We start from the raw sequence: 110,518 nt of genomic DNA on the forward strand, positions 1-110,518 counted from the left end.
CTTTTTTGCAATCTAATTCTCAAATTGTTGTGTCTTTGGGTTTTATGCCCGAATTTGGTGCCTTGCTTCATCTCTCAGTTCTATTGCTAATAATCTTTTAGCTCTTCAAACGTTGTCCAACATATTCTTAGGGAAGCAAATAGGCTTTGTTAAGAAATTGGATTCGCCGCCATCCATTAATCACAGGGATAGAGCCACACTTGGGCCAGAAGGCCATTAGCTCCCTAAAATTTTAAAAAATATTGGAGGTATATTGGTGATTTGATACTTATAAGTATAAAATATTTTTAAAAAAATAATAATTTAGAAAAAATTAAAAACAGCTATCTATTAATTGCATGCATATTGTGTCACTCCTTAGTTGTTTACCAAAAAATTTTAGGTTTTTTATTTGTAATATTAATATCATATTTAAATCATGTTCTACTTTGCAAATTATATTAAGATTTATATTTCCTGTTTAATCATGATTGCATATTATGAGTTAGAGATCACACATGGAAAACAATTATCAATAGAACCTCAAGAAACGATCTCTTTTGAGCATGAATAATAAACAGATTCTTGAGTATTGAATTCATTTCCCTCTGTATACAAAAAGAATTTTTTCACAAAAAAGAATGAACTAACGGGATTAGAAATATGGACAAAAAAAAAATTATAAATATCAAAAGATTTTGCTAGCGAATTCATCTACTTCGACTCCATCTATACGAGAAGATGAAGATTTTTGGGCAAGATCTCTAAGCTCTGATAAGCTTCTTCCAAGCTGTAAAGCCATCTTCATTTCAAACGTTTGTCCATCTTCTCTTCTGTCAAAATCTGTTTCTTCTAATGAAGACTCGATTGATTCCTCCATAAGTGAGAAGAATCCAGCGCAGTTTCTATACATTTCAACCACCATACCAACCTGGCCAGCATGCTCAAACGTATTAACTGTGGTAGCTAATGCACCTGCAGCCACTGCAACTATTGCCGCCCAAGAACCGTTACCCACAAATGCAGACCCAGCAGCTGCAATGCCTGTGAGCAATGGACCTGAGATGGCTAAAATCTTGTTTATCTTCAATACCAAATTTCCTAGCCTCATACAATCTTCCGTATCTTTTCCTTTTATCACTTCAATAACCTCCCTCATCTCCATTTCCAGCTCCTCACTCCACCTATTCTTTCCAGGTCTTTTGCTTTTTCTTTGGAAGTCATGAGGTTTGGGCCACCAAAGTGCAGGCTCAAATTTTGCAGGAAACTTCTCAATCATTTTCCCCAGCAAAGGAAGGGGGTAAGCTTTGTCAAGAGCCAATACCTTGTCCATTGCATTCCTCACGTCCAACTCAGTAGGATCATGAAGAGCAAGGATAGTTTGTATTTGTCTCTGAAGCTGCCTAAACAATTTTGTAGCATTACGTTGCTCTTCTGCAAGCTGTGAGGGCTGTATTTTGTTCATTATAAATAACATCCCTGTAGCTGCAGTAAACAAGAGTGTTGACGATAGCTTCAAAGCCAAAAGAGGAGCTCCTGCCCCACCAGTTGCTGCAATACCAGCCATGGTTGTAGCTGTGAGAGTGATCATGTTAATGGAATTCAAAAGAAGTTTGTTCCAATTGTCACGTTGCTCACCCATATTCTGATGCATCTCCACTCTATCAGCTACAGCCTCTAAGATCGCATAAAGCTTGGCTGTTGCTTTAGATGTTGAGGAATTGACAGAAGGTTCCTTATCTATTCTGGGAAGGGTCACAGTACTTTTCTCTATAGGGATTGTGTTTGTGTACCCATTTCTTAAAATCAGATCCTCAACCAAGTTTGTTGATGGTGTTTTTGGAACTGGGAAACGGATTCTTGGAAGCTTAGGGACAGAAATTGCAGCATTTATTCTTTTTGATGAAGATACAATCGAGGAGGAGGAGGAGAGGAGACTTGAAGCTTGCAAAGAAGCCATACATACGATGAATATGGAGCGTAAATTCTTTAGTTATCTCCCTGGTTTCTTTCTTTGATGTTCTGGTTAGATGATGAACTGATGATGGATGAAAATGGAGAGAACCCAAGAACCTATTTATATCATGGGATAGTATATCGAACATAACTGAAGAGAAACGGTCATGGTTGGAAATATGGACTGCCCGATTGAGTTGACTGGACTCATTCCTTCATAATTTTCCAGTTCAAAATTATATATTCTCCCAAGAAAGCTAAGGCTTGGGAGCCATGGATGACAGAGTAAAACTTATTAATTATACGCTGCTACACTCTAGCTATTAATATTAAAATAACTTCTACATCTGATTAATTATAACAATGCCATTGACTTCAGAGAAACTATATACATATATCAAATACCTTCAAAGTTACATGTCCTCTCCCACTTCATATATAGTTCTTTCCCTTCCAATATAGATGGAGGAGGTCTCCTCACGGCAGCCCTATGGATTAAACTGCATCAAATTAGAAATTTTGAATTTCTAGTCTAGACCCATATAAATTATTGATAATTATTTCTAAGTTTTTTAAGGTTTCGTATTTCATACTTTAATTTGCGTCAAAATAAATAATCAAAAAGATATTATTATAATTTTTATACCTTTTTCGGTTCTTGACTATGGAAACATTATTTCTTTATTATTTTTATATGGTATAATATTAAAATAATTTTTTTACTAAATGTTAGAATTTACAATAAAAATTTTATAATGACATTAATTTTGTTATTTATAAAACTAACATATAAGACAGGAATATGAATAATTATTGCTATATAGTATATAAAAAAGATATGGCAGCAATCTTTGTTATTATTAAAAATTTTATGCAACATTATTTTTTTTTACAATAATCACAATTTTTTTAATAAAATACCTACGAAGGTAATTTTATAGTAATAATATGCAATAATTTAGATATTACTGTAATAAATTTATGACAGTAAATTTTATATATTCGACAGTAAAAATTATTAATTAATGCTAAATCTAATAATTTTCTAGTGTTATATATATATATATATATATATATATATATATATATATATATATATATATATTAAAAGAGGAATTTTAGAATATTAAAATTATTAATGGTTATTTTTATATATATAATAAAAAAATCCTTCAATAAATGTGGCCGTGAAAATATTTGAACCAAGCTATAAGATTTAATTTTTTATCAATATTTAAATATGAAAGAAAATTATCATAAAAATTTAATTATAATTGCGAATGTGCATCTGTGTTATTCCCTTATTATCATTTTATAAACTTTTGAAAATTTATATGATGATTTTTTTTATAACTCAATCTCAGAATAATTCTAAAGATGATTCTAGCGGCTAAAGTTTATTAATATATAATAATTTTATTTTTAAATTAGGAGGTTATTAATTAAATGTCTTAATTACCTTTTCTTTCTTTCAGGGAAAAAGTATTTTTCATTAATTTAACTAAAAAATAATTTTCATTAATAAAAATTTCCTAAGACTCTAACATTAAAAAAATTCAAAAAAAAAATGTTGTAAAATAAGTAAATTTATTTTAATTCAACTAAATTTAATTTTGAGATTTTATAATATCGTTAAGCTAAAAATTAATGGTGAAAAATAAGTTTCATGTTTTTAGTGATCTTATATATATTGCCACTCGTAATTGTTCTTGAAAGAGAAATATATACTTAAAGAATTTTAGATTTTTTAATATTATTGTAATATTAATATTATGTTTAATCATGTTCTATTTTGCAAATTATATTAAGATTTATATTTCCTGTTTAATCATAATTACATATTGAGTTAGAGATCACTCATGGAAAAATATTATCAATAGAACATTAAATAACAAAATGGTGAACGATTTGTATAAAATTAATTGAGAGCAAGAACTATGCTTAGAATAAACAAGAAACGCTCTTCTGTGGGCATGAAGAATAAAGAGATTCCAGAGTATTAATAGAATACATTTCCCTCTCAGAAGATATATACAAAAAGAAGTTTTCATAAAAAAGAATGAACTAATTAGATTATAAACATGGACAAAAAAAATTATGAACATCAAAAGAGTTTGCTAGCGAATTCATCTACTTCGATTCCGTATATACGAGAAGATGAAGAATTTTGGGCAAGTTCTCTAAGCTCTGATAAGCTTCTTCCAAGCTGCAAAGCCACCTTCATTTCAAACATTTCTCCATCTTCTCCTCTCTCCAATTCTGTTTCCTCTAGTGCAGACTCAATTGATTCCTCCATAAGTGAGAAGAATCCAGCGCAGTTTCTATACATTTCAACCACCATACCAACCTGGCCAGCATGCTCAAACGTATTAACTGTGGTAGCTAATGCACCTGCAGCCACTGCAACTATTGCCGCCCAAGAACCGTTACCCACAAATGCAGACCCAGCAGCTGCAATGCCTGTGAGCAATGGACCTGAGATGGCTAAAATCTTGTTTATCTTCAGTGCCAAGTTTCCTAGCCTCATATAATCTTCTGTATCTTTTCCTTTTATCACTTCAATAACCTCCCTCATCTCCGCTTCCAGCTCCTCACTCCATTCATTCTTTCCAGGTCTTTTGCTTTTTCTATGGAAGTCATGAGATTTGGGCCACCAAACAGCAGGCTCAAATTTTGCAGGAAACTTTTCCATCATTTTCCCCAGCAAAGGAAGTGGGTAAGCTTTGTCAAGAGCCAATACATTGTCCATTGCATCCTTCACGTCCAACTCAGCAGGATCATAAAGAGCAAGTGTCGTTTGTATTTGGCTCTGAAGCTGCCTAAACAATTTTGTAGCATTACGTTGCTCTTCTGCAAGCTGTGAGGGCTGTATTTTGTTCATTATAAATAACATGCCTGTGGCTGCAGTGAAAAAGAGTGTTGACGACAGCCTCAATGCCAAAAGAGGAGCTCCTGCCCCACCAGTTGCTGCAACACCAGCCATGGTTGTAGCTGTGAGAGTGATCATGTTAATGGAGTTCAAAAGAAGTTTATTCCAATTGTCACGTTGCTCGCCAACGTTTTTATGCATCTCAGCCCTATCAGCAACAGTCTCTAAGATGGCATAAAGCTGGGAAATTTCCTTAGCAGAAGCAGCAGTGGAATTGATGAAAGGTTCATCTATTGTTGTGGTAGCGGCATTCTTTTCTAATGGGACGGTGTTTGAGAAGGAACCTCTTAAAATCATTTCCTTAATCGAATTTCTAGGTAGTGGGAAACGGATCTTAGGAAGTTTAGGGACAGAAATAGCAGCATTGATTCTTTTTGAAGAAGTACTACTTGATGAGGAAGAGAATAGAAGACCTGAAGTTTGTAGGGAAGCCATGAATGGTTTTCTTTTAGTTTTCTTGTTTGCTTTAATTTTATTCTGTACGTAGCTGATAATGGAGGTGGAGAGACACAAAGGGAACCTATTTATAACTCATAGCATGGGATAGTTTCGTACTACCAAATATATAAGCGAAGAGAAGAGAAGGGGGTTGAAAATTTGAAAATATGGGCTGCTTGATCAAGCTGACTAATGACTATGCCCATTTGACTGGACTCGTTCCTTCCTCATTTTCATGTTAAATCAGTTTCAGGGTATAATTTTTCAAAAGCTTGGGTTCGATTGGATTGTATTATATATTTTTTTTAAGTAGAGAAATTTTATTATAGAAAGAAGTCAGGAAAAATTTAGTATATAATACTAATTTAAACCCTGCCTAATACATCTCCCTAATAAATTGTATGATATGTTAATTAATAGAATTTTCTTTAATCTAATTAATCACAAATTAAATATTATTTCATCAAATATTTTATATTTTCAATCATAAACTATAAAATAAATAAAATTCATACATAATGAATTAGGTCATCATGCATAATCATCTCCCATTTCATTGCTGTTTCCTATCGATCCCCACAGGGGTTAAGTTGAGATGGTCTTAACCCTTACGGCTGCCTTGCGTTGGATAAAACTATAGAATTTTGCAATTTTTTGAATTCCTAGTACGTACGTAGTCTATGGCTTCTTTATCAAGAAATCAAAGCTTCTTTGTTTTTATTAGATAATTATTTTTAGAGATAGAATACACGCTCACATATAAGTTAATGGCGGGAATGGACTATTATTAAAACCATGACAATTTTAATAGTCATAATTTCCATATAATCCACACTCACGCACACTCAACCTACTGGTAGATGGGTTTGTCTCGATTTTTTTATCACAGACTTATGCACATCGACTCTTTTCTTAGCTTTTTGCCTTTATTTTGTTAGAGATAATACACACATACACACAGGGTAGTGACAAAAATGAATCATTATTAACATTATGACAATTTTAACAGAATATTTATTCTTATATAACTCATACTCACGCACATTTCATAACCGATGTGAGATCCCTAAGAACTTTTTATTAAATAATTGAAAAGGTAAAATGTCAAATAGAAAAAATATACTTATTTAATTTTAATTTTTACCCACTTTCATTGCATTCTTGGCCATGAAACATTAATGTTAGTCTTGAAGCTATAACATGGGGTGTAAATTGAAGTAAATACCTTTTTCCTCTTTTCTTGTTTTTCTTCGCTTTGAATAGTTCAACAGACGAGTTAAAATTTATGCCCATTTGATATTGCTATTGCTAAATAATCAAATCCAAGATCTTAATTACTTCTATTTTTCTTTTTCTTGTTTAGTAGTAATTATTTTGCACAAGCAAAAATTCTTATCTACATTAAATCGATTTAAAATATAAAAATGTAAGATACATATATTTAATAAATAGTTCTTATCGTATGTCTTAAATTTGAATCAGATTAACAGGTCACACTAATTTTGGAGAATTCAATCCATGTATATATGATCAATGGCATGTTTGTAAATGCAATAGCTAACTCGTATGGTTTTTTTAATGGTATTAATTTTAATGTACTTAAGCTGATTTGAAAACAAAAATGAATAAAGGTTAAATAATATAAAAAAAAACAAAATTTTAAAAACTTTTTTCAATTATAAACTTATTTTTAGAAAAAAAATTATAAGATAATTTACTAATTTTACAAAATAAATTGTCAACACAATAAATTTCTAATATCTTTAAATTAAATTTATTATTGTTAATTCTAAATAAAATTAAGAAAAATAAATAATACAAAAACATGGGAGGAAATTTATTTTATTTTAATTTAACCTTTTTTCGCATTAAACATTTACTAAAGAAAAAAAAAATTAATGGTCCTCGAATCAATAATTTGATGGTTGAGCGCTTACTTTAAATAAAGCATATGAAGACCATAAGATGAATTTAATTTTTAAAATAAAAAAAGAAAAATTTTAAAAGTATTTAGGTTAATTTTAAGTGATAAATTATCAAATACATTAAGAATAATATTCTTATTTATATAAATTTAAATTTTATTTTTTATAATTTATTAAAAAATTATATATATATATAAATATAAAAAGTATTAAAATTTATTTCTGATGCGACCCATTAGTCATCACAATAAGCCATATCCAAAACGAAGTGAAGAAAGAAATGTGCATTGTTCTATTATTAAAAAAAATAATAAATATAGTTTAATTAAATTTTATTTTTTGTTAATTAATTCTAAAAAATTTTGATTTTCTCTTATTAATTTAATTATCTATAATTTGGTAAATAAAACAATTAAATTTTTATTAATTAATAGATTAATTATAATTTATTTATAATTATTATTTTTATAATTTTATAATAATACTAACTTGTAATTATTTTTTTACTCACAATAAATCATATTATCATCTTTTATAAATAAAATTTATAAATATATTTTTATTAATAATTAATTAATTAATAATATATAATATATATTATATTTTTTGCTTAATTCAATTATAATAGATAATTAACTAAATGTTTTTAATTTTGATTAATTTTAATGTGATTTAATTTGATTAATTTTTTAAATTAATTAAAATTTTAATTAATTAAAATTTTAATTTAATTTGATTATTCAGATGCTGACCCTTATGTGAGTATCCTAGGATTTTGACCCATTGACTTTTCCGCCGCCACGGAGACGGGGGATGCACACATCGACTTGCAATTTCTACGTCTTTGCAACGCAAGACGGACATTTTAGAGCCAGAGATAGATAACAAAGATAAATTTATTAGCTTGCCAAGAGAAATCGAGTAGAAAGTGGTCCAAGCAGTAATAAATCACTCTTTCCCTCAGAACCTACATGGAATTAGTGGCAAAGAAGGGACTACAACAATATTTTGTATAGCTTCAGCATCATCCTTTGAGAACTAAGGTCCCTCCATTTATTCTCTCACTTTGTGTTTTCTTGATTATTTCAGCTCTATTTTTGATGGGTGGTCTTGATTGAGGTTAGGAAGCAATCAAATTTTCTATCTTTTTAATTTTCCGAAGTGGAAGATTGAACTCAACTACCCAGATAGGGGTTAACATGGAGTTTAGACTGTTCTTGTTCCTGAATATTGTGCTCTTTGATTGATCGATTTTGAAACGATTTCCCTTGTAATGCAGGACAATTACAGCCGGGGTGCTGTCAGTCATCAGTGTCCATTGACATTGTAGAACAGAAATCTCTGGCATACAGAGACCTCAATTCAGACGGCTTCTTCTCAAATCAATTAAAGAATCAATAAATTACAAAGGTTGAGATTCGGTGGCATATTTGCATATTCTGTTCAACGAGATTCCTTTATGGTAGTACGGTATACTTAGTTGAAAACTGATATTCTGTTCAACGAGATTCCTTTATGTTAGTACGGTGTAGTTAGTTGAAAACTGATGTGATGTCATAAAAATAGTGAATTTTTGTTGAACATTCATTATTACTTGGTGAAGGTATTACTAGAAAGGAAGAGAAGTTGTATTGAATCCATCAACAATGCTAAGAAGTTCTGATATGTTTGTGGCTGTTCACCACAAATTTGCCTTCCTCTACTCTGTATAATAGAGTATAAACATTGTTTTTTTATCATAGGGAAACTTCGGCTATCATTTTAAAATTTTATGGAATTTACTTTAAGTTTACCTGGGTTAGTAAGAATTCAATGAAGTCTAGCAAAAGGGGTCATTGTAGTGGCTGAAGTATAGTTTATTTGGTAAATGATCTAAGGTCTACTCTAAGCTCCATTAGTTGAAATGTTATATTATCCTAATTGGTGTACAGTAACGAGCTCTCGAAGTATGCAATTGTCATAAGGTCTATCTGTAAGGTATGAAATTTATAGAATTTGAAATAAGAGTTGACCATCATGTGTGAGTTGGAGATGTAAGAAATATTGTTTGGGTCACCCTTATGGGTCAACCCGAATATGTTAGACTTAAAACCAGAACTAAGAACAATCACATGAAAAGTCATGTACATTGCCAAAAGGTGATAAAATCTAAGAGTCATGTATATTAGTTAAAAGATGTAACTACATGAAGAGATGCTACTCTTCTTAATAGTTATATACATGTTATGCAATTATTAGCCAAAAGGTGACAGGACTTATAAATAACTAAGTTTTGTCTTTATTAATGAGGCAAGAAAAACACACATTGTGCAAGTGATTTCTATATTGACATTACTCGACTTTTTAGAAGACTCTCTTTTTGATTCATTTGTAGAGTAATTGGTTTCTGCAAATATAGTGCATATCTAGACTGTGAATAATCTATATAGTTTATATTATTCATATAATTATATAGTAGACTAGTGAAACAATTATGATGGAGATTTTATGGTTGTATGAATATGGATTGAAATTTATATATTTGAATCCATATGTTGGGTCTTCAATATTTTTTCTTCGGTTGGGAAACACATCTATCCTCTTGGGGGAGTGGTTGACATGTCCAACCTCTATCCCAAGCATCATCAAGGGATTATTGTTTAGTGTGTAAGTAATAAGAGCTGGAAAAATCTTTTTTCACTACTGGAAACTCATATTTTATTAAGTACCAAAACCACCAATTTATACAGCATAATGTTGAAACTAAAATGCACAAAAATCTGCTACATATCAGCCTAATCTCAACTAATATTTGACTGGTTTATTTTCCTAAAGAATAGCAAAACATAAACTGAATTTGTTGACAGATTCAAAGACATGATACTTAACACTCCTCCTTGGCTTTGGAGCTGCATACACCAAGCTTTTGTCTTAAGAATTCATATCTAGCTTTAGGCAGAGCTTTAGTTAAAACATCAGCACATTGATTTTCTGTCCTGCAATGGAGCAACTGCACTTCTCCTTCTTTCTGTACATCTCTTAGAAAATAAAATTTTATTTTGAAATGTTTTGTTTTGCCATGAAACACCGGATTATTAGCTATCGAAATTGCAGCTTGGTTATCCACAAATATCTGTGTGCTTTCTTCTTGCTTCATATGCAAATCTGTAAGAAGTTTTCTATTTCAAAGTGCTTGATTCATAGCAGCAGAATAAATGCCACATATTCTCGCTTCACTGTGGGTTGTGCTATGACTTCTTGTTTCTTCGAACACCAAGAAAAATTCCGTAACCAAAGCTAAAACAATAACTGAGGTGCTTCGCATATCGTCAATGCATCCAAATTTCAATCACTATCTGAATAACCATGAAAACTGAAATTTTCTACTTGGTTGAACTTTATTCCGTAATCAATCGTGCCTTTAACATATGTGAGAATCCTCTTCACGCTTGAAAATGAATTTTACTAGCACAAAGTGCATATACCGATAGCAAACTTCGTGCATACATGATATCCGCCTAGTTGCAGTCAAGTACATTAAGCAGCCTATTAAGCTCCTATACATCCTTTCATCAACTTTTTCAGCTCCATCTTCTTGACAAAACTTCTCCTTTTGATTCATTGGAGTTGCAGTTGACTTGCACTCCTCCATATTAAATTTTTTGAGGACTTCTTTTGCATATTTCTGCTGGCACACAAAAATTTTATTTTGCTTTTGTTGTACCTGCATACCAAGAAAGAATGTCATATTGCCAAGATCTGTCATCTCAAAGACATCTTTCATTTCTTCTTTAAACTTGTCAATCAGCTCCTTTCTACTTCCTGTTACAAGCAAGTCATCAACATAAAGAGACACCACAAGTATTTCATCATAAACATTCTTGATATACAAAGTAGATTCACTTAGACATTTTTCAAAGCCTAAGTTCTCCAAGTGTGCATCAATTCTGCTGTACCATGACCTTGGCGCCTGCTTTAGGCCATAGAGAGCCTTCTTCAACTGATATACCTTCTCTTCTTGTCCTTGAACAACGAAACCTTGTGGTTGCTCCACAAATATTTCTTCCTCCAAATGCCCATTTAAGAAAGCTAATTTGACATCGAGTTGGTGTACAACCCAACCCTTTTGTGCGGCAACAGTTAGCAACATTCTTATGGTATCCATCCTAGCAACTGGAGCGAAAGTTTCAGAAAAATCTACCCTAAACATTTGAGCATACCCTTTGACTACAAGCCTTGCCTTATACTTATTTACAGAACCATCAGAATTGAGCTTGGTCCTATAAACCCATTTAACTCCTATAGCTTTCTTATCTTTCGGTCTATCCACCAGTTCCCACGTTTGGTTTTTTCGATCATGTTAAGCTCCTCCTTCATTGCAGCTACCCATTTTTGATCTGTTGCTACATCTTCATATCCTGCAGGCTCCATCACAGCAACATTACATTGTTGATAAATGTCAGAGAGTGTTCGGGTCCCTCTAACAGGTTCATCATCGACATCATTGTTCTCCACATAAGGCCCAGTCTGCTGGTCTATCTCCCAGTTCCGGCTGTCTGACTCATGAAATTGGACATCTCTGCTGATAATAACTTTGTTGTTTTCTGGTAAGTAGATTCTGTAGGCTTTTGAGCTTGAGCTGTAGCCTACAAAAATTCCAGGTTCTGCCTTCTTGTCTAATTTGTCTCTCTTAACCTGATGAATGTAAGAGAAACACAAGCAACCAAAAGTTTTTAGATTAACAAATTCTAGTTTGTAGCCATACCAAGCTTCAAATGGAGTTCGTTTGTGTAAAGCTTTTGTTGGAAGTCTGTTTAGTAGATAAACTGATGTATTTGCTGCCTCGGCCCAAAATTTTTATGGTAACTCTTTGTCATGAAGTAAGCACATTGCCATCTCCATAATTGTCCTATTTTTTCTCTCTGCAATACCGTTTTGTTGTGGCGTGTAAGGTGCTGTCAACTGATGATCAATGCCTGCATCTTGACAAAATTTGTTAAATTTTTTGGAGCTATATTCAGCTCCATTGTCTGATCTGATCACCTATATCTTGTAGCCACTTTGAGTTTCCACAAAGGCTTTGAACTTCCAAAAAATGTCAGCAACTTCAGATTTAAGCTTCATAAAATAGATCCAACAGAATCTTGAGTGATCATCAATGAAAACAATATAATACTTATTACCATTCAAAGATGATGTCCTCATGGTCCCTGCTACATCTGTGTGTATTAATTGTAGTTTTTGAACTGCCCTCCAAGCTTTATTTTGTGGAAAAGGAAGCCTTGTTTGCTTCCCATATTTGCAAGCTGCACATGTAGAAAGCTCCTTTCCCAACTGAGGCAAGCCCTTCACAAGGTTGTTTTTTTCCATATAAAGTACAGCTGCATGATGGAAGTGCCCAATCTCCTGTGCCAAAGCATAGTATTATTGTCTTCTTCATGTATAACTGGTTGTGCTTCTTGCATTAGATCTAAGGCAAAACTTTTGTCTTTCATTTGAATGTTGAACACAACTCTGCCTTCGGCATCTTTAATAATGCAACTTTTATCTTCAAACAGCACCTTATATCCTTTTTCCAACAACTGAGCAACACTCAAAAGATTTTGATTAATTTCAGGAACATATAAAACATCTGAAATTAATTTCAAACCTGTGTGACTTTCAACAGCTACTGTTCCTTTGCCTTTTACAGCAATATATGCTCCATTCCCAATTCTGACTCTGGAGATAGCAGTATTATGAAGCTCTCTAAAGAGTTCACGATCATATGTCATGTGGTTGGTACAACCACTATCCACAAGCCAACTTTCGGTTGAGCTACTAGTGGTAAGGCATGATATTACAAACATCTTCTCTTCTTCATGTTGATTCTGAACAGCCTTGGCTTCTTCATGTTGCTGTTGAGCCTTGCATACTTTTTCCATATGTCCTAACTGACCACACTTATTGCATTTAACATCAGGCCTCCACCAACATCTTCTTTGTGGATGATTATCCTTTTTGCAATAAGGACAAGATGGAAAAACTTGAGTGTTACTTTTGTTGTTATTGTTGTTGTTAGCAGAACCTCCAGGCTTGCTGTTTCTTTTCTTGTTCTTGCTACCATTGTAGTTTTGTGATTTGGCTTGCAAAGCACCCTCTACAGTTCCTTCTTGCCTCATGAACCTCCTCTGTTCCTGCGCCTGTAATGCATTCAACAATTCTGCCAAGGTGATGCTTGACAGATCTTTTGAGTTTTCCAAAGATGATATTGTAGTTTCAAACTTTTCAGGAATCGTGACTAAGATTTTTTGCACAATTCTAGAATCAGAAAAGTCAGTACCCAGTAGTCTTACCCTGTTAACTATGCTGAGTAGTCTGTCTGAATATTCTTTGATTGTTTCTGATTCTTTCATCTTTTGCAACTCAAATTCTCTAATCAAATTCAACACTTGCATGCCTCTAATCCTCTCGTCACCTTCATATTCTTGCTTCAAGAAATCCCATATTTCTTTGGCTGTTTTGAGAGTCATTATTCTATTGAAAATTGTCGAAGAGACTGCTGCAAACAAGCTTGCTCTTGCCTTTGATTTTCTTTGCCTCTTTTCTTTATGACTTTTGATTTGTGCAACGGTTGGATTGTTCGGCAAAGGAGGAATTTCATACTCCTGTTCTACAGCTTCCCACACATCAATAGCATCAAGATAGGCTTCCATTCTAATAGCCCATACTTGATAATTTGTACCATCAAACACTGGGGGAGCAAGTGCAGTGAATGAAGTTTCTGAATTCATCTTCAATGGGTTATAGTTTTGTGTTTGTGCAGGAGGAATGTTTATGGGTTGTGTTTTTGGTCCCTCAAGATGTAGCTCTGATACCAATTTGTAAGTAATAAGAGCTGGAAAAATCTTTTTTCACTACTGGAAACTCATATTTTATTAAGTACCAAAACCACCAATTTATACAGCATAATGTTGAAACTAAAATGCAGAAAAATCTGCTACATATCAGCCTAATCTCAACTAATATTTGACTGGTTTATTTTCCTAAAGAATAGCAAAACATAAACTTAATTTGTTGACAGATTCAAAGACATGATACTTAACATAGTGCAAGTACAACTGCAGTCGTTGCAGTTGTAGAAGTCTTGGGTTTACAACCACAAGAATGTAGCTCTGAAAAAAGCAAAGCATAAAAAGCATTGGTATGGCTAGACCTGCCAAGATTTCATGTCCTCAACATGGTTTTAGGTGCTTATTTGTCTATGGTCTATGCCCTTTTGTGAACTACGTGGAATAAAAAAAAATGATACTCTAGCTGCCTATGGAATTTGCTTCACTGTTGGATCTTCATATGTAGCCATGCTTACATGGCAAATCTAATATGCTGATTTACAGGTGTGCATTTTATGTTGAACCTTTCCTAACATGGCTAAATCAGCTTTTTGGGTTTGCATATCTTGAACCATTTGGTCATTTCCTACATATAATACTGGATAAAATGTTCGAAGGGAAGAAGGATACCAAAACAGTTGCCAAGATTGTATGCTACTACAAGCGTCACTTCTCTGAACTGTAAAATTCCCCGTTCTTAGTTCTCTTATTCCATGTTGGCAATGACAATGATTAGTAATCTGTTTAAATTTTCCAATCTAATGATGAATTTTGTTGTCAAATACATTCAACCTAAAATGCTTTGTATGAATGCCAATCAATAGGTTACATCATTCCTCTGCCTAGATGAAGTTTGCTTGTTACAAAATAATGAAATAAAATTCAGGCAGTGCTGGAGCGGTTGGCACTTTCTCCTTGGAGCAACATGCTTTTCATGATTTACTACTGTGTGATCGTTGAAAGTAAGTTCATACAAGCTCTGCTCAATGAAGCCTTGATTGATCTGACGGGGGGTTTGATTCTAAGAATGAAAACACTTAAAATAAAGGTGCAAGTACGTTGTTAGGCAAAAGGTTAGGTGCTTTAGCAAAAGCAAAAGGTTCAAAATATAAATTTGTTCCTTGAACGATTCTTTAAATCTGATCCTTTAGATTCTACATGAAATTTTATCATTTTACAAAGTCTAAGATTTGCCATATTATCAGACAAAGTCAGCATACAGAGACAGGCTAGGCGTGAATTTAGCCATCACCTAAGAATTAGTACTTTTTGTTACAGACAAGAAAGTTACTGCTGCAACAGTCATGTGACATGTAGAAAGACCCTGGATGCATATAAAAACTTTAAAAAAATAAAAAAGAATACCCAACAATGCAGTTCACGTCATGGACGCTCTGTGCCTGATACGATTGTGGTAATTTTATTACATGAAATATTAAACTATTCACTGTAATAAAACCTCAATCATTCAAACCGCAGTTCTGTCCGGTTGTGTGGTGGCTATGTCAACAGTATGTGCCACTGCAGTTCTGTGATCATTTTCCAGTGTCGTTGCATGTGGCTGGTATATACTCTTGTCTCCCTTTAATTCTGCTTCCTCCCGTATGTACTGCACTTAGATTTCTATTTTAACTTTCTCTTCATAAACTATAAAAAAAATGGAATGTATTTCTGCAGGGGAGTATTTCTAAATCAGCGAGCAATGTCTATGGTATTGACGAAAGGTTAGACATGTTGAAGGATGTCAACAGTATGTCTAAAGTAATGAGTCCCCTATGCCATTATGTCTAAAGTAATGAGTCCCCTATGCCATTCACACAATATATGGCTCAAAAGGTTTCTTGGCTCAACAGGTTTTGTAACAATTTGAGTATGAATTCGGTTAATTGCATGTGAAAGGAAAAATGGTGTTGAGGCAGGTGATATGTGAATGAATTCAGAAATGTGAGATGTTGAACATTGAAATTGGACTTCATATTTCAAACCAGCATTAACATTTTGACCTCCTAAACACTAGCTAACTTCCAAAGTGCTTCTGCCTTGTGCGCGTAAAAATCATTGCTGCTTCTTTCAAATGGGGAATTGTTAACCTTGCTAATTAATTACGATTAACTATAGAAAAAAAATTTTCTTTTATTCAGCGTTTGCCAAACAAAGTGTTCAGACTCTAAAAATAAAATAAACATAAAAGACAGAAATTTTTTTTAATAGGTGCAAACCTTTTAAAATTCATTTAATGCATTTCAACAGTATGGAAAATTATAATTTTAATGATAATTTTCTATACTAGTAACATATAAAAATAAATGAAAATAATATATTAGGTGAACTTTAATAGGTGCAAAAAGTACAGTAATACATTAGATAATGGATGTAAAAAGTGCATTAAATGAAATATATATTTGCATTCCATATATCACCTAAGTTAATTACATCACCTAAGTTAGGTGAAATATATATTTACATCACCTAAGTTATTACATCATCATGATGAGCTCATATGTGACATCATAAATAATTTTAATTTTCCTACATAAATTGACCAAGTCAAAAATCATTATAAAGACAAAATAACACATAAAAATTAAAAGAAATTTACTTGTCTTCCTCCATCAAATCGGCAGCCCATATTTCTCTCTCTCACCACCATTATCTTTCCTCCATTAAAGCTTATGTTAAGCTTTAAAATCTCCATTTAATCCTACTTTGTCCCCAATTTGTCCCATTAAAACTTGTTAGACTAACTTGAGAAAGCATTTGAAGAAGAAAAGAGAAGGAAAAAGGAGTGAAATTGAAGAATTGGAATTCAAGTGGAGGTAAACAAATTACTTTGAAAATTTTGGTTTTTTAGTTGTGTTTGTAGCTCAATTAACCTAGAAATTTACTTAAAATTTAAAGAAGTAGATACTTTGATTTCATTAGTTTGCAAAATTGGGTAATTAGGGTTCTTGAATAATTTGAAAATTGGGGAAAAATTTGAGAATTAGTCAATTGATGTAATTAACCTTACTTGAGTTGAGAAATGGTCAATTGTGACTATTTGTGATGTGTGTGAATTGCTAGAACCAAGTTACAATTCGGATAGGTTAGTGTTCAGATTCTGGCAGCTTGACCTAGGTCCCATTCAGGGACCAAAACTGAAAATTTACCAATCCAATTGGTGTGAGGCCAATTGGGAATGAAAATAGACACATAATGGATTGAATTTCTTTTGCAAAGTGCATGAAATGAATTGTGATTTATTTATATTGCAAAATGATGATTGGAATGTATATTATGCTATTGACTTAAATTATTGAAAATTTAATTGTATGTGTTTTAATTGTCAGTCAATGTTTGGAAATTTATTGAGATAATTTTGAAACCACAGTGTCATGACCATATATTTGAATGCCTCACTAGCATGACTAGTGGGAGGAATTAGTTTTAAATTTTGATTTCCTCTCTAGCTGAAGTATTGAGGTGTGTGCCAGTAGAGGAAGAAATTAAATGGGTATCCATAGATTGAGCTAGCTAGCCTTGAGATTCCTCATAAGTCTCTGGCTATTGAGATGAACATTGTTCTGATGGCATGATATAACTGTATGTTTTTATAAAATCTGTTTTGAGATTTCCTAAATGAGATTGTTTGGATTAAAAATTTATAAATTATGTTTTGTATCTGTTTTTCATTTTCAGTACCAAATTTGAATAAATGTGATTTGATTTATGTATTAAATATTATTTTAGTATGTTATGCACCACTGAGTCATAGTACTCAGCGATGGTTGTTCATTGCTATCACTGGTAGAGAGACTGGTAAAGCAGCTGAGTGAGCTGCTAAGGAGTACTGAGCTACTTTTGGATATTTTATCGGGTATAATTTTATACCCTTGTTGTATATATTCCTTTTAATGTAAATAACTGTATGTACCTTTGTAAATAGGTCTTGGGTAGATTGTACAGATTTTGTAATAATATTATTTTGGACTTCCTGATATAACTTTCGGACTGATGAATGTAAATTAAATTTTTTTTAATGCAATGAGTATGACATTAATTATTACTAATTTTGGAAATAATTGAATTGAAATTTTGAGTTGTGAACTATTTATTTGAAATGTGGAGTTTGGGGAAAATTTGTGTTGATTGAGTTGAAATGGTGGTTGATTTTGGTTGAAGTGTTATATTGGAAGTGTTTTCAACAGGTAAAATTTTTCGGTTTTCTCAAATACAGTCGGAACTCTGCCGAAATTTTCCTAAAATTTGCGGAAAAATGGAAATGGACAGAAATTTTACATGACTTTTAAACCTTAATTAAATGTTTTAAATTCCTACAAAAAATGCTCACCACTTCCAAAAAGTAAGAAAATGATTTTAAAATCATTAAATGTTTTAATGTTTTAATTAAATGTTTTAATGGGTTATCGGTAGGCAAAGTACGATAATTCATTACGTATACTACGGGATCATGTTATGCCTTACAAAGGGGTAAGGTGTAACACCCTAGGCAAATCCCACATCGGCAAAACAAGAGAGAGATGCTGGGTTTATAAATTGACGGTTCGTAACCCCTAGTGACGCGTTTTAAAACCGTGAGGGCTTCGGCCCAGAGCGGACAATATCACTAGTGGGCCGGGCCATTACATTTGTGGTATCAGAGTCGCTCCGCGTGCAACCTTGGGCGATGGTGGGGCAAACCTCAGCGAGGACGCTGAGTCCCATAAGGGGGGTGGATTGTAACACCCTAGGCAAATCCCACATCGGCAAAACATGGTAGATGGTCTTGGGTTCAAAAAGTAATGATATATAAAATAGGAGAACTAATCACCAGAGGCGCCTTTTGGTGGAATGGCTTGGAGAGTTGGAAGAACTTCAAGGTTAAGCGTGCTAGCTTGAGAGAAATCCTAGGATGCGTGACCTCTTGGGAAGTTCTCCATTCCAGCTATGGGACAAAACCATGAGGCTTATGGCCAGAGCGGACAATATCACTAGTGGGCCGGGCCGTTACATTTGTGGTATCAGAGCTACTCCGCGTGCAACCTTGGGCGATGGTGGGGCAAACCTCAGCGAGGACGCTGAGTCCCATAAGGGGGGTGGATTGTAACCTCCTAGGCAAATCCCACATCGGGGAGAGATGCTGGGTTTATAAGTTAGCGGTTCGTAACCCCTAGTGACGCGTTTTAAAACCGTGAGGCTTATGGCCAAAGCGGACAATTTCTCTAGTGGTTGGAGCCCGATCATTACGTGGCACCGTTTTAGTCCCTTTTAAAATTTCTTAGCATTAAGTTTGTTATTAAATGAAATTTTAAATCAATATTTTAACAATTATTTTACATGTGATTTTCTAGAATTTTATTTTATTATTGAATTTTATTTCGATTTTGATTAAATAATTGATTTTGTCAACTATCTCTGCATTAGACCCATTAGGATTTCGAGAACAAGCCTTTAATGTATTTATATTGATTGATATTTGACTATAAAATTTACCGATGTGTTACACTGAATTGATTTGAGATTGATTTGATTTTATTGACTCTCTGAAACTATTGAAATACACTATTGAAATTGCACTATCAGTTATTATTTGCTATCTAAAATTTTTTATTGATTTTGATTGATTTGTACAAATTGATTTTCTATTTTGAATTGGTACATGTCCGATGTCATTTTACATTATCCGCCCCGTGTGAACTATCACGGTATTAGGTTGCATTGTCGAGTCATGCATCATTGCAGTTTATGGTTTGCATTAGTATCATATGCATTAATATCTGTGAAGGAGAAGGAAGGTATCTAATATCTGGTAGCGCGCTTACCATCTGGCCTTTGGTGATGTGGGGTATCATCACCCTGGTGCACTGTACCATAAAATTTTTATTGAATGAATTTCTTTTATATATATGTTTTATGAAGTTATTTTATTAATGATTTTGACAGCATGAGCATGATTTTATTGAATAGAAAATTTATTGTGAAATTAATCAAGCGTTTGCCTGTTCCTATTCCGTTGTGTGCTATAATTATCATTCACTGAGCATTTAGCTCAAACCACGTTTTCTCTGTCTGTTATCTGTTTTAGATCAGTAGAATTCTGCAGCTGATCCAAATATTCAGTCCATTTTCTGGAGAGGGACAATTTTTTATTTGTTCTCATGGTATGCCCGAATTCATATTTTCTCAGGCTAATAATTAGTTTAGTTTATTGAACAGTTTAAATTTTTATTTGAAATCTGTAGAAACTTCTCAGTTTACTTATGGGATATTTATTATGTTTATTCAGTATTTTGTTTATTTGGATTTTGTCTATTTTTTTGGGATTAGTAAGTGACAATATATTCATTCAAGATACTCTGATAAGGCTAGCATGATTTAAGAATACTTAAATTATGCGCCGGTCACGGTTTAGAATTTTGGGTCGTGACAAAGTCCCGGCTCACTAGTGATATTGTCCGCTCTGAGCCGAAGCCTTCACGATTTTAAAATGCGTTACTAGGGGTTACGAACCACCAACTTATAAACCCAGCATCTCTCCCGTGTTTTGCCGATATGGGATTTTCCTAGGGTGTTACAATCCATCCCCCTTATGGGACTCAGCGTCCTCACTGAGGTTTGCCCCACCATTGCTCAAGTTTGCACGCGGAGCGGCTCTGATACCACAAATGTAACGGCTCGGCCCACTAGTGATATTGTCCGCTCTGAGCCGAAGCTCTCATGGTTTTAAAACGCGTTACTAGGGGTTACAAACCACCAACTTATAAACCCAGCATCTCTCCCGTGTTTTGCCGATGTGGGATTTGCCTAGGGTGTTACAATGACTCAAATGTAATAACCCGGCCCACTAGTGATATTGTCCGCTCTGAGCCGAAGCCCTCACGGTTTTAAAACGCGTCACTAGGGGTTACGAACCACCAACTTATAAACCCAGCATTTCTCCTGTGTTTTGCCGATGTGGGATTTGCCTAGGGTGTTACAATCCACCCCCCTTATGGGACTAAGCGTCCTCGCTGAGGGTTGCCCCACCATAGCTCAAGGTTGCAAGCGGAGCGGCTCTGATACCACAAATGTAATGGCCCGGCCCACTAGTGATATTGTCCGCTCTGAGCCGAAGCCCTCACGGTTTTAAAAAGCGTCACTATGAGTTACGAACCACCAACTTATAAACCCAGCATCTCTCCCATGTTTTGCTGATGTGGGATTTGCCTAGGGTATTACAATTTAAAGGTCCCTTAGGCAAATTCCACATCGACAAAGCACGGAGATGGTCTTGGGTTCAAAAAGTAATGATATATAAAATGGGGGAACTAATCACCAGAGGCGCCTTTTGGTGGAATGGCCTGGAGAGTTGGAAGAACTTAAAGGTTAAGCGTGCTAGCTTGAGAGAAATCCTAGGATGGGTGACCTCTTGGGAAGTTCTCCATTCCACCTATGGGACAAAACCATGAGGCTTATGGCCAGAGCGGACAATATCACTAGTGGGTTGGGCCGTTACATTTGTGGTATCAGAGCCGCTCCGCGTGCAACCTTGGGCGATGGTGGGGCAAACCTCAGCGAGGACGCTGAGTCCCATAAGGGGGGTGGATTGTAACACCCTAGGCAAATCCCACATCGGCAAAACACGGGAGAGATGCTGGGTTTATAAGTTAGCGGTTCGCAACCCCTAGTGATTCGTTTTAAAACCGTGACGCTTATGGCCAAAGCGGACAATTCCTCTAGTGGTTGGAGCCCGATCGTTACATAAGGTATGACAATGAGGAGCACCTTGGAAGGAATTCGATCCATCTTTAGCTATATAAATTGAATTCTGTGGTATAGCAGTATAATCTGGTGTCCTTTTTAGAGGGTGAGTTTTATTTTTTGGTTGTTGATTGACTGAACTTACCAGGAGAATTTTTGTAATATTGTGGATGTACTTACCTAAGAGGACTTGACCAAAAATTAATAAGCCAAGAAGGACTCAAACAATAATTTCAAATTAGGAGCCTGCAGCTTGAATTACTACTCTAGGCTGTATTTGAGCTTTAGTTGTATCTCAATTTTAAATATATCTTTTTTTTTTTGCATAATAAATAAAAAATAAAATGGTTAATAATGGAATATCCCACATGTGAAATCCAATCCATAAAGCCTTCCTCACCAAGACTCTTAATTATTTTTTATTAAGAATACATTATATAACAGTAAATAATATATAGGATAGAATTTAATTAACTGTATAGTTACTGGCAAGTTAATATCAGGCTACTGCCCAACCATTTAATTTGATTCATTCGGAGTTATTGAAGAATGGGATACCTTCTGCGCTTCATTCTCTGTTTTTTGCAGCTTCCCTTTGGTTGATTCGTTTCCCCTTTAGCTGGTTGTTAGCTATTAGGGGTATTTCTTTTGGACATTTCATGTGTTTCTCTCTTTTGACCAAATCCTCTCTCATTTAACTAATGATTTTCTTCGCGGAATAGTAACAGAAGGACTATATTTATCCTATTTTAAATTAATAGGAATATTTTAATTATTTTTAAGAATTTTAAAAATCAACTAATACATTTTAAAGAGCTTATAATAATATACCCAAAATATTAAAATAACTTCTACTTATATATATATATATATATATATCTATATCCTTCAAAGTTGCATGTCCTTTCCCACTTCGTAGTTCTTTCCCTTCCAATATAAATGGAGGTGGTCTCACGGCAGCCCTATGGATTAAACTGTAGCAAATTAGAAATTTTAAATTTTTAGTATAGACCCATATAAATTCTTGATAATTATTTCTATAAGGTTATAAGGTTTTTTTATTCTTGATTATCGAAACATTAATTCTTTATATATTTAATATATTTTAAAATAATGAATTCTATTAATAATTAATTTAGTAATATTAAAAAAATTAATGGTTAATTTTTTTATAGAAAAGAAACTCCTTCAATAAATGTGGCCGTGGAAAAATTTGAACCAACCTATAAGATTTAATTTTTTTAAAATTTATATTTAAATATGAAAGAAAATTACCATATAAAAAGTTAATATAATTGTCGCCAGTGATGATTTGCAAATATGCATTTGGGTGATTCCCTTATTCTCATTTTATAAACTTGTGAAAATTTCTATATAGTGATTTTTATTTTTAAAATGTCTTAATTACTTTTTCTTTCAAGTAAAAAGCTCTTTTATAATTTACCCAAAAAATAATTTTCATTAATCAAAATTTCCTAGGACTCTAACATTAAAAAAAATACAAAAACATGTTGTACTCCAAGTAAATTTTTATTTTATTCGACTCTTATTGAAATTTAAATTTGATATTTTATAATTTTAGAGGTCATTTTAATATATAAAGCTAAAAATCAATGGTGAGAAACAAGTAAATAGATTTTCATGTTTTTAGGCCCTTCAGGTATGTTAGATTTTAATGTTGCAGAATTACTTGCTATTCAAAAGGCTCTTATCTTTTGATTATTCTGCCGCACTTATGTCCGAATGCTGTTAGTATTTTTTTGTAATCTAATTCTCAAATTGTTGTATATTTGGGTTTTATTCCAGAACTTGGCGCCTTGCTTCATCTCTCAGTTCTATTGCTAATAATCTCTTAGCTCTTCAGACGTTGTCCAACATATTCTTAGGGAAGCAAATAGGCTTTGTTAAGGAATTGGATTCGCCACTATCTATTAATTACAGGGATAGAGCCACACTTGGGCCAGAAGGCCATTGGCTCCCTAAAATTTTAAAAAAATATTGGAGGTATATTGGTGATTTGATACTTATAAGTATAAAATATTTTTTAAAAAATAATAATTTAGAAAAAATTAAAAACAGCTATCTATTAATTGCATGCATATTGTGTCACTCCTTAGTTGTTTACCAAAAAATTTTAGATTTTTTATTTGTAATATTAATATCATATTTAAATCATGTTCTACTTTGCAAATTGTATTAAGATTTATATTTCCTGTTTAATCATGATTACATATTATGAGTTAGAGATCACACATGGAAAACAATTATCAATAGAACCTCAAGAAACGATCTCTTTTGAGCATGAATAATAAACAGATTATTGAGTATTGAATTCGTTTCCCTCTGTATACAAAAAGAATTTTTTCACAAAAAAGAATGAACTAACGGGATTAGAAATATGGACAAAAAAAAAAATTATAAATATCAAAAGATTTTGCTAGCGAATTCATCTACTTCGACTCCATCTATACGAGAAGATGAAGATTTTTGGGCAAGATCTCTAAGCTCTGATAAGCTTCTTCCAAGCTGTAAAGCCATCTTCATTTCAAACATTTGTCCATCTTCTCTTCTGTCAAAATCTGTTTCTTCTAATGAAGACTCGATTGATTCCTCCATAAGTGAGAAGAATCCAGCGCAGTTTCTATACATTTCAACCACCATACCAACCTGGCCAGCATGCTCAAACGTATTAACTGTGGTAGCTAATGCACCTGCAGCCACTGCAACTATTGCCGCCCAAGAACCGTTACCCACAAATGCAGACCCAGCAGCTGCAATGCCTGTGAGCAATGGACCTGAGATGGCTAAAATCTTGTTTATCTTCAATATCAAATTTCCTAGCCTCATATAATCTTCCGTATCTTTTCCTTTTATCACTTCAATAACCTCCCTCATCTCCATTTCCAGCTCCTCACTCCACCTATTCTTTCCAGGTCTTTTGCTTTTTCTTTGGAAGTCATGAGATTTGGGCCACCAAAGTGCAGGCTCAAATTTTGCAGCAAACTTCTCAATCATTTTCCCCAGCAAAGGAAGTGGGTAAGCTTTGTCAAGAGCCAATACCTTGTCCATTGCATTCCTCACGTCCAACTCAGTAGGCTCATGAAGAGCAAGGATAGTTTGTATTTGTCTCTGAAGCTGCCTAAACAATTTTGTAGCATTACGTTGCTCTTCTGCAAGCTGTGAGGGCTGTATTTTGTTCATTATAAATAAAATCCCTGTCGCTGCAGTAAACAAGAGTGTTGACGATAGCTTCAAAGCCAAAAGAGGAGCTCCTGCCCCACCAGTTGCTGCAACACCAACCATGGTTGTAGCTGTGAGAGTGATCATGTTAATGGAATTCAAAAGAAGTTTGTTCCAATTGTCACGTTGCTCACCCATATTCTGATGCATCTCCACTCTATCAATAGAACATTAAATAACAAAATGGTGAACTATGCTAAGAATAAACAAGAAACGCTCGTCTGTGGGCATGAAGAATAAACAGATTCCAGAGTATTAATAGAATACATTTCCCTCTCAGAAGATATATACAAAAAGAAGTTTTCATAAAAAAGAATGAACTAATTAGATTATAAACATGGACCAAAAAAATTATGAACATCAAAAGAGTTTGCTAGCGAATTCATCTACTTCAATTCCGTATATACGAGAAGATGAAGAATTTTGGGCAAGTTCTCTAAGCTCTGATAAGCTTCTTCCAAGCTGTAAAGCCATCTTCATTTCAAACATTTCTCCATCTTCTCTTCTGTCAAAATCTGCTTCTTCTAATGAAGACTCGACTGATTCCTCCATAAGTGAGAAGAATCCAGCGCAGTTTCTATACATTTAAACCACCATACCAACCTGGCCAGCATGCTCAAACGTATTAACTGTGGTAGCTAATGCACCTGCAGCCACTGCAACTATTGCCGCCCAAGAACCGTTACCCACAAATGCAGACCCAGCAGCTGCAATGCCTGTGAGCAATGGACCTGAGACGGCTAAAATCTTGTTTATCTTCAGTGCCAAGTTTCCTAGCCTCATATAATCTTCTGTATCTTTTCCTTTTATCACTTCAATAACCTCCCTCATCTCCGCTTCAAGCTCCTCACTCCATACATTCTTCCCAGGTCTTTTGCTTTTTCTTTGGAAGTCATGAGATTTGGGCCACCAAACAGCAGGCTCAAATTTTGCAGGAAACTTTTCAATCATTTTCCCCAGCAAAGGAAGTGGGTAAGCTTTGTCAAGAGCCAATACATTGTCCATTGCATCCTTCACGTCCAACTCAGCAGGATCATAAAGAGCAAGTGTCGTTTGTATTTGGCTCTGAAGCTGCCTAAACAATTTTGTAGCATTACGTTGCTCTTCTGCAAGCTGTGAGGGCTGTATTTTGTTCATTATAAATAACATGCCTGTGGCTGCAGTGAACAAGAGTGTTGACGACAGCCTCAATGCCAAAAGAGGAGCTCCTGCCCCACCAGTTGCTGCAACACCAGCCATGGTTGTAGCTGTGAGAGTGATCATGTTAATGGAGTTCAAAAGAAGTTTATTCCAATTGTCACGTTGCTCGCCAATGTTTTTCTGCATCTCAGCCCTATCAGCAACAGTCTCTAAGATGGCATAAAGCTGGGAAATTTCCTTAGCAGAAGCAGCAGTGGAATTGATGAAAGGTTCATCTATTGTTGTGGTAGCGGCATTCTTTTCTAATGGGACGGTGTTTGAGAAGGAACCTCTTAAAATCATTTCCTTAATCGAATTTCTTGGTAGTGGGAAACGGATTTTAGGAAGTTTAGGGGCAGAAATAGCAGCATTGATTCTTTTTGAAGAAGTAGTACTTGATGAGGAAGAGAATAGAAGACCTGAAGTTTGTAGGGAAGCCATGAATGGTTTTCTTTTAGTTTTCTTGTGTGCTTTAATTTTATTCTGTACGTAGCTGATAATGGAGGTGGAGAGACACAAAGGGAACCTATTTATAACTCATAGCATGGGATAGTTTCGTACTACCAAATATATAAGCGAAGAGAAGAGAAGGGGGTTGAAAATTTGAAAATATGGGCTGCTTGATCAAGCTGACTAATGACTATGCCCATTTGACTGGACTCGTTCCTTCCTCATTTTCATGTTAAATCAGTTTCAGGGTATAATTTTTCAAAAGCTTGGGTTCGATTGGATTGTATGATATTTTTTTTTAAGTAGAGAAATTTTATTATAGAAAGAAGTCAGGAAAAATTTAGTATATAATACTAATTTAAACCCTGCCTAATACATCTCCCTAATAAATTGTATGATATGTTAATTAATAGAATTTTCTTTAATCTAATTAATCACAAATTAAATATTATTTCATCAAATATTTTATATTTTCAATCATAAACTATAAAATAAATAAAATTCATACATAATGAATTAGGTCATCATGCATAATCATCTCCCATTTCATTGCTGTTTCCTATCGATCCCCACAGGGGTTAAGTTGAGATGGTCTTAACCCTTACGGCTGCCTTGCGTTGGATAAAACTATAGAATTTTGCAATTTTTTGAATTCCTAGTACGTACGTAGTCTATGGCTTCTTTATCAAGAAATCAAAGCTTCTTTATTTTTATTAGATAATTATTTTTAAAGATAGAATACACGCCCACATATAAATTAACGGGGGAATTGACTATTATTAAAACCATGATAATTTTAATAGAGTCATAATTCCCATATAATCCACACTCACGCACACTCAACCTATTGGTAGATGGGTTTGTCTCGATTTTTTTATCTCAGACTTACGCACATCGACTCTCTTCTCAGCTTTTTGCCTTTATTTTGTCAGAGATAATACACACATCCACACAGGGTAGTGACGAAAATGAATCATTATTAAAATTATGACAATTTTAACAGAATATTTATTCTTATATAACTTATATTCACGTATATTTCATAACCGATATGAGATCCCTAAGAACATTTTATTAAATAATTGAAAAGGTAAAATGTCAAATAGAAAAATATATTTATTTAATTTTAATTTTTACCCACTTTCATTGCATTCTTGGTCATGAAACATTAATGTTAGTCTTGAAGCTATAACATGGGGTGTAAATTGAAGTAAATACCTTTTTCCTCTTTTCTTGTTTTTCTTCGCTTTGAATAGTTCAAAAGATGAGTTAAAATTTATGCCCATTTGATATTGCTATTGCTAAATTATCAAATCCAAGACCTTAATTACTTCTATTTTTCTTTTTCTTGTTTAGTAGCAGTAATTATTTTGCACGAGCAAAAATTCTTATCTATATTAAATCGATTTAAAATATAAAAATGTAAGATACATATATTTAATAAATAGTTCTTATCATATGTCTTAAATTTGAATCAGATTAACAAGTTACACTAATTTTGAAAAATTCAATCCATGTATATATGATCAATGGCATGTTTGTAAATGCAATAGCTACCTCGTATGGTTTTTTTAATGGTATTAATTTTAATGTACTTAAGCTGATTTGAAAACAAAAATTAATAAAGGTTAAATAATATAAAAAAACAAAATTTTAAAAACTTTTTTCAATTATAAACTTATTTTTAGAAAAAAAATTATAAGATAATTTACTAATTTTACAAAATAAATTGTCAACACAATAAATTTCTAATATCATTAAATTAAATTTATTATTGTTAATTCTAAATAAAATTAAGAAAAATAAATAATACAAAAACATGGGAGGAAATTTATTTTATTTTAATTTAACCTTTTTTCGCATTAAACATTTACTAAAGAAAAAAAAAATTAATGGTCCTCGAATCAATAATTTGCTGGTTGAGCGCTTACTTTAAATAAAGCATATGAAGACCATAAGATGAATTTAATTTTTAAAATAAAAAAGAAAAATTTTAAAAGTATTTAGGTTAATTTTAAGTGATAAATTATCAAATACATTAAGAATAATATTCTTATTTATATAAATTTAAATTTTATTTTTTATAATTTATTAAAAATTATATATATAAAAATATAAAAAGTATTAAAATTTATTTCTGATGCGACCCATTAATTAGTCATCACAATAAGCCATATCCAAAACGAAGTGAAGAAAGAAATGTACATTGCTCTATTATTAAAAAAAAAAAATTAAATATAACTAATTATTTCAATAAGGGTAAGTTTAATTCAATTTTATTTTTTGTTAATTAGTTCTAAAAAATTTTGATTTTCTCTTATTAATTTAATTATCTATAATTTGGTAAATAAAACAATTAAATTTTTATTAATTAATAGATTAATTATAATTTATTAATAATATATTATTTATAATTATTATTTTTATAATTTTATAATAATACTAACTTGTAATTATTTTTTTACTCACAATAAATCATATTATCATCTTTTATAAATAAAATTTATAAATATATTTTTATTAATAAATAATTAATTAATAATATATAATATATATTATATTTTTTGCTTAATTCAATTATAATCGATAATTAACTAAATGTTTTTAATTTTGATTAATTTTAATGTAATTTAATTTGATTAATTTTTTAAATTAATTAAAATTTTAATTAATTAAAAATTTAATTTAATTTGATTATTCAGACCCTTATGTGAATATCCTAGGATCTTGACCCATTGACTTTTCCGCCGCCACGGTGACGGGGGATGTACACATCGACTTGCAATTTCTACGTCTTTGCAACGCAAGATGGACATTTTAGAGCCAGAGATAGACAACAAAGATAAATTTATTAGCTTGCCAAGAGAAATCGAGTAGAAAGCGGTCCAAGCAGTAATAAATCACTCTTTCCCTCAGAACCTACATGGAATTAGTGGCAAAGAAGGGACTACAACAATATTTTTTACAGCTTCAGCATCATCCTTTGAGAACTAAGGTCCCTCCATTTATTCTCTCACTTTGTGTTTTCTTGATTATTTCAGCTCTATTTTTGATGGGTGGTCTTGATTGAGGCTAGGAAGCAATCAAATTTTCTATCTTTTTAATTTCCCGAAGTGGAAGATTGAACTCTACTACCCGGATAGGGGTTAACATGGAGTTTAGACTGTTCTTATTCATGAATATTGTGGTCTTTGATTGATCGATTTTGAAACGATTTCACTTGTAATGCAGGACTATTACAGCCGGGGTGCTGTTAGTCATCAGTGTCCATTGACATTGTAGAACAGAAATCTCTGGCATACAGAAACTTCAATTCAGACGGCTTCTTCTCAAATCAATTAAAGAATCAATATATTACAAAGGTTGAGATTCGGTGGCATATTTGCATATTCTGTTCAACGAGATTCCTTTATGGTAGTACGGTGTACTTAGTTAAAAACTGATATTCTGTTCAACGAGATTCCTTTATGTTAGTACGGTGTACTTAGTTGAAAACTGATGTGATGTCATAAAAATAGTGAATTTTTGTTGAACATTAAATGTTACTTGGTGAAGGTATTGCTAGAAAGGAAGAGAAGTTGTATTGAATCCATCAACAATGCTAAGAAGTTCTGATATGTTTCTGGCTGTTCACCACAAATTTGCCTTCCTCTACTCTGTATAATGGAGTATAAACATTGTTTTTTTATCATAGGTAAACTACGGCTATCATTTTAAAATTTTATGGAATTTACTGTAAGTTTACCTGGATTAGTAAGAATTCAATGAAGTCTAGCAAAAGAGGTCATTGTAGTGGTTGAAGTATAGTTTATTTGGTAAATGATCTAGGGTCTACTCTAAGCTCCATTAGTTGAAATGCTATATTATCCTAATTGGTATACAGTAACGAGCTCTCGAAGTATGCATTTTATCTTGAACCTTTCCTAACATGGCTAAATCAGCTTTTTGGGTTTGCATATCTTGAGCCATTTGGGCATTTCCTACATATAATGCTGGATAAAATGTTCGAAGGGAAGAAGGATACCAAAACAGTTGCCAAGATGGTATGCTAGTACAAGCGTCACTTCTCTGACAAGAGGTTAGGTGCTTTAGCAAAAGCAAAAGGTTCAAAATATAAATTTGTTCCTTGCACGATTCTTTAAATCTGATCCTTTAGATTCTACATAAAATTTTATCATTTTACAAAGTCTAAGATTTGCCATATTATCAGACAAAGTCAGCATACAGAGACAGGCTAGGCGTGAATTTAGCCATCACCTAAGAATTAGTACTTTTTGTTACAGACAAGAATGTTACTGCTGCAACAGTCATGTGAAATGCAGAAAGACCCTGGATGCATGTAAAAACTTAAAAAAAATAAAAAAGAATACCCAACAATGCAGTTCACGTCATGGACGCTCTGTGCCTGATACGATTGTGGTAATTTTATTACATGAAATATTAAACTATTCACTGTAATAAAACCTCAATCATTCAAACTGCAGTTCTGTCTGGTTGTGTGGTGGCTATGTCAACAGTATGTGCCACTGCAGTTCTGTGATCATTTTCCAGTGTCGTTGCATGTGGCTGGTGTATACTCTTGTCTCCCTTTAATTCTGCTTCCTCCCGTATGTACTGAACTTAGATTTCTATTTTAACTTTCTCTTCATAAAATATATAAAAAAAATGGAATGTATTTCTGCAGGGGAGTATTTCTAAATCAGCGAGCAATGTCTATGGTATTGACGAAAGGTTAGACATGTTGAAGGATGTCACCACTATGTCTAAAGTAATGAGTCCCCTATGCCATTCACACAATATATGGCTCAAAAGGTTTCTTGGCTCAACAGGTTTTGTAACAATTTGAGTATGAATTCGGTTAATTGCATGTGAAAGGAAAAATGGTGTTGAGGCAGGTGATATGTGAATGAATTCAGAAATGTGAGATGTTGAACATTGAAATTGGACTTCATATTTCAAACCAGCATTAACATTTTGACCTCCTAAACACTAGCTAACTTCCAAAGTGCTTCTGCCTTATGCGCGTAAAAATCATTGCTGCTTCTTTCAAATGAGAAATTGTTAACCTTGCTAATTAATTCAAGTGACATGATGATCCTTAATTACGATTAATTATAGAAAAAAAAATTTTCTTTTATTCAGCGTTTGCCAAACAAAGTGTTCAGACTCTGTCAAGATTTTATTACAATTTTAAAATCCTTGAAAATTAGCTAATACGTGGAATAGAGCTTTTATTATGAGAATAAAACAATGAAAGGATACCGCGTAAATTAATAAATTCTTAAAGAAATGGACATAAATTCTTCAGCCATTAAATTTGGACTAAAAATAAAATAAACATAAAAGACAGAAATTTTTTTTAATAGGTGCATGCAAACCTTTTAAAATTCATTTAATGCATTTCAACAGTATGGAAAATTATAATTTTAATGATAATTTTCTATACTAGTAACATATAAAAATAAATGAAAATAATATATTAGGTGAACTTTAATAGGTGCAAAAAGTACAGTAATGCATTAGATAATGGATGCAAAAAGTGCATTAAATGAATTATATATTTGCATTCTATTTTCAAAAAGGTTTCTTTTATTTTAAGTTCATTTTAATATAAAAAAATTATCTTTATTACTCCCTTTATATTCTTTTAACTACGATTAAAAAAAATAATTAAATCACTTAAATTATAATAAAATACTATTTAATTTGATTACATTACTCTCTTGCCTAATTAAGAGTGAAGTAATAAGATGAGTTTTAGAAGATTGTAAAAATAATTATTATGTTTAGTAGAGATGAAAGTAAAATTTAAAAAAAATATAATCAATACTCTTTATTTTTCTTAAAATTACAAATAATTTTGGACAAAATAACTTATAAAAAATTATAGATAAAAGTGAACGGAGTAAGTATAAATTTTATGTATATTGATTTATTAAGCTAATAATCTAGCGATTAAATTGTTTTTAAAGGAGAGCTATGCATAGGAATCCTCAGCACTCCACAAGGGCACCAAATGCAGCCAAATTGAGGGACACTTATTTAGTCTAATTTTAAAACCAATTGAACTTGAGAAGAGGAATTAGTCTAATTTCCCAAGTAAAAATTCTAAGTTTCAACTATCAGACCTTTTCAATCTCTTATTTTTCAGCAACCTCCTCCACCTTATATACATACCATATCAATTTGATACCTCAAACCCAAAAAGCACTCCCTTCAAGTCTTCAAAGGTTCTCCAAAACCTAACCCATTTTCTCAGTAACCAATTGCATCACCATCCACAAACAATTTCTTCATTGTGATTATATTATAAAATCATAGCAAGAAGGCATGGCAGCCCTTCAAGCTTCAAGTATGCCGCTCTCAGCTTCTTCATCATCATCTTCTCCATCATGTTTGTGCAAAGGAACTATTAGAGCCACTGTAAATGAACCCAAATTTTGGATTACCCCTCTATCTTTCCCCAAGCCCTCCAATAGAGGCTTGATGGAAGAATTAAGCTTTAGGGGTGATTTTATAATTACCACAACCGCCACTACCCAGATGGAAAAGGAGTCAATTTCTAGGATAAATGTTAATAATTCTGTGAATAATTCTGATCCATTGGTGATTGCCAAGCTTTATTCAATCATGGAGGCTGTGGCAGATAGAGTGGAGATGCACAAAAACATTAGAGAGCAGCGTGATAACTGGAATCACCTTCTTTTAAATTCCATTAATCTTATCACTCTCACAGCTGCTACCAAGTGTGGACTTGTTTAACACCCTTATCCTCTCCTGTAGATTTCCGTCCCTTGTTTCCCCAGAACCATGGAGTCTAGCCAATCGAAGCTCTACGATCCATATACCCAATATTCACCCTAAATTTCCTGCAAAATTGATGAGTTGAGTGGGGTGAGTATAAACTACCCAGTGAGTTGTCATTTACAATATACATCATGCAACAAAAAGAAATATAAAAGAAATAAGCTGAATGGATAGATGAAAAAAAATAAGAAATTAAAACAAGCTGAATAAATTGAATAATTAAATCAACATGCTATGCAATTCTAGAATATCCAAATAACTCAAATTATAATCTTCCTAGTCTCCAAGTATTCCTTACAGATATAAAAATTTTTGATAATTGGTACTTGACATCCAAAGATATGCCAGAGAATCGAAATAGATATAAAAATTATAGCAACGCTGTGTCAAATCTCGCAGTGGCGGCTCCACCTTCTCTATAGGCAGCCCTTTCATACTGCGCTAAACTGAACTTCTGGCACCCCTCTAATTGAAGCAAATATGCTAAATATAATTTTATATTTCATAGTAATACAAGAGCATATCATGATTGTCAATACCATAGACCATCAAATTTATAAACTCCAATAACCATATTCTGCCAAATAAATCATTGCTATCCAAAGTAGCCAAGCAATTCCATCATAAACGCTCACAATCTCATAATTCTTCTTATAATTCTAAAATATCAGAGCACATCTGCTGAACTTTGCTACTATCATCTATCTCTCTGTACAAGCTATTAATCTCATCATCATTTACTATTTATCTCAATTTCATAACTTCCAACTCTCTTTCTAGACTTGCTAGTATGCATGAAATATTGGAATGGCAATGAGCAACAATAGAATGGAATTAGATTGAACAATAAAGATGAATCAAATAATCAACAATAATATTGAAAGCAAATCACAATTTTCAATTTTCAAAGGATCAAGAATCAATTGAGAAGCAAATTTATGCCATATATTGTAAATACTACTCATCTGACCTCATGATACCAACTAGCAAATATCACCCTCCATCCACTTAAACCATAATCAAAAGCTCCTCCTAAAACCATAACAATAATCAATCAAAATCAACCATAAACTTCCACTTTTCTAATTAAAAATCTAATAAAATTTAATAGCATTTCCCCTTAAATTTAGACTAACCTTCCTACCACAAATCTTAATTCCATAAGCCAATAATTATATCAACATACTCAATCATCCAACTTATAGTTCCATAGAAATATTATATAAAAAATATTACTCAATTCTATAAGTTTTCAATAGCTAACATATTCTTAATTCAGTCCAATTCTATATTCATATATTTAACTCTCTATTCTCAAGTTTCAACTAATTATATGAAATTTAAATACTATAAATTCGTATAATCTTATATGCCCATATGTTAAAAATCCAACTAAAACCTATATATATATTTTTTAAAAATATTTCACAATCACTAAAAAATTCAAGAAATACTATAGAATATCTCAAAATAATTTTACTTTCATCATATATTTTTCTTAGAATGTTTTCTCTAACTTTTCTTATCCAAAAAATAACGCATTTAAGCACCACTGACTGAGAAATAAGAAAAATAATCTTACCCAGAACTTATCCGTGTCTTAAAAAATTCAAAAATTTCCATCAAGTGTTGACCCTGCAGTTTGGTGGCCACAGCAAAGGCGAAATCAAGCAAAAGAAATGGCTGGAATAGAGAATTAGAAGATGAAAAGAGACAGATTGATGGGATTTTAAAGAACAAAGATAAAGCAGAGTACTTAAAATTGGGTGAAAAAGCCTTGAAAGTACACAAGATCTTGGCCATTTCTGGTCCTTTGTTGACGGGCCTTGGATCTCTAGGAGCTGCTTTCATGGGTACTAATCCATGGGCTGTGATAGTGGGAGTTGCCTCTGGTGCTCTAGCAAGCATCGTGAATACAATGGAGCATGGTGGACAAGTAGGGATGGTGTTTGAGATGTATCAAAGCAACGCCGGTTTTTTTAAGCTTAGGGAAGAAACTATTGAATCTAATATAACAGAAGGAATGGTGGAGGGACGAGAAAATGGACAAGAGCTAGAAATGAAGGTGGCTTTATCGCTAGGAAGGAGCCTATCAGAGCTCAAGCATCTCGCAACATATTATTCAAGAAATGGAGAGGATATTGAAGAGTTTGCAAACAAACTTTTCTAGTACCCCATTAGATTATCCATAATATTGATGATGTGAAATTTTTGTTATTGTATATAATCTAACATAAATTTTGTCTGTAATTACTCACTGCAATTCTGTTCTAAGCACTAATATGTATTGTTCATATTAATAATATCAATAATTTAGCTAATTTATTGTGGATAAAAGGGCTCTTAATCTTCTAAAATGAAAGAAAACCTCTCCCTGCAACGGATGCAAGTACATTATTTCAGAGCAATTGAACAGGCTAATTAACATAATGGCGAAGGCAGTGTGTTTAGAACAACTAAGATTTTTTTTCATGGTTCTGCAAATGGGGGTGCAGCTAAAGGTGGGCATGTGTTTAGTAATGGTTTTCCACAGTCCAGGATTACCAGAAAAGCTGTCTGCATCAAACCTACCTTGGACATCAGGAATTTGACCCATGAAATTGTTGTTAGAGACATCAGTAGATTCTCATGTTTTTAGTTCAAAAGGTTCTTGATCTGTTGGTTATTTCGCCGCACTTACATCCAAATTGCTGTGTCTTTGGGTTTTATGCACGAACTTGGTGCCTTGCTTCATCTCTCAGTTCTATTGCTAATAATCTTTTAGCTCTTCAAACGTTGTCCAACATATTCTTAGGAAAGCAAATAGGCTTTGTTAAGGAATTGGATTCGCCGCCATCCATTAATCACAGGGATAGAGCCACACTTGGGCCAGAAGGCCATTAGCTCCCTAAAATTTTAAAAAATTATTGGAGGTATATTGGTGATTTGACACTTATAAGTATAAAATATTTTTTAAAAAAAATAATTTAGAAAAAATTAAAAACAGCTATCGATTAATTGCATGCATATTGTGTCACTCCTTAGTTGTTTACCAAAAAATTATGAGCAGGAATTAATTAAGCTAAGAACAAACAAGAAACGATCTCTTTTGAGCATGAATAATAAACAGATTCTTGAGTATTGAATACATTTCCCTCTGTATACAAAAAGAATTTTTTCACAAAAAATAATGAACTAACGGGATTAGAAATATGGACAAAAAAAATTATAAATATCAAAATATTTTGCTAGCGAATTCATCTACTTCGACTCCATCTATACGAGAAGATGAAGATTTTTGGGCAAGATCTCTAAGCTCTGATAAGCTTCTTCCAAGCTGTAAAGCCATCTTCATTTCAAACATTTGTCCATCTTCTCTTCTGTCAAAATCTGTTTCTTCTAATGAAGACTCGATTGATTCCTCCATAAGTGAGAAGAATCCAGCGCAGTTTCTATACATTTCAACCACCATACCAACCTGGCCAGCATGCTCAAACGTATTAACTGTGGTAGCTAATGCACCTGCAGCCACTGCAACTATTGCCGCCCAAGAACCGTTACCCACAAATGCAGACCCAGCAGCTGCAATGCCTGTGAGCAATGGACCTGAGATGGCTAAAATCTTGTTTATCTTCAATACCAAATTTCCTAGCCTCATATAATCTTCCGTATCTTTTCCTTTTATCACTTCAACAACCTCCCTCATCTCCATTTCCAGCTCCTCACTCCACCTATTCTTTCCAGGTCTTTTGCTTTTTCTTTGGAAGTCATGAGGTTTGGGCCACCAAAGTGCAGGCTCAAATTTTGCAGGAAACTTCTCAATCATTTTCCCCAGCAAAGGAAGGGGGTAAGCTTTGTCAAGAGCCAATACCTTGTCCATTGCATTCCTCACGTCCAACTCAGTAGGATCATGAAGAGCAAGGATAGTTTGTATTTGTCTCTGAAGCTGCCTAAACAATTTTGTAGCATTACGTTGCTCTTCTGCAAGCTGTGAGGGCTGTATTTTGTTCATTATAAATAACATCCCTGTAGCTGCAGTAAACAAGAGTGTTGACGATAGCTTCAAAGCCAAAAGAGGAGCTCCTGCCCCACCAGTTGCTGCAATACCAGCCGTGGTTGTAGCCGTGAGAGTGATCATGTTAATGGAATTCAAAAGAAGTTTGTTCCAATTGTCACGTTGCTCACCCATATTCTGATGCATCTCCACTCTATCAGCTACAGCCTCTAAGATAGCATAAAGCTTGGCTGTTGCTTTAGATGTTGAGGAATTGACAGAAGGTTCCTTATCTATTCTGGGAAGGGTCACAGTACTTTTCTCTATAGGGATTGTGTTTGTGTACCCATTTCTTAAAATCAGATCCTCAACCAAGTTTGTTGATGGTGTTTTTGGAACTGGGAAAAGGATTCTTGGAAGCTTAGGGACAGAAATTGCAGCATTTATTCTTTTTGATGAAGATGATGCCCTTGAGGAGGAGGAGGAGAGGAGATTTGAAGCTTGCAAAGAAGCCATGCATACGATGGATATGGAGCGTAAATTCTTTAGTTATCTCCCTGGTTTCTTTCTTTGATGTTCTGGTTAGGTGATGAACTGATGATGGATGAAAATGGAGAGACCCCAAGGACCTATTTATAATATGGGGTAGTATATCGAACATAACTGAAGAGAAACGGTCATGGTTGGAAATATGGACTGCCCGATTGAGTTGACTGGACTCATTCCTTCATAATTTTCCAGTTCAAAATTATATATTCTCCCAAGAAAGCTAAGGCTTGGGAGCCATGGATGACAGAGTAAAACTTATTAATTATACGCTGCTACACTCTAGCTATTAATATTAAAATAACTTCTACATCTGATTAATTATAACAATGCCTTTGACTTCAGAGAAACTATATACATATATCAAATTCCTTCAAAAGTTACATGTCCTCTCCCACTTCATATATAGTTCTTTCCCTTCCAATATAGATGGAGGAGGTCTCCTCACGGCAGCCCTATGGATTAAAATGCATCAAATTAGAAATTTTTAATTTCTAGTCTAGACCCATATAAATTATTGATAATTATTTCTAAGTTTTTTAAGGTTTCGTATTTCATACTTTAATTTACGTCAAAATAAATAATCAAAAAGATATTATTATAATTTTTATACCCTTTTCGGTTCTTGACTATGGAAACATTATTTCTTTATTATTTTTATATGGTATACTATTAAAATAATTTTTTTACTAAATGTTAGAATTTACAATAAAAATTTTATAATGGCATTAATTTTGTTATTTATAAAACTAACATATAAAACAGAAATATGAATAATTATTGCTACATAGTATATAAAAAAGATATGGCAGCAATCTTTGTTATTATTAAAAATTTTATGCAACATTATTTTTTTTACAATAATCACAATTTTTTTAATAAAATACCTACGAAAGTAATTTTATAGTAATAATATGCAACAATTTAGATATTACTGTAATAAATTTATGACAATAAATTTTATATATTTAACAGTAAAAATTATTAATTACTGCTAAATCTAATAATTTTTTAGTGTAATATATATATATATATATATATATATATTAAAAGAGGAATTTTAGAATATTAAAATTATTAATGGTTATTTTTATATATATATAATAAAAAAAATCCTTCAATAAATGTGGCCGTGAAAATATTTGAACCAAGCTATAAGATTTAATTTTTTCATACTATTTAAATATGAAAGAAAATTACCATAAAAATTTAATTATAATTGCGAACGTGCATCTGTGTTATTCCCTTATTGTCATTTTGTAAACTTTTGAAAATTTATATAATGATTTTTTTTATAACTCGATCTCAGAATAATTCTAAAGATGATTCTAGCAGCTAAAGTTTATTAATATATAATGATTTTATTTTTAAATTAGGAGGTTATTAATTAAATGTCTTAATTACTTTTTCTTTCAGGGAAAAAGTATTTCATTAATTTAACTAAAAAATAATTTTCATTAATAAAAATTTCCTAAGACTCTAACATTAAAAAAATTCAAAAAAAAATGTTGTAAAATAAGTAAATTTATTTTAATTCAACTAAATTTAATTTTGAGATTTTATAATATCGTTAAGCAATCTTATACATATTGCAACTCGTAATTGTTTTTGAAAGAGAAATATATACTAAAGAATTTTAGATTTTTTAATATTATTGTAATATTAATATTATGTTTAATCATGTTCTATTTTGCAAATTATATTAAGATTTATATTTCCTGTTGAATCATAATTACATATTGAGTTAGAGATCACTCATGGAAAAATATTATCAATAGAACATTAAATAACAAAATGGTGAACGATTTGTATAAAATTAATTGAGAGCAAGAACTAAGCTAAGAATAAACAAGAAACGCTCTTCTGTGGGCATGAAGAATAAACAGATTCCAGAGTATTAATAGAATACATTTCCCTCTCAGAAGATATATACAAAAAGAAGTTTTCATAAAAAAGAATGAACTAATTAGATTATAAACATGGACAAAAAAAAATTATGAACATCAAAAGAGTTTGCTAGCGAATTCATCTACTTCGATTCCGTATATACGAGAAGATGAAGAATTTTGGGCAAGTTCTCTAAGCTCTGATAAGCTTCTTCCAAGCTGTAAAGCCACCTTCATTTCAAACATTTCTCCATCTTCTCTTCTCTCCAATTCTGTTTCCTCTAGTGCAGACTCAATTGATTCCTCCATAAGTGAGAAGAATCCAGCGCAGTTTCTGTACATTTCAACCACCATACCAACCTGGCAGGCATGCTCAAATGTATTAACTGTGGCAGCTAATGCACCTGCAGCCACTGCAACTATTGCTGCCCAAGAACCGTTACCCACAAATGCAGACCCAGCAGCTGCAATGCCTGTGAGCAATGGACCTGAGATGGCTAAAATCTTGTTTATCTTCAGTGCCAAGTTTCCTAGCCTCATATAATCTTCTGTATCTTTTCCTTTTATCACTTCAATAACCTCCCTCATCTCCGCTTCCAGCTCCTCACTCCATTCATTCTTTCCAGGTCTTTTGCTTTTTCTTTGGAAGTCATGAGATCTGGGCCACCAAACAGCAGGCTCAAATTTTGCAGGAAACTTTTCAATCACTTTCCCCAGCAAAGGAAGTGGGTAAGCTTTGTCAAGAGCCAATAAATTGTCCATTGCATCCTTCACGTCCAACTCAGCAGGATCATAAAGATCAAGTGTCGTTTGTATTTGGCTCTGAAGCTGCCTAAACAATTTTGTAGCATTACGTTGCTCTTCTGCAAGCTGTGAGGGCTGTATTTTGTTCATTATAAATAACATGCCTGTGGCTGCAGTGAACAAGAGTGTTGACGACAGCCTCAATGCCAAAAGAGGAGCTCCTGCCCCACCAGTTGCTGCAACACCAGCCATGGTTGTAGCTGTGAGAGTGATCATGTTAATGGAGTTCAAAAGAAGTTTATTCCAATTGTCACGTTGCTCGCCAACGTTTTTATGCATCTCAGCCCTATCAGCAACAGTCTCTAAGATGGCATAAAGCTGGGAAATTTCCTTAGCAGAAGCAGCAGTGGAATTGATGAAAGGTTCATCTATTGTTGTGGTGGCGGCATTCTTTTCTAATGGGACGGTGTTTGAGAAGGAACCTCTTAAAATCATTTCCTTAATCGAATTTCTAGGTAGTGGGAAACGGATTTTAGGAAGTTTAGGGACAGAAATAGCAGCATTGATCCTTTTTGAAGAAGTAGTACTTGATGAGGAAGAGAATAGAAGACCTGAAGTTTGTAGGGAAGCCATGAATGGTTTTCTTGTAGTTTTCTTGTGTGCTTTAATTTTATTCTTTACGTAGCTGATAATGGAGGTGGAGAGACACAAAGGGAACCTATTTATAACTCATAGCATGGGATAGTTTCGTACTACCAAATATATAAGCGAAGAGAAGAGAAGGGGGTTGAAAATTTGAAAATATGGGCTGCTTGATCAAGCTGACTAATGACTATGCCCATTTGACTGGACTCGTTCCTTCCTCATTTTCATGTTAAATCAGTTTCAGGGTATAATTTTTCAAAAGCTTGGGTTAGATTGGATTGTATGATATAATGAATTAGGTCATCATGCATAATCATCTCCCATTTCATTGCTGTTTCCTATCGCTCCCCACACGGCATAAGTTGAGATGGTCTTAACCCTTACGGCTGCCTTGCGTTGGATAAAACTATAGAATTTTGCAATTTTTTGAATTCCTAGTACGTACGTAGTCTATGGCTTCTTTATCAAGATATCAAAGCTTCTTTATTTTTATTAGATAATTATTTTTAGAGATAGAATACACGCCCACATATAAGTTAATGGCAGGAATGGATTATTATTAAAACCATGACAATTTTAATAGAGTCATAATTCTCATATACACTTACGCACACTCAACTTACTGGTAGATAGGTTTGTCTCGATTTTTTTATCACAGACTTACGTACATCGACTCTCTTCTCAGCTTTTTGCCTTTATTTTGTTAGAGATAATATACACATACACAGAGGGTAGTGACGAAAATGAATCATTATTAAAATTATGACAATTTTAACAGAATATTTATTCTTATATAACCCATACTCACGTACATTTCATAACCGATATGAGATTCCTAAGAACTTTTTATTAAATAATTGAAATGGTAAAATGTCAAATAGAAAAAATATATTTATTTAATTTTAATTTTTACCCACTTTCATTGCATTCTTGGCGATGAAACATTAATGTTAGTCTTGAAGCTATAACATGGGGTGTAAATTGAAGTAAATACCTTTTTCCTCTTTTCTTGTTTTTCTTCGCTTTGAATAGTTCAAAAGATGAGTTAAAATTTACGCCCATTTGATATTGCTATTGCTAAATAATCAAATCCAAGATCTTAATTACTTCTATTTTTCTTTTTCTTGTTTAGTAGTAATAATTATTTTGCACGAGCAAAAATTCTTATCTATATTAAATCGATTCAAAATATAAAAATATAAGATACATATATTTAATAAATAGTTCTTATCATATGTCTTAAATTTGAATCAGATTAACAGGTCACACTAATTTTGGAAAATTCAATCCATGTATATATGATCAATGGCAAGTTTGTAAATGCAATAGCTATCTCGTATGGTTTTTTTAATGGTATTAATTTTAATGTACTTAAGCTGATTTGAAAACAAAAATGAATAAAGGTTAAATAATATAAAAAAAAATTTTAAAAACTTTTTTCAATTATAAACTTATTTTTAGAAAAAAAAAATTATAAGATAATTTACTAATGTTACAAAATAAATTGTCAACACAATAAATTTCTAATATCATTAAATTTCTAATATCATTAAATTAAATTTATTATTGTTAATTCTAAATAAAATTAAGAAAAATAAATTATACAAAAACATGGGAGGAAATTTATTTTATTTTAATTTAACCTTTTTTCGCATTAAACATTTACTAGAGAAAAAAAAATTAATGGTCCTCGAATCAATAATTTGATGGTTGAGGGCTTACTTTAAATAAAGCATATGAAGACCATAAGATGAATTCAATTTTTAAAATAAAAAAGAAAAATTTTAAAAGTATTTAGGTTAATTTTAAGTGATAAATTATCAAATACATTAAGAATAATATTCTTATTTATATAAATTTAAATTTTATTTTTTATAATTTATTAAAAATTTATATATATATAAATATAAAAAGTATTAAAATTTATTTCTGATGCGACCCATTAATTTGTCATCACAATAAGCCATATCCAAAACGAAGTGAAGAAAGAAATGTACATTGTTCTATTATTAAAAAAAATAAATAAATATAACTAATAAAATTCAATTATTTCAATAAGGGTAAGTTTAATTCAATTTTATTTTTTGTTAATTAATTCTAAAAAATTTTGATTTTCTCTTATTAATTTAATTATGTATAATTTGGTAAATAAAACAATTAAATTTTTATTAATTAATAGTTTAATTATAATTTATTAATAATATATTATTTATAATTATTATTTTTATAATTTTATAATAATACTACCTTGTAATTATTCTTTTACTCAAAATAAATCATATTATTATCTTTTATAAATAAAATTTATAAATATATTTTTATTAATAATTAATTAATAATATCTAATATATATTATATTTTTTGCTTAATTCAATTATAATCGATAATTAACTAAATTTTTTTAATTTTGATTAATTTTAATGTAATTTAATTTGATTAATTTTTTAAAGTAATTAAAATTTTAATTAATTAAAAATTTAATTTAATTTGATTATTCAGATGCTGACCCTTATGTGAGTATCCTAGGATTATTCAGATGCACACATCGACCTGCAATTTCTACGTCTTTACAACGCAAGATGGACATTTTAGAGCCAGAGATAGACAACAAAGATAAATTTATTAGCTTGCCAAGAGAAATCGAGTAGAAAGCGGTCCAAGCAGTAATAAATCACTCTTTCCTTGAGAACCTACATGGAATTAGTGGCGAAGAAGGGACTACAACAATATTTTTTACAGCTTCAGCATCATCCTTTGAGAACTAAGGTCCCTCCATTTATTCTCTCACTTTGTGTTTTCTTGATTATTTCAGCTCTATTTTTGAGGGGTGGTCTTGATTGAGGCTAGGAAGCAATCAAATTTTCTATCTTTTTAATTTCCCGAAGTGGAAGATTGAACTCTACTACCCGGATAGGGGTTAACATGGAGTTTAGATTGTTCTTGTTCATGAATATTGTGCTCTTTGATTGATCGATTTTGAAATGATTTCACTTGTAATGCAGGACAATTACAGCTGGGGTGCTGTTAGTCATCAGTGTCCATTGACATTGTAGAACAGAAATCTCTGGCATACATAAACTTCAATTCAGACGGCTTCTTCTCAAATCAATTAAAGAATCAATAAATTACAAAGGTTGAGATTCGGTGGCATATTTGCATATTCTGTTCAACGAGATTCCTTTAACATGGAGTTTAGATTGTTCTTGTTCATGAATATTGTGCTCTTTGATTGATCGATTTTGAAATGATTTCACTTGTAATGCAGGACAATTACAGCTGGGGTGCTGTTAGTCATCAGTGTCCATTGACACTGTAGAACAGAAATCTCTGGCATACATAAACTTCAATTCAGACGGCTTCTTCTCAAATCAATTAAAGAATCAATAAATTACAAAGGTTGAGATTCAGTGGCATATTTGCATATTCTGTTCAACGAGATTCCTTTATGGTAGTACGGTGTACTTAGTTGAAAACTGATATTCTGTTCAACGAGATTCTTTTATGTTAGTACGGTGTACTTAGTTGAAAACTGATGTGATGTCATAAAAATAGTGAATTTTTTTTGAACATTAAATATTACTTGGTGAAGGTATTGCTAGAAAGGAAGAGAAGTTGTATTGAATCCATCAACAATGCTAAGAAGTTCTGATATGTTTCTGGCTGTTCACCATAAATTTGCCTTCCTCTACTCTGTATAATGGAGTATAAACATTGTTTTTTTATCATAGGGAAACTACGGCTATCATTTTAAAATTTTATGGAATTTACTATAAGTTTACCTGGATTAGTAAGAATTCAATGAAGTCTAGCAAAAGGGGTCATTGTAGTGGTTGAAGTATAGTTTATTTGGTAAATGATCTAGGGTCTACTCTAAGCTCCATTAGTTGAAATGCTATATTATCCTAATTGGTATACAGGAACGAGCTCTCGAAGTATGCACTTGTCATAAGATCTATTTGTAAGGTATGAAATTTATAGAATTTGAAATAAAAGTTGACCATCATGTGTGAGTTGGAGATGTTAGAAATATTGTTTGGGTCACTCTTATGGGTCAACTCGAATTTGTTAGACTTAAAATAAGAACTAAGAACAATCACATGAAAAGTCATGTGCATTACCAAAAGGTGACAAAATCCAAGAATCATGTATATTAGTTAAAAAATGTAACTACATGAAGAGATGCTACTCTTCTTAATAGTTATATACATGTGATGCAATTATTAGCCAAAAGGTGACAGGACTTATAAATAACCAAGTTTTGTCTTTATTAATGAGGCAAGAAAAACACACATTGTGCAAGTGATTTGTATATTGGCATTACTCGACTTTTTAAAAGACTCTCTTTTTTATTCATTTGTAGAGTAATTGGTTTCTGCAAATAAGGTGCATATCTAGACTGTGAATAATCTATATAGTTTATGTTATTCATATAATTATATGGTAGACTAGTGAAACAAATATGATGGAGATTTTATGATTGTATGAATATGGATTGAAATTTATATATTTGAATCCATGTGTTGGGTCTTCAATATTTTTTCTTCGGTTGGGAAACACATCTCTCCTCTTGGGGGAGTGGTTGACATGTCCAACCTCTATCCCAAGCATCATCAAGGGATTATTGTTTAGTGCAAGTACAACTGCAGTCGTTGCAGTTGTAGAAGTCTTGGGTTTACAACCACAAGAATGTAGCTCTGAAAAAAGCAGAGCATAAAAAGCATTGGTATGGCCAGACCTGCCAAGATTTCATGTCCTCAACATGGTTTTAGGTGCTTATTTGTCTATGGTCTATGCCCTTTTGTGAACTACGTGGAATAAAAAAAAAATGATACTCTAGCTGCCTGTGGAATTTGCTTCACTGTTGGATCTTCATATGTAGCCATGCTTACATGGCAAATCTAATATGCTGATTTACAGGTGTGCATTTTATGTTGAACCTTTCCTAACATGGCTAAATCAGCTTTTTGGGTTTGCATATCTTGAACCATTTGGGCATTTCCTACATATAATACTGGATAAAATGTTCGAAGGGAAGAAGGATACCAAAACAGTTGCCAAGATTGTATGCTACTACAAGCGTCACTTCTCTGAACTGTAAAATTCCCCATTCTTAGTTCTCTTATTCCATGTTGGCAATGACAATGATTAGTAATCTGTTTAAATTTTCCAATCTAATGATGAATTTTGTTGTCAAATACATTCAACCTAAAATGCTTTGCATGAATGCCAATCAATAGATTACATCATTCCTCTGCCTAGATGAAGTTTGCTTGTTACAAAATAATGAAATAAAATTCAGGCAGTGCTGGAGCGGTTGGCACTTTCTCCTTGGAGCAACATGCTTTTCATGATTTACTACTGTGTGATCGTTGAAAGTAAGTTCATACAAGCTCTGCTCAATGAAGCCTTGATTGATCTGACAGGGTGTTTGATTCTAAGAATGAAAACACTTAAAATAATGGTGCAAGTACGTTGTTAGGCAAGAGGTTAGGTGCTTTAGCAAAAGCAAAAGGTTCAAAATATAAATTTGTTCCTTGCACGATTCTTTAAATCTGATCCTTTAGATTCTACATGAAATTTTATCATTTTACAAAGTCTAAGATTTGCCATATTATCAGACAAAGTCAGCATACAGAGACAGGCTAGGCGTGAATTTAGCCATCACCTAAGAATTAGTACTTTTTGTTACAGACAAGAAAGTTACTGCTGCAACAGTCATGTGACATGTAGAAAGACCCTGGATGCATATAAAAACTTTAAAAAAATAAAAAAGAATACCCAACAATGCAGTTCACGTCATGGACGCTCTGTGCCTGATACGATTGTGGTAATTTTATTACATGAAATATTAAACTATTCACTGTAATAAAACCTCAATCATTCAAACCGCAGTTCTGTCCGGTTGTGTGGTGGCTATGTCAACAGTATGTGCCACTGCAGTTCTGTGATCATTTTCCAGTGTCGTTGCATGTGGCTGGTATATACTCTTGTCTCCCTTTAATTCTGCTTCCTCCCGTATGTACTGCACTTAGATTTCTATTTTAACTTTCTCTTCATAAACTATAAAAAAAACTGATGTGATGTCATAAAAATAGTGAATTTTTGTTGAACATTAAATGTTACTTGGTGAAGGTATTGCTAGAAAGGAAGAGAAGTTGTATTGAATCCATCAACAATGCTAAGAAGTTCTGATATGTTTCTGGCTGTTCACCACAAATTTGCCTTCCTCTACTCTGTATAATGGAGTATAAACATTGTTTTTTTATCATAGGTAAACTACGGCTATCATTTTAAAATTTTATGGAATTTACTGTAAGTTTACCTGGATTAGTAAGAATTCAATGAAGTCTAGCAAAAGAGGTCATTGTAGTGGTTGAAGTATAGTTTATTTGGTAAATGATCTAGGGTCTACTCTAAGCTCCATTAGTTGAAATGCTATATTATCCTAATTGGTATACAGTAACGAGCTCTCGAAGTATGCATTTTATCTTGAACCTTTCCTAACATGGCTAAATCAGCTTTTTGGGTTTGCATATCTTGAGCCATTTGGGCATTTCCTACATATAATGCTGGATAAAATGTTCGAAGGGAAGAAGGATACCAAAACAGTTGCCAAGATGGTATGCTAGTACAAGCGTCACTTCTCTGACAAGAGGTTAGGTGCTTTAGCAAAAGCAAAAGGTTCAAAATATAAATTTGTTCCTTGCACGATTCTTTAAATCTGATCCTTTAGATTCTACATAAAATTTTATCATTTTACAAAGTCTAAGATTTGCCATATTATCAGACAAAGTCAGCATACAGAGACAGGCTAGGCGTGAATTTAGCCATCACCTAAGAATTAGTACTTTTTGTTACAGACAAGAATGTTACTGCTGCAACAGTCATGTGAAATGCAGAAAGACCCTGGATGCATGTAAAAACTTAAAAAAAATAAAAAAGAATACCCAACAATGCAGTTCACGTCATGGACGCTCTGTGCCTGATACGATTGTGGTAATTTTATTACATGAAATATTAAACTATTCACTGTAATAAAACCTCAATCATTCAAACTGCAGTTCTGTCTGGTTGTGTGGTGGCTATGTCAACAGTATGTGCCACTGCAGTTCTGTGATCATTTTCCAGTGTCGTTGCATGTGGCTGGTGTATACTCTTGTCTCCCTTTAATTCTGCTTCCTCCCGTATGTACTGCACTTAGATTTCTATTTTAACTTTCTCTTCATAAAATATATAAAAAAAATGGAATGTATTTCTGCAGGGGAGTATTTCTAAATCAGCGAGCAATGTCTATGGTATTGACGAAAGGTTAGACATGTTGAAGGATGTCACCAGTATGTCTAAAGTAATGAGTCCCCTATGCCATTCACACAATATATGGCTCAAAAGGTTTCTTGGCTCAACAGGTTTTGTAACAATTTGAGTATGAATTCGGTTAATTGCATGTGAAAGGAAAAATGGTGTTGAGGCAGGTGATATGTGAATGAATTCAGAAATGTGAGATGTTGAACATTGAAATTGGACTTCATATTTCAAACCAGCATTAACATTTTGACCTCCTAAACACTAGCTAACTTCCAAAGTGCTTCTGCCTTGTGCGCGTAAAAATCATTGCTGCTTCTTTCAAATGGGAAATTGTTAACCTTGCTAATTAATTCAAGTGACATGATGATCCTTAATTACAATTAACTATAGAAAAAAAATTTTCTTTTATTCAGCGTTTGCCAAACAAAGTGTTCAGATTTTATTACAATTTTAAAATCCTTGAAAATTAGCTAATACGTGGAATAGAGCTTTTATTATGAGAATAAAACAATGAAAGGATACCGCGTAAATTAATAAATTCTTAAAGAAATGGACATAAATTCTTCAGCCATTAAATTTGGACTAAAAATAAAATAAACATAAAAGACAGATTTTTTTTAATAGGTGCAAACCTTTTAAAATTCATTTAATGCATTTCAACAGTATGGAAAATTATAATTTTAATGATAATTTTCTATACTAGTAACATATAAAAATAAATGAAAATAATATATTAGGTGAACTTTAGTAGGTGTAAAAAGTACAGTAATACATTAGATAATGGATGTAAAAAGTGCATTAAATGAAATATATATTTGCATTCTATTTTCAAAAAGGTTTCTTTTATTTTAAATTCATTTTAATATAAAAAAAAATTATCTTTATTACTCTCTTTATACTAAGGGTGGTCACGGTCCGGTTTTGAACCGAAATCGAACAGGAATCGATTCGGTTAAAACCGAATCGAAACCGGTCAAAACCGAAACCGACTGCGAACCGGACCGAAACCGTCCTTCTACGGTTTGATTCAGGTTCATATTTTTTAAAAACCGTAAATCGGCGGTTCCAAACGGATTGAACCAACGGTTTTGAACCAAACCAAATCGGCGATTAAAATATGAAAGAATTCAATAAATACCCCACTCCACTCCTAATTCATTTATATATATATATATCATTAATTTTCTATACAATTATTCTCTACACTCTCTTTAATTCTTAATACTCTTTCAATTTCTCTCAAATTTTCTAAATAATTATTTTCTAAACTCCTTTTAATTCTCAGTACTCTCACAATTCCCCTACTTTATTAATTTATATGCTCACTGAAATTTTTAATACTATCTCAATTACTCTGTTATTATTTTATATCTTTAATAAAATTTTTAATACCCTCTATTTTAATTTTTTTTTCTTTTATACTTTTTTAATTATCAATTATCATATAATTTTTTTAAAAAGGGCAAGTAATACTCAACTCAACACAATTCAACTCAACTAAGCTTTTATCTCAAAAATTTATTGTGGTCGGCTATATAGATTCTCTTTCTCCACTCTAAACGATTTTGAGTTAAATCATCGGAAATGTGTAATGCATCTAAGTTATGTTGTACTATTCTCCTCCAAGTCAATTTAGGTCTACCTCTTCTTTTCTTTCTATCCTCTAACCCAATGTGCTCTACTTGTCTAACTGGAGCTTTACTATGTTTATGCTTCATATGACCAAACCACCTTAATCTCCCTTCTCTCAACTTATAACTGAAAATTTTGATTCCTCTAAATTTTAAAGGGATATATAGGTAAAATTAAGTTCATGCTCCTTTTTCTATTTTTTTTAAATTAATTTCATCTCTAGTTTTTTAATAAGTTAAAGTCTTTGCTTATTAAATTTTTCTTAAAAATAAGTTATTTTTATTCTTTTTTTTCTTATTTTATTTTGATTGAAAGATTTCTAAGAAAAATTAAAATATTTTTACAAATATAACTGTGGAAACCCATATACATTTATTATTTATTATTATTTTATTTTAATTAGCTTACAATAATTTAATATATTTATAAAATATATATATTTTATTGGATGGTTTGCTTATTTATTTTTAGATATATATATGATTTTTGAAATTAAATATATATCTGTAATCTGAACAACCCAGTTCAATAATAACTCTTATCCCATTCTACACCTAATAGAACTCTTAAAATATATATATATATATATATATATATATATATATATATATATATATATATATATATATATATATAATTTACTATTTATAATTTGATGTGTGCAGAAAATCCCTAAATTTTTACTTCTCTATTCATCACCTTCGATTCTGTTTTCAAGGTAAAAATTCTCATTCTTTATTCAATAATGAGTGAATTTGATTTTTTTTTTTCCTCAATTTGTTACAACTACTCTAGAAATTTATTTTTTTTCCTTTGATCATTGGTATTGAATTGGGTTGATCATGATTACTGTGAGATAATAACCTTCAATTTAGATTATATATATATAAACCTTCGTCCCCCTGTTCATCGAATTCTGTCCACCGAATTCGTCCCCCTGTTCATCCACATCGGCAAACCGAATTCGTCCCACCCAATATATATATATATATATATATATATATATATATATATATATATATATATATATATATATATATATATATATATATATATATATATATTTAAATTATTTTATTTTATTATTATTTAATATTTTTCTTTTATATTTTGGATATGTAGGAGATTCAAATATTCATTATGTCAGCTGAATTGTCTCTCTTTTATTGAATCTAGCTATTATTTTGGAGGTTCCAGGTGAGTGGTAATTATAGTACATGGCACCGTTTTAGTCCCTTTTAAAATTTCTTAGCATTAAGTTTGTTATTAAATGAAATTTTAAATCAATATTTTAACAATTATTTTATATGTGATTTTCTAGAGTTTTATTTTATTATTGAATTTTATTTCGATTTTGATTAAATAATTGATTTTGTCAACTATCTCTGCATTAGACCCATTAGAATTCCGGGAACAGGCCTTTAATGTATTTATATTGATTGATATTTGACTATAAAATTTACCGATGGGTTATACTGAATTGATTTGAGATTGATTTGATTTTATTGACTCTCTGAAACTATTGAAATACACTATTGGAATTGCACTATCAGTTATTATTTGCTATCTGAAATTTTTTATTGATTTTGATTGATTTGTACAAATTGATTTTCTATTTTGAATTGGTACCTGTGCCCAGTATCTGTTTCTGTTATCTGGCCCCGCCGTGTGGACTATCACGGTATTAGGTTGCATTGTTGAGTCATGCATCATTGCAGTTTATGGTTTGCATTAGTATCATATGCATTGATATCTGTGAAGGAGGAGGAAGGTATCTAATATCTGGTAGCGCGCTTACCATCTGGCCTTTGGTGATGTGGGGTATCATCACCCTGGTGCACTGTACCATAAAATTTTTATTGAATGAATTTCTTTTATATATATGTTTTATGAAGTTATTTTATTAATGATTTTGACAGCATGAGCATGATTTTATTGAATAGAAAATTTATTGTGAAATTAATCAAGCGTCTGCCTGTTCCTATTCCGTTGTGTGCTATAATTATCATTCACTGAGCATCTAGCTCAAACCACGTTTTCTCTGCATGCATTATCATTTGGATCGGTAGAATTCTGGTGATCCAAATATTCACCAATTTTCGGAGAGGGACAACTTTGATTTGTTCTCATGGTATGCGAATTCATGTTTTCTCGGGCTAATAATTAGTTTAGTTTATTGAACAGTTTAACTTTTTATAAAAATAAGTAGAGACTACGCAGTATACCAAAGGTATATTTATGATGTTTATTCAGCATTTTGTTTATTTGGATTTTGTCTATTTTTGGGATTAGTAAGTGACAATATATTCATTCAAGATACTCTGATAAGGCTTGCATGATTTAAGAATACTTAAATTATGCGCCGGTCACGATTCAGAATTTTAGGTCGTGACAAAGTTGGTATCAGAGCTCGGTTGAGGTCTAGTAAACTTGCGGAGCATAGGATCCTTAACGTCTTTTCAGTTTATCATTGCTTTAGATGTCGGCGTCCTTCGTACCTTCTCACCTGTCTTAATTTGGCTCACATTTTCATATTTAATACTTGTTTATTAAAATGAATAGGTGCCTGAGTCTATTAAACGTAAGAAGAGAGCTAGGGCCAAGGGTCTTAATGGTGCAAACCTTGATCCAACAAGGGAGGTACCACCTCAAACTATTAATCAAACATCTGAACAGACGCTTATGGCTAAGACTGGGGCACAACCATTCCTTTGTTTCCCCATACTTTTCCATGATATTTAGTACACCACCTAATTTGTTAGAGTATCCTTTATCTGTATCAACACCTATGACGAACGCAATAGACACTAATATGGTGTATAGGGGATGTATAGTTCACATTGGAGATAGGGAATTAGCTACAGATATTGTTTCTTTAGATATATTTGAGTTTGATGTGATTTTAAGCATGGATTGGTTAGCCACTTATCACGTTTCATTGGATTGTCATAATAAAGTTGTACACTTTAAAATTCCTGGGGAGGCAGAATTTCAATTTCAGGGAGATCGCAGTATAGCCTCTAGTAATCTTATCTCTGTAGTGAGTGCTAGACGATTATTGCGAAAGAGGTGTAAAGGGTATCTAGCTTATGTTAGAGATGTTCAGGTAAAAGGTGCAGGTTTGGAGAATGTTGCAGTGGTTAAGGAGTTTCCTGATGTGTTTCCAGAAGATTTATCAGGTTTACCCCCGGAACGAGAGGTAGAGTTTGGTATAGACTTAGTTCCCGAAACTGAGCCCATATCTATGCCACCTTATCGTATGGCACCCGCAGAACTTAAGGAGTTGAAGGAGCAACTACAGGACCTACTAGATAAGGGGTTTATTCGCCCTAGTGTTTCTCCATGGGGTGCTCCTATGTTATTTGTACGAAAGAAGGATGGGTCTTTGAGAATGTGCATTGATTATAGGCAATTGAATAAGGTAACTATGCGTAATAAGTATCCTCTTCCACGCATAGATTACCTATTTGACCAACTTCAAGGTGTGAAGTATTTTTCCAAGATTGATCTTCGATATGGGTATCATCAATTGAGGGTCAAGAAAGAAGACATACTCAAGACAGCCTTTAGGACTAGGTATGGACACTACGAATTTCTTGTAATGTCTTTTGGTCTTACCAATGCTCCAGCCGCTTTTATGGATCTCATGAACAGAGTTTTCAAGCCTTTCTTAGATCAATTTGTTATAGTGTTCATCGATGACATTCTAGTGTACTCAAAGAGTAAGGAGGAGCATGAACAGCATTTGAGAATTGTCCTTCAGACCTTACGAGAACATAAGCTATATGCCAAGTTCTCAAAATGTGAGTTCTGGTTAGATAGTGTGGCTTCCCTAGGCCATACAGTATCGAAGGATGGGGTGTGCGTTGATAAGAAGAAAGTTGAGGCAGTGCTTCATTGGCCTAGACCCATAACTGTGTCAGAGATTCGTAGTTTCTTGGGTTTAGTAGGGTATTATAGACGGTTTGTTCAAGACTTCTCTCGTATTGCAGCACCTTTAACTAAGTTGACACAGAAGAATGTGAAATTTCAGTGGTCTGAGGCTTGTGAAAAAAAGTTTTTAGGAGCTTAAGACTCGTTTAACTACTGACACGATGTTAGCCCTTCCATCTGGATCAGGGGGTTATGTAGTATATTGTGATGCTTCTAGGATTGGTTTAGGATGTGTTTTGATGCAGCATGGACGGGTTATTGCATATGCTTCTCGTCAGTTGAAAAGACACGAGCAGAATTATCTAACTCATGATTTGGAAATGGCTGCAGTAATTTTTGCTTTAAAAATCTGGAGGCACTATCTGTATGGTGAGACTTGTGAAATCTTCACTGACCACAAAAGTCTCAAATACATCTTTGACCAACGTGATCTTAATCTTAGGCAAAGAAGATGGGTAGAATTGTTGAAGGATTATGATTGCACCATACAGTATCACCCTGGAAAAACTAATGTGGTGGCTGATGCTCTAAGCAGGAAGTCTTCTGGTAGTTTAGCCCATATATCTACCAAGATGAGGCCTTTGATTGGTGAATTACATGAGTTGCTAGATCAGGGAGTAAAGTTTGAAATCATAGCTGGATCATTCTTAGCACATTTTCGAGTTAGGCCTATCTTGATTGATCGAATTAAGGCTGCTCAAAAGAGGGATTCTCAGCTGTGTGAGATTATAGATAGTATTCACCAAGACCAAGCTCAAGGATTCATGTTGAATGATGATGGAGTTCTTCGTTATGGCACTAGACTTTGTGTCCCCAATGTTGATGAGTTGAGAAGAGAAATCATGGAGGAGGCACACCATTCTGCTTACACAGTACACCCAGGTTCAACTTAGATGTACCGTGATTTAAGGGAGCATTATTGGTGGGGTGGCATGAAGAGGGATGTTGTAGACTTTGTTGCTAAATGTTTGACTTGTCAGCAGGTTAAGGCAGAACATCAGAGACCATCTGGGTTACTTCAGCCATTGCCTATTCCCGAGTGGAAGTGGGAGCATATTGCCATGGACTTTGTTGTGGGTTTACCTAGTACACGAGGTGGTTACAATGCAATCTGGGTGATAGTGGACAGATTGACAAAATCTGCTCATTTCCTTCCTGTGAAGACTACATATGACTTTGCTAAACTTGCACAGTTGTATATAAACAAGATTGTTAGTCTTCATGGAGTTCCAGTTTTCATTGTCTCTGATCGTGGTACTCAGTTTACTTCTCGATTTTGGAAGAAATTCCAAGAAGCTTTAGGAACACGAGTAGACTTTAGTACTTCTTTTCACCCTCAAACGGATGGACAGTCAGAAAGGACCATACAGACATTAGAGGACATGCTTCATGCATGCGTTATGGATTTTGGTGGCTGTTGGGATCATCATTTGCCTTTAGTGGAGTTTGCTTATAATAACAGTTATCAGGCAAGTACAGAGATGGATCCATATGAGGCATTATATGGTCGAAAGTGTAGGTCACCGGTTTGTTGGGATGAAGTTGGAGAAAGAAGGCTTACTAGACCAGAGTTGATACAATTAACTTCAGAGAAGGTTCGACTAATTCGTGATTGACTTTTGACTGCTCAAAGTCGACAGAGAAGTTTTGCTGACCCTAAGCGTAAAGATGTAGAATTTATGATTGGTGATCATGTATTTCTGAGAGTTTCCCCTGTGAAAGGAATCATGAGGTTTGGGAAGAAAGGGAAGCTTAGCCCTCGTTTTGTTGGTCCATTTGAAATTTTGGAGAGAATTGGAGCAGTTGCTTACCGTTTAGCCCTTCCACCTAGTTTTGCACATGTACATCCAGTTTTTCATATTTCTATGCTTAGGAAGTATGTACCAGATCCATCTCATGTTTTACAACCTCAAACCATGCAATTTAGGGATGATATGTCATATGAGGAGCAACCAATAAAGATTTTAGATCGACAAATTAGGAAACTTCGATCTAAGGAAGTGGCTTTGATCAAAGTCTTGTGGCATAATCACTCAAGTAGTGAGGCCACATGGGAGGCAGAATCTGAAATGCGAACCAAATATCCTCACTTATTTGATTCTTCAGGTTAGAATTTTGTCTATTCAAATTCGGGAACCGAATTTTTTTAAGGGGGGAAGTATGTGGAAACCCATATACATTTATTATTTATTATTATTTTATTTTAATTAGCTTACAATAATTTAATATATTTATAAAAAATATATATTTTATTGGATGGTTTGCTTATTTATTTTTAGATATATATATGATTTTTGAAATTAAATATATATCTGCAATCTGAACAACCCAGTTCAATAATAACTCTTATCCCATTCTACACCTAATAGAACTCTTGAAATATATATATATATATACCATAATCATCTCTTCTGCTAAACTTTACTCTCAAAACCTGTTTGTCACCTCCTTTTTTCTATCAAATACTCTCAACAGGTATTTTCATTATCTTTTAAATTATTATTATATATATATATATATATATATATATATATATATATATATATATATATATATATATATATATATATGTATAAATATAAAATTTACTATTTATAATCTGATGTGCGCAGAAAATCCCTAAATTTTTACTTCTCTATTCATCACCTTCGATTCTGTTTCCAAGGTAAAAATTCTCATTCTTTATTCAATAATGGGTGAATTTGATTTTTTTTTTTCCTCGATTTGTTACAACTACTCTAGAAATTTATTTTTTTTCCTTTGATCATTGGTATTGAATTGGGTTGATCATGATTACTGTGAGATAATAACCTTCAATTTAGATTATATATATATAAACCTTTGTCCCCCTGTTCATCGAATTCTGTCCACCGAATTCGTCCCCCTGTTCATCCACATCGGCAAACCGAATTCGTCCCACCCAATATATATATATATATATATATTAAAATTATTTTATTTTATTATTATTTAATATTTTTCTTTTATATTTTGGATATGTAGGAGATTCAAATATTCATTCTGTCAGCTGAAATTGTCTCTCTTTTATTGAATCTAGCTATTATTTTGGAGGTTCCAGGTGAGTGGTAATTATAGTACATGGCACCGTTTTAGTCCCTTTTAAAATTTCTTAGCATTAAGTTTGTTATTAAATGAAATTTTAAATCAATATTTTAACAATTATTTTATATGTGATTTTCTAGAGTTTTATTTTATTATTGAATTTTATTTCAATTTTGATTAAATAATTGATTTTGTCAACTATCTCTACATTAGACCCATTAGAATTCCGGGAACAGGCCTTTAATGTATTTATATTGATTGATATTTGACTATAAAATTTACCAATGGGTTATACTGAATTGATTTGAGATTGATTTGATTTTATTGACTCTCTGAAACTATTGAAATACACTATTGAAATTGCACTATCAATTATTATTTGCTATCTGAAATTTTTTATTGATTTTGATTGATTTGTACAAATTGATTTTCTATTTTGAATTGGTACCTGTGCCCAGTATCTGTTTCTGTTATCTGGCCCCGCCGTGTGGACTATCACGGTATTAGGTTGCATTGTTGAGTCATGCATCATTGCAGTTTATGGTTTGCATTAGTATCATATGCATTGATATCTATGAAGGAGGAGGAAGGTATCTAATATCTGGTAGCGCGCTTACCATCTGGCCTTTGGTGATGTGGGGTATCATCACCACAGTGCCTTTGTACCATAAAATTTTTATTGAATGAATTTCTTTTATATATATATTTTATGAAGTTATTTTATTAATGATTTTGACAGCATGAGCATGATTTTATTGAATAGAAAATTTATTGTGAAATTAATCAAGCGTCTGCCTGTTCCTATTCCGTTGTGTGCTATAATTATCATTCACTGAGCATCTAGCTCAAACCACGTTTTCTCATGCATTATCTGTTTGGATCGGTAGAATTCTCGGTGATCCAAATATTCAGTCTATTTTCTGGAGAGGGACAACTTTGATTTGTTCTCATGGTACGCCCGAATTCATGTTTTCTCGGGCTAATAATTAGTTTAGTTTATTGAACAGTTTAAGTTTTTATTAAAATCTGTAGAGACTCCGCAGTTTACCTATGAGATATTTATAATGTTTATTCAGCATTTTGTTTATTTGGATTTTGTCTATTTTTGGGATTAGTAAGTGACAATATATTCATTCAAGATACTCTGATAAGGCTTGCATGATTTAAGAATACTTAAATTATGTGCCAGTCACGATTCAGAATTTTGGGTCGTGACAATAACTTAATAAATCAATAAAATTTTTCTCTAATTTTTTCCTTTAAGTCACTTTTAAACCGCCCCTAAACCGCTTTCAAACTGTCTTGAACCGTCATTTTTCAAACCGTTCTTTAAACCGTTTTAAACCGGAACTCGAACCGAAACCGACAGTTCAGGAATCGTCTTCTAAACCGTCCCATGATGGTTTGGTTCAGGTTCATGATTTCATTAAACTTAAACCGGCGGTTCTTGAACCATGGCCCACCTTACTTTATACTCTTTTAACTATGATTAAAAAAATAATTAAATCACTTAAATTATAATAAAATACTTTTTAATTTAATTACATTACTTTCTTACCTAATTAAGAGTGAAGTGATAAGATGAGTTTTAGAAGATTGTAAAAATAATTATTATGTTTAGTAGAGATAAAGGTAAAATTAAAAAAATATATAATCAATACTCTTTATTTTCTTAAAACTAGAAATAATTTTGGACAAAATAACTTATAAAAAATGATAGATAAAAGTGAACGTAGTAAGTATAAATTTTATGTATATTGATTTATTAATCTAATAATCTAGCGATTAAATTGTTTTGTTATATATTTTAAAAAGATTGAAAAAAAAAATTTTTTTTTTTTGAAGGGGAGGTATGCATAACGCATTCACAATGACTAAATACACGGAAGATTATATGAGGGTACAGACAGAGGGCTAAGCCAAATTATTATTATTATTACCATAACGGCCTGCTAAACACTCGTTAAAGCTCTTCAAAGTCAAAATCAGGATCCTAAAAAGTAAAAACTCAGTTTCAATGGCCATGAGCCATTCAATAGTACAAAATAAAAATTGCAATCCCCCATAAAAGGGAAGACCGGAAATAGTCTAATTTAATTGCTACTCGTGAGGTTATTCAAACTAGCGAGTTTCAACCATTTCTGTTTACCTGAATACTTTCAACACACTCCACCACCTGTATGTATAAATATATAACAATGCCGTAGGTAATGCCTCGAACCCAATTCATCACTCGGCTTTCCTCTTTAGGCCTGATTAATCATTCATACGATACCCAGTTTCATCAACATCGATCTCAACAATACTTTCATAACTAAAGAGGTAAAGAAACAAACATGGCAACCATTCAAGCTCCAAACAAGTTATTTTCCTTGACTTCTTCATCAAATTCTCGCAGAGGAATCATTAAAGCCACCATAAATGCACCAAAAATTTGGATTACTCCTCTCCCTCTGCCTAAGCTCTCTAGTAGAGGCTTGGTGGAGGAACTAGACAGGAGAAGTTGTTATGAAATGGCAACAACTACTTCCACCCCAATGGAAAAGGATTCCACTTCTTGGATCAATAATAATACTTCTGTAAGGCAAAGCATCGATGCTTCTGATCCTATGGTCATTGCCAGGCTCTATGCAATAATGGAGGTCGTGGCAGATAGGGTGGAGATGCATAAGAATATTGGAGAGCAGCGAGATAACTGGAACAATCTTCTTTTGACTTCCATTAATGCTGTTACTCTCACTGCTGCTACCATGTGTGGACTTGCAGCCGTAAATGCGAGTGGTGCACCACTTGTAGCCTTCAAGGTCTCCTCAACAGTACTCTATCTTGCTGCTACTGGTATGCTGGCAATAATGAACAGCATCCAACCTTCTCAACTAGCTGAAGAACAAAGAAACGCTTCCAGGTTGTTCAAGCAGCTTAATGCTCAGATTCACACAATGTTGGCTATTGGCAATCCTACTATTAGTGATGTGAATGAAGCAATGGAGAATGTTTTGGCTCTAGACAAGGCATACCCACTTCCATTACTAGGTGATATGCTTGAAAAATTCCCATCAACTGTGAAGCCTGCAGTTTGGTGGCCACAACAAAAGCAGAAAAAAGTCAAAAGGCTTGGAAGGAAGATGGATGGAAATGGTTGGAATAGAAAGATGGAAGATGAAATGAGAGAGATTGTTGGGGTTTTGAAGAGGAAGGACAAGGCAGATTACTTGAGGTTAGGTGAAATAGCCCTAAAAGTAAACAAGATATTGGCAATTTCAGGTCCTTTATTAACCGGCCTTGCAGCTATGGGGTCTGCTTTTGTGGGTACAAATCCATGGGCTGTGATAGTGGGAGTCGTTGGTGGCGCTTCGGCGAGCATTGTGAATACAATAGAGCACGGAGGGCAAGTTGGGATGGTATTTGAGATGTATAGGAGCACTGCTGGTTTCTTCAAGCTTGTGGAAGAGACAATAGAATCAAATATAAATGAAAGAGATGTGAGGACAAGAGAAAATGGAGAAATGCTTGAAATCAAAGTGGCTCTACAGTTAGGCAGGAGCCTCTCAGAGCTAAGGAATCTCGCAGCATCTTCTTCTTCAAGAAATGGGAAGGCTGCTGAAGAGTTTGCTAGCAAGCTTTTCTGATTGTTAGTAGTTTAATCATAGTCCAGTTAACTTGACACAATAAATATGTTGATTTTTGTACATAATCTAACAAAAAATTTTTCATAAATATATAAATCAATTTTATTCAGAAAATTCTCAGTTCTCCATTTCTCTTATTTTCCTTTCTCTAATTTTGAAATAACTGTGTTTAATAAGATGGGATCAAATAAAATCTTTAGTTCATACAAATTCATCAAATTTCTGTAAATTGTAATAAATTTAATGGTGAAGATGAATAACTCAATATATTTGTGCTAGCTGCTGTCTTATAATAGAGTTCTTATTATATGAAACCTTGTAGGAATATTATAATGATAATATTTTCCCTGATGTAATGTATTAGCTCCGAAAATACGGCCTTGTCCCTTCAGGTACTGGTCTCGTTGGCTTGTCTGTTTAAATCAGCTCGTTATTGTGTTGACTGCTGATAGTCAAAGTAGGAATGCTCAGCTCTCCACAAGGGCACCAAATGCAGCCAAATTGAGGGACACTTACTTAGTCTAATCTTAAAACCAATTGAACTTGAGAAGAGGAATTAGTCTAATTTCCCAATTAAAAATTCCAAGTTTCAAGATTTTTCAGCAACTTCCTCCACCTTACATAGATACCATATCAATTGATACCTCAAATCCAAAAAGCAATCAATTGATACCTCAAACCCAAAAAGCACTCCCTTCATGTCTTCAAATTTTCTCCAAAACCTAGCCCATTTTCTCAGTAACCAATTGCATCACCATCCAAAAAATATTTCTTCATTGTGATTATATTATAAAATCATAGTAAGAAGGCATGGCAACCCTTCAAGCTTCAAGTATGCTGCTCTCAGCTTCTTCATCATCTTCTTCTCCATCGTGTTTGTACAAAGCAACGATTAAAGCCACTATAAATAAACCCAAATTTCGGATTATCCCTCTCTCTTTCCCCAAGCTCTCCAATAGAGGCTTGATGGAAGAATTAAGCTTCAGGGGTGATTTCAGAATTCCCACAACTGCCACTACCCAGATGGAAAAGGAGTCAATTTCTAGGATAAATGTTAATAATTCTGCAAATAATTCTGATCCCTTGGTGATTGCTAAGCTTTATTCAATCATGGAGGCTGCGGCAGGTAGAGTGGAGATGCACAAAAACATTGGAGAGCAGCGTGATAACTGGAATCACCTTCTTTTAAATTCCATTAATCTTATCACTCTCACTGCTGCTACCATGTGTCACACCCATCCTCCCAAACTAGGACATGCATAATCTAAATACAAACAGACAGAGTTTCTGTTAATAATTGATTAACTAAACATAAACTTACTATAAAACTTAAATTTCTAGAACAATTTTCCTAAGAAACCAACAATTAAAATCAAATATTAAGCATATGAAAGTCATCTAAACAAATAAAAAGAACATAGTATATGATCTGTATCATTTCCTTAACACACGATAGAGGGCAAAAATTCAAAGACCAAAAATACCTCCAATTAGAACACATGAAAGGGAAATTAAAAGAGAAGCCAAAAAGAAAGCACTTAGAAGAAAGATAATAAGATTTACTGACTTTAGACCGCATCCGGAGGTTGCTTACGTACCTCCATTTACAAAATGGAAGATCAGGTCTACGTAGCTCTCAAATATAGACTAATTAATTGATTCCCACTAATAGTTGGTCACATGATACCATTTAAATACTAAACTATTCATTTATTTAATAGCCTACTTAAGAATAAGCTTAATGTTCATAATTCTATTTTGAATTCTCTCTAAATTCTATCGAAAATTCAAAAACACTACTGCCCTTGAAAACTGAACCTTCCCCTGGGACATTAAATATATTAAAAATTCTTACTAGGATCTTAAGCTAACAACACCGATCATGTCTATAAAGCTGCATAGATGTAACCACTTTCATTTCCATTTCAGAAAATAAATAAATAAACATCTGATAAGATTAAAAGGAAAACGTACATGCCAAAAAAGTATTTAAGCTTTATGCTCTAGATGCTTCAAAGATCCAACAAATCAAGAATCAAGACTAACAATTTAGGTGACCTGTGTAATAATAATAATAATAATAATAATAATAATAATAATAATAATAATAATAATAATAATTGACTTTAAATGTACAGTAGTATCCTTGGGCTTCTAAAGCTTGGAATAACATAAACATTGAATGAATAAAATGGAAAACCAATTAGCCTAAAATAGTATCCTGTCAAGAACTGTATTTTCATATCTGCTTATCTTACTACTAATAAATAATTTTTAGTAACAACTACTTGCTAACTAGTTAAATAAGAAAATCTTGGAATTTTGTCTTTCTTTCTTTTATTATTTTTATCTTGGAATTTTGTCTTTCTTTCTTTTATTTTTTTTTTTCTGTAAATTCAAAGTCCCAGCGCATTAAATATTGTTTTTGCTATTTTAATTATAGTCTACTAAATTGTCCTTCACAACCAATGAACCTAGCAAGCATTTTCTAGACTAAAGATACACTGTGCATAGTCCAGGATTATGGTAGATTAAACAAATTGTTGCTATAAGGATTAAGATCCTAAATCGCACACATACTGTTAGCTTAATAACAAGTATTGTAGTCTACTACTTGGCTACTGTGATACCCCTTACCCGTCTACAGTATAACCGAGTAAAGCGTGCTACATTCTGTGCCGGAGCACCCTATCTTATCCTTTTCTGTCCATTATTAATTTTAAATTTCATAGAAAATATGTGGTAAATTTTTTTTTTTTAAATAACAAATTATTTATGTGGATACCTGGGCAGAGCCTCCTCTGTTTTACTAACATCTTGCGGGTTCCCATGTTTACTTGTCAAAAACAATTTCATAACTAATTCATATTTTCATACATCATATCATGTCATCATGTACTCATATAATTTGCTCATATCCATTTCAAGTAAATATTTTTTATTCCATTCATATGAAATTCATCTACAATAATTTACAATTTATTTACAATATCAAAATTTAATTACATATCTCAAAAAGATTTACATCATTTACTTATATACAATAAATAAAATGCAAAACTAAATATACAGGGGCCCTACCAAAATTACTCTGCTGAGGTGACTAGCAGACACTATTAGATCTGATCAAATCTCTATCAGGGCACTACTGCTGTGGCTGTCGCTGTGGCTGTGCCTGGTCTCCAATACCTATGCAATGGAAAACCAACGCGCTAAGCGAATTGCTTAGTGGTGCATAACTTTAAAGAAAAATAATTGTAAAATTAAAAATAGTAATTCTAGGCAAATTTCTTAAATTCTAAGTCTTTATAAATTTATTTGACTTTGGGATCAATTTATTTATCAGGATCTTATCTGTACATTTATTTTATTTTTAGTCTCTTTAAAATTATATCAGTGCCCAAGTAACCTATAATAGAGTATAAAGGCTGGATATATGGGAGTATACTGGTTAGACAACCATATGTCTACCCTGTATACAACTGTCATGTCAGGCACATGGCCAGTGGGCAGGCTTTCAAAGCCAGAAATGAAATTAGGCTCAATGGCCAACGGGCAAGCATATAACCTATAGAACAATTATATCAGACATATTTTGCCAATCAATGATTATTCATGGATGCAGTACTGCTATCTATAGTCCCTAATTAGTATACCAATCGATCCAAACTATATACATAAGCCTAGGTTTACTTTGGGTAATTAAGCATTATTAATTACTTATTAGAGATTTCATGTCAAGTTGTAGTGGAAAAGTGGGTTTCACATACTTATTTCATGTAATTTAGTGTTTAGTAACATACTAGGGTTAAAACCCTACCATAAAATAGTTTGTCTTATGAACCTTTCTTTAGGGTTTAGTTTTAATGTCTCAACTTTACCTATCAATTTGATCACTTTGTGGCCATTGTTTGGCCATACTTCCTTCATGGAAGTTGTTCATCTATGTCTTATTTTTGTTTTCCCTTTTTGAATCATGTCATTTGGATTTCTGGAACTCAAGTTATGTTCAAATAACCATAACTGGTTCACTTCCTAATTCTAGCTCTTTATATAGGAAGATTTTGAAGTTATATTTTACCAATTTAATTGGACATGTTACAGTCACTTTTAGGTTTAGTATTCTTCATAGAGTTTATTGCCCTATGTCTTATGGTGACTCAAAATTTTATATTGTAATTTTTCAAGTTTTTAAGAATTACTTATAGCCAAATCACTGGCCTGGACTCAAGTACCATGTGCTAACAGGATCCTAGTTCAAGTCAGTAGCTTTGACTCAACTTTTGGGATTCTTACATTTATAATTTGAGGAAAGTGTCTAAAACAAAGTTGGAGCTCTATTTCTCAGGTTTCCAGAACAATATGGCTCATCCCAATTGAAGTTTCCTAGTGAGAGATATGACTAAAAGACTATCCTAGAGTCAAATGGTCACTTAGGCAATTTTCAGAATTTGCATACTAAATTGATCTAGCTAATTAACTTAGTTTCCTTGATTTATGGGTTTTAGTCAAAATACCAATATTGTATATTGATGTCTTATGGACATTTTACCACCGGTTTCATTGTATTTGGATTTCTGTAGACCAAGCTATGGCCTCTTTGCCAAAACTGGTCAAGTAAGCCTATATCTAGTAATTTCTGGGCAATATGGTTCTGGGCAGTTTTGATACCTAACTTAGGCCAATAATTTGAATTAGTTTAAGGCATTTCCGAGCTCTGTGGTCTTCATGAAAGTTGTAATCCTATATCTAAGCTTTCCAATGGTATGAAATTCAGGTCATTTGGATCTATCTAGTGGGAGTTATGGCCAAATGAATGTGTACTATTCATTTGGTCAATTTTCTAGGTTCATCATTTGGTCATCCGGATTGGGACAACAATTTGGTCAATTTCTGGGCAGAATTTGGGCATGGTCTCTTCATAAAAAATGAAGCATTTTAGGTCTAGTTTCATCTCCAATTGGCCTCATACCAATTAGAGCAGCACAATTTCGGTTATGGCTCAAAACACATACTAGATTTAACAATTCTCAACCTGCAAAGAAATTTACACTTCCAATTTCATTTCCCCCAACTCCCAAACTACAAATCAACATTCATGGCACTTCTAACATCATCAATTCATCTCAACACAATCAAATTCTAGCAACAACAAAAGTCTCTAACAATTAGGTCAAAACCCTAACTCCAATTTGTCATTCATAATATACACATGCAATCACATTTCTAACATATACAACTTCATCTATTTAACCATTAACAACACTAAACACCATTTACATGCATGAAAACATTAAACTCTCATGTTTCCAAAGGCTGCTGAATTCTAGGGTTTACAATTACTCATCATTTTCTTTAAATTTCTCATCATACCAACTCAATTCAACCTCAATTCAAGATGTAACTAAGGAAGGAAAAGAAAACATGCACTAACCTCAACTTGTGAGAATTCTTATCTTGCCAAACTTCAATTCTACCTCTTCTAATTACTATCACTAGTTTCCTTAGGATGTGGGGACTAATTTTTGTTAAGAAACTTATGAGGATCATGGTGAGAATGGAAGGAATTGAAGCTTGCATGAAGAGAAATCATGGAGGAAAAGAAAGAACAAGGTTCAGCCATGGTGAGGAAGAAGTGAGGAAGATGACTTGAGTGGATAGATTTGTCTTCTAATGCCTATTTATACCCCACTAATAATTTAATTATTAATTATAATAATTAAACTTTTAATATTTCAAATAATTCCCCCTTATGTTTTCTTTAATTACCTTACATATAATTTCATGTTTTCATGGGATTTTCAAAATTTAAATATCACTCATTTTAATGGACATTTAGGTCAAAAGTCAACTCTATGTGCCAAATGACCAAAATGCCCCTCTTTGGGTTATAGTCAACCTTTTTCAATAATACCGACTAAATCCCCGATCCGACGGTTCCTTTAATTTTATATTATCTATTTCATTTTTATTTTTACCTGTACCAATTAATTTTTTTTTTTTTGACATTTTTGATATCATTTGTACCTTAGTAAACTCTCAATTTCGTCTCGAAAATTTTTTTCTAGGGTTTCTCATAGGTCTAGGGTCGTCAACTGTCTACGCAGTGACTTCCCAGTACGGTTACCCATTACCATGGTTCCGTCTCCTTTAACCTAATTACATTTCATTTCTTTTTATTTCCCTTAATTTTTTTTAGTCTTTATTTCATCAATTTATGTCTCCTCGCCCTAGTTTAAGTGTTGTTTCAGATATTCTAGCTGTCCGAACAGACGTTAGTCATCGGAACAGTAGAACGTATGGACTACCTATGGTGAGGGTGTTATAATTCTTCCCCTCTAAATAAAATTTTGTCCTCAAAATTTACTCAGTGTAAATAATCGAGGAACTGCTATCTCCTTGTCTCTCTGCTTTTTCGTGTTATAATACTTCACTTTCTCTTTAGTCTGTCTTACTAGACCTAGCTCTATAATCTTATCCTCATCTCGATTTACTATTGAAAATACGTAGCTCTACACAATAGTTTCAATTCGGTACTGTAATCTGCAGCTTACAGTACAAACATCGAGAACATTACGTGGTTACCACGGTATATCCCAATAAATCAGATTTTTTTCTATACTTATCCTCAATCAGTTCTGCACTCATCCTCTTTCATCTCATATATAGTCTCTCTCTTATTTCCATCCATTATTTTTAATATGATCCTTTTCGGTTGATAATCTACCATCACCTTATAGCCTAAAGGTTTGGTGACAAGTATGTCATCTTCTAACCCATCTATCGGTATCCTCTTTCAATAGGAGGTACAATGCATATATAGGAGTGAATATAATTAGGGTCTATCAATACATATGTAAAGGTATTATAAATAGAAAATGTACCTCTGATAACGTCTATCGGATCTGACTCCTCCCGAGCCATAGCATATACACGGGGTGCTACTCCAACCTCGGGCTATTCTATCGTCTCAGAAGCCCTTTATGATGTACTAGCTATCTCAAGCCTCATAGGTCTTCTACCCCTCTGCACTGTCAAGGTAGACCTCTCAGTCGATGGTAGAGCAGTGGGAGCACTCCTCTGTGGACAATCTCATAAGAAATGATCCGTAAATCCACATCTGAAACATCTCCCAGTCAATAGTCTACACTCCCCTCTATGTCTCCTACCACAGTGGGTACATTTTGGCACTGGGATTGATTCCCTTGTCACTGTACCCGGGGAACTAGCTACAAATACTCCAGACTGGCCCCTCTGGCCTTATGTCTGGCTCTGTGAATCCTTAGGCTTTTTACTAACAGTAGCTGGTGCACTAAACTAGCCTGGTCCAGGACCTCTCTTACGCTATTTATCTCTCCTGGACTGCTTCTCATTTCTTACTCTCTCCACATCTAGAGCTGATGCTACTAACAGAGAGAAGTCTATGAAGTGATGAGATATGACTATCAGTCTGATGTTATCATTTAATCCGTCCTCAAATCTCCTGCATCTATCAACCTCTGTGGGCATTATCTCCAATGCATATCCACTAAGTCTCATAAATTCCTGCTCATATTTAGAGACTGTAAGCTGTCTCTATCTCAGTGCCAGAAATTCTCTCCTTCTGGCCTCTAAATACACATAGCTAACATATTTCTTCCTAAATTCTACCAAGAAGAAATCCCAAGTGATCTGTGCAGACTGTACTACCCTCGATACTGTCAACCACCACCGATATGCATCCTCCTGAAGTAATGACAGAGCACACTCCAACTGCTGCTCTGGGGTGCAGTGTAGCTGCTGCAATACCCTCTCTATCCTCTCCAGTAAATACTCTGTGGCAGCTGGATCATCCTCCTTCTTACCCTTGAAGTCAACTGCCCCATATTTCCATAGTCTCTCTAATGGGGACCTGTGTACGGGTTGCGGCAGTAGGAGTAGTGGTGGCTATACCAGTGGCGGTGGCTGTGGTTGAGGCTGTGGAGGTAGAGGTGGCTGTGGCTGAGGTATGGCTCCGGTGACCTGACGGAGCAGCTGTGTCATTTGTTCCAGGAAGGCCTGCTATGCTCTACACATAGCACCCATAGATGACTCGGCTCTGATGCTTTGCTTCCTACTAGGAGCAGGTGTAGGTGTGTGACTCTCTACCTCCTCCTCGATCGGTCTAGGCGACCCGTGCTCTGAAGGATCAGATGCCATCGATCCTATAAAATAGACAAAGAACATATCTGCATTAGTGTCACATCGACTGTATTTAAAGGCCCATACATGTGATGCAAACTATTTCTTTCTATCTATCTAGGTCTAGGACCGCCTAAACCTCTGCTCTGATATCACTAAATGTGATACCCCTTACCCATCTACAGTGTAGCCGAGTAAAGCATGTCACATTCGATGCCGGAGCACCCAATCTTATCATGTCCTGTCCATTGTTAATTTTAAATTTCATAAAAAATATGTGATAAATTTTTTTTTTTAAATCACAAATTATTTCTGTGGATACCCGAGTAGAGCTTCCTCTGTTTTATTAGCATCTTGTGGGTTCCCATGTTTACTTGTTAAAAACAATTTCATAACCATTTCATATTTCCATATATACATCATATCATGTCATCATGTACTCATATAATTTGCTCATATCCATTTCAAGTAAATATTCTTTATTCCATTCATATGAAATTCATCTACAATAATTTACAATTTATTTACAATATCAAAATTTAATTACATATCTCAAAAAGATTTACATCTGTGACACCCCTTACTCGTCTACAGTGTAACCGAGCAAGATATGTCACACAGTGTGCCGGAGCACCATATCTTATTTTATAATAATTTACCCTCCTTAATTTATTTATTTATTATTCATCAAGTGCAAAAATTTACCAATTATATCATTTATTTACAAATTTGATTAATCTGAATTTTCCATAAATTTTTATAGAAAATCCAGTAGAGTGCCGGCTGTAAATTGGAAAACAGTTCTTCTGAACCTGTTAAAAGAAACACTTCCAATATGGTTCTTAGATCCAGAACTCCAATATACATCCATATCAACTCAATCTTCAAATCTCAACACAATTTTCAAAAATTTTTGTTCACATCACAATTCGAATCAATTTCATGAATATTTCCCCAACATTTTATTTTTTAATAAAATATACTGATAATTACAGTAACATGAAATTTTATATATTTACATTATCATATGATTTCATGAGTTTGTAATTACAATCAAGAACTAGTACAAAATGTAAAGTACAAAATACAATCCAAAATCCTAATATCCTACCAAGTGCACTACAGATATGATGTGACTCTGGACTCTGTGCAGATCTGACAAATCACCCGGTCTGAGGTCTGCTGGACTCCCCAGCTATGTCTCCAGTACCTGCGCGTGGCAAAAGCGACGCGCTAAGCAATTCTACTTAGTGGTGCCAATATAAAATAAAATAGCTAAAATAAAATAGATATGCAGAATGTATATTGACATTTTATGTAGACTAAGTTCCTGGCAATTATTATAGTATTATTTGATTAAAATTTAGTAAGATTTATTTTGATTGCCCAAGTAACCTATACTAGTCGACTGGCACTGGGTACCAAGTAACTCGGGCTATCACACCATCGGTCACATTGTGTCTCCCGGTGTGCAACAGAACAGCTAATAAGCTGTAATAAACATTGGGCACAAGGCCAACTATCACACTGATATCAGAATGGCTAAAGCCATAAAATCATAGAATGGCATAATGCCATGTGCAGTACTGCTAACTGAACCCTATTGGCATGCCAACCTATCCAAATCAATCATTCTAGGCATACTAGGGCATTTTACACAGTTAATGATTCAATTATTTATTTTTATAATATAGAGGTCACTATTCACTTGACTAATTTCACTCAAAGGTTGACTTTTTAATTTATAATAGATTTGTTGAACCTAAGTTCACCAAGATACCACATTTTGGTTTACAAAAGTGTTGGCATTAGTTGCCAAACAATACTTAAAACCAATGGAGAATAATTCAGAAATTTCAGTTTTGAGTGTTAAAGTTCACTGTTCTATTAGGCCATTCTACAGTGAGAATTTGGCCAAATATTCTTCATCAAAATTGTTCCTTATTGTGTCTAGTTATATTTCTTTTTTTGAATCAATCCATTTGGAGTTTTGTAGTTTAAGTTATGGCCTAAACACCATAACTGGCCGAATTACAATTTTTCAAGAATTTCTGGGCAGAATCAATTCTGCAGTTTTTGTACACTGACTGCAGGTTAGTTTTTTGATATATTATGGTTAAAATTTGGGTTTATTTTCTTTATGAAAGTTGTAGGGCTATGTCTCAGATTTCTACTGGTAAAAATTCAGGTCAATTGAACTTTTCTACACTGAGTTATGACCATTTGAACAAACACTGTTTATTTGGTCATTTTCCAGGGACAGCATGTTGGTCACCGGGATTATAGTAGTTTTTAGGTCAACTTGGGTTGGTTTTTTGAGCAAGATTTCTTCACCAAAGTTGTGCCATTAGGGTCTAGTTTCATGTCCAATTGGCCTTGCACCAATTGCATCTACACCTTTCAAGTTACAGCTGTCCAAACCTGCTGGACTCACACTCAGCCCTGCAGGTCACCAAGGGCAGCATACCTAACCTCAATTCCATTGTCCTAAATCACTTCAATTCCTCATCACATATAGTTAAATGGTCACTAATTGACCATTACAATGTTCATATACCATTACATGAGTAAACCCTAATTTTGTTCAAGTCTCCAAGTTCTCAAAGTTCAATTTATGCATTAAACTTATAATTTCAACTTATATCATGTCCTTAAACATGAATTGAGTGAGAGAGAGAATAAATTGGGCACTAACCTTGAATGGAGTCAATTCCAAGCTTGTAAAAGCTCTTCCTTTTTACTTCGTTTTGCTCCCAAAAGCTTCACTATGATAAAAGATTAAGGTTTTGTGTTGGGAACATAGGGTTTGGTTGAAGAAAAACCAAGGAACTAAGCTTTGGAAAACTTGGCAATGGAGGAGAGGGATGAGGAAACAATTTCGGCATGAAGAGGAAGAAGGTGGCTGCTGGCTTTTTCTAGAGTTTTTTGACTTCTTTTCTTTCTTTTAATGTATTATAAGTGATTTTATTGCATTTTGATTGGCCCAAAAATTTTAAATGACCTCATGCTTACCTAATAAAACAATATTATTTTTATTTATTTTCTTCTCTTTACTACTCACTTTTAATTTCATTTTTAGCAATGTTTATTCATATTTGATATCATATAATTTATATACTTAATTGGACAAGTTAGCCAAAAATCATCTCTGAAGACGAAATGACCAAAATGCCCTCCGTTTGGCTTAACGAGCTAAAATTGTGTGTACCGATTAATTAAATTTTCCTTGTGTTTTCTTAGCATTTTATTGTCATTGAGACCCCCAATAATCCTTCTTTGAGATCTCAAAAATTATTTCATGGAGTTTTCCCCGGGTCTAGGATTACTAACGGCCTTCACCGTCACTTCCCGTTAGGGTCACTCATCACTGGGGCTACAGCTCATTTAACCTTAGTGCATTTCATTTCTAAAAATTTTTCTCAATTTTTCTTATCATTATTTTGTTTATTTATAACTCCTCACTCTAGTCTAATTATAATTCCAAATATTCTAGCTGCCCAGACTGACATTGGTCACCGGAACAGTAGAACGTACGGATTATCTTAAGTGAGGATGTTACAACATCATTTACTTATATACAATAAACAAAATGCAAAACTAAATATACATGGGTCCTATCAAAACTACTCTGCTGTGGTGACTAGCAGACACTGTCAGATCTGATCAAACCTCTGTCAGGGCACTACTATTGCAACTGCTGCTGTGGCTGTGCCTGGTCTCTAGTACCTACGCAATGGAAAACCAACGCGCTAAGCGAATTGCTTAGTGGTGCATAACTTTAAAGAAAAATAACCGTATAATTAAAAATAGTAATTCTAGGCAAATTTCTTAAATTCTAAGTCTTTATAAATTTATTTGACTTTGGGATCAATTTATTTATCAGGATCTTATCTGTACATTTATTTCATTTTCAGTCTCTTTAAAATTATATCAGTACCCTAGTAACCTGTAACAGACTATAAAGGCTAGATACACAGGAGTATACTGGTTAGACAACCATATATCTACCTTGTATACAACTGTCATGTCAGGCACAAGGCCAGCGGATAGACTTTCAAAGCCAGAAATGAAATTAGGCTCAATGGCCAACGGGCAGGCATATAACCTGTAGAACAATCATATCAGATATATTTTGTCAATCAATGATTATTCATATATGCAGTACTGCTATCTGTAGTCCCTAATTGGTATACCAATCGATCCAAACTATATACATAAGCCTAGGTTTACTTTGGGCAATTAAGTATTATTAATTACTTATTAGAGATTTCATGTCAAGTTGTAGTGGGAAAGTGGGTCCCACATCTATTTCATGTAATTTAGTATTTAGTAACACATTAGGGTTAAAACCCTACCATAAAATAGTTTGTCTTGTGAACCTTTCTCTAGGTTCAGTTTTAATGTCTCAACTTTACCTATCAATTTGATCACTTTGTGGCCACTGTTTGGCCATACTTGTAACACCCTCACTGTAGCAATTCCGTACTATCTACTGTTTCAATGACTGGTGTCGGTCTGAACAACTAGAACTAGGGGTGAGCATTCGGTTCAAACCGAATCGAACCGAACCGAATTAAATTATAAAAACCAAACCGTAAATTTTAGAAACCGAAATGGGTGAAAAATCGAATCAAACCGAACCGCTCTATTTCGGTTCGGTTCGGTTTAAATCGATCGGTTTGATTTTTTAATTTAGACTTTATTTTTAAGTTATTTGGTCTAATTTTAACTTTGGTTTGAACCTAATAACCATTAATCAATGAAATTAAATAATTAATATATATAAAATTAAATATAATTCATAAATTTTCCATAAAAATAAATCAATTCAAAAATCGATTCGGTTCGATTTAATTTGATTTGACTATATAAATTACTATTCGGTTCGGTTCGGTTTAACCGATTTTTTTTTCTTCAAAACCGAACTGAACCGAAATAACCGAAATTTTTATAATGTAAAACCGAACCGAACCGATTTAATTTTAAAACCGAACCGATTAAACCGAATTGACTCGGTTCGGTTCGATTTTTCAGTTTGAACCGAATTCTGCTCAGCCCTAGCTAGAACGTCTGGAAAAATATTTAGACTAGAGTGAGGAGTCATAAATAACTCAAATAATAATAAGAAAAATTAGGAAAAATTTTAGAAATAAAATACAACCAAGTTAAATGAGCCCGTACCCTAGCGATGGGTAACCCAGTGGGAAGTTGCTGTCTTTGCAGCTAGGAGCCCTAAACCAGGGAGAAAATTCATAAATAATTTTTGGACTTCAGAGAAGAGTCATTGAGATTTCTATGGCATTAGAATGCCAAGAAAAGGCTTAGAAAAATTTTTTGATCGGTACAGACGATTTTTGCTCAATAAGCCAAACGGAGGGCATTTTGGTCATTTCGTCTTCGGAGATGATTTTTGACAGACTTGTCCAGTTAAGTAAATAATTATTATGACATAAAATATGAATAAATATTGTTAAAAATTGAATTGAAATTAAGTAGAAAAGAAAAGAATTGAAAATAAAACAAAACTCACATTTATGACATTGTTATGATGTCATAAATGAATAAACTTAAAATCCTAACCAATGGGAATTAACCAAGCAACTTAAAAGGAATAATTATCAATAATTGAGACAAAAAAATAAATCAAATTTTCTGTTCTTCTTCTTCTTGGTTCGGCATCCCCTTTTCCTCTCAACTCCATTAGAGCTTTCTCCTTTCTCTCTCTTTATAACCCTTATTTCACACCATAAACCTCATCCCACCTTCACTAAACTTGATCCTTGCAACTAGAATAGTCTTGAGGCAGCAATTTGAGGGAAAAATCTTGAAGATTAGCAAGCTCAAGAGGGAGTTCTAACAAGGTTAGTGCTAAATCTCTTACTTCTCTCTTTATATTTTTTATTTGAACTTTAAGTTAAGTTAGAAAATTTGAAGAAAATATGCATGTTAGGAACATTCTAATTTTTGGCAGACATGAGGAACCTTGAGGAAATTATGATTTTGATGGAATTAAATTTGATTAGTAATGTCCTTGATGAGTTGTTTATGGTAGAAGTTGAATTATAAGGTCTTATGCATGAATTGAGGTATTGAAAATTAGGGTTTTGAGCTATATTAGGGTTTGGCCATATTGATGGTCAATTGAAGTTCTAATGGTCAATTAGTGACCATTTGACTATGTTTGATTAGGAAATAAAGTGATTTGTGCCATGGGAATTGAGGTTAGATGTGCTGCCCTGGGTGCCCTGCAGGTCTGGATGTGAGTCCAGCAAGTTAGGGTAGCTATAACTTGAGTTGTGTAGGTTTAATTGGTGCAAGGCCAATTGGAGATGAAATTAGACACATAATGGCACAACTTTGATGAAGGAAACCTGTCCAGAAAACAAACTTAGGATGCCCTAAAAATTGACCAAATCCGGGTAGCATCAATTCTGCCTGGGCAAAATGATCAAATGAACAGTGTTTATTCATTTAGTCATAACTCAGTGTAGAAAGGTCCAATTGACCTGAAATTTATATCAATGGAAAGCTTAGGCAATTTAGAACAACTTTCATGTAGAATACAAACTCAAATTCTAGACTTAACTAAATGAAATTGCTAACCAAAGTTAAACTACCAAATCTGGCAGAATTAAAATTGCCCAGAAATTCTAGGTAAAGGCAATTCGACCAGTTATGGTGAAATAGCCATAACTTGAGTTAGAAAACTACAAATGAGGTGATTCAAAAAGTAAAATGTAACTAGACACAATAAGGAACAACTTTCATGAAGAAAGATTTGTCAAATTTTTACTGTAGCAAGGTCCAATGGAACAGTGAATTTGGTTCTCAAATTCTGAAAATTTGAAATAAAACCTAGGAGGCTAGGAATTAAGTTTGGCAATCAATGTTAACAAAAATAAAATGCAAAATGTGATATCTTGGTGAACTTAGGCTCCACAAATTTATTATAAAAAAAAAAAGTCAACTTTTGAATGGAGATGGTCAAATAAATATTAACCACTAAAATATGTGAAGTAGAAGGACAAACTATAAGAACTATTGTAGTCAATAATATAGGAAATGGTATAATAATTAGAAAGCTATTGTAATGGTTAATATATAGATAATATAAATAGTTAATTTAAATTTTTGGAATTGAGTGACAATAGGATTTAAGGAAACTTAGCTAAATTTGAAATCCATGAAACATTCATGGACTACTTGAAATATGAATGATAATGCACCTAAATCATGAAAAAAATAAATAGTTAGAGCTTATGCCTCTTTTGTAGCTAAAAATTTATACTTTGCATAATAAAGGGCATATGAGAAATAAAAAGAATATTTTGAATACAATGGTACATGAACACCATTGTTGCAAATTGAGATCAAAATGAATGATGCAAGGAATGTATGAATTATGATGAATGCATAAACTATATAGAATTGTGATTTAGAAATTTATACTTCTGCTAAGAACAAAATTAAAACGTTATAAATTATAATTGGAACTTATAATGAAATAATGAAATAAGAAGACATATTAATATTTAATGGTACTTATGTGCCCATGTATTGCCTAGACATGTTTGTCAAATTGGCACGCCAATTGGGTATTGTTTTAGCAGTACTGTGAAAGGCTTTATGCCCGTATTCATGGCTTTATGCCCGCACTCATGGCTTTATGCTCGCACTCATGGCTTTTATACCCGATTATGTATTATCATGGCTTTTTAGCCATACTAACTGCATACGTGTGTGGGGGTGGGGCGTGAGGCGAAATATCATCCATTAGAATTATATAAAATGCACCAGGTAATGCCCAGGAAAGATAGTGGAGTCACAATGGTCTCACTTAAGTACCACCTCCTTAAACAGCATTTCCTAGACATGCACTTCATACAATCCTAATAGAATCAAACCACTGGTAAGTACCATCTTCCCATAACACTACCACGGTACTAAGGATTTATGCCACGAAGGCATAGATAGACAGGAGTCGCCACCCGGGTAATAACCGGGACATATTCAGTGTTTCTTCCGAGGGTCATGGATGGCAACTTACTCCTTGCAGAGTTTCCATAACCGTCATTACCATAGCCCAATGTCTAGGTTCGGGATAGTGGGTACGTAAGGGGAAGGTGTTAGGCACCCCTTACGCCTGGTCTAACCTCGTTAATTCGAGTGCCAGTCCTCTACTAATGTTTCTAGAAGTCTTGTTTATTATTCCTTTATTAAACTTTATCCTAAAAAATGCAATTCTAATCCTACACACGCAAGTAATTCACAAAAAGAGTTGTTGTTTACATACAATTTTCATGCACAAGTAATTCCTATCTATGGGGTTGCTAATTATTTAAATGATATTTACCAGATGACTAAAATTAATTTATTATTGGGAATTTAATTTACAAACAAATTCAATTTCAAATAACCCTATATTTCTATTTAACCTAATTAATTAATTTTCACCAAGTTACCCTAAGGATAATTGAACTAAGTTAATTATGTACATGTGTAATTTATTCTAATATCACATAAGTCCCAAACAATCACAACCTAATAAAGATTTCTAACATGCAAATTTATTTTACAATTACCAAGTATTAAATTAAATTTATTTTACATGCCAATATTAGTTTAATTTACAAACAAGATTAATTTTAATTTACAAAGTATTTATTTAAATTAATTACATGTAAAAGTCAGTTAAATTAAAAACAAAGTTAATTTTTAAAGTTCTATTATTACTACAATTTCATGCCAATGGTTATTCGAGAAGTTTAGAGCTACTTACTTGTTGGTAAATGCAGTTGCCATTGGGGCAAGCTACCCTTAAAAAAGGGTCTTCTCTTCTAGTATGGCAATGATATCCCTGGCTTACTCCCGTTTAGCTCCATATAAGCTCCGCGCAAATGCCCTCTTTGGTACTTACCTTAGGGCTACTTACCAATTTTGTTTGTAAATAAAAAAAATAAAGAAAATAAAGAAAAATAATAAAAGTACGAGAGACAGAAACTAAATATATGCAGAGTTATGTATCCCCTCAAATTAAACATGATTACATGATCTATATGAACATATAAAATAAATTGAAGACAAAGAGCATAGAATTAAAATATTGTGTGGCATAGATCTTGAAAAGAAAACAATAAAAACTGACCTTCCAGAAATCTTGTATGAAAATCTTCTTGAAGAAAAAAATAATAATAAGGAAGAACTCAAAGAGTCTTAAATATCTCTAAATTTCTTATAACTCTGAATTTTCTCTACCCCTTTCCTCCCATCATCTCCTTCTTCCCTTCTCTAGTAGGGTATTTATAGGGTTTTGGAAGAGAGGTGTGATAGGGTTTGGAGTCTTAGGATGATAAAGTTTAGATGACTTAAACAACTACGATTGCAGAGTTCGAATAAGACTGGGATATGGGTGAGGTGTTTCAACCAATAGGAAGACAGGAAAAAATGGAAGGCACCAATAGGGAGTGAGGAAGAGGTGTGGTAGGGTTTGGAGTCTTAAGGTGATAAAGTTTAGATGACTTAAATAACTACGATTGCAGAATTCGAATAAGACTGGGATATGGGTGAGGTGTTTCAACTAATAGGAAGACAGGAAAAAATGGAAGGCACTAATAGGGAGTGAGGAAGAGAGTGGGGCCAAGGAGGAGAGAGATATTTTGTTATTTTAATTTTTAGAAAATAATTAAATGGGTCCCATTTAAAATTCCTAACTAGGCTTTCTTAGGCCCATAGAGCCCAATTAAACTTAATTAGATCCATTTAAGAACTGCCCATATTAAATTTAAACAAAATAAAATTTTATTTAAATTTAATTAAATTAATTTTCCCAAAACTTTATTATTATTTTTATTTTTTCAAGATCATGCCACAGAATTAATAATTCAGCTCCATGCCTCCAATTACATCTTACAGTCATATAATTTTTCATCATCGGGTTTCCCACGGCCTCAATGCACATACTCATCACAAAATAAGGGTCTACAACGTGGTTGACGTTCTGCGTCCCATGGTATGACTGCCCGAGGCACCGCGGTGTTCAGTGCCAACGACCCATTATCCAATTTAGTCAGCCTGTCATAGGTTAGTTGGGCAGTGAAATTTATTGAAATAAGTTAAGAATATTAGCAACTGAAAATATTAGCAATTAAATAAATGAGTAAGAATATTTAAAATAAATTAGATTAGTTATTTAGCAGAAAGAATTGAAATGAATTGGAACGATATTAAAATTTAATTATTATGAAAGAATTGAGCACTTCTGAAGATGAATAAATTAGAACAAAGGATAGTTAATACTAGAAGTATCATATGAAATTAGATTAAATTCCAGAGTATCCAAATTTTAATCCAATTTTTTTATTGTATATTATTTTCTTGTTATATTATTGCACCACTAAGCAGCAATGCTTAACGTGATGAATTTGTTTCCTCACGCAGGTACTGAAGGTAAAGCCCAGCGAATACTAAACAGAGATTTTGGAGTTCTGATCTACAGAGTGTTCAAAGTTGTCACCTCCTCAGCAATGCATGTAGATAGGGCCCATATAGGTCATAATTTGTATGTTGTATAAAATGCTTAGTTAGAGTATTGTAATGTAAATTATGAAAATGTAATTAATAGGTATGTGATGTAAATTATGAATTTATACAATTAGTTTGCAAATTATGTAAACTAATAAACTTGAGAATTTTGATATATGTAATAAGCATGAATGAATTTGTACAAATGAGTATGGATTTGAATTACATAATGATTTTTGAAATGATGATATGAGTATGGATGAATTATTATGTGAAAAATATTGTCGAGATTATTAAACAGGTAAATATTGAAATACGCCAAACAATAATAAAATAAGAGAGAATTGTAACACCCCTATTTGCATAGCCTGGTATACTATTCCGGTGACCGGTGTCGGTCCGGATAATTAAGAGGATAAGAACCACATCTAAGACAACTAGATAAGCCTTGAACACAAATAATTAGTAATTGTCAATTAGTTAAGTATAAATAAGAAAAACAGAACATAAGAAGTTAAAAGAGCCGAGAGTCACAGCAATGGGTGACCTTCTCAGGAATGACTGCGAGGTCAATTTAAACTCGAATTTCGAACCGTAAAATGTGACGCCACGGTCCTTAGGACTATTGTGAACACAGTGGAAAAGAGAAAATCATGAAAAAGAATTGTTAAGCCGGTCAAATAATTAGGTCAGGGATCCGGAAGAAATATTGAATTATTTGCAAATCGGGTCGAACCGGCAAGGGGCAATTTGGTCAATTGACCCCTGGAGCTGACTTCTGACCTAACTGTCAAATAAAATCGGAGAAAAGAAAAGTTCAGGATCAAGAATTAAATTAAAGAAACTATAAAAAAAAAAAGGAAAAAAAAAAGAGAATTTAAAAGTTTTATTACATCACTTTGCCCCTAATTATGACATCACAAATCAATTTAAAATTTCCTACAATTTTTGACTAAGTCAAATTGACTTAATAAAAGATAAAATCCATAAAAATTAAAACAAAAAACCTCATCTTCTCTCCCATGTAAAATGGGCAACCACCTTCCCTAGCTCCTCCATTTTTTGTTTCACCATTAAAGCTTGTTTCAAGCTTTACAATCTCTACTAAACCCTAATTTCTCCCATAACCACTTCATAAAACCTTGTGTTTGGGCTTTGAGAAGAGGATTGAAGAAGCAAAGAAAAAGAAAAAAGAAGAGAATTGAAGAATTAGACATCAAAGATTGAGGTTAGTCATTTAAACTTGGAATTTGTAGCCTAGTGTTTATGTTTAGTCTAATTAACTTAGAAATATGTTTAAAATGAAATAAAAACAAGTGTGGATGACTAATCATGGATTTCGGTCAGCTAGGGTTTGCTATGGTAATGCATGAATTTGATTGGATTAAAAGTGTAGGCAAGCTTATATGAATGTGGAGGTGATGTTGATATGCTCAGATTTGGTTAAATGTAACAACTAGTGTAGTTAGGGTTTTGGCACCTAAGGTTTGGAAGACAAAAGTGTGAAAATTTGTTAAATGATGTGTTTGACTTTGTTGGAGATGAAAAATGATCATTTGTGACCAATTGATGTGTGTTGGAAGTGTTAGAATTAGGTTTAGATTCAGATTGGATGTGGGCAATATGCAGGCAGCATGACCAAGGTCCCTTTTAGGACCAAAACTGAAAATTTATAAGCCCAATTGGTGTGAGGCTAATTGGGAATGAAACTAAACACAAAATGACAGATTTTTCATTTAGGAATCATGCCCAAAAAGTGACTAAAACCTAGTGAACAAATTGACCAAATCCGAACTTAGGCAATCTGACCTGTACAAAAATGACCTATTGTTCATTTGGCCATAACTTGGGCTAGGCAGGTCTAAATGACCTAAAATTTTACCAGTAGAAAGATGAGATATAGACCTAAAACTTTCATGAGGAACATAAACCCAAATTATGCCCTTAACTAAGTCATTTAGCCACCCAAAATTGGTGACCTAAAACTGCCAGAACCAATTTTGGTGCCTAGAAAATCTGGGTAAGTCTAATCCGGCAGCCATAATTCAAATAGCTATAACTTGAGCTACAAAACTCCAAATGGAGTGATTCAAAAAGGATAATAAAGTTAAGACATCAAGGAACAATTTCTATAAAGAAAATTTAGCCAAATTCTAACAGCAACATGACCAATGGAACAGTGCAACATAAGACACCAAAATTGAAAATTTGCAAATTTGCCTAAAAGACTTAAAATTTGAGAAAACAACCAAAACCAATAAAATTGGTGACCAAAATGTGGTATGTGAGTATAGTTGGAATTCTCATACCTATTAAGCCTTAGAAAGTCAACAAATTGACTTGAATAGTATAATGAATAGTATAATGAATAGTAACCCTGAAACACAAATTTTAAAGAACGTCAAGTTTAGCATATATAAGCTGGATAAAAGTGAATTTGAATTTATTTTTGGATTTATGCTAAGTTATGGTACTGAAACACTGTGAGACTGTGTGTTTCAGTGGAAAAGAACACCGGGAAAGAACCTGAGGGATCGAGTCAAGGCCAAGAGGTGACTCATATAAGGTTTGTGTACAACATAGAATTTCTGTAAATTTTCTTTTGCACATTGTTTTAAATAAATTGAAATATTGAATTGTGACATCATTGTATTGAAATATTTATTATGCTTTTGTTTCAAATTATTAAAAGTTACTTGTATATATTTGAAATAGCATTAAATGTTTAGTAAATTGTTAAGATAAGTTTTGAAACCACAGTGTCATGACTATATATTTGAACACCTCACTAGCATGACTAGTGGAGGAAATCAATTTCGAATTTTGATTCCTTCTCTAGCTAAAGTGTTGAGGTGTGTGCCAGTAAAAGAAGAAAAAGAATGGGTTCCCATATATTTGAGCTAGTTAGCCTTGTGATGTGACTTCTCCTTAGCCTCTGGCTATTGAGATTATATTTGTTTCGAATGGCATGATATAACTGTGTGTTTTTATGAAATGTGTTTTGAGAGTTTTTGAAATGAAATTGTTTGGATTAAAATCTTATAAATCATGTTTTGAATTTATATCTCATGTTCAGTTTAATTTTGGAATAAATATGTTGTAAATTCCGCATAAAGATTATTTTAGTATATTGTGCACCACTGAGTCCTAGTACTCAGCGATGGCTGTTATTGCTATCGCAGATATAGAGACTAGAGGAGCAGCAGAGTGAGCTGCTGAGGATTGTGGAGCGACCTATCCTAAAGTTCTATCGGGTATATTTTATACCCTGATTGTAAAAACTATTTTGATGTATGTAACTGTATGGACATGTAAAATTGGTTATAAGCAGTTGTATAGAGTTGTATAAAGCTTGTAATAAATTTTGGTTTGGATTTCTCTTAATGTAAATTTTTGTAATGATGTATATAAATTGTTTTATTTTTAACGAAATATGAATGGAAGTATTTTGTATTAATTTGAATGAAATTGATGATTGTTGAATTTTGAAAATTGATAAATGATGTTGAAATTGATTGGGATGGTTGTGAAATTGAAGAAGTTGTTCTGATAAATCATTGGAAGTGTTTTTTTCAGGTATTTAAAGAACTGTTTTCTCAACATACAGGCGGCACTCTGCCGAAATTTCTATAAAATTTGCGGAAAAATAAAATGGGACAAAAATTTAGTTTTAAAACTTCAAATAAATGATTTTAATATCTATTAGAAAATGCTTACCACTTATAAAAAGTAAGAAAATTGTTTTAAAATCCCTTGTAGGGTACTTAATGAGTTATCGGTAGGTGAAGTTTGGTAGTTCATTAGGTATTCTACGGGATCATGTTATGCCTTACAGAGGGGTAAGGTGTGACAAAACTGCGCTGGTTTCTCCTTAGAAAAATAATTAATATTAAAATATAATGAGAACAAAATTATTAAAGGAATAAAGTAAGATAAAATAGGATGCTCCGGCACCGAATGTAGCATGCCTTGCTCGGCTACACTGTAGTCGGGTGAAGGGTGTTACAATACTTCCTTCATGGAAGTTATTCCTCTATGTCTTGTCTTTGTTTTCTGTTTTTGAATCATATCATTTGGATTTCTAGAGCTCAAGTTATAGTCAAATAACCATTACTGATTCATTTCCTAATTTTAGCTCTTTAGATAGGCAGATTTTGAAGTTATATTTTACCAATTTAATTGGACATGTTGCAATCACTTTTAGGCTTAGTATTCTTCATAGAGTTTATTGCCCTATTTCTTATGGTTACTCAGAATTTTAGATTGTAATTTTTCAAGTTTTGTAAAATTACTTATAGTCAAATAACTGGCCTGGACTCAAGTACCCTGTGCCAACAGAATCCTAGTTCAGGTCAGTAGCTTTGACTCAACTTTTGGGATTCTTACATTTATAATTTGAGGAAAGTGTTTAAAACAAAGTTGGAGCTCTATTTCTCAGGCTTCCATAACATTATGTCTCATCCCAATTGAAGTTTCCTAGTGAGAGATATGACTAAAAGACTGTCCTGGAGTCAAATAGTCACTTAGGCAATTTTCAGAATTTGCATAATAACTTGATCTAGCCAAGTGACCTAGTTCCCTTGATTTCTGGGTTTTGGTCAAAATACCAATATCGTAGATTGATGTCTTGTGGACATTTTGCCACTAGTTTCATTGTATTTGGATTTCTGTAGACCAAGTTATGGTGCCTTTACCAAAACTAGTCAAGTAAGCCTATATCTAGCAATTTCTGGGTAATATGGTTCTGGGCAGTTTTATTACCTAACTTGGGCCAATAATTTGAATTAGTTTAAGGCATTTCTGGGCTCTGTGGTCTTTATGAAAGTTGTAGTACTATATCTAAACTTTCCAATGGTATAAAATTCAGATCATTTAAACCTGTCTAGTGGGAGTTATGGCTAAATGAATGTGTACTATTCATTTGGTCAATTTTCTGGGTTCATCATTTGGTCATCCGGATTGGGACAACAATTTGGTCAATTTCTTGCCAGAATTTGAGCATAGTCTCTTCATGAAAAATGAAGCATTTTATGTCTAGTTTCATCTCCAATTAGCCTCATACCAATTGGAGTAACAAAATTTTAGTTATGGCTCAAAACACATACTAGATTCAACAATTCTCAACCTGCAAAGAAATTTACACTTCCAATTTCATTTCCTCCAACTCCTGAACTACAAATCAACATTCATGGCACTTCTAACATCATCAATTCATCTCAACACAATTAAATTCCAGCAACAACACAAGTCTCTAATAATTAGGTCAAAACCCTAACTCCAATTTGTCATTCACAATATACACATGCAATCACATTTCTAACATATACAACTTTATCTATTTAACCATTAACAACACTAAACACCATTTACATGCATGAAAACGTTAAACTCTCATGTTTTCAAAGGCTGCCGAATTCTAGAGTTAACAATTACTAATCATTTTTTTCAAATTTCTTATCATACCAACTCAATTCAACCTCAATTCAAGATGTAATTAAGGAAGGAAAAGAAAACATGCACTAACCTCAACTTGTGAGAATTCTTGTCTTGCCAAACTTCAATTCTACCTCTTCTAATTACTATCACTAGTTTCCTTAGAATGTGGGGACTAATTTTTGTAAAGGAACTTGTGAGGATCATGGTGAGAATGGAAGGAATTGAAGCTTGCATGAAGAGAAATCATGGAGGAAAAGAAAGAACAAGGTTCGGTCATGGTGAGGGAGAAATGAGGAAGATGACTTGAGTGGATGGATTTGTCTTCTAATGCCTATTTATACCCCACTAATAATTTAATTATTAATTATAATAATTAAACTTTTAATATTTCAAATAATTCCCCCTTATGTTTCCTTTAATTACATTGTATATAATTTCATGTTTTCATGGAATTTTCAAAATTTAAATATCACTCATTTTAATGAATATTTAAGTCAAAAGTCAACTTTATGTACCAAATGACCAAAATGTCCCTCTTCGGGTTATAATCAACCTTTTTCGGTAATACCGACTAAATCCTCGATCCAACGATTCCTTTAATTTTATATTATCTATTTCATTTTTATTTTTACTTGTACCAATTAACTAAATTTTTTTTGACATTTTTAATGTCATTTGTACCTTAGTAAACCCTTAATTTCATCTCGAAAATTATTTCCTAGGATTCGTCATAGGTCTGGGGTCGTCAACTGTTTACACAGTGTCTTCCTGGTACGGTCACCCATCGCCGTGGTTCCGACTCCTTTAACCTAATTACATTTCATTTCATTTATTTTTTCTTAATTTTTCTTGATCATTATTTCATCAATTTATGTCTTCTCACCCTAGTTTAAGTGTTGTTCTAGACATTCTAGCAATAGACGTTAGTCATAGGAACAGTAGAACGTATGGACTACCTACGGTGAGAGTGTTATAGCTACAATAGCATGCTACAAGAAAAAAATCAACTTAAAACAACCCATTATATTAAAGAGAATCAGGTTTCAAGTTGAAGTTAGAAATATGCTATCTATTTAGGCTCATTAGGGGCACTCTACAACAATCCAAATTTAAGGAGGAATCTGATTTAGTGCACATGTAATCAAATCCTCTACATTTTTAGCAAGGCAATTCCTCTTGAACTTAAGGTATGAATGGATGAGATAAATCAAAAGCTTAGAAGCCAAAAATTATAATACTGCAAACCTCAAATTATCATAGAAATCTAAGCAATTTTGCAGCAGAAAATAAAAGGATTAGAATCATAATGCTTATGAATATTAGAAGAAACAAAACAGCAAGAAAACAGAGATATAAAAGAGCGACAATGACAGCCAAATGGGCTTGCCTCTTCTGCCAATTCTGATTGCTCTGTATTCAGCAAATACCTTAATTAATGTAGTTTCCTTTGTCAAACAACAATAGATTTGTCCAGTGACCCAAGATGATGGGAAATAGATTGGATGGCAATGATGAGCATTTACTTGTGATAGCAATTAAGAAATCTAAAATAACAACAGACTGAATTTGGTACCCTCATGGTTTTGAGGAAAAATACTAAGGGGAAGGATTTAAGTTAGGGTATTGGTTAGAGATGAAAGTTTAACTAATTGTTTCGTGGATTCCTAGGTTGACTGGGTAGAATGGAGATGCAATTAGTGAGGGCAAAAAGGGTTTTGAGCGCTGGGTTCTAAATTTCTCCTTATGATTCAGTGACAAAAATGGTGGTTTCTTAATCTGATATGGGATTGAGAACAATGACGACCGAGAATTGGAGGAGAATTGACGAGCTTTAATGCTAGATTTGTGAGCAAATGGTAGCAGGGGAAAAAGAAGTAGCTTTGTTGGTAACCCCCTTTGATTTCTCTTTACACATTTCTATGAAAGGACGATGAAGCAAGTGCAAGTGAGAAGTGGCTCCTGGTGCCCACTCCCGCCTCCTTTTCTAAACCGCCTCTTTTTTTTTTTTTTTTTAGATCCTTCTAGCACTTTTTCTCGCTAATTCCCCATTTTGCCTCTTCTTTTTTTTTTTTTTTCTTTCTTCCTAGAATTATCACTTCTATTTGTTTTTGTTTATTATCAAAATAAATTTATTTAATTTACATATATACATATATATACTTTTCTATAGAATTCCATTATTATTGGAACAAGGGTATTACCATGTGTGGACTTGCAACCACAAGTGCTGCCCTCAAGGTCTCTTTAACAATTCTTTATCTTGCAACCATTGGTTTGTTGGCTATAATGAACAGCGTCCAACCATCCTAACTTGCTGAAAAGCAGGGAAATGCAACTAGATTATTTAACCAGCTTCATGGCCAGATTCACACAATGCTTTCCATCGGCAATCCTAACATTGATGATGTAAATGAAGCAATGGAGAAAGTCTTGGCTTTAGATAGAGCATACCCACTTCCTTTACGAGGTGTTATGCTTGAAAAATTCCCATCAAGTGTTGACCCTGCAATTTGTTGGCCACAGCAAAGGCGAAAACAAGCAAAAGGGTTTGGTAGGATGATAGATGGAAATGGCTGGAATAGAGAATTGAAAGATGAAATGAGACAGATTGATGGGATTTTAAGAACAAAGATAAAGCAGAGTACTTAAAATTGGGGGAAAAAGCCTTGAAAGTACACAAGATCTTGGCCATTTCTGGTCCTTTGTTGACGGGCCTAGGAGCTCTGGGAGCTGCTTTCATGGGTACTAATCCATGGGCTGTGACAGTGGGAGTTGCTTCTGGTGCTCTGGCAAGCATCGTGAATACAATGGAGCATGGTGGACAAGAAGGGATGGTGTTTGAGATGTATCGAAGCAACGCTGGTTTTTTTAAGCTTATGGAATAAACTATTGAATCTAATATAACAGAAGGAATGGTAGAAGGACGAGAAAATGGACAAGAGCTAGAAATGAAGGCGGCTTTATCGCTAGGAAGGAGCCTATCAGAGCTCAAGCATCTCGCAACGTCTTATTCAAGAAATGGAGAGGATATTGAAGAGTATGGAAGTAAACTTTTCTAGTATCCTATCAGATTATCCATAATATTGATGATGTGAAATTTTTGTTATTGCATATAATCTAACATAAATTTTGTCTGTAATTACTCACTGTAATTCTGCACTAAGCACTATTATGTATTGTTCATATTCACAATATCAATAATTTAGCTAGTCTATTTAGATAAAAGGGCTCTTAATCTTCTAAAATGAAAGAAAACCTCTCCCTGCAATGGCTGCAAGTACATTATTCCAGAGCAAGTGAACCGGCTAATTAACAAAATGGCGAAGGCAGTGCGTTTAGAACAACTAAGATTTTTTTTTTCATGGTTCTGCAAATGGGGTGCAGCTGAAGGTGGGCATGCGTTTAGTAATGGTTTTCCGCATAGTGCAGGATTACCAGAAAAGCTGTCTGCATCAAACCTACCTCAGACATCAGGAATTTGACCGATGAAATTGTTGTTAGAGACATTGAATTGCTGAAGATTGTCGAAATCAAATTCTGGTATTTCCCCAGCAAGCTGATTGTCCTGAACAAGGAAGGATACCAGGCCTGAAATTCTAGACACGGTAGAAATCACACCAGAGAAGTGATTGTTTGATATATCGAGCCTTTTCAAGTTACTTAATTGTGAAAGAGTGTCAGGAATGACACCCCCAAATTTGTTCTTTCTTATATACAAGCGAGTTAGGCTTGTGCAATTTCCAATCTCTTCTGGTATAATGCCAATAATGTTGTTTGATATGAGGCTCAAGACTGAAAGAGACTTCACCATGCATAAAGAAGAAGCATCAAGAGTTCCAGTGAAATTGTACTCATCACGAACTATCTTCTTAATGGTTTGCGACACACCCACCCATTCAGCGTTGCAGGGATCTGAAGTCAAGTTCCAGCCCCAGTTCTGGTTATTTTGGCCATTTCCTGGTGAAAGTTTGGCCATGAACTGCACTAGCGCCTGCTTCACATTTTCTTCTACTGAATTTGACATGGGAAAGATAAATAGAAAGATGAAAATGAGGAGCACCCTGGAAGGAATTTGATCCATCTTTAGCTATATAAACTGAATTCTGTGGCATAGCAGTATAATCTGGTATCATTTTTATAGGGTGAGTTTTATTTTTTGGTTGTTGATTGACTGAACTTACTAGGAGATTTTTTGTAATATTGTGGATGTGCTTGCCTGAGAGGACTTGACCAAAAATTAATAAGCCAAGAAAGACTCAAACGACAATTTCAAATAAGGGGCCAGCAGCCTGAATTACTACTCTATATTGCATTTGAGCTTCAGTTGTTTCTCAATTTTAAATATATCTTTTTTTTTACATAATAAATAAAAAATAAAATGATTAATGGAATACCCAACATGTGAAATCCAATCCATAAAATCTTCCTCACCAAGAATCCTCTTAATTATTTTTTATTAATACAAAGGGTTAACAAATAAAAATATATTTTATAACCGTAAATAATATATAGGATAGGATTTAATTAACTGTATAGTTACTAACAAGTTAATATCAGGCTACAACCACTTAATTTGATTCATTCGGAGTTATAGAAGAATGAGATGCTCATGTCTCTATCATGCTACTTTCCAGTTCATTCAGCACTAGTCCTAACCCTTTTAATTTGGTTTATCTTGTGCTTTGCTATATGACTCACATATTCTTAGGGTTGTGCAGTTTTCGGTGTGAACCGAAAAACCGAACTAAATCGAGTCATTTCAGTTCAATCGGTTCGATTTTTTAGTTTTACCGGTTCGGTTTGGTTTGAAAATTTGAATATATTCGATTTTCAGTTCGGTTCGGTTTTTTATTGATTAAAACCAATAAAACCGATTAAATCGAATAGTAAAATGGCCCAAATAATTTTTCAGCGCAAGATGTATAAGCCTCAAGGCCCAAGATGCATAACCCAGCCCAAAAAAATAAAAATTCTAATATTTTTGGTTTAATGCAACGGAACCAAACAGAATCGAACCGATATTTTTCGGTTTGGTTCAGTTCGGTTCTTCTTAGATGATTGATTCGATTCGGTTTATATTTTTAAGCGATTCGATTTTTCAATTTTTGGTATTCAGTTCAGTTCGAAACCGAACCGACTGAATGCTCTCCCCTACATGTTCTGCTTTTGTTTTGGCTTCGGGAGCTTGCTACTTCTGGACAGGGAATTTGACTCCAATTTAGTGTTTCCCCTCTGCACTTCATTCTCTCCTTTTTGCAGCTTCCCTTAGGTTGATTCATTTCCCCTTTAGCTGGTTGTTAGTAGAATGCTTTGTCCTTGTTGGCTATCGATGGTGTTGATTTCGGGTTAATCCGTTTAGTCCTAATTAGTCCTAGGACTCCATGATATTTGGGTTTTAGGCCCTTTATTGTTTGGCCTTTAGTGGAAGTTCTATGATAAATTATGTTTATTAGGTTTGTGGGCCTATAAGAAGAAAGCTCCGTAAAAGCAACAAGAAAAATTGTCCAAATATTTGCTGGTAAAACTTATTTGAGTCGTGTTATAAATGCCACATCTGCTACATCTAATCATGATAAATATCCACAACTCTCTCAATTCCCATAATATTAATTTTGAATTGAGATTAAGTATTTTCTAATATTACCCCCACCAGCCTTAATTATTTGCCCACCTAAAATTGAAAGATATTCTGCATTTTTTTTCCATATTTCTTTATAAAATATGGAAGTAACATGCAGGCAAAAGATGATTAGCTTTTTAGCTTTCTATTGGCCGCTAATGAAGGATCTGGATAATCACCTACCAGTAATATCATAGTGATAATGCAGCTAGGACTAGAAGAAAATCTTTCCAAAATGGGCACTGTTGCCTCGTTAGTTCATCTGCCTTCATCAGCATTATGGCCAGCAGAACCAACCAAAAGAACAGATATTTTGTTTTTGTAATTAATCCTGCGGGTTCAGATCTACAATTGGTGACTGCTGCTATCCATATCCTGTGGTTGAGAACCACTATTCCCTTTTGTCCCATATTTTTTTTTTTATTTGGTTGATATTAAAATTTGATTTCGATACTCAACAGTGTTAATTCAATCAATAAGGATGAGAGTTTCCTTTTCTTATCAGCCAGAGTTGGACTCCATTGCAGAGTATTCCACAATTATTATCCTAAATTTACCACAGTTTATAAACTATAATTTAAATTAATTAATGATATAATTAAATTAAGAAAGAAGTCAATATGAGAGGGGGGCTACTTTTTCCAGTTTCCTCCGGAGGCTGCTAGATTCAGTAAATATGAAAAGTAGAAGCCCTTGATTGCAAATAAACCAAAAAAATAAAAAGGAAAGGGCTCTTTTAGAAATAAACAAAAACTTTCAAAGCAGAGTCATCACACGAGTGACGAGAAAAGGAAGCCCTCTCTTTCATTTGATCATTTTATTGAAAATCCTCTTCTCCTTCTCTTCATTTCTTTGATCTCTTCAATTTTCTCTGCTCTCCACTTCTATTGCTGTAACCCCATGTTAGCTCATATCCTCCAAAATCGTTTACTTTGAAATCTTAGCTCTCCATCTCTCTCGTACGGAGTACAAAAAAGGACAAAGAAATGATTCAGCTACTGTTTACACTGATATTCTCTGAGATGGCATTGATAATGGTGCTTGTGTTCAAGACCCCGTTAAGAAAGTTAGTGTTGATGAGTCTGGATCGGGTCAAGCGAGGTCACGGCCCAATCGTGGTAAAGACGGTGGCAGGAACGGTTTTTGTGGTGTTGATGTCAAGTGTGTACAGCATAATGAAGATACAGAAGCGTTGGATCGATGAGGGTGCTGTCAATCCAACGGACCAGGTTCTCATGGCCAAGCACCTTCTTGAGGCCACTCTCATGGGTAATTACTAGTTTTATGCTTTGTTTATGTTTCATGAAGTTTGTGAGTTTTTTGGGCTTACTGTGTGAAGAGTTCGGATTGGAAAGTCATTGGCTTTGCTGTGTTTGGAATACAAAATGTGATTGAATTGGGTGTCAAATATCTTGATTTATTAACTTCTCAGATTGATCACTGATGATATCACTGTTCCATCCATGATATGATTATTGGTTTTGAGCAATTCATTTATCATGTATAATTGAGCATATTCTGGTTTCAGCTGTATATTTCATATGTGATTGAGCATGTTATAGATCTATTTTCTCCCTCAAGTGAAATTAGTTTTATGTGTATTCTAAGTTAGGTAAATTTTTTAAAAAATTCAAAAAGGAGAAGTTTTTTGTTTACTGCCATCTATATTCCATTATCTTGGAAGATCACAAAAATTTGACATCGGACATCTGTCAAGCTCTTAGTGTTTGGATGAAATAGTAATTTAAATTGCATAATTGTGGTTGACAGAGCCTGAAGGTTGTGATCTCTCAAATCACACCAAGGACGTAGGACCTCTTCAATTGTGATTGGAAGAGTATCAATCACCTGGTTGCATCTTTCTTTATTTGCAGTTTTAAGTTTTCTTTCCCCTGTTATTTGTGAACTTTGCTACTGTTTGTATTCATTCGAGTATGACACTATGACTGTTACATTTGTTAAAATGCTTGTAATATTTTTGTTGCTCTCTCTCTTTCTCATTCTTGATAACAATTTTCTGGGCAATGACAATGCATCATATCTCTGCTAGTGAAGAGTTTTTGTTTTTCCCTAATCTGTTGTACTTCTTGTTCCTGTCTATCCTGGGACGTTGTTAGAGTTTGATGCATAAAGGTTAAACTTTTCAAAGTTCACCGTTTTTTGTTGATCTTATTGGCCTTTGGACCTGTATAAATCTGGACTTTGCAACCTGCAGGATCCTCTCTCTTCCTTGCACTATCGATGGACAGACTGCACCATTATATCCAAGAACTCCGTATACGGCGGAAGAGCATGGATGCTGCGAAGAAACAAAATCGAGTTATTGAGGATGGAAAAGTTGAGGAGAGCAAAGTCCTGGAAAAAGAGATGACCACAGAACTAGCAAAACTTAAGCAACTAGAATCAGAACTGGAGGTGAAAACAAAAGAGGTTCATGCTTCAGAAGCTAATGCAGCAGCTCTGAGGAAGCAATCTGAAGGATTCCTTCTGGAGTATGATCGCTTACTTGAGGAGAACCAAAACCTACGGAACCAACTTCAATCTTTGGACTTGAGATTATCTCATTCAAGTACCAAGAAGAATACTTAAGGAACTGAGCACCTTCATCAAATAGATTTTTCAAATTCCATTTTACTTTTATACTATTCATCTGGAAAATTTTAAATTTGATTTTTTTTATTGTGGTTCAAGTTTGAGTTATGCATTATTGTAAGTGGAGAAAAAGAGAGAAGCAAAATAGGAAAAAGGAAAGAGAAAATAGGTTTTTATTTTCTGTGTTCAATTCAAGTAGGCTTCATAACGAAGAAGAATGGGTCAATATTGTCCGAAAATAGGTTTTTATTTTCTGTGTTCAATTCAAGTAGGCTTCATAACGAAGAAGAATGGGTCAATATTGTCCGGAGAAAATGTGGTGCATTGTGAGGACAACTCAAGACCTGCTCTTCTTATGACTTTTAAAGAGAATGGTCAGGAATGGTTAGTCCTTTTCTTTATTTTTCTTTTTTCGATAAATGGTTTCAAAATACGACTGATTTTAGACGACTATTCTGCATAGCTTAAGTCCTTGAATTGTTAAAAAGTTTCAGTGTAGGGGATCATTTTCTTGGAGAGCCCATCTGTATTGAATACAGTGAGTAGCATCAAGCCATGGAGAACCAGAACTGAGAGTGCAGATAACACTAGCATCAATACGAATGCTGGCATGATCTTAGAACCTTTTTTGCATATTCAGCAGACGCTGGACCCAGGAATGTTAGTGGTAAGCCCAAAACTTTACAAAGCCTAACAAAGGGCACCAAATAATGCACCATCCCCAGTGAGAGTATGCAAACTGCTCCTTTATGCCCTCTCTGTGCTGCTGCTGTTACAACCACTAGGTTCGCTAATACCGATATTTGGCTGGTTGGATTTGCAAGAATGTAACTACACAATGCTTTAAAAGCAAAAAAGGTTCTTTAGCAGCAATTTTCAGGGATCATCGCAGTAACCCCATGGGATGGAGAGCCAGGCAACTCTTTTGGCTCAGTCAAAAGGCTTCCATCGAGTTATTACGGAAGGCGACACCAGTATTGTTATTCAAGCTCTTCAAGGTGGTTCATGCCATTTAGCTATCCAAGGAATTGATAATGATATCCATATATATGTTGTCAACGTTTTATTTCAATCAGCCTTTCTCATGTTAAAGGGTCTTGTAACAAGGCTGCTCATAGAATTGCCTTTAATATGTTACATGTATGATATCTCTTTTAGATGCAATCTCATGATCTAGTTCAGCAATGTAATTTCCTTACTACCCACATAAGGCTAATGAAGTTTCTTCTTTCGAATAAAAAAAAAAAAAAAAGAATAACAGGATGTTGTGTTTTTTTTTTTTTTTTCTCTATATTATATTCATGTTATTGTGCATATTTCATAAATTTGTGTGCTCGTTATAAAGTTAATACTGTGTAGCTGAACTCTGGTTTTCCTCATGGGCTTAGGAAAGGCATTAGTTAGTGAACCTTCACATACACTTAACCTCTATTAATTTACTTGGTAATGAAGCATTAAAATAAAGTACAAAATCCATAAAGAATTAATGAAGACGAGAGGTAGCAACACTTCATGGTGGGCTAAGACAATTGTGATTCCAGGGATAAACTTGAGCGAGACCTAAGCATCCAAATGAAAAAGAAAGGTGCTATAATAAAAATAATATCATTTCAGATGAATTGGGTGTGGAGCATCAGTTAGGCATATTAGGTAATAGAGTAACAGGTTTGATAATTAGTTATTATTTATTAGGGAGCTTTTGGATCAGGGATGGGCTTGTGGCATGGTCTAATTTTGATTTTGTTGAGAGTTAGTTGAAACCACAACCACTTTGGAATGGAGATTGCGCAGGCCCATTTCACCAAGCCTGCCTGTTCTGGTGATCCAAATCCTGGGACAAGCCCAGTGTTTTTTACCATGAGAAATACTAGAGGAATTGCAATGTAGAAGCAGTGTCAGAGAATGCAATTTCCTTTTCAAGATTACAACTACCACATAAATAATCTTGTGTACAACGGCAAGACATTGATAATATTTTATGGTTAGTACAATCGCTAAAGCTCATACTATTGCCAATGTTAAATGTGATTATCCCACCAATGCTTATGGGCTCATTAGGAATAGTATTAATCGAATTATATTCCACGCTAACACGCTTCTCGGAGCTAGGAAACGTTTCTTTGGCGCTATCTTTGCTTCTTACGGTGAACCAAGTGTCATCCCATTCCCAGTTATGCACTTTACCACTGCCTTGGGCTGCCAATTGCTGGATTCTTTCTATCGGAGAATGGGAACTGCTTTTATGGGTCGATTTCCGAGTCCACGTTGCTTCTAAATCTTCCCTCGAGTCCCATAATCCTTTCTCTAATACACTTGTTGGAGTATCCACGTCAGTATCCTTCAAAACAGAGCTTGGTTCCTCTGTAATAAAATCATGTTCAAGTAGTTCACTAGTGGACCACCTCTCTGTCGGATCTCTCTTCAAGCACTTGCTCAGAAAATCTTTGGCTTGTTTAGACATAAAGCCTGGAATTTCTGGCACATCACCTGAAAACCCAATTTGGTAAAGAGCAGAAACAGGGTCTGAAATATTGGTCCATGGAGCTCTCCCTGTAGCCATCTCAACAACAGTACACCCAAGAGCCCAGACGTCAGCAGGGAAGCCCTGGTGTTCACCTCTCACCACCTCAGGTGCCATGTAGACAGGAGTGCCGGCGATTGGAGTCTTGGTAGCCACAACCTCATCGACCTGCTTAGCGCAACCCAAGTCAGCAATTTTTGCCCCATCACTGGTGACCAATATATTGTGACACTTAATATCACGATGTAGTATCCCATTAGAATGAAGGTGGTGAAGGCCCAGAAGAATTTGTCGAGTATATGATCTGATGAAGGACTCATCGAGCCAGCCTCCATGCTTGCGAATTGCATCCATAATAGTACCACCAGGTGCGTATTCCAAGAAAATATTGTATAAGAGCTTACCATTTTCTCTTGTGATGTCAAATCCTTTGTATGCTATAATTTGAGGGCAAGATAATGCAGAAAGAATTCTTTGCTCCCTCTGCAGGAACTCTGATTGCGAGAGCTCAGCTGACTTGACAGCAAAAGCCTGACCGGACTGATCGAGCGCAGCGATTGAGACTGTGGAAGTGGAGCCACGGCCAATAGTTCGGCCTCTAGTCCAGTCCATTTTGAAGGGACGAGACAATTTTAGTTCTGTTATTATGGTATTGGCAGGCATAAATATATATACATATAGGCGCAAACAATTATGTGCTTGTGGAGGGTATGTTTTGACGTTAATGCAAGAAATAATGCTTTTGGAAGCTTATTCTTGGGCCAATGGGCGGCCGCCGTTTCTTTCTCGCTCAAGGCCTGAGGGTTCCAAGTGGCGAAAGGAGGGTGGCTTGAAAGCTTTTGGCCTGACTTGGGAGCGTTTGCTTTAATGCCAATATTGGCTTAGCTTAGCTGTGAATTATACTGTCCACATGCGGCCACGTGAGAATGTGCATAGAGTGCGGTGTTGATGAAGTCTATGGTACACACAGTACAATGTATGGAATGATTGAAAATGGATATTTCAAAGTTTATTTAGGTTTGTGGGTTAGGACTTGGAATTGAAGTCTTAGGTTTATGCTTATTTTACAGTTAGATAATGTAAACTTATGCAAGTAAATCTCCACTAATGATGAGATTCGTTGAACCTGTAACAGCTTAAGCTATACCCAAATGGGACTGCCCTCAACAATTCATGGATCGATCAAGTGATGTTTGTCAAGGGATTCCTTTGTTTATTACTTTAATTAATGAGCTTAACATAGTTTTCAGTGCCATTGATTGGAAAGCGCCAAACCCATTAAAATAGTTGAACTTTGTAGGTGAAGTATTCATGGGGAACAAAAACATTGTAAGTTGCAACAACTAACTCCAAGAAAGCCAAGAATCCAACATAACGGTTGGGATTAGTTGTAAAAAAGGCAAGACGGAAGCTCACTACCCTTTCCAACTCACATTCTCACAACCACCCTTCTTTCCTTCGTTCTTTACAGTCTCATCTTCTCAGTCGGTTAAGGTCTTTGCTGGCTTTTGAGCTCAGCTTGGAGGTCCTTTGACAGTTTGCTTTGTGCACTCTTTGATGCGTCCCTTTCAAGTCACACAATCATTTTGAGTTGCTTTTCTCGTGTGCCAATCTCTAATTTACGGCTTGTCTGATCTCCTATGTTTTGGCTTTCGGTAAAAGCCTAAAAGGTTGAGGACCCACATGGGATTTATCCTAGCTCCTTGGCATAGGCTGAAAGAGCAGAGAGTGAGATGTCAGACCTCGGATTAAACAGTAAACTAACACCCTGCCTCGAATTTGGGATGTCACCATCGCAACAACCCTAACACATCATTAACAAACTCAATCCTTTGAATTGGTAATTTTCTTTTTTTCTAAAAATATGAATTGATAAAAAAAACAGTTTAAAGCTAATACATTGGAGATCCATAACCAGAAATACAAATAACAAAAATGAAGGCTTGAATCTCACAACTAATATAGGCCCATGGTCTCCTTACAAATAGAGCGTATAATACCTAATCTCAATCCACGGGACAAAACCCATTAAAAGAAATCCTAGCTGAGGCGGGTGGAGGGTCCAAAACCAATGACCCGGTAGAAGAGTGCAGTGCCACATAAGAAAGCCACACTAGAAAAATGCCAATTCGTTGTTGGACCTCCCTCAACAGGAGGGAAGAATGCTTCCTTAAGGCACATCGCTAAAGCCAAGTATGGCAATTTTGCCTGATCTAAGAGGTCCAAACTCAATGTAAACCTAAAGATTTCGAACAAACCAGCAAGGCTCCAACCCAATGAAAGAAGCATAAGACCATGGCACCAGAAGACGCAGGACTCATGGGAAAAGAAAACAAAAAAGGAAGAGAGACCTTAAGGCTTCTCCTTCTTTTTTAACCAAAGGGGAAAGCGACACTCCAAGGACGGTTTGCCAACACTTATACTCTTGGGATCTTTTCTTCAGAACTATATTTTGACGCAACATTTCCCAAAGATTTGAAGACACAGACACCACCTGCATGCAAGCATCGAACAACTAGCAGATTAAAAACAGTTCCCTCTCCTTTGTGCTCTGAATCTACCTCCCCAAAAAACAATCTTATTTATTCACGTTAGTCTGTAAAATAAATCTTAATATATCATAACAATCATAAACATAATATGAATTATAAACGTAAAATTCAACCATCACCCTAATAATGGATCTAGAACAAATAAATTCTCACAGATCTAGAAAGCGTACCTGATGCAAAGTTTAATTGAGCCACGGTAATAATTGAGAGAGACCCTTTGATTTAATAAATTGATTTCTCCCTCTTGACGACCCTATTATCTCTGACTTTATGAAAAAGAATGTGCCTGACCATATGGGTATAGAGAGGACTACTATATATATATGTATATATATCAAATACTTAATCTGACACGTCCATCAAGTATCCTTATACAATTAGAATTATGATTTACTTTAATTAGAGTAATCCTTATACAATTAGGATTTGTATTAATTAAAATAAATATCAATACATTAAAAGAATTGATTTTGGCCCATATGTAAAATTAATTACTGGACAAAATCTTACATTCTCCCACTTGGCATAATAATTAAGTGATCTATACTTTAATAACATAAACATTAGGCACGCATAAAATAAACAAATCATTTCCATAATGTACTTCATAATTACCTTCTTATAACAAATTACTAAGTGGCGGTTGTAAATTATTTAATCACATATGTCCTTCCATATACCACAATACTAGCAACTTACCATAGTAGGTACATAATGGATATATGTTTATCACATCATGGTCCACAATAATGTCTCAAAAGATTTTTCCTATTATCATTCACTCAAAATATTATGTGTACACAATCATGAGAAATAAGAAATACTTTAATGTATATCAGAAATACATCAATGAGCTCAGAGTATCAAAGTCAATACATCATTAATTAACAACCAAGACCCATTCTAAGCACATGTTCTTTAAATGTCTTAGGTTGTAAGCCTTTAGTCAATAGATCTGCAATCATGAGATCAATATTAATGTGCTCAGTAGACGCCCTTTGTTTCTGAACTTTCTCCTTAATGGTAAAATACTTTAATTCCATATGTTTGGCACCCTTCGAATATTTGTTGTTCTTGGAGAAAATACTGCTGCGGAATTATCATAATAAATTCTCAGCAGCTTGCTAATGGTATCGACTACCCCAAGTCCTGAGATAAAGTTCCACATCCATAATGCATGAATTATAAGTTGAAAACATACCATAAATTTTGCTTTTCATAATGGATGAAATAATGACATACTATTTTTTGGCATTTTTTCATAATACTATTCCTTCAACTAATTAGAACAAGTAGCCAAAATAAACTTTTATTGTCAACACATCCAGCTAAATCTGAATCTGAATATCCAATCACTTCTAAATGATTAGATATCCTGTTAGTAAGCATGAAATCTTTAGTTCACTGCAGGTACCATAAAACTTTCTTTACAGCTTTCTAGTTATCAATTTCAATATAAAGAATTGTACAGGTTTAAGCATACATCAAACTGCCCACAACTGAAGCATAAGGAATTGATTCCATTTTTTTACGTTCTACATCATTCTTTGGACATTGATTGAGACTGAATTTGTCCCCTTTTTGTATGGAAACAATTCCTGCTGAATTTTTATTTATTTTAAATCTTTCTAGAATTCTATCAATATAGGCTTTATGAGATAATCCCAACAGTTCTTGTGATCTATTGCGGAATATTTCTATTCCAATCACAAAGGATGTCTCTTCCATATCTTTCATTTCAAAATTCATTAAAAGAAAATCTTTAGTCTCACGTAATATACCCAAATAATTTGCAACAAACAAGATATTATCAACATGCAGATTAAGAAAATAAACATACTCCCACTGATCTTAAGATATATATACATCGATTAATAACTTTTTCTTTAAATTAAAAGACTTTATGGTATCATTGAACTTAATATACCACTGGTGGGAAGCTTACTTAAGTAAGTATATTGATTTCTTAAGTTTACACACCATATAGCCTTTTCCTTCAACTGAGAAATCTTTAGGTTGGTCCATATAAAGTTCCTCTTCAAGTTCTTCATTTAGAAAGGCTATTTTTACATCTATTTGGTGTAACTCTAAGTCATAATGAGCCACCAATGCCATGATAATTCTTAATGAGTCTTTTTTTGAGACTGGTGAAAATGTTTCTTTATAGTCAACACCATCCTTCTGAGTATAACCCTTGGCAACAAGTCTTGCTTTATATCGTTCGATTTTGCCATTCGAGTCACGCTTGTCTTAAAGACCCATTTACACCCAACTCGTGTAGATCCTTTAGGTAATTCAACGAGATCCCATACTTTGTTTAGTTCCATAGATTATAACTCATCTTTCATGGCATCTAACCACTTATCAAACTCATTACTTTCTATAGCTTGTGAAAAGGAAATTGGATCTTTATTAATTCCTACGTCAAAATCTGACTCTTGCAAGTAAACCACGTAATCATTAGCAATTGCTGATCTCCTTTCTCTTTGAGATCTTCTTAATGGCATTTCTTGTGGTTCACCTTCATTAGCTCTTTGTAGGTTAGCTTCTTCAGGATGCGTTTCATCATTATGTTGTGTAGCATTGTTAGGTCCTTCAATAACTGTTGGAACAACATGTGGAGTAGGAGTGGATATTAGAACTTTAATAGGCACATGAAAATCAATTTTATTTTCTTGTATATGCACATCATGTCTCTCAACACTTCCACTAACTTCACCATTCTCAAGGAATCTTGCATTACCAGTTTCTACAATTCTTGGACTATGGTTTGGAAAATAAAACTTATATCCTTTAGATTTCTCTGGATAACCAATAAAGTATCCACTTATCGTTTGAGAATCTAATTTCTTTTCATGTAGATTATAAATTCTTGCTTCTGCTTGACAACCCCAAACATGCAGGTGCCTTAAACTAGGTTTCCTTCCAGTCCACAATTCATAAGGTGTCTTTGAGACTGCCTTGCTAGGAATCATATTTAACAAGTATACAGCAGTTTTGAGTGCATACATCCACAAAGATATAGGTAAAGTAGAGTTACTCATCATACTCCTAACCATATCCATTAAAGTTCGATTTCTCCTTTCCTCCACCCCATTTTGTTGAGGAGTACCTGGCATAGTATACTGTGCGTATATGCCACGACTTTCTAAGAACTTTGCAAATGGACCAGGACATTGTCCCATTTTAATGTGTTTTCCATAGTATTCACTACCTCTATCTGACCTTATTATTTTCACTTTTCTATCTAATTGCCTCTCAACCTCATTCATGTACACTTCAAGTGCATTTATTGATTGAGATTTTTCATTAAGCAAATAAATATATTCATAACGTGAAAAATCATCAATAAAGGTAATAAAGTACTTTTCTCCATCAAAAGATGGAGTATCAAAAGGGTCACATATATCAGTGTGTATAATTTCAAGAAGCTGACTGCTTCTTGTGGCTCTTTTCTTATTGTGTTTGGTTTGCTTTCCCTTAATGCAATCCACACACACATCAAGATTAGTAAAATCTAGATTCAGTAAAATCTCATTCTTTACCAATCTCTCTAATTTTTCTTTGGATATGTGACCCAAACGCTTATGCCACAAAAAAATAGAATCTTCATACAGTCTACTATGCTTAATTTTAATATTGTTAAAAGTGACAAGTAAGGATTCAGCAAAATTATCATCAAGTTTCAGCCTATATAAACCATCAATAAGAATTCCAAAATCAATAATGGAATTATTATTAAATAAACTGAAACATTCATGTCCAAACTTAACATTAAACCCAGATTCATCAAGTTTTGAAATAGAAATAATATTCCTAGAAACTGAAGGTACATAGAGAGTTTGTAAAAGATCTAAGTGATAACCATTGTCCAAGATCAAACGGTAAGTTCCTATGCCTTCAATTAGGGCCTTCATTCGGTTCCCCATAAATAGGAAGTCTTTAGTTGGGTTTGTGGTTTGGATCGTAAGAAATCCCTGTATCAAGTTGGATACATGAGTAGTAGCACCAGAATCAAGCCACCAAGTATTATTAGGAACTTCAATTAAGTTTAATTCAAAACATACATAAGCATAAGAATTACCTTTCTTTTCGAACCAAGCTTTACGCTTTAGGCAATCTTTCTGATAGTGTCCTACTTATAACAGAAGTGACATTTATCTACCATTTGTTCCCCTTTTTCAGTTTGAGAAGCATTTGAATATTCTTTCTTTTTCTTCTTAAACTTGTTGACCTTTGGTTTAAATCCTTTACCAGCTCCTTGACCCATAATGTTGATAGAATGAGTCCCTTGATTCTTTAGTCTCGTTTCCTCCTGAACTAGCTTACTGGCCAATTTATTAACATTCCACTTATCCTTAATAGTGTTATAATTGATTTGAAATGGCCCATATTCAGGAGGTAGTGAGTTCATAATGAACTGCACCAAAAAGGAATCATCCACCGCCATCCCTAAGGTCTTTAGTCTTGCTGCAATATCACTCATCTCTATAATGTGCTCATACATACTCTTCGACCCATTGTACTTCATGGTCGTGAGTTGTGCCATTAGAGTACCAGCAAGTGACTTGTCTGCAGAACGAAATCGTTCTTCCACAAAATTAAGGTATTCTTTTGCATTTTCAGTTTGTGAAATTATTGTCTTGATATTGTTGGCAATAGTCATTTGCAGAAATATAAAGCTCAATCTGTTTGACTGTTCCCATTGCTCATGGTACAACTTCTCTTCTTCACTGCTTGTATCTGTAATAGAAGTTGGTTTGTCTTCCAATAATGCTAAGTCAAGTTCCAAGACACCTAAATGGAACTTGACTTGCTCACACCATTCAGAGAAGTTTAGCCCATTGAATACAATAACAGATGAAGCTTACGAATGAAGAGTAATAGCTGCAAAATATTTTATACATACTCAAATTAAAATAGATTTAGACAATTCAAATAATTAGAGTATACTACAGTTCTCCTTTGGATAGATACTATAATATACTTTCCTAAATTAAATGTCTTTAAACTTGATTGGACAATAATTAACTTACATCAAATATACATGTTGTCTTTAGACATCCAATATATATTTGATAAATAGTATTGTCCTCATAATTCTCACTATCATAGAATAATTGATTTACCTTTGGGTAAAATCCTTAAGTTCTGATGACTAATGGGTATCAATTAATCTATTTTTCATCATAGGCATCTATTGGTATGGATAATTGACAAGTTTTATATGCATGTAAACATCATTCATAGTTCGACCACTTTGGTGACTAACAAACTATTAATTTTATTTTATTTTAATTTGGCCAATTTAGTGACTAACAAATTAAAACAAATATCATAAGGCATGCATATAAATTATGTATCTTAATGAACATAATATTTATTCATTCATTAGGTTTAATTATAAATCTTAATTAGATTAGGTAGAAAACATAATTTTTTTTTTTTGAATTTCTTTCTTTTGAGAAAACATGATCTCAAACTTAAATCTCTTCATAATACGATTTTTTTTATCGTGTTAATAATACTCATGCCCAAAACTTAATTGGATCAAATTTTAATAATATTATTTTAATTATTAACATTAATCATAAAACTTTCGCGATCTACACTTTAATACTACCCATATCTAATAACAAGTAAGATCTTTAATATTATGTTCATCATCATAAATTTAATAGAGAAATTTAATTATTCAAAACTTAGGGCTCTGATACCACATGTAAAATAAATCTTAATAGATCATAACAATCATAAACATAATGTGAATCATAAACGTAAGATTCAACCATCACCCTAATAATAGATTTTGAACAAATAAATTCTCACAGATCTAGAAAGCGTACCTAATGTGGAGTTTAATTGAGCCACGGTAATAATTGAGAGGGGCTCTTTGATTCAATAAACTGATTTCTCTCTCTTGACCCTTCTTGATTCACACACAATAGCGATGGAAGACTTTCTTGAAATGACCCTATTATCTCTGATTTTATCAAAAAGAATGTGTGTGACTATATGGGTAGAGAGAGGATCAGCTTATGTGTGTGTGTGTGTGTGTGTGTGTGTGTGTGTGTGTGTGTGTGTGTGTGTATATATATATATATCAAATACTTAATCTGATACGTCCATCAAGTATCTTTATACAATTAGAATTATGATTTACTTTAATTAGAGTAATCCTTACACAATTAGGATTTGTATTAATTAAAATAAATATCAATTAATATTGGGCCACATTAAAGGAATTGATTTTGGTCCATATGTAATATTAATTACTGGACAAAATTGTGGAAACCCATATACATTTATTATTTATTATTATTTTATTTTAATTAGCTAACAATAATTTAATATATTTATAAAAAATATATATATTTTATTGGATGGTCTGCTTATTTATTTTTAGATATATATATATTATTTTTGAAAATTAAATATATATCTATAATCTGAACAACCCAGTTCAATAATAACTCTTATCCCATTCTACACCTAATAAAACTCTTGAAATATATATATACCCTAATCATCTCTTTTGCTAAACTTTGCTCTCAAAACCTGTTTGTCACCTCCTTTTTCTATCAAATACTCTAAACAAAGAATCCCTAAATTTTTACTTCTCTATTCATCACATTCGATTCTGTTTTCAAGGTAAAAATTCTCATTCTTTATTCAATAATGGGTGAATTTGATTTTATTTTCTTTCATTGATTTGTTACAACTACTCTAGAATTTTTTTTTTTTTGCTTTGATCATTAGTATTGAATTGGGTTGATCATAATTGTTGTTGGATAATAATTGATTATTATATATATATATATATATATATATATATATATATATATATATATATATATATATATATATATATAAGTTATTATATTTTATTATTATTTGATATTTTTCTTTAATATTTTGGGTGTGTAGGAGATTTGAATATTCAATCAGTTAGTTGAAATTGTCTCTCTTCCATTGAAATAACTATTGTCTTGAAGGTTCCAGGTGAGTGGTAATTATAGTACATGGCACCGTTTAGTCCCTTATAAAATTTCTTAGCATTAAGTTTGTTATTAAATGAAATTTTAAATTAATATTTTAATAATTATTTTATATGTAATTTTCTAGAGTTTTATTTTAATATTGAATTTTATTTCGATTTTGATTAAATAATTGATTTTGTCAACTATCTTTGCATTAGACCCATTAGGATTCCAGGAACAGGCCTTTAATGTATTTATATTGATTGATATTTGACTATAAAATTTACTGATGTGTTACTGAATTGATTTGAGATTGATTTGATTTTATTGACTCTCTGAAACTATTGAAATACACTATTGGAATTGCACTATCAGTTATTAATTGCTATTTGAAATTTTTATTGATTTTGATTTATTTGTACAAATTGATTTTCTATTTTGAATTGGTATCTGTGCCCAATATCTGTTTCTGTTATCTGGCCCCGCCGTATGGACTATCATGGTATTAGGTTGCATTGTCGAGTCATGCATCATTACAGTTTATGGTTTGCATTAGCATCATATGCATTGATATCTGTGAAGGAGGAAGAAGGTATCTGATACCTGGTAGCGCGCTTAACATCTGGCCTTTGGTGATGTGGGGTATCATCACCCTGGTGCACTGTACCATAAAATTTTTATTGAATGAATTTCTTTTATTTATATGTTTTATGAAGTTATTTTATTAATGATTTTGACAGCATGAGCATTATTTTATTGAATAGAAAATTTATTATGAAATTAATCAAGCGTCTGCCTGTTCCTATTCCGTTGTGTGCTATAATTATCATTCACTGAGCATTTAGCTCAAACCACATTTTCTCTGTCTGTTATCTGTTTCAGATCAGTAGAATTCTGCAGCTGATCTAAATATTCAATCCATTTTCTGGAGAGAGATAACTTTGATTTGTTCTCATGGTATGCCCGAATTCATGTTTTCTCGGGCTAATAATTAGTTTAGTTTCTTGAATAGTTTAAGTTTTTATTTGAAATCTGTAGAGACTCCGCAGTTTACCTATGGAATATTTATGATGTTTATTCAGCATTTTGTTTATTTGGATTTTGTCTATTTTTGGGATTAGTAAGTGACAATATATTCATTCAAGATACTCTGATAAGGCTTGCATGATTTAAGAATACTTAAATTATGCGCCGGTCAAGATTCAGAATTTTGGGTCGTGACAAAGTTGGTATCAGAGCTCAGTTGAGGTCTAGTAAACTTGCAGAGCATAGGATCCTTAATGTCTTTTCAGTTTATCATTGCTTTAGATGTCTGCGTCCTTCGTACCTTCTCACCTATCTTAATTTGGCTCACATTTTCAAATTTAATGCTTGTTTATTAAAATGAATAGGTGCCTGGGTCTGTTAGACGTAAGAGGAGAACTAGGGCCAAGGGTCTTAATGGTGCAAACCTTGATCCAACAGGGGAGGTACCACCTCAAACTATTAATCAGACATCTGAACAGACGCCTATAGCTAAGACTGGGGTACAACCATTCCAATTAGCTACTGCCGCTCAAGCACCTAGGGCTGGTCAAGTTACTGTGGCAGATCTGGCAGCGGGATTGCATGCATTGAATCGTGCTGTTAATACTATAGCTGAGTACCTTACAACTCAACCACAGCAACCAGTGGTTGGCTCTATTTCAACACCATCTTAGGATAGGGCTCGATTCCTTGACTCTACAGACTTTCTCAAGCTAAAACCAAAGGAGTTCATTGGAGAGGATGCATTAGCTGATCCCTTAGATTTTCTAGATGACATGGAGAGGTGTTATGACATTATGGGTTGCAGTAGTGCTAGAATGGTGATGTTGGCGGGAAATCAGCTCAAGGGAGTTGCTCGTGAGTGGTATATCTCTAAGAAGAATGGGCGACCTGAAGGTTCTATCCTTTGGCCTGAGTTTCACTCTCTCTTCTTGGAGCGATTTCTCCCTCCTAGTGTTCAAGAGGCTAAGGCTTTGGAGTTTGAAACCTTGAAGTAAGGTAAAATGACAGTTACAGAGTATGAGATGAAGTTTACGAAATTATCCCGTTTTGGTAAACACTTGATTCCAAATTAGGAGAAGAAGGCTCGTAGATTTGAAAGGGGCTTACGAGACAGGCTAATTGATTGTGTAGCTCCTTTACGACTACCTAAATATGAGGAGGTGGTTGATCGGGCTAGACAGTTGGAGATGTATGATGATGAACGTTGGGCTCGTGAGCAGCGCAAGCGATTTAAGAAAGATAGTCAAGGTAATCAATTTAACAGAGGACAGAGTCATCAAGGTTCTTATCAGGATAATAAGCAGGGTTCTCAGTCTGCAGTTGGCAATAGGGCACATCAATCTGGAGTTGGTCAGGGACGTGAGCAGAGGACACATGCAGGGAATGCTCGGTATAACCAGATTAGCATTGAGCCTATTACCACTCTTTGTCAGCATTGTGGTAAGCCACATAAGGGCACTTGTCATTGGGTCACTGGAGCATGCTTTGGTTGTGGACAGCTGGGACATCAGAGATAGGATCTCCTACTAGTGAGACAACTCGAGTCTTTGGTCAAGCAACACATTCTGCTCCCTCTCAGGTTCAACTAGTTTCACAGTATAGTGGTAGAAGTCAGGGTTTTGGTGGTCGTGGACAGGGTGGTAGAGGTTCTGGTGGGAGAGGATTTGCTCAAACTCAGGGACAAACATCTGGTGGTAGAGGTCAAGCTAGAGTTTTTGCTTTGACTCAGCAGGATGCTCAGGCATCTAATGCAGTAGTGACAGGTACACTTCTTATTTGCTCATTTGATGCTAGAATACTGTTTGATCCTGGTTCCAGTCATTCCTTTGTTTCTCCATACTTTTCCATGAGATTTAGTACACCACCTACTTTGTTAGAGTATCCTTTATCTGTATCAACACCTATGGGGGATGCAATAGACACTGATATGGTGTATAGGGGATGTATAGTTCACATTGGAGATAGGGAATTAGCTGCAGATCTTGTTTCCTTGGATATGTTTGAGTTTGATGTGATTTTAGGCATGGATTGGTTAGCCACTTATCACGTTTCATTGGATTGTCATAATAAAGTTGTACTCTTTAAAATTCCTGGGGAGGCAGAATTTCAATTTCAGGAATATCGCAGTATGGCCTCTAGTAATCTTATCTCTGTAGTGAGTGCCAGACGATTATTGCGAAAGAGGTGTAAAGGGTATCTAGCTTATGTTAGAGATGTTCAGGTAGAAGGTGCAGGTTTGGAGAATGTTGCAGTGGTTAAGGAGTTTTCTGATTTGTTTCCAGAAGATTTATCAGGTTTACCCCCAAAGCGAGAGGTAGAGTTTAGTATAGACTTAGTTCCTGAAACTGAGCCCATATCTATGCCACCTTTTCGTATGGCACCCGCAGAACTTAAGGAGTTGAAGGAGCAACTACAGGACCTACTAGATAAGGGGTTCATTCGCCCTAGTGTTTCTCCATGGGTGCTCCTGTGTTATTTGTACAGAAGAAGGATGGGTCTTTGAGAATGTGCATTGATTATAGGCAATTGAATAAGGTAACTGTGCGTAATAAATATCCTCTTCCAAGCATAGATGACCTGTTTGACCAACTTCAAGGTGCAAAGTATTTTTCCAAGATTGATCTTCGATCTGGGTATCATCAATTAAGGGTCAAGAAAGAAGACATACTCAAGACGGCCTTTAGGACTAGGTATGGACACTATGAATTTCTTGTAATGTCTTTTGGTCTTACCAATGTTCCGGCCGCTTTTATGGATCTCATGAACAGAGTTTTCAAGCCTTTCTTAGATCAATTTGTTATAGTGTTCATCGATGACATTCTAGTGTACTCAAAGAGTACGGAGGAGCATGAACAGCATTTGAGAATTGTCCTTTAGACCTTACGAGAACACAAGCTATATGCCAAGTTCTCAAAATGTGAGTTTTGGTTAGATAGTGTGGCTTTCCTAGGCCATGCAGTATCTAAGGATGGGGTGTGCGTTGATAAGAAGAAAGTTGAGGCAGTGCTTCATTGGCCTAGACCCACAACTATGTCAGAGATTCGTAGTTTCTTGAGTTTAGCAGGGTATTATAGACGGTTTGTTCAAGACTTCTCTCGTATTGCAGCACCTTTAACTAAGTTGACACAGAAGAATGTGAAATTTCAGTGGTTTGAGGCTTGTGAAAAAAGTTTTCAGGAGCTTAAGACTCGTTTAACTACAGCACCAGTGTTAGCCCTTCCATCCGGATCAGGGGTTTATGTAGTATATTGTGATGCTTCTAGGATTGGTTTATGATGTGTTTTGATGCAACATGGACGAGTTATTGCATATGCTTCTCGTCAGTTGAAAAGGCACGAGCAGAATTATCCAACTCATGATTTGGAAATGGCAGCAGTAATTTTTGCTTTGAAAATCTGGAGGCACTATTTTTATGGTGAGACTTGTGAAATCTTCACTGACCACAAAAGTCTCAAATACATATTTGACCAACGTGATCTTAATCTTAGGCAAAGGAGATGGGCAGAATTGCTGAAGGATTATGACTGCACTATACAGTATCATCCTGGAAAAACTAATGTAGTGGCTGATGCTCTAAGCAAGAAGTCTTCTGGTAGTTTAGCCCATATATCTACCAAGATGAGGCCTCTGATTGGTGAATTACATGGGTTGCTAGATCAGGGTGTAGAGTTTGAAATCATAGCTAGATCATTCTTAGCACATTTTCGAGTTAAGCCTATCTTGATTGATAGAATTAAGGCTGCTCAAAAGAGGGACTCTCAGCTATGTGTTATTATAGATAGTATTCATCAAGGCCAAGCTCAAGGGTTCATGTTAAATGATGATGGAGTTCTTCGTTATGGCACTAGACTTTGTGTCCCCAATGTTGATGAGTTGAGAAGAGAAATCATGGAGGAGGCACACCATTCTGCTTACACAGTAAACCAGGTTCAACTAAGATGTACCGTGATTTAAGGGAGCATTATTGGTGGGGTGGCATGAAGATGGATATTGCAGACTTTGTTGCTAAATGTTTGACTTGTCAGCAGGTTAAGACAGAACATCAGAGACCATCTGGGTTACTTCAGCCATTGCCTATCCCTGAGTGGAAGTGGGAGCATATTGCCATGGACTTTGTTGTGGGTCTACCTAGTACCCGAGGTGGTTACAATGCAATCTGGGTGATAGTGGACAGATTGACAAAATCTGCTCATTTTCTTCCTGTGAAGACTACATATGACTTTGCTAAACTTGCACAGTTGTATATACACAAGATTGTTAGTCTTCATGGAGTTCCAG

The 110,518-nt window shown here is 33.7% G+C and overlaps 8 protein-coding genes and 6 pseudogenes across 11 annotated transcripts; 6 read left to right on the plus strand and 8 right to left on the minus strand.

The window, feature by feature from the left end:
• Positions 1-588: 588 nt before the first annotated feature.
• On the minus strand, positions 589-1,998 carry LOC131170722 (probable F-box protein At4g22030). The gene has a single exon (XM_058130471.1). It carries the CDS (start codon positions 1,937-1,939, stop codon positions 668-670), a length of 1,272 nt encoding a protein of 423 aa, XP_057986454.1. The 5' UTR covers positions 1,940-1,998; the 3' UTR covers positions 589-667.
• A 1,922-nt stretch (positions 1,999-3,920) lies between these two features.
• On the minus strand, positions 3,921-5,299 carry LOC131170723 (probable F-box protein At4g22030). Its single transcript, XM_058130473.1, has one exon. The coding sequence runs from the start codon at positions 5,297-5,299 to the stop codon at positions 4,040-4,042; it is 1,260 nt and encodes a 419-aa protein (XP_057986456.1). The 3' UTR covers positions 3,921-4,039.
• A 2,899-nt stretch (positions 5,300-8,198) lies between these two features.
• LOC131170724 (peroxisomal membrane protein PMP22-like) lies at positions 8,199-15,807 on the plus strand (annotated as a pseudogene).
• An 8,315-nt stretch (positions 15,808-24,122) lies between these two features.
• Positions 24,123-25,202, minus strand: LOC131170381 (probable F-box protein At4g22030; the record flags this gene model as incomplete). The annotated part of the gene is made up of 1 exon (XM_058129432.1): positions 24,123-25,202. A coding segment is annotated over one exon (981 nt), but the record flags the coding sequence as incomplete, so codon positions are not given.
• Positions 25,203-25,397: 195 nt separating this feature from the next.
• Positions 25,398-26,729, minus strand: LOC131170488 (probable F-box protein At4g22030; annotated as a pseudogene).
• A 6,153-nt stretch (positions 26,730-32,882) lies between these two features.
• On the plus strand, positions 32,883-35,643 carry LOC131170382 (probable F-box protein At4g22030; annotated as a pseudogene).
• Positions 35,644-36,559: 916 nt separating this feature from the next.
• Positions 36,560-38,044, minus strand: LOC131170489 (probable F-box protein At4g22030). Its single transcript, XM_058129519.1, has one exon. The coding sequence runs from the start codon at positions 37,960-37,962 to the stop codon at positions 36,688-36,690; it is 1,275 nt and encodes a 424-aa protein (XP_057985502.1). The 5' UTR covers positions 37,963-38,044; the 3' UTR covers positions 36,560-36,687.
• Positions 38,045-39,797: 1,753 nt separating this feature from the next.
• LOC131170490 (probable F-box protein At4g22030) lies at positions 39,798-41,255 on the minus strand. The gene has a single exon (XM_058129520.1). It carries the CDS (start codon positions 41,253-41,255, stop codon positions 39,996-39,998), a length of 1,260 nt encoding a protein of 419 aa, XP_057985503.1. The 3' UTR covers positions 39,798-39,995.
• Positions 41,256-43,961: 2,706 nt separating this feature from the next.
• LOC131169018 (peroxisomal membrane protein PMP22-like) lies at positions 43,962-47,431 on the plus strand (annotated as a pseudogene).
• Positions 47,432-59,413: 11,982 nt separating this feature from the next.
• LOC110655983 (probable F-box protein At4g22030) lies at positions 59,414-60,946 on the plus strand. The gene has a single exon (XM_021812482.2). The coding sequence runs from the start codon at positions 59,537-59,539 to the stop codon at positions 60,827-60,829; it is 1,293 nt and encodes a 430-aa protein (XP_021668174.2). The 5' UTR covers positions 59,414-59,536; the 3' UTR covers positions 60,830-60,946.
• Positions 60,947-61,639: 693 nt separating this feature from the next.
• On the plus strand, positions 61,640-88,005 carry LOC110655967 (probable F-box protein At4g22030; annotated as a pseudogene).
• A 152-nt stretch (positions 88,006-88,157) lies between these two features.
• LOC110655966 (probable leucine-rich repeat receptor-like protein kinase At1g68400) lies at positions 88,158-89,046 on the minus strand (annotated as a pseudogene).
• Positions 89,047-91,308: 2,262 nt separating this feature from the next.
• LOC110655996 (uncharacterized) lies at positions 91,309-94,322 on the plus strand. 4 transcript variants are annotated; one of them, XR_009141486.1, is made up of 4 exons: positions 91,309-91,835; positions 92,782-93,327; positions 93,401-93,542; positions 93,647-94,322. XR_009141486.1 is itself a non-coding variant. In XM_021812502.2 (2 exons), the coding sequence occupies exons 1-2, from the start codon at positions 91,553-91,555 to the stop codon at positions 93,153-93,155; spliced, it is 657 nt and encodes a 218-aa protein (XP_021668194.2). In that variant the 5' UTR covers positions 91,309-91,552; the 3' UTR covers positions 93,156-93,348. The 4 variants fall into 4 exon arrangements, 1 of the variants encoding a protein (XP_021668194.2); XR_009141487.1 differs by having other exon boundaries at positions 93,653-94,322; XR_009141485.1 differs by having other exon boundaries at positions 93,401-94,322.
• A 703-nt stretch (positions 94,323-95,025) lies between these two features.
• LOC110655962 (mitogen-activated protein kinase kinase kinase 18-like) lies at positions 95,026-96,343 on the minus strand. The gene has a single exon (XM_021812466.2). The coding sequence runs from the start codon at positions 96,340-96,342 to the stop codon at positions 95,026-95,028; it is 1,317 nt and encodes a 438-aa protein (XP_021668158.2). The 5' UTR covers position 96,343.
• Between the last annotated feature and the right edge of the window lie 14,175 nt (positions 96,344-110,518).

This window comes from Hevea brasiliensis, chromosome 11 (assembly GCF_030052815.1).
Source record: "Hevea brasiliensis isolate MT/VB/25A 57/8 chromosome 11, ASM3005281v1, whole genome shotgun sequence".
Classification (NCBI taxonomy): Eukaryota; Viridiplantae; Streptophyta; class Magnoliopsida; order Malpighiales; family Euphorbiaceae; genus Hevea; species Hevea brasiliensis.

Bases quoted from the DNA above. Each gene is read 5' to 3' on its own strand.
- LOC110655983 (XM_021812482.2), top strand. From the start codon at position 59,537: ATGGCAACCATTCAAGCTCCAAACAAGTTATTTTCCTTGACTTCTTCA.
- LOC110655962 (XM_021812466.2), bottom strand. From the start codon at position 96,342: ATGCCTGCCAATACCATAATAACAGAACTAAAATTGTCTCGTCCCTTC.
- LOC131170723 (XM_058130473.1), bottom strand. From the start codon at position 5,299: ATGGCTTCCCTACAAACTTCAGGTCTTCTATTCTCTTCCTCATCAAGT.
- LOC131170490 (XM_058129520.1), bottom strand. From the start codon at position 41,255: ATGGCTTCCCTACAAACTTCAGGTCTTCTATTCTCTTCCTCATCAAGT.
- LOC110655996 (XM_021812502.2), top strand. From the start codon at position 91,553: ATGATTCAGCTACTGTTTACACTGATATTCTCTGAGATGGCATTGATA. The intron at 91,836-92,781 runs GTAATTACTAGT...TGCAACCTGCAG, and splicing joins TCTTGAGGCCACTCTCATGG to GATCCTCTCTCTTCCTTGCA.
- LOC131170722 (XM_058130471.1), bottom strand. From the start codon at position 1,939: ATGGCTTCTTTGCAAGCTTCAAGTCTCCTCTCCTCCTCCTCCTCGATT.
- LOC131170489 (XM_058129519.1), bottom strand. From the start codon at position 37,962: ATGGCTTCTTTGCAAGCTTCAAATCTCCTCTCCTCCTCCTCCTCAAGG.